Genomic DNA, 117,311 nt, shown 5'->3' with positions numbered 1-117,311 from the left:
ATTCCTGGGCCCAGGAGCAGGGCCAATAGCTTCCTTGCACAGGCTTTGTGACAAGAAAGCCTGAGTAGCCAGGAAGTGGAATGTTTGCAGGGAAAAGAACTCCCGTTCCCCGGGTCAGCTTACCCATCTTGCATAAGTCCAATAATTAAGTCAATAATGTTTCCATAGTTGAGGACTGAGTACGGTTCTTCTGTATTCCCAATAACGGGTTATTTTTAAATATCATATTTCAGTCTTACTATGTAGCCTTGAATAATGATGTATTTATTTAAATGGAAAGATGTTCAAGCTATAAAGTGAAAAATCAGATAACTCATTGTATCACCCAAATTGTTATATGTATTCATATGCCTAAAAAAATTTATGACGTTAACATTTTCGGCCAGGCGCAGTGGCTCACGCCTGTAATCCCAGCACTTTGGGAGGCCGAGGTGGGTGGATCACCTGAGATGGGGAGTTCGGGACCAGCCTGGCCAATACGGTGAAACCCTGTCTCTACTAAAAATAAAACAAATTAGCTGGGTGTTGTGGCGCACACCTGTAATCCCAGTTACTCGGAGGAAGAGGCTGGGGCAAGAGGATTTCTTGAGGCCAGGAGTTTGAGACCAGCCTGGGCAACATAGTGAGACCCAATATTTTGAGTCTTAACAAAAAGTTTTCAAATTAGCCAGGCGTGGTGGCATGCACCTGTAGTCTCAGCTACTTGGGAGGCTGAAGTGGGAAGATCACATAAGCCCAGGTAACAGTGAGCTGTCATTGTTCCACTGCTCCCACTCTGCCTGCCCCACCCCTGAAAAAAAGAAAGAGCTAAATAGCATGCCTGGGTTAGTAGGTTATTCAAAATTCCTAACACAGCTGATAGGTCTAAATTGGTTCCTTTCTTTTCTCACCACATTCCTTTGTTGACTTAGCTATATATATACAAGGTTTCACATGCCTGGTAGGCCTGGGTTATCAATGAAATACTTCTTTTCTCAAGATATGAATTCTTAATTTTATTTTGAACTTAAGTTAACAGATAATGTACGTGTAATACAGAAAGAGAATGCAGGCAAGCAAAAACAAAATGAACATAACCACCTAGATGAAATGTTTTTTGTTTGTTTTTTGAGACGGAGTCTCAGTCTGTAGTGCAGTGGCATGATCTGAGCTCACTGCAACTTCTGCCTCCAGGTTCAAACACTTTAAGCTTGAACCCGGGAGGAGGAGGTTGCAGTGAGCCGAGATCGCGCCACTGCACTCCAGCCTGGGCGACAGAGTGAGACTCCATCTCAAAAAAAATAAATAAATAAAATAAAATTACAAAAATGGTCATTACCTAAGTAACTTAAGATAATGTGATTTCCCTGAACATTCTGAGGCTAAAAATTAAAAAGTGATTTAATCTGTGATGTTATTTAACAAATAATGTTATTATTTTAAAAAAACAACTCAATTTTGGTATTTGGCTGGAGTACAGTGGTGCGATCTCGGCTCACCGCAACCTCCGCCTCCTGGGTTAAAGCAATTCTCCTGCCTCAGCCTTCCTGAGTGGCTGGGATTACAGGCATGAGCCACCACTCTCGGCTACTTTTGTATTTTTATTAGAGACGGGGTTTCTCCATGTTGGTCAGGCTGGTCTCAAACTCCTGACCTCAGATGATCCACCCGCCTCGGCCTCCCAGAGTGCTGGGATTACAGGCATGAGTCACCTCGCCCAGCCATGTTACCTTTTTTTTTGAGACAGGATCTCCCTCTGTTGCCCGGGCTGCAGTACAGTGGCGCAATCTCAGCTAACTGCAACCTCTGCCTCCCAGGCTCAGGTGATCCTCCCACCTCAGCCTCCCAAGGAGCTGGGACTACAGGCGTGAGCCAACACACTTGGATAATTTTTTTTTTTTTTTTTGAGACGGAGTCTCACGCTGTTGCCCAGGCTGGAGTGCAGTGGCGCGATCTCGGCTCACTGCAAGCTCCGCCTCCCAGGTTCCCGCCATTCTCCTGCCTCAGCCTCCTGAGTAGCTGGGACTACAGGCGCCCGCCACCGCGCCCGGCTAATTTTTTTTTTGTATTTTTAGTAGAGACGGGGTTTCACTGTGGTCTCGATCTCCTGACCTTGTGATCCGCCCGCCTCGGCCTCCCAAAGTGCTGGGATTACAGGCTTGAGCCACCGCGCCCGGCCACACTTGGATAATTTTTAAAATTTTTTGTACAGATGGGGTTTCGCTGTGATACCCAGGTTGGTCTTAAACTTTGGACTCAAGCAATCCTCCAGCCTTGGTGCTGAGCCAAAGTGCTGAGATTACAGGCATAAGCCACCACGCCAGACCCTAAGGTCATTTTAAAAGTGGCTGTTTACAGCCTGGCCAACATGGTGAAACTCCATCTCTACTAAAAATACAAAAATTAGCTAAGCGTGGTGGCACACATCTATTATCCCAGCTACTTCTGAGGCTGAGGCAGGAGAATCACTTGAACCCAGGAGGCGGAAGTTGCAGTGAGCCAAGATTGTGGCACTTGAGCATGGAGGACAGAGCAAGACTCCATCTCAAAAAAAAAAAAAAAAAGTGGTTATTCTTTTTTCTTCTTTAAGAATATTTAGTAACACACCCCTTAGCCCCGATAAAGTCCACAGCTATTGTGCCTTTTCTTGTATCATACACCCTGATTTTTTCAGATTCCAGGTTTTCTAAGGTATAGTGTATAATGCACTCACCATATATAACTTCTTTTTCTTTTTTTTTTTTTTTTTGAGACGAAGTCTCCCTCTGTCGCCCAGGTTGGAGTGCAGTGGCTCGACCTCGGCTCACTGCAGCCTCCAACTCCTGAGTTCAAGTGATTCTCCTGCCTCAGCCTCTGGAGTAGCTGGGATTACAGGCATGCACCATAACACCTGGCTACTTTTTCTATTTTTTGTAGAGATGGGGTTTCACCATGCTGGCCAGGTTGGTCTTGAACTCCTGACCTCAGGTGATCTGCCTACCTCAGCTTCCGCCAGGATTACAGGCATAAGCCATGGTGCCCAACCTAAACATTTTTTCTTTTTTTTTTTTTTTTTTTTTTTTTTTTTTTTTTTTTTTGAGACGGAGTCTCACTCTGTCCCCCTTGCTGGAGTGCAGTGGCCGGATCTCAGCTCACTGCAAGCTCCGCCTCCCGGGTTCAGGCCATTCTCCTGCCTCAGCCTCCCGAGTAGCTGGGACTACAGGCGCCCGCCACCTCGCCCGGCTAGTTTTTTTGTATTTTTTAGTAGAGACGGGGTTTCACTGTGTTAGCCAGGATGGTCTCGATCTCCTGACCTCGTGATCCACCCGTCTCGGCCTCCCAAAGTGCTGAGATTACAGGCTTGAGCCACCGCGCCCGGCCAACATTTTTTCTTTAAGCAATGTTGCACTATTCTCTATTTATTAAATGTATTTACATACGTAAATGAGATAGTGTAAGTAAAAACATTTAAACAGTGTTTGACATATAGTGTTATTATCTTTTTTTTTTTTTTTTTTGAGACAGAGTCTTGCTCTATCCCCCAGGCTGGAGTACAGTAGCACGATCTCAGCTCACTGCAACCTCCACCTCCCATGTTCAAGTCATTCTCCTGCCTTAGCCTCCTGAGTAGCTGGGATTACAGGCACCTGTCACCATGCCCAGCTGATTTTTGTATTTTTTGTAAAGACGTGGTTTTGCCATGTTGGCCAGGATAGTCTCCAACTCCTGACCTCAAGTGATCCATCTGCCTTGGTCTCCCAGTGTTCTGGGATTACAGGCGTGAGCCACAGCACCCAGCCTTTAGCTATTAACTTTATTATTTATTTATTTATTTATTTATTTATTTATTTATTTATTTATTGAGACAGAGTCTTGTTGCCCAGGCTGGAGTGCAGTGGTGCCATCTTGGCTCACCACAACCTGTGCCTCCCAGGTTCAAGCGATTCTTCTGCTTCAGCCTCCTGAGTAGCTGGGACTACAGGTGCGTGCTACCATGCCCAGCTAATTTTTTTAGTAGAGACGGGATTTCACTGTGTTGGCAAGGCTGGTCTCTAACTCCTGACCTTGTGATCCATCTGCCTCGGCCTCCCAAAGTGCTGGGATTACAGGTGTCAGCCACCGCACCCAGCCTAGCTATTACCTTTGTATTCTACCAGTATGAACTCAAGAAACTCATTTGATTCTTCTATGTGTAGGTCAGATTCACTATGTGAAACGCTGAAAATATATAGTCTAGAAATTACTAATGATTTCAAATGATTCACACACATTCATACAGTTTTCAAGTTACTAAAAGTTGAAAACAAGACTTTGTGGAATGTTCACTTTTTTCCCATCTCCTGGAAATGGAAGTGAGCAAGGTAGAAATCAGAGGGTAAAAAGCATTCCTAAGAATATACTGGGCTGTGCATGGTGGCTCATGCCCGTAATCCCAGCACTTTGGGAGGCCGAGGTGGGGAGATCGTTTGAGACCAGGAGTTCAAGATGAGCCTGGGCAATGTGGCAAAATCCCTTCTCTACAAAAAATACAAAAATAGCCAGCACTTTGGGAGGCCGAGGAGGGCAGATGATGGGGGTCAGGAGATCGAGACCATCCTGACTAACACAGTGAAACCCCGTCTCTACTAAAAATATAAAAAAATTAGCCGGGCGTGGTGGCGGGCTCCTGTGGTCCCTGCTACTCCGGAGGCTGAGGAAGAAGAATGGCGTGAACCAGAAGGCGGAGCTTGCAGTGAGCCAAGACGGCGCCACTGCACTCCAGCCTAGGCGAAAGAGTGAGACTCCGTCTCAAAAACACAAAAACAAAACAAAAAAAAACAAAAATAAGCTGGGTGTGCTGGTGCATGCCTGTAGTCCCGGCTACTAGGAAGGCTGAGGCAGGAGGATCACCTGAGCTCAGGAGGCCTAGGTTGCAGTGACTATAGTGAGCCGTGTTGGATCCACTGCACTCCAGGCTTAAAAAAATAAATAAATAAATAAATAAATAAATAAATAAATAGAGGCCAGGCGCAGTGGCTCAGGCCTGTAATCCCAGCACTTCGGGAGGCCAAGGCAGGCAGATGACCTGAGGTCAGGAGTTTGAGACTAGCTTGGCCAACATGGTGAAACTCTGTCTCTACTAAAAATACAAAAAATTAGGCCGGGTGCCGTGGCTCACACCCGTAATCCCAGCACTTTGGGAGGCCGAGATGGGTGGACCACAAGGTCAGAAGATGGAGACCATCCTGGCCAACATGGTGAAACCCTGTCTCTACTAAAATACAAAAAATTAGTTGGGCATGGTGGCGTGCGCCTATAGTCCCAGCTTCTTGGGAGGCTGAGACAGAGGAATTGATTGAACTGGGGAGGTGGAGGTTGCAGTAAACTGAGATCACGCTACTGCACTCCAGCCTGGCGACAGAACAAGACTCCGTCTCAAAAAAAAAAAAAATAAAAATAAAAATTAAAAAAATAAAAAAACAAAAATAAATAAAAATTTGCCAGGTGCGGTGGCACACGCCTGTAATCCCAGCTACTTGGGAGGCTGAGGCAAGAGAATCGCTGGAACCTGGGAAGCAGAGGTTTCAGTGAGCCCAGATCGCGCCACTGCACTCAAGCCTGGGTAACAGAGCAAGACTGTCTCAAAAAAACAAAAACAAAAACGATTAAGCTGAACAAAAGGCTGAAACATTTTAAAAGCAAACCTTTGGTTATGCTCACACCTGCACTTAAGCACAGAGCTAAAATGGGAGACAGAAAGCTTTCTTGTATGTTCCCTCAAGTGGATGTAGTGTAGCTGCTGAGATTTAGGAAGGTGAAGCTATATTTGGTAACTCAATTAAAATAACCACATTCTCAAGTTACTTACTGGGAAACCATGGTATTCTTAGTATTTTTAACTTGTTGCAACCTGTGCTAACGCTGGCTTTTTTCCTCCTCTCCTAAGTAACTATAATAATCAGAGAATTAGTATTCAGCAGTAGGTATAATTAGTTTGTTTTTTGTTTTTAGCAGAAAACGATCATAGACTCCAAGGATCTGGCTACTATGGTGAATGTTCTTGAACTAATCAAGGAATTTCAGATTCGCCCCCTGCAGCCCAGGAGTAGTACAATACACCTATAAAAAAACGAGAGATACTGAACAAACTTAAGCCTGTCACACAGAGAAAATCAATGTTTTTTTTCTTTTTTTGAGACAGTCTCACTCTGTTGCCAGGCTGGAGTGCAGTGGCATGATCTCCGCTCACTGCAACTTCTGCCCCCTGGGTTCAAGCGATTCTCCTGCATCAGCCTCCCAAGTAGCTGGGACTACAGGCGCATGCCACCATGCCCAGATAATTTTTGTATTTTTAGTAGAGACAGGGTTTCACCGTGTTGGACAGGATGGTCTTGATCTCTTGGCCTCGTGATTCGCCCGCCTCGGCCTCCCAAAGTGCTGGGATTACAGGCGCGAGAAAATAAATTTTATTACTCCACAGCTACATATTGTGAGATTGTTTGGGTCAACTACAAGCGGTATAGTCCTTTTCCTGAATTTAGGGAAAGGATGGTAAACATTAGTATCTACATTTCCTCCAAAGGGCTGTACTTTTCTTTTTTTTTTTTTTTTTTGAGACGGAGTCTCGCTCTGTAGCCCAGGCTGGAGTGCAGTGGCCGGATCTCAGCTCACTGCAAGCTCCGCCTCCCGGGTTCACGCCATTCTCCAGCCTCAGCCTCCCGAGTAGCTGGGACTACAGGCGCTGCCACCTCGCCCGGCTATTTTTTTTTGTATTTCTTAGTAGAGACGTGGTTTCACCGTGTTAACCAGGATGGTCTCGATCTCCTGACCTCGTGATCCGCCCATCTCGGCCTCCCAAAGTGCTGGGATTACAGGCTTGAGCCACCGCGCCCGGCCTCTTTTTTTTTTTTTTTTTGAGAGAGAGTGTTGCTCTGTCACCCAGGCTGGAGTGCAGTGGTGGGATGCGGCTCACTGCAAGCTCCACCTCCCAGGTTCATGCCATTCTCCTGCCTCAGCCTCCCGAGTAGCTGGGACTACAGGAGCCCGCCACCACGCCCAGCTAATTTTTTGTATTTTTAGCAGAGACCGGGTTTCACCATGTTGGCCAGATGGTCTTGATCTCTTGACCTAGTGATCTGCACACCTCAGCCTCCCAAAGTGCTGGGATTACAGGCGTGAGCCACCGCGCCCGGCCCAAAGGGCTCTATTTGTAAGGGAAATGGAAAGACAAAAGAGGTCCTTTTTCATGAAGTTTTTTTCTTTCACTGGAGTAGCAGGAAGGTACAGGTCATATCTATGTACTAAAAATTACTATTTACTAAAAACATATTCAATAAATATCCGGCGCGGTGGCTTATGCCTGTAATCCCAGCTCTTTGGGAGGCTGAGACAGGCAGATCACCTGAGGCCAAGAGTTCGAAACCAGCCTGGCCAACATGGTGAAACCCCGTCTCTACTAAAAATACAAAAAATTAGCCGGGTGTTGTGGCGCATGACTGTAATCCTAGCTACTCGGGAGGCTGAGGCAGGAGAATCGCTTGAACCCGGGAGATGGAGGTTGTGGTGAACCGAGATCACACTACTGCACTCCAGCAGGGGCAACAAGAGTGAAACTGTCTCAAAAAAGAAAAAAAAGAAAGAAAAATAAACTCTCAAATTGGAAATGAAGGACTTACTCAGAATAATTGACTTGTTGACAAAACTGAGCTTAGAATTCAGGAGAAAATCCCGAACATGGATTGAGTCAGGGGACAGATTTTCAGACCCAAGTGATAACTTTTGTGATAACTTTTGCTCAGAATGGGTATTCATGCCAGGCAGGCAAGGTAGCTCAGGACTGTAAACTACAATTTGGGAGGCCTAGGCAGGAGGATCCCTTGAGTCCAGGAGTTCCAGAACAGCCTGGGCAACATAGGGAGACCCCGACTTAAAAAAAAAAAATTAGGCGGGAAATGGCGGCTCACACCTGTAATCCCAGCACTTTGGGGGAGGCCAAGGCAGGCGACTATTCTTTTTTTTTTTTTTTTAAGATGGAGTTTCAGGCCGGGTGCGGTGGCTCAAGCCTGTAATCCCAGCACTTTGGGAGGCCGAGACGGGCGGATCACAAGGTCAGGAGATCGAGACCATCCTGGCTAACATGGTGAAACCCCGTCTCTACTAAAAATACAAAAAAAAAACTAGCCGGGCGAGGTGGCGGGCGCCTGTAGTCCCAGCTACTCGGGAGGCTGAGGCAGGAGAATGGCGTAAACCCGGGAGGCGGAGCTTGCAGTGAGCTGAGATCCGGCCACTGCACTCCAGCCTGGGCGACAGAGCGAGACTCCGTCTCAAAAAAAAACAAAAACAAACAAAAAAAAAAGATGGAGTTTCACTCTTGTTGCCCAGGCTAGAGCACAATGGCGCAATCTCAGCTCACTGCAACCTCCGCCTCCCTGACCCATGTTGGTCAGGCTGGTCTTAAACTCCCGACCTCAGGTGATCTGCCTGCCTGGGCCTCCCAAAGTGCTAGGATTACAGGCGTAAGCCACTGCGCCTGGCCCGATAATTTCTTAGTCTGTGTATGTGTGTGGGGAAGAATTTAATGTTTATTATGTGAAACATTTACCATAGGGGATAATAATGAGATGTGAAAAAAAAAATTCCCTCTTCTTTCATTTGGGTTTCACCTCTAATAATTATTCCTGGCCAGGCACGGTGGCTCACGCCTGTAATCCCAGCACTTTGGGAGGCCGAGGCGTGCAGATCACCAGGTCAAGAGATCAAGACCATCTGGCTGACATGGTGACACCTCGTCTTTACTAAAAATACAAAAATTAGCTGGGTGTGGTGGCGGGTGCCGGTAGTCCAGGCTACTCTGGAGGCTAAGGCAGGAGAATCACTTGAACCCGGGAGGTGGAGATTGCAGTGAGCCGAGATCACACCACTGTACTCTAGCCTGGCGACAGAGAGAGATTCCATCTCAAAAAAAAAAAAAAAAAAATCATTCTTTTTGGTATTTACATTTTTAAACTACCAACAGGATCATCACCTTCTTAGCAGTGTTTCTTATTCTGGCAAAACAAGTTGCTCCTTGTGATATGACTTTGGGCAATACTGGCTAACCTTGGGACCTCTGCTTTGGTCACAGTAACCAGGTAACATTCCAAATCTGACTAAATCATCTGTGAATGTGCAATTGTATAAGAAGTTGTTAATCAAGTCTCGATGGGCCAAGTCCGATGTCTCTGTTTTAATCATAGTAATTCTATGTTTTATCTTGTAAGGTACCTCAATTTATCATCTCTGGGAAGCCCTCCAATGGGCTATAATATTGCAGAAATAAAACAACAACAACAGTAAGCTACCATTTATTTAGCCAGGCACTACGCTAAAAATTTAACAGCTTAGGAAACTGAGGCTCAGAGAAGTATTTCTAAGATTAACACCATCTCCTATTAAATATCTTCATCAGAATGATCATAACCCTTGAAATAGCAACAGCCAGCTGATGTAGCATTAGGCGCCTGTCACATATCTTACTAGTATCTCCAAGAGTTCGTTTTCTAATTTGAATTTTAAATTTTGTGTTACTCCCCTTTAACTTCTTCGAAGCTACCAAACGGGTTACTGAATCATCTGCGTTTTTTACTTACCTTTTCCCCCCACTTTCGTATGGTTATTAAAAATGTTCCCGTCAGGCCGCCTTTTGGTCATCGCATAGGGGCACTCCCCTCCGTGTCCGGCCAGCCCTCCACACGTACAGCTGTCAGATACTCTGCGGTCCAGCGTTTATACACTGCCCATCCCAGTTAAACACCAGTGAACAAGTACCAGTCGATGCCAGTACTAAACACCGCGTCTCCGCCTCGCCCTGCGGGCCGGTCTCCTCCGAGGAGGATATTCAGGAGAGTAGGAAAACGGCCCGTCCCAAGGTTAAGCGAAGGCGGCAACAGAAAGCGAACTGAACGCACACTTCTTTAGAACACTGACAACGCTGGCCCGGTGTTTTTAATGAACGAACCCGGCCACCTCGAGTGAATCCCGCAGATGCCTAGAGAAGACCCCGGTCCAGTCCCGGCCCCGCGGACCCGGAGCAGGGAGCCGCGCGAAGCCCGCAGCCGCGAAAACAACTTCGCTGAGCCAGGCCTGGCGCGGGGGCCCGGGCGACGACTCCGCCCTCAGCGGGGAGCCGGGAGCTGGGCCCGGCCGGGCCGCGACGTCAGCGTCCCCGCCCCCGCCGCCCCTACTCCCGGCCGGGCCTCGGGGACCCCAGCCCCACAAAGGGGCGCGAACCCCAAGCAAGAGATGAGGAAGGGGAGGTGCCAGCCGCCGCCGCCCTTCGCAACCCGGGCTGGCAGCCCCGCCCCCACCGCCGCAGCGACCCCCGCCCCCGCGCCCGCCGAGACCGAGGCGCTACCGCTCACACTGCCCCTCCCCCTGCGGCCGAGCCGGCGCGGGCCCCCGCACCACCCCCGCTCCCGCGGCCTCGAGTCCAGAAGACCCGCCTCCACACACCGGGCCGCCGCCGCGGAGCCTCATGGGGGTTGGAGTCCCCAAGGCTTCCTTTGTGCGCAGTATTGGCGGGCCGTGGACTACCACTCCCACAAGGCACCACGCCCGCCCCCCGCGCCACGCCCCCTCTCCGCTGGCTTCCAGTCGTCACCCAGACTACATTTCCCGACAGGCCTCACAGCTCTCCCGCCCTCCCTCCCGAGACACGAGCCGAACTGGGCGTCAGGTCGGGGAGCCGGTCGGGTTCCCGCTCGCCGCCGCCGCCCCCCGCAGCCACTCTCCCGCCTCTACCGCCGCGGGAGCTGCATCGTCCACTCCGCTCGGCGGTGGAAGCGCCAGTCCGGGGTCACAGCCTGAGAAGCGACGCGCTGAGCCCCCCATCACCTCCAGCCCGGGCGACCCCTCCCGGGTCCGCCCTCGCCCTGCGCAGCCGCCCGAGCCCCCAGCCCCGGGCGGCCCCGCTCCCGCATCCCAGCTCCTGCACTCTCGCAGCCGCCGCCCCCCGCCCGGAACATGGACTCTGACTCTTGCGCCGCCGCCTTCCACTCGGAGGTGAGTGAAGCTGTGCGCCCAAATCGCCCCCGACCACCCCCTCCGCGATTTTGCTCTCCTCAGGCAGCCGGACCCCCGGTCGCCCGGAGCGCCGCCCTCCCCTTCCCCCGCTTTCCCCTTGTCGGCCCCCCCTGGAGCCCAACCCCCGCCCCCTGCTCGGGCCCGCGCTCGGTTCTCCCCACCGGGCCTCGCCTCCGCGTCCCCTCCGCGGACCTCCGCGTCCTCCCCGCGCCCTTTCCCCAGGGCCGTTGCGCCTATTTCTCTCCCCTTGGACGCCCCTCTCCGGCCTCGCGTCGCCCCGGGACCTGTCGGCGCCCCCAGCCCCTCCCCACCGGCCTGCTTACTCTTTCCCCGCCCCCGGGGACGCGGTCCGAGCCGCCGCCCGCCCGTGGCTCCGGTTGCTCTAGAGGAGTTTTAGGCCCCCCTCGGACGGGGGTCGGCTCCCGCGGCCCCCGGCTGCTCCCCCGATCCCCCGGGCCCGGTGGCCCGCGCCCCGCCCCCTGACTCCGCGCGCGGCCCAATCGGCCCCCGCCCCCTACGGCCCCCGGGGGCCGAGTCCTTCGGGGGCCCCACCCGCTCTGAGGACCCGAGTCCTGCCCCCACCCACCGTCCCCCGGCGCGCTGGCCTCCCCCTTCGGGCCCCCGCCCCCCGCCCGCGGGCTCTGCTGGCTCCGCCCCGACTCACTCCCCCTCCTTCCGGGGATCAGCCCTCGGGGCTCCTGGCCGCCCCCCCGCGCGGTCCCCTCCCCCCAGCCGAGGCGCGTTGGGGTCGCGAGTGCGGGTCCGGCGACCGCGGGCGGGTGGGGGAGGGGAGGCGGCGCAGGAGCCCGCCGGTCTCGCTGCCGCCCCCGGGAGTTCGCAGGGCCTCCCCAGGCCTGGGACCCCCGAATCCTGCCTGGCGCCCCCTCCCACATACCCGCGGGATGGGCCCCGCACCTTCCGGGGCCGAGTGTCGCGGGGGGCGGCTGCCGCGGGAGGGCGGGTGGGGGCCGCTCCGCCATCTGCTTTCGGAGGAGGCGGCCGGGCGGGCGGCGTGGGCCGGGTGGGGGCGGCGTGGAGCCCCCCCATTCCCCGCGCCGGTGCCTCCCGCGCGTCCCCGTCCCGAGGCCGCCGCCGCCCTCCACTTGGCATTCGGGTTCTTGACCCACTTCTGTTGGTTCCCCGCCGAAAGAAAAGTTGTTCGCGGGAGTTGGAGGCCGGGGTGGCGGCCCGCGGTTCCCGGGGCTCGGCAGGCTCGCCAGTGCGGGGAGCGCGGTCACCGCGGGCCTTCTCCTCCGCTCCGTGGACGGCCCTGGGGTCCAAGCGGGTGGGAGAGGAGCAGGTTTGCTTGAACCAGGTTGAGAAAACAATTTTCTAAGGCGACTGACTTTCTGAAAGGAAACCCGCTGGTTGCACGCCTGCTCCTCGCGGCGGTAGGGGCGGCCCGAGACCCCTGCCCCCCATTTCCCCTCTGGCTTTTCCCCAGCAGACCGGCGGCCAGGTAACAGCACCTCGGAAAGAATGGGGGTGGGTCGGACAAGGCACTGAAAGGAACCTCAGGGAACGTGCTGGGCGAATAAACAGCAATACAGCACACTTGTTTTGCTTAGGAGCAAATAAGAGCTCCATCTCTCCGTGCTTCTCTCTCAGGAGAAAATCTCTTCTTGTGATGGGTGTTTCTAGATTGAATAGGGCTGGGACCCGCGAGCAAAAACCTCCACTATTCCATTTAAATGTAGGACTAAGCTTCGCAGTAAGGTTCCTGGTTTATTGTGAGTTGAGACATTTGGGTGCCTGGCATCCCGACTGCTGGGAGAGCGGAGGGGACCCTCTGAGCACGAGAGAGGGGTTCTCAGGTGGTGCTAGCTTGGCAGGGTCAGCCAGGAATCAGCTCCAGGGTCCAGGTCTCCGAGAACTCTGGAGAATGAGTGGTTGATTATTTATTTATTTTTTTGAGGCGGAATCTTGCTCTATCTCCCAGGCTGGAGTGCAGTGGCGTGATCTTGGCTCACCACAACCTCCGCCTCCGGGTTCACGCGATTCTCCTGCCTCAGCCTCCTGAGTAGCTGGGACTACAGGCTCACGCCACCACGCCCAGCTAATTTTTGTATTTTGGGTAGAGACGGGGTTTCACCATGCTGGTTTCGAACTCCTGACCTCGTGATCTGCCCGCCTCGGCCTCCCAAAGTGCTGGGATTACAGACGTGAGCCACTGCAACCGGCGAGTGGTTGATTTTTGAATCGCTTAACATCAGTTACAGCTGCTGCAGCAGTTCATACTCAGAATGTAAAATGTGTAGCAAAAAAGTAGTTATTAGAGCTTCTCCTGTTAGACCTGTGGAGACTAATAGATAACGTCAGAGAATGCCACATGAGCTCTAAGAAATAGTCCTTTGTACACATTTTTATCTCCCAGCTGATTTCCCTGCATTCTTGGCATAAAGTCTTAATACTCCTCTTTCTACTTTCTGAAAATGGTGTTATTTCTTGACCTGAACTTACCTTATCTTGTTTGTGGACCATTTAAATCTAACGGTATTTTTTGAGTGGTTGACTACAAAAGTTCCAGCTTACTTTTGTTTCTGTGATTCTGCCTAGTAGCCTCTCCTTCAAACACATTCCCTCTTCTCTCCCCTTAATAGGAATACTCCCCCAGTTGCAAGAGGCGCAGGACCGTGGAAGACTTCAACAAATTCTGCACCTTTGTCTTGGCCTATGCTGGCTACATCCCTTATCCCAAGGAGGTAATCTTCTGAGTTTCTGAGACCTTTCTGGATGGGTAGTCAAACCCCAGTGCTTCCGCCGCAAGCTTGTGGGCTTCTGACTGGTCAGTGGGTCAGTAGATTTGGAAGGGGCTGCTTGTGGTGGCCTCAGTCACTAGTCTGGCAGAAATCTGTTTCTTGAGAGTTTGAATTAGCTAGGGAAATGGTTCTAAAACTCTGGTAGAAAATGCAGGCTTGTCTAGAAAATGGTTTAGTAAACTTTCTTTTTTTTTTTTTTTTGGAATGGAATCTTGACTCTGTCGCCCAGGCTGGAGTGCAGTGGCATAAACTCCACACTCGGGTTCAAGGGATTCTCCTGCCTCAGCCTTCTCAGTAGCTGGGATGACCGGTGTGCGCCACCACGCTCAGCTAATTCTTTTTTGTATTTTAGTAGAGACAGGGTTTCACCTTGTTGGCCAGACTGGTCTCGAAGTCCTGACCTCAGGTGATCTGCCTGCCTCGGCCTCCCAGAGTGCTGGGATTACAGGTATGAGCTACCACCCAGCCAGTTTAGTAAACTTTGAAAGTTTATTTACAAATAAAGTATGTGATATCTGCTTGCTCTTTTTGTTTGAAATGGAGTCTAGCTCTGCCGCCCAGCCTGGAGTGCCATGGTGCAATTGTGACTCACTGCAACCTCCACCTCCTGGGTTCAAGCGATTCTCCTGTCTCAGCCTCACAAGTAGCTGGGTGCGCCATCACGCCCAGCTAGTTTTTGTATTTGTACTAGAGACGGGGTTTAACTGTGTTGTCCAGGCTGGTCTCGAACTCCTGACCTCATGATGCCCGCCTCGGCCTCCCAAAAGTGCTGGGATTACAAGCGTGAGCCACTGCACCTGGCCGTCTGCTTGCTCTTAATAAGGGTCTGTAGTTATTGACTGTTGACCATGGCTGGACACTATTCTTGGCCTTTGTAATGCTATGAGGTAGGTGCTATTTTTTTTATCTCCAGTTTGTAAGATGAGGAAACTGAGGCATAGAGAGGGAAAACTTTGCCTTAGGTCACCTACTAATTAGTGGTGGAGCTTGGGGTTCAACCAGATGGCTGGACTCGGTGCACGTGCTGTCTCTCAGCTCCCTGTCTGCCCGAAATGCGCATTATTGTGTTCAGGAACTCACGGCTACAACTTGATGTAGATGAAGGAGGTTTTTTTTTTTTTGCTTGCTGAGAAAAGGGCAGGACTGGAGGAGAGCTGCTGTGGTGCTCAAACTTCAGGCCTCTTTCATATTCTGTTAAGCTCAAAATTGAAGAATCCAGCTTTTTTTTTTTTTTTTTTTTTTTGAGACAGGTCTTGCTCTGTTGCCCAGGCTCGAGTGCAGTGGCATGATCTTGGCCCACTGCAACCTCTTTCTGCTGCACTGAAGTGATCCTCCCACCTCAGCCTTCCAAGTAGCTGGGACTACAGGCCTACTACCACGCCCACCTAATTTTTGTATTTTTAGTAGATACAGGGTTTCGCCATGTTGACCAGGTTGGTCTCAAACTCCTGGCCTCAAGTGACCCACCTGCCTTGGCTTCCCAAAGTGCTGTGATTACAGGCGTGAGCCACCGTGTTTGGCCATAATTTTATTTTTTTTGCAGAGACAAGGTCTCACTGTGTTGCCGAGGCTGGACGCGAGGTAGTGATACTCCTGCCTTGGCCTCCCAGAGTGTTGGATTTACAGGCACGAGCCACTGTGCCCAGCTGCATTCAGTACATTTCTAGCAGGCAAACTGCCAACATAGGTGGCTAATGCCTACTTTCTTTTTTTCTTTTTTTCTTTTTTTTTGAGACAGAGTCTTGCTCTGTGGCTCAGGCTGGCGTGCAGTGGTGCGATCTCAGCTCACTGCAACCTCTGCTTCCTGGGTTCAAGCAATTCTCCCTGCCTCAGCCTCCCAAGTAGGTGGGATTATAGGCGTCCGCCATCGTGCCCAGCTAATTTTTTTTGTATTTTTAGTAGAGAGGGGGTTTCACCATGTTGGCCAGGCTGGTCTCGAACTCCTGATCTCAGGTGATCCACCCGCCTCAGCCTCCCAAAGTGCTGGGATTACAGGCGTGGGCCACCACACCCAGCCTAATGCCTGTTTTCTAACAATGAGAACGTTGCCACTGTTTGCAGATGATATACTTGTGATCTGAAGGAACCACAGAGTTTACTTCACTGCTTTGGGGCAGTAATTACCTACTTGGATTTTGCAATATTTTGGAATGTCTAGTTTTTTAAGAGTGTCAGGAAATTCTCAAAACTAATTTAAATTTAGTTAATATATTTCTTAGGAGGGCAAATGGAAGGAGAGGTTTTACAATCAGGGAAAGATGAGCAGATAGGAGTGGGTGTCCACAGCACTCCTTCCCACAGACACCTGTTGCACATTGATTAATTTCCTGTCTCTAAGATGGGGCTGAGGGTTCGGCAGGGAGTTTCTCTCCTTGTGGCATCACATTAAACTCATGGCACTGTGGTTTTTTTTGGGGGGTTTTTTTTTGACACGGAATCTCACTTCATTACCCAGGCTGGAGTGCAGTGGCACAATCTTGGCTCACTGTAGCATTCGCCTCCCGGGTTCAAGTGATTCTCCTGCCTCAGCCTCCCAAGTAGCTGGGACTACAGGTGCCCACCACCACACCCAGCTAATTTTTGTATTTTCAGTAGAGATGGGCTTTCACTATGTTGGCCAGGTTGGTCTTGACTCCTGGTCTCAGGTGATCCACCTGCCTTGGCCTCCCAAAGTGCTGGGATTACAGGTGTGAGCCACCGCGCCCGGCCAGAACTCGTGGTACCGTTGCTTCAAGTGTGATGCTGATGGGTAGAGAAGCGCAAAGTTGTGCGGATGTCTCTGGAGGTCTGACCTGGCTGGGTAGCTGGGGATGCTCTGGTCTGGGCTGGATCTTGTCACCAGTAACTGGAATCCACCACCTTTATCTTTTTAGGAACTCCCTTTAAGGAGCAGCCCCAGCCCTGCCAACAGCACTGCTGGTACCATTGACAGCGACGGCTGGGATGCGGGTTTCTCAGACATCGCGTCCTCAGTGCCCTTGCCAGTCTCTGACCGCTGCTTTAGCCACCTGCAGCCCACTCTCTTGCAGCGAGCCAAGCCCAGTAACTTCCTGCTGGACAGAAAGAAAACGGACAAGCTGAAGAAGAAGAAGAAGAGGAAGCGCAGAGACAGCGATGCGCCCGGGAAGGAGGGGTACAGGGGTGGCTTGCTGAAGCTGGAAGCCACTGACCCCTACGTGGAGACCCCTACGAGTCCCACCTTGCAGGATATCCCCCAGGCTCCCAGCGACCCCTGCTCGGGCTGGGACTCCGATACTCCCTCCAGTGGATCTTGTGCCACTGTGTCACCTGATCAGGTCAAAGAAATAAAAACTGAAGGCAAACGGACTATCGTCCGGCAGGGAAAGCAGGTGGTGTTCCGAGACGAGGACAGCACTGGCAATGATGAGGACATCATGGTGGACTCAGGTGAGGAGTCTCTGAAGGATGATGACTCTTGCTGGCTGGTGGTTAGAGGAGAGGTTATTTTATTAAGTGGTCATCTCTCTGGGGCAGAGGGTCTGGTTCCTTCTGTAGAGTGTGACAGCCCCAGTGTCCAAGGAGGAGAAGAGCTGCAGGAATGTGGATATCGAGATGTTTAGGAAGGGGTTGATTGCCGCTAGAGACAGCTGAGATTCCAAGACCTCAGAACATAAAAAGGATATAGTTCTAAGTAAGCATCCAAATAAGCATCCAGGCTGGGCGCAGTGGCTCCACCAGTAATGCCAGCACTTTGGGAGGCCAAGGCGGGTGGATTGCTTGAGCTCAGGAGTTGGAGACCAGCCTGGGCAGCATGGCAAAGCCCTGTCACTGCAAAAATACAAAAAAAGGCTGGGCGCGGTGGCTCACGCCTGTAATCCCAGCACTTTGGGAGGCCGAGGCGGGCAGATCACGAGGTCAGGGGTGCGAGAGCAGCCTGACCAACATGGTGAAACCCCGACTCTACTAAAAATAAAAAAAAAATAAAAAAAATTAGCCGGCTGTGGTGGTGCGTGCCTGTAATCCCAGCTACTCAGGAGGTTGAGGCAGGACAATCACTTGAACCCGGGAGGTGGAGGTTGCAGTGAGCCAAGATCACGCCATTGCACTCCAGTCTGGGTAACAGCAAAACTCTGTCTCAAGAGAAAAAAGGAAAAACAATAGTTAGCCTAGTGTGGTGGTGTGTGCCTGTAGTCCCAGCTACTAGGGAGGCTGAGGTGGGAGGTTGGCTTGAGTGCAGGAGTTTGAGGCTGCAATGAGGTGTGATTGCACCACTGCACTCCAGCCAGGGTGACAGAGTGAGACCCTGTCTCAGGAAAAAAAATAAAATAAGCATCTCCTGGGTAATACCTGGTTCCCACACATTTTGCAGCCCCTTGTGCCTTTTTTTTTTTTTTTTTTTTGAGACAGAATCTCCCTCTGTTGCCCAGTCTGGAGTGCAGTGGCCGGATCTCAGCTCACTGCAAGCTCCGCCTTCTGGGTTCACACTGTTCTCCTGCCTCAGCCTCCTGAGTAGCTGGGACTACAGGCACCTGCCACCTCGCCCGGCTAGTTTTTTGTATTTTTTAGTAGAGACGGGGTTTCACCGTGTTAGCCAGGATGGTCTCGATCTCCAGACCTCGTGATCTGCCCGTCTCGGCCTCCCAAAGCCTTTTCAGAGAGAAGTGTCAGCTTCGAGTGGGAATTGGAAGTGTTCTCGTCAGTTGAGTAGTGGGTTTCATAGAAACCCAGCTGATGGCGAGGAACGACAGGAATTTGTCTTCCCTCGTTAAGAGTATCTTTCCTTCCAGATGATGATTCCTGGGACCTCGTGACCTGCTTCTGCATGAAGCCATTTGCCGGCCGCCCCATGATCGAGTGTAATGAGTGCCACACCTGGATTCACCTGTCCTGTGCGAAAATCCGGAAATCCAATGTTCCGGAAGTGTTTGTCTGCCAAAAGTGCCGGGACTCCAAGTTTGACATCCGCCGTTCCAACCGCTCGCGGACGGGCTCCCGGAAGCTGTTCCTGGACTGACTGCTGACTGGCGAGGAGGCTGCGAGTGTGGAATCGGAAGCGACGGTGTGCTTTTTTGCCCTTCTCTTAGTTGAGCACAGAACTCTCAGCTCTGGTGCGGGCAGATCCCTGCCATTTAGGTGCCTAAGCAAAAGGACAGGCTGTCCGAGGTAGAAACTGTACATAGCTGGTGACCGAATGCAACCTTTGCCGGCCAGCGATGCTGCCAGAGCTGCGTTTCCTGCAGTGGAGGTGGACTGGACACCCACGTGCAGCGGGTTTGGCTCGTTTGAAAATGAGGGTCCATGGTAGCTGTGCGTTTTGCTATCTTCGCTAAGAGATTCCCGCTGATTGGGCTCAGTGCCAGCTGTTACTCTGCTTCCACTGTGTTGGGGAGAGGTGTTCGGTTTCCCCGGCCTGTTAATGAACAGCCATACGTGTAAGCTTTTTCTTGCGTGTTAAGTCTTTTACCAAAAGTGTCTGTACAGCAACCATCCAAGTTGCCCCTACTTAGTGGCTTGCCCTCTGCCTGCCTCAGCTGCTGCCTGATAGGCTGGGGGAGGCACTGGCGGGAGGCCTCGGGCTCCCCTCAAAGGGCGCTGGGGTGGCGGGTCAGCTCGTGGTTCTTAGGTTTCCTTCTGTTTGTTAAAAGGGACAATGTGGCCACTTCTCTGTGGAAAGGGAGTTGGTTGGGGGGTTGAGGTGGCCCGTGTTCATAACTCAGTTTCCTGTTTTGCACGATGTAAAAACCCTGTCTTTTTGCACGATGCAGCCAAAAGTATTGGCTGATTTCTTGCTGAGTGCCCTCTTAGTTGGTGTGTGAGGTCTTGGTGGGGCCCAGGCCAGCTGTTTGCGAGTGTGGGAACTCGTAGGTTCTGTCTTTCTCTCTTCCTTTCACCTCATTCTGGTAGCAGCATAAAGGTTAGGCAATCACTGGGACCCGCATGGTGTTCCTCTAAATAATAGGGTAAAGGAGAGTTGGGAGGGAGGCCTCTCCGCTGGGTGATTTTTGTGTGCCCTTTAGACAGGCTGGCCTGCCGGTTCCACGGGGCAAGGTTAGGACTTGAGTCCTTTTTTTCTGTTTGGAGTTGGTGAGTGAGTGAGAGGGTAACATGGGCCTTCAGGATGACCCCTTGGAACTGTGCCGAGTTCCTTAGATCTCAGCTGGGATCCTGGACCCGGGAGGCCCCTGTGAGGGCCAGCTCTGGAGAAACCTGGGAGTTGATGCCGGAGGCTGTGAAAGAACTCTGCTCGAGGGCAGGGTGCCCCCGGAACACTGGTGGTTCTGGGGCTAGAAGGGAGAGGGGCTCCGGCTTTCTCTGAAAAGAATACTGCTCTTCAGCAGTTCAAGTACTTGTTCTCAAAACATTTTCTAATTGATTGGTAGGTTTTCATAAGCGTTGTTTCTTTAAGGCATGGAAAGGGAAGAATACTCAAGTGAGTCATGTTTGTTTTCAGCGGGATGGGCCCGCGTTCTCCCTGCTGGGGGCTTCCCCTTCATGTGGCACCTTTGTGCCAGGCCACCAGGCAGACTCTTCCCACCTTCCCCCACTGAAGCACCAAGGGGCTTGAACCGTAATTTGGCTAATCAGAGGCATTTTTTTGTCCTAGTATCTTTCACACTTGTCCAACCGTCTTATTTTTTTAAAGTTCTGTTGCTTGTATTAACATGAAACTAGAGAGAAATAGTTTCTGAAGCCAGTTTATTGTGAAGATCTCCAAGGGGGAGGTTCTATAGAGAAAAATAGTAAGCTGGTTTAGAAACTACCTTCTCTCCAGACACTTGTCTGGTTCTGACCAGGGCAAACAGCCAGGATGCATTGGAGAGGAGTTTGCCAAAGATCTGCCCTGAGATAATGCCTGTCCAGTGTCTTCACCACATGAATAACCAAAGCTCCAAAGTGGTTTTCTTCTTTTTTTAAAAAAAATTCCACAAGCTTTTAAAGGTGCATTTAAGAATCCATGTGACTTTAGAGTGGAACTGCCGGCCCTGGCAACTGTCATGTGTGCTAGAAGGTTCGACGCCTCTGGAATGCATGTGGTACTCATCTCCATTTTGTTTCCTTGATTGCATTTTTGTTCTTTTAGCAGATCTGTCCCTGTGGGTGGTGTCTAAGAAGTCGGACACCTTGGTTTTTGTGTTAGATTGAGCTGGGCAGCTGCAATCAGCTTCTTTATATGCAAATTAGGCATGACCCATCTGGGGCTCCTGGTTGGTGGCTAATGAAGTGAGGGGAGGGAAGGATGTCACCCCAAAAGTAGGCCCTCCCATCAGCTTTGGCCAGGCCAGACACTTCACATCGTTTACATGGTTCTGTGTAATTTTAAAGTTTATGTGTATAAAGCGAAGCTGTTTCTGTGAAACTGTATATTTTGTAAATAAATATATTGCTACTTTGAGGTTCATGATTCAAGGTTCAGGCAATCGTGTTGTGTGCTGAAGGACAGTTGTGTTACTTCTCTACTCACTACCTCCCCAAACCATGATTACATCAAGTCTCTGGGAAGGCAACCTCTCAGTGTGCACTTAGTAGGATGGAAAATGTCCACGGAGTTAATGTACCTTGCTGGTGAATTCCTCAGAAACAAACCACAGGATGAGTAGATGTGAATGGTTTTTGCAGTTTCTTCATCAGATTGTGGATTAGCTCAAGCCCCAGTGAGTGGTTAGCCTACTTTTGATTGATTGATTTATTTTTTTTGAGACAGAGTTTTGCTCTTGTCACCCAGGCTGGGAAGTGCAGTGATGCGATCTTGGCTCATTGCAACTTCCGCCTCCCGGGTTCAAGCGATTCTCCTGCCTCAGCCTTCTGAGTAGCTGGAATTACAGGCATGTGCCACCATGCCCGGCTAATTTTTGTATTTTTAGTAGAGATGGGGTTTCACCATGTCGGCCAGCCTGGCCTTGAACTCCTGATCTCAGGTGATCGCCTGCCTCAGCCTCCCAAAGTGCTGGGATTACAGGCGTGAGTCACTGCGCCTGACCAATTTTTTTCTTTTCTTCTCACAAGATGATGCCTTCCCTATAGCCTGCTTTGAGAAAGCTGCAGCCTCCTCGGAGTTTCTGCAAGGCTGGAGCTGGAATCTCCCTCCCCCTTGGTTGCCCTTTTTGCCTCTTCACGTTTGGGGGTTCCCAGTGACCAAACTTAAGGCAGTGAGCTGTCTGGCCTCTGAACTGACACCACCAGTGGCCAACTAGTACCACCTCCAGTGACGTCAGAGGAGTCCAGACCTATTCACACCTCGAAGCCCTAAAAACACTGAGGGGTTGGCCTTTGGTTTCCAGTTGTCCAAGGCTGTGAGTGGTTAAGAGTCCTGGTTGGGTGCTCAAAGCAAGGTGAAAGGCGACGGGCATTGGCGAATGGGGTAAGACTTGCACAGCCCAAGGCTAGGAGTTGGGGTTTCGGGCCTGAGTTGCGGCCTGGAGCACCCCTTGACGTGGCGCCCCGGGTCCCGTCCGACCCTGGGGAGACGCGGGTGGCTGGGATGGCGGGATGAGCGCGCCCTGGAGCCGTGCCAGGCCGGTCACCACCTCCCGGCGGCCCCGCCCCTCCCCGCAGGTCCCTCCCCTCCCCGCAGGCCCCGCCGCCGCCATCTTTGTTGGGGGCAGCCGGGCCTGGCTCGAGATGCCGAAGTCGTGTGCGGCCCGGCAGTGCTGCAACCGCTACAGCAGCCGCAGGAAGCAGCTCACCTTCCACCGGTAAGAGGCGGGGACCCGGGGTCGCGGGAGGCCCAGACCCGGGGCCCGCGAACCGACTTCGAGGCCTTGGCACGCTGGGTGGGAGCACCCAGGAGGCTCGAGGGCGTGCGGCCCGGGGACAGGCCAAGCTCCTGGGCCCAGAGGGGCTGGCGCCGCCTCGCCCGCCGTGGTGATGCGGCGAGGGGCGGACAGAGGGTCAGCGGCGCACCTGGCGGAGCTGGGGCCGGGACATGCCCGGAGCAAAGCAGGTGTCTGCTGAGCGGACGAGCGGGCCGCGGCCGGGGTTTGCTGTGCCCTGGCCCCTACAGCCCCCGCTGCGCGCCGCCCTGAAGGGAGGCGCGGCACCTGGGCGGTACAGTGGAGGAGTGGACCCCCCAAGGGGCGTCCGGGCAGTGGGAAGGGACTTTGCAGTGTCGCGGGAGGATGCTGGAGGCTTTGGAGTCTGCTGCTGCACTCCCCTGGCCCGGCCCGGGAGCAATCGCCCTTGGTCAAAGTTGCGCTTTCTCCAAGGTCCAGCCACGGCACCATTTCTCTACCCACTTTGGGCACATCTCCGAAGGGCGGCTTGTGCTCATCGCTCGCATTCCCTCTGCTCCCATTGCACTGTTTTGTGATAAATGCTTTGCTTGAAGTATACATAACGTACATGCAGAAAAATGCATGAATCATAAGTACACAGCCCGGCGAGTTTCCCCCGGCTGAATGCCACGTTACCGGCTGAACTGAAACGTTACCGGCTGGGCGCGGTGGCTCAAGCCTGTCATCCTAGCACTTTGGGAGGCCGAGGCGGGAGGATCGCTTGAGCCTGGGAGTTCGAGATCAGCCTGGGCAACAGAATGAGACCCTGTCTCTACAAATAATTTTTACAAATTAGCCAGGCAAGGTGGCGTGCCCCTGTAGTCCCAGCTGCTCGGGAGGGTGAAGTAGGAGGATTGCTTGAACCCAGGTTCGAGGCTGCAGTGAGCTATAATCTTGCCACTGCACTCCAGCCTGGGTGACAGAGCGATACCTCATCTCAAAATAAGAAATAAAACATCACTACCCCCGGGAAGACCCCCCACCTGAACCCCCTCCCAGGCCCCCCGCCTCTCTCCTGCCCAAGGAGAACCCTATCCTGCCCTCTGTCAGAGTGGATTGCACTTCATTTGCTTTCATTGCCACATTGAATGCAAGTACCAGAATTTACCGATTTGTTCTACAATGGAAGGGCATTTGGGTGGCCTCATTTTTTGGATGACAAATACATTGTTCTGGAGGCCGGGCGTGGTGGCTCATGCCTGTAATCCCACCACTTTGGGAGGCCGAGATGGGTGGATCACCTGAGGTCAGGAGTTCGAGACCAGCCTGACCAACATGGTGAAACCCCGTCTCTACTAAAAATACAAAAATTACCCGAGTGTGGTAGTGCGCACCTGAAATCCCAGCTACTCAGGAGGCTGAGGCAGGAGAATCGCTTGACCCTGGGAGGTGTAGGTTGCAGTGAGCCGAGATCGTGCCACTGCGCTCCAGCCTGGGTGACAGAGTGAGACTCTGTCTCAAAAAACAAAACAAAAAATCATTGTTTTGGCCAGTTTTGGTGGGACTTGTTGCGGTGCATCTATCTGTTTTGCCTCTGTCAGGTATGTACCTGGGGATGGAGTTGCCGCACCTTCTCTCTTGAAGCCGTTCCTTCCATTCCCATGAGAGCTCTGTCACGTCACTAGTGAGCCTTGTGATGTTAATTGACTTTGTGGCATTTCACACAACTGACCCCTGAGCCTGAGCCACTTTTCTCGCATGGCGTCTGGTACACTTCTTGGCTGCAGGTATCTCTTCTCAGTCTCCTTTGCTGGATCCTCCTTATTTCCAGCATTCAGTGTTGGAGCCCTGGGGTGTGGGCCATGGCCCAGGGGTGGCTTCTAGCTGTACTTGCTCCCCAGGGGCCCATCTCACCCAGGCTTATTGGTTCCGCAGGGTTGGCCTCCACACTGACGTCTCCAGATGCGTGTGGCTGTCTGTCACCCCAGCACATGGGAAGCCTAAAAAGCACCTCAAATTTAACTCCTACGATACAAAACAAACTTCTTTTTTTGGAGACAGACTCTCAGTTTGTTGCCCAGGTGGAGTGCAGTGGTTCAGTCTCGGCTCACTGCAGCCTCTGCCTCCCTGGTTCAGGTGATTCTTGTGCCTCAGCCTCCCAAGTAGCTGGAATAACAGGAGTGTGCCACCATGCTGGGCTAATTTTTGCATCTTTAATAGAGATGGGGTTTCACCATGTTGGCGAGGCTGGTCTCGAACTCCTGAGTTGAGGCAGTCGGCCTGCCTTGGCCTCCCAAAGTGCTGGGATTACAGGCATGAGCCACCATGCTCATCCACTACAAAACAAACTTCTGATCCCCTTAACCTGCCCTCCTGTAACTTCTTTTATCTCAAACATGAAACTCCTTCCTTCTCAATGTTACCATCTACAGGCAAACCTTACTGCATGACTTTCAAAATACATCCAAATCTGCCCTCTCAGTACCACTTCCTGCCAACACCTGGTCCCACAGCAATCAGGGTGGACTCAGGTTCCATCTCACCTCTGCCTAGAGCCTCCAGGGACTCCCCAACTGCTCAGGGCTCTGCGTCATGCAGTCCCCACTCCCTCTTGCTGTCTCAGCCGGACCTGTGTCAGTGGCCACTCCAGCTGCCCGTTCTGAAGCCCGCATCACTCGCGCTCCCACTTCCTGCGGTCTGTGCTCAAACATCACCCCTTCAGCTACCTTTCCTGACCACCCCAGGGCTTCCCTCTGTTCGTTCTCTGGAGCAACTGTCATCCCTGGAAGACACCGTCCACATGTGTGTGGCTCGTCGGCTGTGCCCCTGCTCCAGAGTATCAGCTCCTTGGGGGCGAGGACTGTCTCATTACCCCCGTTCTCCAGCACGAAGAACAGGGCCTGGCTCATGGCAGGCTCCTGGCAAACGTAGCATTGGAAACAGCTCACTTGGGCTCTCTGGCCATGCTCGTGGTCTCGGGTTTCCTGTTAAGAATGCTTTAACAGCTGTGACAGAAGCTTCCAGAAATTAGACGTGATTTAACAAAGCGAGAGGACTGAACGTCTGCAGCTGTCCAGGGAAATACTCTGTGGTGATGTGAAAATTCTGAATGACTGAGGCGCCGGGTCCAGCTTTGCTGGGCCTCACATCCCCTGTCTCTGCCCTTAGGTTTCCGTTCAGCCGCCCAGAGCTGCTGAAGGAGTGGGTGTTGAACATTGGCCGGGGCAACTTCCAGCCCAAGCAGCACACGGTCATCTGCTCTGAGCACTTCCGGCCCGAGTGCTTCAGCGCCTTTGGAAACCGCAAGAACTTGAAGCACAACGCCGTGCCCACGGTGTTTGCCTTTCAGGACCCCACACAGGTAGGAGGGCTCTGTGCCTTCTGTCTGGTCACATCCAGCCTGCACTGTAGCAGCTGGGGGCAATGGGGGTGGCGACATGTGCGGGAAAAGCCAAGGCCAAGAACTACGGTGACAACAGCACTGTTGCGCCTCCGGGGTCCACAGCCCTGTGGCCCTGCTGGCCATGACCTCGGCTTTAAGGAAAGTCATAAATTAAAGCCACTTTAAAAATGAATCATTCTATGGCTGGATGTGGTGGCTCATGCCTGTAATCCCAGCACTTTGGGAGGCAGAGGTGGGTGGATCACCTGAGGTCAGGAATTCGAGACCAGCCCGGCCAACATGTTGAAATCCTGTTTCTACTAAAAATACAAAAATTAGCTGGGGGTGGTGGCAGGCGCCTGTAATCCCAGTTACTCGGGAGGCTGAGGCAGGAGAATCGCTTAAATCAGGAGGCAGAGGTTGCCTTGGTGGAGGTGGGATGTGTGGGCCTGGCCAAGGAGAGGGCTCACAAAGAGTTGGATGCTGAAGCCTTGAGATTGGATTCTGGGCCACAGGAGCACCCACCTGGAGTGGGCAGGCAGAGCAGTGGCGGGACAGGCCACAGGCCAGCAGCTCCCTGTGCTGGTGGATTTATCGGGAGAGGAAAGGGATCTGTGAATGAAGAGTGGAGCCGATGGGAAGAGCAAGGTGGCCACGTAGCAAACACACCCAGAGCGGCTGCCTGGGAGCCCTGCCCCATCTGTCCTCCCCAGCGCCCTTCCCAGATGGCCTCATGCACTCTGCCTCAACCTCTTCAGGTCGGCCGTCCCTTCCTTCAGGAAGCCCTCCTGGACCCTCAAACCCCAGCTGGCCTCCAACCCCTTCCTGCCCCTCTTCCTGTCCCCTGTGGCCCCTGCTGTCCTTCCTATTTCCCTCATTGGTTTTTGTCTTCTCCCTGGAACAGAATCTCCATGAGGGCAGGGGCTGCTTTCCCTGCTTCAGGCCCCAAACCCAGGACGCTGCCTGGCACAGCACAGGTGCTTGGGGTGTGTGTCCATAGATGAGCATCTAATTACTTTCATGTATTTGTGGTAATGTCTGTCCTGGAAAGATGATACTTGAGCCACTGGAAGTGGGGGACGTTTGTCATTGTAGCCCTCAGTGCTTCCAGTGCCAGGTTGGTGGGGAGAAGCTGGGTACGGCCCCTGCCAGCTCTGCCTTGTGGGCCCTGCACTGGGGCTGGCCTAGGGCCTGCAGGTTCTGCATCAGTGGCGCCTCGAGTGGTGAGCTGGGCTTCTGCCGCATGCTGGCGGTCGTGGGGCCGGGTGCCAGGCCCTGGGGTGACACATAGGAAGTAGGTCTACAGGGACCTATTCAGGGCACTCTGACCATGATTTAGGGACATCTTTGGAGAAAGAGAAGCACACCAAGTGAGCAGTGTGAATTGGGTTGAGCTTCAGGTCAGTTTCATTTAGCCACCGTTCGTTGATTGTGGCACGCGGTGGGCCAAGCAGCAGGGACAACCATGATGCCCGAGGCCTGCCCCGAGCTCTGAGGGTTCTTGGGGTCTGCATCCACTCTGTGTGTCTCTTGCAGCAGGTGAGGGAGAACACAGACCCTGCCAGTGAGAGAGGAAATGCCAGCTCTTCTCAGAAAGAAAAGGTGAGTGCACCGGACCAGGTACTTGAACGTTTAAATTATGCTGTGGGTTGAGACAGGGAGGCGGGATTTTCCCAGCACGGCCGGCCTGCAGGGCTGTCGCCTTTCCTCATATGCCAGTTTGGATTCCATGTTTTTCTGGAGGGAAGGCCCAAGCCTCTCAGCTTCCTTCTTTTCAATATAAAAGAATCTCTGTTGCTAGTAAGGATGGTGCCTGATTCCCTTTTTCTTTTCTTTTTTTTGTGACAGAGTCTCGCTGTGTCACCCAGTCTGGAGTGCAGTGGCGTGATCTCGGCACACTGCAACCTCCCAGGTTCAAGTGATTCTCCTGCCTCAGCCTCCTGAGTAGCTGGGATTACAGATGCCTGCTACCACGCCAAATAAATACAAAAATTTAGCTGGACATGGTGGTGGGCGCCTATAATCTCAGCTACTCTGGAGAAAAATCACTTGAACCCAGGGGGTGGAGGTTGCGGTGAGCTGAGATCGCATCACTTCACTCCAGCCTGGGCAAAAGCGTGGAACTCCATTTCAAGGGAAAAAAAAAAAAAAGTTGGCTGGGTGTGGTAGCATGTGCCTGTAGTCCCAGCTACTCAGGAGGGTGAGGCAGAATTGGTTGAACCCAGGAGGTGGAGGTTGCAGTGAGCCAGGATCATGCCACTGCACTCCAGCCTGAGTGACAGCTAGATTCCGTTTCAAAAAAAAAAAAAATTTAGCCAGTCATGGTAGTGGGTGCCTGTTTAATTCCAGCTACTCAGAAGGCTGAGGCATGAGAATCGCGTGAACCCTGGGGGCAGAGGTTGCAGTGAACTGAGATCGCACCACTGCACTCCAGCCTGGGTCACAGAGCGAGACTGTCTCAAAAAAAAAAAAAAAAAAAGTTCAGTTCCAAGGTGTGTGCTAGGAGGAAGCTGGCAGTTTGTCGAGGGGCACAGACCCTGGAGCTGGTCCCTGGCTGTTGCCACTCCCCCAGATAGTAGCTGCAGGAGGGCCCTGCATCTCTAGGGCTATAGTGCCTGACTCCACGCTGCCGTTCCCAGGTCCTCCCTGAGGGGGGGGCCGGAGAGGACAGCCCTGGGAGAAAGATGGACACTGCGCTTGAAGAGCTTCAGTTGCCCCCAAATGCCGAAGGCCCCGTAAAACAGGTAAGACTGAGTGCAGAGGTGGCCTGTGCTTGGACCCAGGATGACTTGCTGCAAACAAAATGGAAACCAGTGAACACCCGCCATGAGACCCGTGTGGCGGGGCAGGGGGTGCAGCCTGCGTTTCAGAGCTCCCCAAATCCTCCACCATGGTATGGGCACATCTGGATTTTGGGAGACCAGCCAGGAGCGTCCGGCTGCCCGGGGGTTGTGCTGGGTGCGTGTCTGGTGGCCTGCTCACCCTGGCCCACCTTCCTGCTGGTGATGCAGCTCTCAGCTCTCACTCCCCTGTCCTCAGGTCTCGCCATGGAGGCCACGAGCAACAGAGGTTGTTGGCCGGCCGGCCGGCCCTGCGGGCCTGAGAAGGCCTCCGTCCAAGCAGCCATCTGATCACAGCTATGCCCTTTTGGACTTAGATTCCCTGAAGAAAAAACTCTTCCTCACTCTGAAGGAAAATGAAAAGCTCCGGAAGCGCTTGCAGGCCCAGAGGCTGGTGATGCAAAGGATGTCCAGCCGCCTCCGTGCCTGCAAAGGGCACAGGGGACTGCAGGCCAGACTTGGGCCGGAGCAGCAGAGCTGAGCCCCACAGGCTCCAGACGCAGAGGCGGCAGTGGCACCAGGGCCGGCAGGGCTTTGGAGCTCTGGCTGTGGACATCTTTGTCTGCTGTAGACACTGAGAAAGTTGGCCGTGAGGCCTGCCAGGCGGGGGATTGAGACAGTAGCCAAGCTCCCGGGCGAGAGCCCCGACGCCGTCTGGGGGACGTTTAGAGGCATGGCACTAGGAGTGCACGTCTGTGAGCACGATGAGCTTATCCTCCCACGGTTTAACGGAAGTCCAGGCTGAGGCTGATTCTGGACGCTGTCCTTTCAGCACATGCAGAGCGAGGGTTGTTGGAAGCCCCAGTGTGGGAGATGTTCCTCAGGGAGGAAGCCATGTGATGGGCCCGGCTCTGTGGCCGATGTGTGGTCCCCTCCTCCATCAGCCTGGACAGCAGCTCAGGGTTCTAAGGCGTGACTCCTGTCCCGGCCTGGTGTGCGGGCAGTGTAATAAAGTGTCTTTCTATCTGGTGTCACTCCCGTCATTTTCTTTAGTGCCGTGATTCCTTTTGCTAAGAAGACTGACTTCCACGGCTGGGTGCGGTGGCTCACGCCTGTAATCCCAGCACTTTGAGAGGCCGAGGCGGGGAGATCACTTGAGGTCAGGAGTTTGAGACCAGCCTGGCCAACATGGTGAAACCCCATGTCTACTAAAAAGACAAAAATTAGCCGGGCATGGTGGCACACACCTGTAGTCCCAGCTACTTGGGAGGCTGAGGCAGGAAGATCAGTTGAACCTGGGAGGCAGGGTTTGCAGGAAGCTGAGATCGCTCCACTGCACTCCATCCAGTACTGTCACTGGGTGACAGAGCGAGACTCCGTCTGATTTAAAAAAAAAAAAAAAAAAAAAAAAAGACTTGCCTATTTCGTCTAATTTATAGCTTTAGTGAATTAAAGAAAACAAAAGTTCTGGCCTGATTTCCTAACTCGGGGTCTATTTCTCAGGCAATGTTTAATGTGGAAAATGGAACCCCAGCTTCACGTGAAGCCCTGTGGTTGAGTGAGGAGTGAAGGATGGGGAGGAGACCTCTGGGGAAGGGGTTCCGTCCCTCCTGAAAATGAACACGATAAACAGAAGAGCGCCAGCCTCTGCTTTCAGGAAAGGTTTATTGTGGTGAGTGCCTTCTGTACAGTCGACTGCAAATGAAACGCAGAGGAAGGTGCCCAGAAGCGCCTGTGGCAGAGGCGCATGGGAAGCCCGGGGCCCAGGCTCATGCAACACGATGCTCACCGCGGCTCGGGCCGTGGGGCCGTCAGAGAAACCTTTTTAAAAAATGGAGATGAATATTACAGAATTGGACAACCTGAACTGCTTTTCAAAACCAGAAGAAGGAGGTTCTTAGCCGTTACTCAGATACCAGTGCTGGGGAGGGAGGCCTGACTTTAGCAACAGCTGTGGGTGGGCTGGAGGCCGGCGCAGCTTGGGGCCCCCAGCGCCAGCTGTCTCGGCCACTGCCTGGGCAGCGCTTGCTCCAAGGGGTCAGCAAAAGCGACTGATGGCTGCCACTTCCAGGACCCACGAGACAGGCCTCAGGTAACTTTACTGCAGCCAAAGCCCAGGCTGGAAGGGGTTCCGGCTCTGCTGCATTCTGCATCCCAAGTGGGCACGTGGAGGAAGGGTCTGAAGGAAGGCTCCGGAGCACAGGCCCTGGTGTCCCTGCGAGGACGCTGGACCTGCAGGAGCGGGGAGCTGCAGTGCCACCTGCTGGGTGCCACAGGCCAGGCCTGGGGTCCACACCGCCGAGTTGGGTGCGTCTGATGTCTTGCTGAGCGCCTGGTCCGTCCTCTTGAACTGCCCTTGCCCAGCACTGCACTCTGGAGGTGGGTGGTGCAGGCGGTGGAGGGATACAGGCCAGCTCAAGCCCGCTGGTGGCAGGGCGTTTTCCCACAGGGATACGGGAAGCCACCTGTGTCAGGGCCAGGCCCTGGGATCGGGAGTTACACTACCCTGTCCCAAGCCAAGGGGGCTGGTGGAATGATTTGAGCAGCTCTGGGAGTGGGGAAAAAAGACTAATTTCCAAACCTGTTTGTTCTCAGATAAAAAGCAGTTTTATAAACCCGCAATCTGCTCCAGATTCAAGCAGTAATATTTCAGCAGGAGGAGGTGGTCATGGGAAGTCAGCGCAGCAGACGGTCCCTGACCTGGAGGCCTGCCTGCTTTCCACGTTGTTTCCCATGTTCAGGATTTCAGGAGAAGCAGCTCACGCTCCTGTGGTGGAGGGCAGGGTGTTCCACAAACACCTCCAGACCCAACCAAGAACTACGGGGCGGCGCGCTGCGGGCCACACGCATACTCAGGGGACCCGGCAGAGTCAGGGCCAGGGCCCTTCCCTCCAGGAACCGGTCCTTGGTAAAACAGCCACGGGCCACGCTGCAGTCTGGTTCCCAGTGGGGCTGCCTCAGTCCTACCCCCAGCACCCTCAAAAGCTGGGGTGTCTGCATGTCCCTTCACATAATTGATATGGTACCACCTCCTATAATAATAATATAAAATAAAAACATCTGATGTCTGGGTTTTTTCCCTGTTTCCAAATTTGTAGACTCCCAGGAAAATATTTTTTGCAGCCTTTTAAAAATCTGGTTCTTGGCAGTTTATCCATCTGTATCGATCCTGTGGGCTGTAAAGGAAAAGACAGACACAGGTGATCAGAAGGTGGCTGTTCCCATGCTCCTTTCTGCTGATGGGGCCAGCAGTCACCCGGACCAGCAGCTGGCTGGGCCCAGGTGAGGCAGAGCACCCGCTGCCAAAAATCCACTGCTTCTGGAACGTGGAGGTCTGCTTTCATCCCCCTCACTCAAGCCAGTTTCCAACGAGCTCACTAATTCCACCTGTGAAAGGGCCCCAGCCCCCTTTTTAAGGCACAAATCACAGGCGCTGAGTGAATCATGGGTCAAGGGCTAGTTGGCGTCTCTGCTCCCAGGCAGGCAGCTGAGGGAAGGTGGCCAGCAGCCCACACACTGAGCAACCGCTTTGAGGTCCCCGCCTCCATTAGCTGGTGACTGCGAAGGGACGGCTACTCACACTGCTTTGGTATCCGGAGGGCCTCACTGTCCAGCACCATCACCTGATGCAGGACGCCCCGGAACTGATAGAGCACTTTCAGGTTCTTCTCTTCCCCCACACACGGGTCATAAAAGCCAGGCAGCCCAGCCTGTAACAAACAAATTGCTACTCTCAGTACTCCAGAGGGTCTAAGACCAGCACTCCTCCTCACTACCACCGGAGGGGCAGTGTGCACAGGCTCTGACATTCCCTGGGGAGGTGCAAACTTTGGGGCTTGAAGAAAAAGAAACAAGAATTTAAAAAAGTTGCCAAGACTTGCTTCTTAATAAAGGCCCCATCATCACACTAAGACAGGGCCACTAGATGATTTCTAGGGTGCCAGGAGCTCTCTGGCCTGAGCTAACCTGCATTTTCATCCTTCTGGATGGTCCACGCACCAGGCCCCAGAGGTGAGACTCACACATGTTACAAGTGACCTCATGCTCTTTCTGCAATGAGGCAAAAATAAACAGAATCAAATGCCATGAAGGCAGGCACGTGTTCTGTTTGCTGGTGTGGCTGGCCCACAGGCGGGGCTCAGTAAATCCTTATTGAGTGAGTGGTGAAAGAAATGACTGAATGAAGCAAATAGCTCCAAAGTGGGTACTGCTCAGGAGCTGGGCGGCATCCCACGCAGTAGATGCCGATGATGGCAAAGATCCCACTTCAAGGGGCCAGGCTGTCCTTGTCAGACTGAAGCTATTCTTCAAACCACTGTTTGTTTTTTTGAGACAGGGTCTTGCTCTGTCACCCAGGCTGGAGTGCAGTGGCACAATCACAGCTCACTCTAGCCTCAACCTCCTGGGTTCAACCAATCCTCCCGCTTTAGCCTCCCGAACAGCTGGGACAACAGGCACATGTCACCATGCTCAGCTAATTTTTTCTCTTTTTCGTAGAGATAGGGTTTTGCCATGTTGTCTAGGCTGATCTCAAACTCCCGGGCTCAAGCAATCCGCCCACCCTGGCCTCCCAAAGTGCTAGGACTACAGACGTGAGTCACCGCGCCCGGCCCGTTCAGATCTGTGAGCACGTGGCATGTGGTGGCTGGTGCTGCTGTACCTTGGAGGCCTCCGTGAGGATGAGCTTCGAGTCCTTCACCAGGCACTGCAGGGGCACAGTCACGTCAATCACCTTCACCTTCTCACTCTTCCTGCTCTTGTCATTGACAAACTTCCCGTACCAGGCATTGACGATGATGAGGCCTAAGGACAGACTCCGAGTAGAGGAAGGCCTTCTCCAGGCACCTCCCTGTGCCGCTTGGAGACCCCCAGCGCCCACCCTGGCCCAAGAGAGGACACATATTCTCACCCATTCTGGACTCTTCTGCCTCAATTATCCTTCGGACAGATTCCTGCATCAGCCGGACCTGGCAGAGAACAAGGATGACACAGTCAGGGCCCCACCAGGCCTGCTCCACCTCTGGTCAGAGGGCCACAGGCAGGCAGTCTTGTCCATGCCAACATGCCCGCTCAGGGCCTGGAAAGCAAGGGAGTGGGCGCCCTGACAGCTCTGCTACCCAAGTGGCTCTCTCTGAAACTCCTAGACCTAGGGCAGGCAGCTCTGGGTCAGAAGGTGAGAAGCACCAGAAACGGCATGACCCTCCTGTGGCCGCCGGTGGGAGCTCCCTTCCTGGGGATCATAAATGTGTGGGTGGGATTTCTTGACTCAATAAAAAAACATTGCATGCGTTGTCAGCTTTAAAAATAAAAGAGATTTCACAGGAGAAGCTGGAATCCCAGCTCCTCCTGAGAAAGGACCTGTGTCCTCCTGTGGCGCCATTCTACTGGGCATAGCTGTGCTGCCCACTCAGACAGGCATGTGCTCGCCAGGCCACACACACGGCCCACGGCCACCTGGGAGTGTGCTCGCCACTTACCCAGGAAGCCTGCTCCCTCCTGCTCCGTAAAAGGCAGAGCACTCAGAGAGAAGGAAAAGAGGCCAACACTCACCACTTTAAAAAAGCCCTTGTTATGCCTTTGGAGGGTAACTATCTTTAGGGCAGGACCTGCAGAGCCCAGTAGCGCATCCCACAGTAAAGACTACATGGAGAGCCAAGTTGCTGGAGAAGAGAAGTCTGACATCGAAGGCCTGAGACCAACATGTGGGGTGTGGAGTGTGTCCCCTACAGCCCTCGCTTGGGAACGGTGGAGCAGCACTCACAGCGGACTCCGCCTCTTGCTTCTTCTGCAGCACGTCGGTGGCGGCGCTTTCCCTCTGCTTCTCCAATTCCCTTACGCGAGAGGAACACAAGCCCCATGTTAGCGTGGCGCTGCCCAGCTTCCAGCCAACACAGCGCCTCCCGTGCTGGACCTGAGCCCAGCAAACAGTCTGTCATCTTACTGGAGTTCCAGTTCTAGAACTTTAAAAAATATTCCCACGACAGTCTCAGGCAAGTCTGTTGGTCACAGGCTGGCAGCGTTCATTTTACCCTTAGATGGCTCCGCCCCACCTCCTCACCGAGCTGACGGACACCCACTGTCAGTCTCTTTGGAAAGAAGACCCCACCACATGAGAATTTCAGGAGATCCCACCAACCTTGTGGGATTATTATTTTTCTTTCTTTTTTTTGAGACAGAGTCTCGCTCTGTCCCCCGGGCTGGAGTGCAGTGGCCGGATCTCAGCTCACTGCAAGCTCCGTCTCCCGGGTTCACGCCATTCTCCTGCCTCAGCCTCCCGAGCAGCTGGGACTACAGGCGCCCGCCACCTCGCCCGGCTAGTTTTTTGTATTTTTTAGTAGAGACGAGGTTTCACCAGGTTAGCCAGGATGGTCTCAATCTCCTGACCTCGTGATCCACCCGTCTCGGCCTCCCAAAGTGCTGGGATTACAGGCTTGAGCCACCACGCCCGGCCCTTAATTTTAATTTTAAAATAGAGATGGGGGTCTCACTATATTGCCCAGGCTAGTCGCGAACTCCTGGGCTCAAGTGATCCTACTGTCTTGGCCTCCAAAAGTGCTAGGATTACAGGCATGAGTTACTAAATAAGACTTTTGGTAGGAACAACTAATACCACTTTGGACACAGAGATCCGCTTTCCTGTAACAAAGTATGGGCCTTGGGGTCAGTATATGCCTGTCCTCCCAGAAGACTGTTCCAAGCTTCAAGCCTCCTAGCGAACTAGGATTCTGAATCCAAAGGCCAGAGGGGCCCAGAAGAGGAGATTCATTCCTTTATGAGAGATTCTCTAGGTGCAATGCTTTATTTACTAAATGAGATATTACAAAGTAACAAATCTATACCAGCTCTCAGTTTTGTGTAGAGATGCTTGCACTAATAATTTAGGGTTCATGGCATGCCCCAATGGATTATCTAAGAAACTGCAAAATAAATTGCGTTTCCATGACTTTCAAGACTATAGTTAATGCAGGCCCCTTACCTAAGAATCCAGAACGCATTCCTCTTAAACTCAGGGCCGGGAAAGGAAAAATGTTTATTTCTTGAGGCTATGGTTTAGAGACTCAACACTTTTTTTTTTTGAGACGTAGTCTTGCTCTGTCGCCCAGGCTGGAGTGCGATGGGCGCGATCTTGGCTCACTGCAAGTTCCACCTCCCAGGTTCACGCCATTCTCCTGCCTCAGCCTCCTGAGTAGCTGGGACTACAGGCGCCTGCCACCACACCTGGCTAATTTTATTTTTTTGTATTTTTAATAGAGACGGGGTTTCACTGTGTTATCCAGGATGGTCTCGATCTCTTGACCTCGAGATCTGCCCGCCTCGGCCTCCCAAAAGTGCTGGGATTACAGGCGTGAGCCACCGCGCCCGGCCTTTTTTTTTGAGACTGAGTCTTGCTCTGTCGCCCAGGCCGGAGTGCCATGGCACCGTCTCGGCTCACTGCAACCTCTGCCTCCCGGGTTCAAGCAATTCTCCTGTCTCAGCCTCCTGGGTAGCTGGGAGTACAGGCGCATGCATGCCACCTTGCCCAGCTAAGTTTTCTATTTTTTAATAGAGACAGGGTTTCGCCATGTTGGCCAGACTGGTCCTGAATGCCTCACCTCGGGTAATCTACCTGCCTCAGCCTCCCAAAGTGCTCGGATTACAGGCGTGAGCCACCGTGCCCGGCCGAGGCCCAACACTTCTATAAACTCCAGTCCTTTCTAAGAGCAGGAATTACAAATGAAGACATAACAGCAGTCCAACTACTGACAATGATGAGAAATAGTTAACATTTACCAATCATGGCCCAGACATCAGCCTAAGCGCTTTACATGCATTAATTAACTCAGGTTTTCCTCATCACTCGATGCAGTAGGCTCTGTTATCCCCTCCATTTTAAGGGTGAGGAAACTGAGGCACAGGGCTGGCTAGTGACATGCCCATGATGTGTCAACTCACTTCTCTTTCTGAGCCCTGAGGTATGGTTTGATGATCAGACGGTGCATGGCAAAGTAGACCACTAGAGGCCCCACAGTGGCATAGAACACGGCGCTGGGCAGCAGCTGGTCCGTCAAGTGAATAGGGAAGAAGTATGTCTGACTGGCCCTGTTGAGCCTGCGGAAAAATACAAAAAAACAAAACACCCAAGATGAATCAGGTTTTCCAGGGAAGGGCAATGGGGTGTCAGCCACAGGAGAACTTGTGCTGCGTCCAGTTGCGAGTTAAAGGAGGCTGCAGTCTGCTCCTTTCACAGTCCACCGCCTTCTGCTGGCCTCCTGTTCCAAAGTCTGGCTGATGGATCTGACACTGTGACAGAAGAAAGATCCCAGTATCTGCTGACCTCCAGTCAAAGCAACAACAGGAACACTTCACAGGGTCAACGTCCCCTATAGGTGCATTCGGTCATAGGCTGGAGAGGACAGGAATGGGCTCCTCCAGATGGCACTGGAGAGTCACATCTCAGTCCTTAACTGAGGTTTCCAAAGAAGTTGGTGAAGACTTCAAAAGTTAGTCAGTTAAGGAGGTTCTGCTTCTAGTGGTGGCCGAGTAGCTCCTATTGGACCAATGTGTAAACTCTGGACCACATATAAAAAAAATTGGCCAGGCATGGTGACTCACGCCTGTAATCCCAGCACTTTGGGAGGCCGAGTTGGGCGAATCACCTGAGGTCAGGAGTTTTAGACCAGCCTGGCCAACATGGTGAAACTCCATCTCTACCAAAAATACAAACATTAGCTGGGTGTGGCGGTGCCTGTTTGTAGTCCCAGCTACTCGGGAGGCTGAGTGAGGCAGGAGAATCGCTTCAACCCAGGAGGCAGAGGTTGCAGTGAGCTGAGATTGTACCACTGCACTCCAGCCTGGGTGACAGAGCGAGACTCTGTCTCAAAAAAAAAAAAAAAAAAAAAACGAAAGAAAGAAATTATCCAGTACGAAGAACAAAGAGGAAAAGGATTGAGGACGCATGGACACAATGTCAGAAACCTGTGGAAGACTGTTAAGTTTAATACATTGGTAATTAGAGTCCCAGTGATGAAAAGGAAATTTACAGATGCAAGAAGTTTAGGAAACCCCAAGCATGATAAATACAACAAAAGCCATATCTATGTACATCACAAACTGCTGAAAAGCCAAAAAAAGAAAAACTGTTGAGTAGCCACTGACAATACCTGACCATGCCCTTCCAGAATAAAAGCAATTCCAGAATTGATAAAGAACACTCAAAACCTGGCCGGGTGTGGTGGCTCACGCCTCTAATCCTAGCATTTTGGGAGGCCGAGGCAGGCGGATGGCTTGAGGTCAGGAGTTTGAGACCAGCCTGGCCAACATGGTGAAACTCTGTCTCTACTTAAAATACAAAAATTAGTTGGGTGTGGTGTCAGACGCCTGTAATCCCAGCTACTCAGGAGGCTGAGGCAGAAGAATTGCTTGAACCTGGGAGGTGGAGGTTGCAGTGAGCTGAGATTGTGCCACTGCACTCCAGTCTGGGGAACAAGAATGAAACTCTGTCTCAAAAAAAAAAAAAAAAAAAAAAACACACACACACACACATATAAACAGAGCTAGGTTAAATGTGAATGGGCAAAAAAATAAATAGTAAGCATAAGAAGGCTAAAAGAGCTATATAATAACAGATAAAGTAGACCTCAAGACAAAAAGTTTTTTTTTTTTTGAAGTGACGGGGTCTCAGTCTGTCATCTAGGCTGAGAGGCACAGTCAGAGCTCACTACCACCGTGAGCTCCTGGGCTCAAGTGATCCTCCCGTCTTGGCCTCCCAAAGTGTATGAGCCACTGTACTGAGCCTTTGAATATTACTTGAGGAGAGATGGCTGATGCCAACTCTGATCTTGGTAAGTGATTTGGCTTTTGTTTCCAAAACTGAGCTGTGATCCACTTTTATTCACTCGCTGAGTTCCTATCAAGTACTAGGATGGGTTTTAAGCTCTAGAAGTGCAGATGAGAATAAAATGGACCAAGTCCAAGTGCTTATTTCTGATGAGGAGTGGAGGAGATGGCCCTTCAGATGGAGACTGGTTCGCCAGAGACTAAACATGGTGGGGGGATCACCTGGGGCAAGGGAAAGGGCTACGATGTATACAAGGTGAATTAGGGGACATTTGAGCAGAGAGCAGATACCTACAGGGAGTGAAGGAAATGGCCACATATTTATCTGCAGACTGAGAAATAGCAAAGGCCACCTCATAAGCAGGAGGGGGCCTGGTGCGTGCCAGGCTCAGGGGGTCGGGATGGCTGGAGTTGGGGGAGAGAGAAATACTACATCACGGAGGGCGTTGCAGGCTCCAAAGTCTCTGAAGGGCTTTGGCCTCTGCCTGGAATTCAAGGAATCTCTGAGGTTTTAGGCAGAAGACAGACGTGAACTGCCTTCAATTTTAAAAAGGACTCCTACGGAGAGCAGACACACAAGGAGGGAGTGGGGGTCAGTGGGGAGGGTGCTGTGTAATAAGACAAAGAGGCTGGCGGCAGTGAGGTTGAGAAATGGCCAGATTGGGGATACACTTTTGGAGTACATGTTCATGAGATGATTTTGAGATATGTCTGATTTGGAGTGTGTGAGAGAGAGAGATGGAGGCTGACTCCAAGGTTTTTGGACAGAGCAAGTAGAAGGCTGGAGCTCTCATTTACTGATAGGAAAGAAGGCTGGGCGCTGTGGCTCACACCTGTAATCCTAACACTTTGGGAGGCCAAAGCGGGATAACTGCTTGAAGTCAGGAGTTCAAAACCAGCCTGGGCAACCAAGTGAGACTCTGTCTCTATAGAAATAAAATAAAAAAAGAGAGAGGGATGGGAAAGACTTCAGGCGGAGCAGGTTCTGAAGCACCTACGAGTCTGGGGGCACAGGGAGGGACAGAGTTCTGTTTGGATACGTGACATTAGTGATGCTGTTAGGTATCCAAGTAGAGATTAGGAAAAGAAAGCTGGACGCATATATGAGCTGGAGATTAAGGGGGTGGTCCAAGCTGGCGCTTGCAACGTGACAGTCCTCAGGGCATGAAAGAAACGAGGCTGGACATGACTGCTTGGGAGTGAGTCTGGAGAGAGAAGGGCTGTGCCCTGCAGTGGTGCCTCCATTTAGAAGTTTGGGACACAGAGAGCAGCCATCTGGTACGGAAAGCCAGAGCAGGGCGTGGTATCCTGTAACTCAAGGCGGAGAGGCCGTGAGGGCAGGAGGGAATAGCCACCGAGGCAGCAGGTGCAGAGACCAAGTGAGCTGAAGAAGAATCACCCTCTGGTCTGTCACAGGAGGGAGGGTGCGCCACTGATGACCGAGAGGGCTGGTTTTTCTGGAGAGGCCTGACTGGAGCGGGTTTACAAAGAAAGAAGACGGATGCAAGCGAAAACAGACAATTATTTTTTTTGAGACGGAGTTTCACTGTTGCCCAGGCTGGAGTGTGGTGGTGCCATCTCGGCTCACTGCAAGCTCCGCCTCCTGGATTCACTGCCATTCTCCCGCCTCAGCCTCCTGAGTAGCTGGAACTACAGGTGCCTGCCACCACGCCCGGCTAATTTTTTGTATTTTTAATAGAGATGGGGTTTCACCGTGTTAGCCAGGATGGTCTCAATCTCCTGACCTTGTGATCTGCCCGCCTTGGCCTCCCAAAGTGCTGGGATTACATGTGTGAGCCACCACGCCTGGCCAAAAACAGACAACTCTTTTGAGGAACTAAGGAGAAGACAGTGACTAGATTCAGGTGGAGCAAGGGTGTGTGTGCCAATGAAAACCCCTGGTGAGAGGGATGAATCAACACAGCAGCTGCTACTGGAGATGCTGTGCCTGGGTGACAGCTACCAGGCCAGTGACTCCAGGAGGCCTGGGCTGCTAGGCTGCCATCCTGTGACATCAGGCGAGGCTGCTGGGTAGCTGCTGGAGCTCAGACACACACCTCACTCACTCAGAGTTGGAACTATGCACTCGTTGAAATTTGCTTACTCAGCAAAAACAAGCAGCTGTATTTTTTTTTTTTTTTTTTTTTGAGACGGAGTCTCGCTCTGTCGCCCAGGCTGGAGTGCAGTGGCCGGATCTCAGCTCACTGCAAGCTCCGCCTCCTGGGTTTACGCCATTCTCCTGCCTCAGCCTCCCAAGCAGCTGGGACTACAGGTGCCTGCCACCTCGCCCGGCTAGGTTTTTGTATTTTTTAGTAGAGATGGGGTTTCACTGTGCTAGCCAGGATGATCTCCATCTCCTGACCTCGTGATCCGCCCGTCTTGGCCTCCCAAAGTACTGGGATTACAGGCTTGAGCCACCGCGCCCGGCCGTATTTTTTTTTTTTTTTGAGACGGAGTCTCGCTCTCCCACCCAGGCTGGAGTGCAGTGGTGCGATCTCGGCTCACTGCAAGCTTCGCCTCCTGGGTTCACGCCATTCTCCTGCCTCAGCCTCCCGAGTAGCTGGGACTACAGGCGCCCACCACCACGCCCAGCTAATTTTTTGTATTTTTAGTAGAGACGGGGTTTCACCGTGCTAGCCAGGATGGTCTTGATCTCCTGACCTCGTGATCCACCCGCCTTGGCCTCCCAAAGTGCTGGGATTACAGGCATGAGCCACTGCGCCCGGCTTTTTTCTTTTTTCTTTTTTTTGAGACGGAGTCTTGCTGTCCCCCAGGCTGGAGTGCAGTGGTGCGATCTCGATCTCAGCTTACTGCAACCTCCGCCTCCGTGTTCAAGCAATTCTCCTGCCTCAGCCTCCCAAATAGCTGGGATTATAGGCACGTGCCACCACGTCTGGCTAATTTTTGTATTTTTAGTAGAGATGGGGTTTCGCCATGTTGGCCAGGCTGGTCTCGAACTCCTGACCTCAGGCGATCTGCCCGCCTTGGCCTCCTAAAGTGCGGGGATTACAGGCATGAGCCACTGCACCCAGCCAAGCAACGGTGTCCTTAAGAACAAAATTACAATGCAAAGGCTATTTCAGCCTTAACTTGGATAAAGCCTGGTTGAGTGAAGGTGACAGGCATTCCTTGACCAGAAAGGCCTGAGTTCAACTTACTTGACTTTGAGAGAAACGCCCTGTGGAACTCCAATGCTGACAGCTGCACCCAAAACGCTGTGCCTGGAGATCTTCCTCTCGGCTCCGTACTCCACCACCGTCCCAAAGAAGCCTGCTCTGCAGGGAGAGAATGCGGTCTGTGCCTGTGTCCCCCTCATTCATCACTTCAGCAGCAGCTGTCATTTGAGAAGAGGCCAGGTACCTGTCCCTTCCCTCCCTCCAGCCTCCTCGACCCCCAGGGAGCAGATTCATGACAGAAGAAAGTCGGGACACCCATGGTCTAGTTCTTCCACGACACTCGAAGCTCCTCAAGGGCTGGGACTGTAATGGTAAATCCCCCACAGCCTCAAAATAGGAAGCTCTCCAAAAACGTCACACACACGTAGATATTCACATGAGCAGGTATCTTACAGCAACTGGCTCCACGTGAAGACCCGCATGCACAGCCAGCGTGCTTCCACGCCGGCCAGGCCAGGACTTACTTGAGGGATCCTTTCACGCGAGTCTGATCGTCATCTTGGAATTTGTGCTGATAGCTGATCAGTGCAAAGGAGTGAGGGATTCCCAGCTGGGGAGACAGAGGTGCAAGGATGCGTGGCTGGGACGTGCGACTCCGTGGGGAGGTGGGTATCTGCCCTCCCATTAGCTCTGGGCATCTGCTGCACACAGGCCTTTAAGGCAAAGGTCACGGTCTGGCAGCCACACCGAGTACACGATGGTTTATTAGCAGCCAGTAGTTAAAAACTGGAAGACTTCACAGAAAACCCAGTGTTCTAGCTTCTCACAAGAAATAAAAGCTCTGGCGACACTGAGCCTGTGCTCCTAGGTGGCAGCGGCTGGTGAGAGCCAAGGAGCAGTGGCCCATGTGGGGTGGCTTCTCATGCACTAGCCCTGGCCTGGCCACAGGGGTGTCCGAGGGCAAGATTCTGCTGTGGGGCTTCATGTGCCCACCCCCGATTCCACGGGCTGCTCCCACCAGACATTAAGATGTTGCTCTGCTTTAGGATGATCTGACATAGCTGCCCTAGGCGCCCGAAGGCAACTGCATTTCATACTGGAAGGTTCCACTAGGGTCACTGAGAGCCTGCCCCTCAGGGCCCTGCGTGGGCTCAGACTTAGTGGTGATCAGAACGCAGGATTTAAAGGGCACACTGAGTGCTTGGGAGGAGGGGTCCACCCAGAGCTCTGTCTGCAGGAGACGATGGCTGCTTGGCTCACCTGCAGGGCCACAGTGAAGTGGCTGGTTTTAGTGTCCCGGACGATGCTAGTGTTCATGGCTGACTGGATACCCCATCGCCACTGCAGGTAGCCCACGGTGTTCTTGTCTAGGTTCCGAGCTAGGACGGTGGTCAGGCCGGGTCGGATTCCACGGGATGAAAACTGCAGAGCACAGTTTGTTGTCACAAAGCTGGAGAGACACACAGACAGAATAGGTCCTGGATGGCACCTGCTCTCAGCTGTTCTTTGTCACTTCCTCTCTGCCTGGCTAAGACCTTACTGTCACGTCTATGCATCCCTGGGCCAGCTCCCAGTAAAAAAAAAAGCAGAAAGTTAGGCCTCTGTCCACACAGCAGCAGGGAGGGTCCTAGCCAGAATCTTCCCAGTAACGTCTCGACTCCCCTCAGCCGCCCTAACTTTAGCTACAACCAAAGAGGCACCTGACTGTCTGCATTCCTAAGCCAGCGGGTGCAACCCCACTCAAGCTAGAATGGATGGGGGCCGAGGGGTGCGACTCAGAATCACCTACGGAGGGTCTCAAATTACGTAGTCCAAGACAGTGGTGCCCAAACTACTGCACGCTGGAATCACCCGGCTCATCCCCAAATCACGGCTGGCTGGCTTCTCCGCCGGCATGCTGATTTCCTCAGTGCGGGCCTGGAGTGCGAAGTGTCCCAATGATTCCAAAGTGCAGTAGAGTTTGAGAATCACTTACCTAGAGGACACCCTAGCCCTATGGAACCAGAATTTCTGGGTGGAGGCATCAGTATATTTTTAGAGCTGCTGTGATTTTTGATGTACACCGACAGCTGGGTACTAGTGACAAAAACTACAGGCAAAGCGAGCACGGGAAGCCGGTTCCCGAAAAGGGCCTCTGCAGTTTCTTTCCAAGGGAGTCCAGCCCCATCTTCTGGTGGAAAAGGGGTATTTCATTTTACTAACAATGAAATTCACACTTCATTCAAGGTGATGAAGGGTAAACTAACAGCTGGTTTCTTTAATAAAGAGCTCAACATCAATTGCCTAAGTTTCTTTCTCTCCTTTCTAAGCTCTAGAGGTGATGTTTATGGCATTAAAATAACAGCAGGCAGGCTCACTGGCTCACACCTGTCACCTCAGCACTTTGGGAGGCTGAGGAGGCAAATTGCTTCACCCCAGGAGTTCGAGAACAGCCTGGGCAACAAGGCAAAACCCCCATCTCTACAAAAAATACACAAAATTAGCCGGGTTTGATGGCACGTCCTGTAGTCATAGCGACTTGGGAGGCTGAGGAGGAAGGATCACCTGAGCCTGGACAGGTCGATTTTTTTTTTTTTGGATGGCATTTCACTCTTGTTGCCCAGGCTGGAGTGCAGTGGCGTGATCTCAGCTCACTGCAACCTCTGCCTCCTGGGTTCAAGGGATTCTCCTGCCCCAGCTTCCCGAGTAGCTGGGACTACAGGCGTCCGCCACCATGTCTGGTTAATTTTTTGTATTTTTAGTAGAGACGGGGTTTCACCATGTTGGCCAGACTGGTCTGGAATTCCTGCCCTCAGGTGATCCACCCGCCTCGGCCTCCCAGTGTGCTGGGATTACAGGTGTGAGCCACCGTGCCCAGTCAACAGGTCGTTATTTTTGACTTAATGAGTCAAAATATTGGCTTATTGGGCCGTAACTCCATCATAAATCAGGGAACATCTGCAACTTGATCCAAGGATTAGAGAACCCTGGTTAGCCGACATCCATAACTAATCTGGTCACTACATATTAAGAAACTGGACTGGTAGGCCAGGCGCGGTGGCTCACGCCTGTAATCCCAGAACTTTGGGAGGCCAAGGCGGGTGGATCACAAGGTCAAGTGATGGAGACTATCCTGGCCAACATGGTGAAACCCCGTCTCTACTAAAAATACAAAAATTAGCCAGGCGTTGTGGCGTGTGCCTGTAGTTAGTTCCAGCTACTCAGGAGGCTGAGACAGGAGAATCACTTGAACCTGGGAGGTGGAGTTTGCAGTGAGCCGAGACTGCGCCACTGTACTCCAGCTTGGTAACAGAATGAGACTCCCTCTCAAAAAAAAAAAAAAAAAAAAAAAAAAAAAAAGAAACCGGCATCTTTGGTCACACATCATCCCCTTGTTTATAAATCAGTCGTCCTTCCGTCTAAATCTGCTCAAGTCTAATAAGCTCTGGGCAGCAGCACTAAATTCAGTTTCCAAGCCTGTAAGCACTGATGATCAGTCCACCCCAGACTCTTGGTGGCCACTCCATGAACAGACACTGAGGCTTGAGCAGACAAAACGGCCAGAAGATTTTCCTTAATAAAGTGTCTTCCAAGCTTGTGTAACCTTAAGAATCACCTGGGGGACTTGAAACACCTCAATTCCCAGTCCCCTCCCTCATAGGACCCAGGGCAGCTTTTTCTTTTTATTTTTTTTTAAGACAGAGTCTCGCTCTGTCACCCAGGCTGGAGTGCAGTGGCCGGATCTCAGCTCACTGCAAGCTCCGCCTCCCGGGTTCATGCCACTCTCCTGCCTCAGTCTCCCGAGTAGCTGGGATTACAGGCGCCCGCCACTGTGCCCAGCTAATTTTGTTATTTTTAGTAGAGACAGAGTTTCACCATGTTGGCCAGGCTTGTCTTGAACTCCTGACCTCAGGCTACCCGCCTGCCTCGGCCTCCCAAAGTGCTGGGATTACAGGCGTGAGCCACCACGCCCGACCAGCATTTCTTTTTTTTTTTTCTGAGAAAGGGTCTTGCTCTGTTACCCAGGCTGAAGTGCAGTGGTGTCATCATGGCTCACTGCAGCCTCGACCTCTTGACCTCAAGTGATCCTCCCACCTCAGCATCCCACGTAGCTGGGACTACAGGTGTGTGCTACCATGCCTGGTTAATTTTTATATTTTTCATAGAGTCAAGGTTTTGCCATGTTGCCTAGGCTGGTCTCAAACTCCCGAGCTCAAGTGATCATCTCACCTGGCCTCCTAAAGTGCTGGGATTACAGGCATGAGCCACCACACCCAGCCCCCGAGGCAGCTTCTAACCAGCATCTGAGGTGACCAATCTAAGAAGACAGGGTCAGGACACTGATTTGTGTACAGATGCGGTTTCCCTGCTGTTCTCTTCTAAGTTTGAATCCCCGTCCCCTTCTCAGACGCAGTAGGTGAATCCAATGACGTAGAGCAGCACCCACGTGATGCCCCATGGCAGCATGTTCCGCATTCCTTCCACCTTTTTTTAAATTATTTTTTTCGGGGCAGTCTTGCTCTGTCACCTAGGGTGGGGTGCAGTGGTGCAGTCTCAGCTCATTGCAGCCTCAACCTCCCGGGTTCAAGCAATCCTCCCACCTTGGCCTCCCAAAACCCTGGGATTGCAGGTGTGAGTCACACAGGCTCCTTTTCCTCTTTGTGTGTTTGGAAGCACTGCTTTATTTTTATTTTTTATTTTTTTTGAGATGGAGTCTTGCTTTGTCGCCCAGGCTGGAGTGCAGTGGCCGGATCTCAGCTCACTGCAAGCTCCGCCTCCCGGGTTTATGCCATTCTCCTGCCTCAGCCTCCCGAGTAGCTGGGACTACAGGCGCCTACCACACCTGGTTAATTTTTTGTACTTTTAGTAGAGACAGGGTTTCACAGTGTTAGCAAGGATGGTCTCGATCTCCTGACCTCGTGATCCACCCGCCTCACCCTCCCAAAGTGCTGGGATTACAGGCGTGAGCCACCACGCCCGGCCAGGAAGCACTGTTTTGGTGCCTCTGCTTAAGCAGCCTCTGCCTGCCCCACAGGCCACGCCCTCCTGTTTCCCAGGCTCCCTCTCAACACTTTTCCTGCTCTCCCTACAACAGGCTGGCCCGCAAGCCTGCCTATGTTCCCTGCCCCATGCCCCACAGACAAATGACCAGACTAGTGGGCAGGGATTAGGTCAACCCCTGCAGAGCCTGGCAGGCACACAGACACATGTCTCATTGGAAGTGTAATAACTTTCTTTTTTTTTCGAGACAGTCTTGCTCTGCTGCTCAGGCTGGAGTACAATGGTGTGATCCTGGCTCACTGCAACCTCCGCCTCCCGGGTTCAAGCGATCCTCCCACCTCAGCCTCCCAAGTAGCTGGGACTACAGGTAAGCGCCATCACGCCTGGTTAATTTTTATATTTTTATTAGATGGGTTTCGCCATGTTGGCCAAGCTGGTCTCGAACTCCTGACCTCAGGTGATCCTCCCGCCTCAGCCTCCCAAAGTGCTGGGATTTATAGGCATGAGCCACTATGCCCAGCCTAGAGTATATGTTTGATAAGGAAGTTATTCATGCCACTGTGCCTAGGCGCACTTTGGAGGCCAAGGCGGGAGGATCGCCTGAGGTCAGGAGTTAAGAGGCTAGCCTGGCCAACAAGGCGAAACCTTACTCTACAAAACCCAACTCTACAAAAATTAGTCAGGCGTAGTGGTGCCCATCTGTAGTCCCAGCTACTTGGGAGGGTCACCTGTGCCTGGGAGGTTGAGGCTGCAGTGAGCTGAAATTGCACCACTATTCTCCAGCTGGGGTGACAAAGTGAGACCTGTCTCAAAACAAAAAACATGTACTCCAGGCTTGATGAAGTGGCTCATGCTTCTAATCTCAGTGCTTTGGGAGGCCGAGGTGGGAGGACTGCTTGAATCCAAGAGCTTGAGACCAGCCTAGGCAACATAGAGAGACCTTTTCTCTAAAAAAACTAAAAAATGAGCCAGACATGTTGGCACATGCCTGTAATGCTAGTTTTTCAGGAGGCTGAGGGAGGAGGACTGCTTGAGCCCAGGAGTTCAAGGCTGCAGTGAACTATGATTGGGCTATTGCACTCTAACCTGGGCAACAGAACAAAACCTCGTCTCTAAAAAAAAAAAAGTAAAATAAAATAGGCCAGGTGCGGTGGCTCACACCTGTAATCCCAGCACTTTGGGAGGCTGAGGCAGGTGGATCACCTGAGGTCAGGAGTTTGAGATCAGCCTGAGCAACATGGTGAAACCGTCTCTACTAAAAATACAAAAATAACTGGGCATGGTGGCATATGCCTGTAGTCCCATCTACTCGGGAGGCTGAGACAGGAGAATCGCTTGAACCCAGGAGGCAGAGGCTGCAGGGAGCCAAGATCACGCCACAGAACTCCAGCCTGGACAACAGAGCAAGACTCTGTCTCAAAAATAAATAAATCAAAAATAAATAAATAAAAAAAATAAACTCCGTATACTCCATTCTAGGACTCCTTCAGCTCTATCTTCCCCTGGAAGAAAGGTATTATTTACCCTCCACCAGTTCTTTTATCTGAGCTCACAAAGACATCACTGCCCCCACCATATAGGAAACGAAGACACTGCTGTTGTTCTACAAGGCACAGGGATACACAGTTCTAGAAGTGTGACATCATGGCAGCAGCAGAGACGACAGGAAGCAGAGGCTGGCTGGGGGATCCGTCTCTGGCATATGTCAATCAACCTGATGATGAGGCAGTCTGTCATTCTCTGGGACAATGGAATGATCCTTAAGTCTGTAAGTGTTTCGGTCCACTGACCAACTCTCCCTGAAAGCACTTTCTCTGCGGCCTTGTGGCATAGGTGAGGGAGGTGTGAGGCCTGGATGGTGCAGCCTGGCCGGGGCTGGGACAAGGGTCCGCCCCCGCAATCCCACCTCTTCCCACCTGCACACTGCCTGGGCTTCACGCCAGTGCTGCACCTGCCCTTGATGTACGCAGTGACCTTGTAGGACAGACAAGACAGTGCCAACCGCCGTGATAAAAAGAACACAGTTCTAGTCTCCTAAGTCAACAAAGACCACCAAAGAGGAGCTGCTGTCTCTCATATTTACCATCTTGGTGTGAGATTACGGAACAGCTTGAGACCAAATAAAGGTCCCTGCAGGTCTCCGGCTCCAAATTCCAACTGTTTGAAAAGGAAAAAGAGAAGGCGTTAGTGGTGTTTTATCTCATAGCAGCAACCCAGGCTCAGGTATGTACCTCTGGGTATAATTCCTTCATTCAATTCACTGGTCTTGCCAGGGCTCTAAAAGAAGGGGGTAGAAGATTGTTAATGTCTCATCTTAACCTTAGCCAAATGGAAATGTCTGCTGCCACAGATCCAAAGGAGACCCAGGTTTCAATGGCACATGTTTCACTGGTGTCCCTCCAAAGAAAAAAACTGCTCACCTCTGATCCTTGCCTCCCAGGCTGAGGTCAGGAGACCAGCCAGCTCCCCACCGCTCCCAGCGCAGCGCCCCCACCTGCAGAGCGCCTGCTGCGGTCAGGTGTGCGCCCCCCACCCCCCCGCCCCTCCGCATGCACTGCTGACTCCTTTTTATTTTCATCCTGAGCCAAATGTCTCCCAGGTGACTGGGGTGGTCCTCAGGGGTCTGACGTTAAAAGCCCAGCAGCAGTTCCACACTCGCATAGCCTTGGAAGTCACAGCTGAGCCTGGCTGCCGTGTTTACTAGTCTGGGTGACTTTCAAGCAACTCTTCAATGTTAATTTGATGCAGCTCAATTTGCTCGGCAGAACTGGCTGTTAAATGGCCACCAATCAGTGAACCATCGCACTGGAGAGAGCACCTGCCTTCTGAATTGTGCAGGAAAAAGAGCCCACAGGCTTTTTGCTCAAGGGAACACTGAGTTTCAGAGGCTGGATTTCTAGAAGTTGCTGTCTCATAGGAAACCTGAGGAAGACTGACAGGACTTCTCAGATATAAGACCTATTTATCTTTTTTTTTTTGAGATGGAATTTTGCTCTTGTCCCCCAGACTGGAGTGCAATGGTGCGATCTCGACTCACTGCAACCCCCGCCTCCCGGGTTCATGTGATTCTCCTGCCTCAGACTCCCGAACAGCTGGGATTACAGGCAGGCGCCACCACGCCCAGCTAATTTTTGTATTTTTAGTAGAGACGGGGTTTCACCATGTTGGCCAGGCTTATGAAACCTATTTTTCTTTTAGGACCAGTCAACTGATGGAAGTTTGACACTTGGTACCATTTTACAACAACAGGGCCCCCTGGGTGAGTTTGAGGGTGCGCTTTGAGAGTGTAAATGTTCAGAAATAAGACTTTGCATGGACAACACAACTCAGCCAACAGACATTCTCACCTCTCCCCATCCCTTTGCCGAAGTTACTCGTCTGAGCGCAAAGTTAATGGAACCTCCTCCATTTCCATTCTGGGTTGAGAGGCTTCCAGAGAGGATGGCTGTGTCTGTCGCTGTCAAGGGTGCCTAAAAATGATATTTGCTGGTAATGAATGAATCAAAACAACAGGAAGTGCCAGTGGCAGCAGCCTAAAGAACGCACTGTGAGTCCAAGGCCAAAGGTGCAGACGACTCCTCTGTTCAGAAGCACACGTGGATGCAGAACTGCCGCAGCAGCTTGACTTTTCTTTCGCTTTGTTATTTGGTCTGCATGTGACCACAAGGATAATCTGCTTTGCAAAAGCTTTAATGGGCAAATTTCACACCACCAGGGGAAACAGGGGCTGCCTGTCCCAGCGGTATCAGCACAGGGTGCTTCGCTGTGCGCCTTCCCTCACGGTACACCTGGGGCCTCTCCTGTCCTTGCTTGCCATCAGGGTTCTGGGGGGACTGGAGACTTTTCCATGGCTGTATTCTGTATCAGCTGACTCAGGGAGCTCCAAGAGGGGGCAACTTTCCCCAAGTTAGGACTCCATGTTGTTGGCTGATGCAACGGAGAATAAATTAATGAGCTGAGGAGACAAAGATCTACTATAAACACTCAGGAGAATGGCCTGACCTTGCCACATTCAAATAGTGGGCAGAATGGTGACATTTTCGTGTGCCCAGGGCTCAGGATGGGACCTGCTATAGCCTTGCGGCACGTAGCAGAATTTGCCTTAAAACTAAAATCAGTGGTTAGAATGATCCATGGAGGTCTGCTTTCTCTCCCAGAACCCCATGACCTTGGGCCTCTACTTCTCCCAGACCATTAACACCCTCTGCTGGAAAGGCCCAAGACCTTGGCAGCCAAGTGCCCCAGCCCACACTCCTGCTGGCTCACATGCCAGCACGGCGGTCACACACGGCTGGGACTGAAGCGCTTTCTTTTTTAAGTGGCTAATTGCATCCTTTCATAAATAAAGATGAGAAAAACCCTGGACAGACTCTCGTTCCAGCTGCTTGGTGTGCTGTGCCTCATTAACTCGAGCCCTTGCAGTACTCGGAGAGGTGGTTGTGTGCTTTACCTCAATGGACTGGGATATGTGCATTTTATTAATTTCAATCTGCGGAAAGCTACTGCCGGACACATCTTCATACTCCTCATCATAGCGATCAAAAAGGTCAGTGGCATCTACTCCAACGCTGATCGTTCCCTGGGGCAGAAAAACAAGCTGTCAGCAGAAGGGGTGGTATTTGTGGAATGAAAGACAATGCTACACTTCAACAGCCAGCTTGCTTTAATTGAACAGGTCATTCGACTTTAGGGTTCACTGGGTTTAGGTAGGACACGCCACCAGGAAGCCCACAAAGCATGAATGTCGCAGTCCGAACCAAACTGCAGAGCACCACAGATGTCCGGAGCTAGAATACATCATTTGACCAGCAGAGCTGGTCTGCATGTCTGCAGAGCAATGACATGCCAAAGACAAAAGTGTTAGTCAAAGAAGAGCAACGCAGTTTGATTTTCAGAGACCAAACAGGCCCGTGAATGCATAAAGCAACCTAGAAATGAGCTACATGGATCAAACATTTTTTGGTAAACACCGTACACTGCAAAACTACCCTAAAACTCTTTAAATAAAAATACTTTCAAAGATAAAGCAGCACAAATTATGAACAAATGGGAGACTTAAAAATTAATCCTTCTCAAATTAATTTGAGAATTAAGTTTGAGAAACAGAAGTGTATTCACTCAAGGAATTCTAAGCTAAAATTTTGCTGATAAAAATGCTTGTTATGCAGAAAATCAATGTTTGTTATTCTTTTATGGTCACAACTTTAAAAATGGACACATATCTTAATCCAGTATATAAAACCATGGCCACATACACTTTTTAAATTAAACTTTCGCAGCCCATTACAACAATTTTTTTTTTTTGAGATGGAGTCTCGCTCTGTCGCCCAGGCTAGAGTGCAGTGCCGCGATCTCGGCTCACTGCAAGCTCCGCCTCCCGGGTTCATGCCATTCTCCTGCCTCAGCCTCCTGAGTAGCTGGGACTACAGGCGCCCGTCACCACGCCCAGCTAATTTTTTGTATTTTTAGAGATGCGGTTTCACCACGTTAGCCAGGATGGTCTTGATCTCCTGACCTTGTGATCCGCCCACCACGGCCTCACAAGGTGCTGGGATTACAGGCGTGAGCCACCACGCCCGGCCTTGTATTTTTTTTTTTTTTGAGATGGAGTCTCATTCTGTCGCCCGGGCTGGAGTGCAGTGGGCACGATCTTGGCTCACTGCAAGCTCCGCCTCCCGGGTTCACGCCATTCTCCTGCCTCAGCCTCCTGAGTAGCTGGGACTACAGGCGCCCACCACCATGCCCGGCTAATTTTTTGTATTTTTAGTAGAGATGTGGTTTCACCATGTTAGCCAGGATGGTCTCGATCTCTTGCCTTCGTGATCTGCCCGCCTTGGCCTCCCAAGGTGCTGGGATTACAGGCGTGAGCCACCATGCCCAGTCTTGTTTTGTTTTTTTTTTTGATACGGAGTCTCACTCTGTCGCCCAGGCTGGAGGGCAGTGGCATGATCTAGGCTCACTGCAACCTCTGCCTCCCGGGTTCAAGCGATTCTCCTGCCTCAGTCTCCTATGTAGCTGTGATTACAGGCATGCACCACCATGCCCGGCTAATTTTGTATTTTTAGTAGAGATGGGGTTTCACCACATTGGTCAGGTGGTCTCCAACTCTCAACCTCAGGTGATCCGCCCACCTCAGCCTCCCAAAGTGCTGGGATTACAAGCGTGAGGCACAGCGCCCAAGCTAAAACAATTTATTGAGGTTTAATTTCTGTATTACAATATAAACTGCACCCATTTGAAATGCACAATTCAATGAGTCTTTGACATGTATATGCTGGTGAAACTACCTCCAAATCAAGACACAGAACATTTCTATCACCCCATAAGTAGCCTGACAGAGTGGTTTTTGTTTTGTTTTGTTTTCTTGAGACGGAGTCTCACTCTGTTCCCCAGGTTGGAGTGCAAAGGTGCAATCTCGGCTCACTGCAGGCTCCCCCTCCCGGGTTCATGCCATTCTCCTGCCTCAGCCTCCCAACTAGTTGGGACTACAGGTACCCGCCACCACGCCCAGTTAATTTTTTGTATTTTTAGTAGAGACGGGGTTTCACGTGTTAGCCAGGATGGTCTTGATCTCCTGACCTCGTGATCCGCCCACCTTGGCAGCCTCCCAAACTATTGGGATTACAGGCATGAGCCACCGTGCCCGGCCGGCCGAGAGAGTGTTTTAAGTGGTCAAGAAAGGGACCTCTGAGAAGGGGGCGTGGGAACAAAGACACAAATGAGGATGGCCCTCGTGGGCACCCAGTGGAGGGGCAAGGAGGTCTCTAGGGCTGGAACGGAGGGGCAATGGCAGGTGAGTTCAGACAGGGTGGTGTTTGGGTAGTCTATGGAGTGTCACAGGTGGGGTTTAAATCTGTTGTTTCTGTTGGTTTAGCCATTAGCTCAGATTTTTCACTTTTATGTCGGAGTGCGTTTTGCAGATGGACCATCACTTTATTTCTAGCATCTGCCATGGTCTCATCTAATGTGTGAGACGCACAGTGCCTTTAGGAGCTGACCAGTGAGATCCCACCACTCTTTTGCCATTTCTTTGCAGAGGAACTGTAGGAAGCACCTCCCTTTCTAGGCTGGGCATGTGTGCTGCACGCTGACGCAGTGGGGAGGTGCGGCTCACTCCTGGCCTCGGTCGTGGGGAAGTATCAGATGCTGCTGCCCATGTGGCGGAGCCGGTGGCGGCCAGAGCCTTGGCGTGTGGGGCAGCTGAAGTTGTCGAGCCCACTGGTCAGCCACATCCCTAGGAAACTCCAACTATATATGAAAACGTGTGGGGAACACAGGTGGCCTGTGCTGCAGAGCCTGTCAAAGAGCACCCTGAGCACCGCTGCCACGATGTTTCCGTCGCCTGTTGAAGGATACCCGTCAGGCTTTGCACATGTCTTCTGTGAAGAGCCAGAGTGAAGACTTTTGGTGCCGTACGGCCTGTTGTCGGAATTCATCTCTGCTACTCAAATGGGAAAGCGGCCAGATAAACAGTCAATGACTGAGTGTGTCTGTGTTCCAATACAACACTGCTCATGAAGCTGAAATCTGAATTTCACATAACTTTCATATGTCACAACGGCCTCTTCCTTTGGTTTTTCTTGACCATTAAAAAATGCAAAAACCATTCTTAGCTCACAGGCCACAGGAAAACAGGCAGTGGCTTGAATCTGGAAATCCTTGATACAAATCTACAGGTTTTTGTTGCTGTTTGGCGATGCTTTCTTTTTCAATAAACTCTTCAGGCAGGGCTGACACTGAGTATTAAATTTCCATTTTCCCAGAGAGCTGATGAACTTAAAAATCGCATAAACTGTTTTTCCACACTGATCATCCAAAGTGCTAACTCTGAGCACGTGAAAATCAAGTTTCAGATCTGCTGGAGAAGCACCAGCGTCAACGGTCAGTCATTCCTCCAAGAAGACTGTGCCGGAAAGTGGGCTGTAGCAGCAGGTGTATTTACATATAACTGTGAAAATCATTTTTCATTTAGATCAAATGGTAGTTCCTCTACATTAATTTCACTCACATTTCCACTCCAAGGTCTGCAATGCACAAATGAAAGATAAAGCAACAGCTGTTTCTGTGTTGGTTGCCCTATTAGCCCAACTTCCCAACTGTTAATGATGCTAGCTTTTTTTTTTTTTTTTTTTTTGAGATGGAGTCTCGCTGTGTCATCAGGCGACATTAGCCATTAGTCCAGTGCAGTGCAGTGGCACGATCTCGGCTCACTGCAACCTCCGCCTCCCGGGTTCAAGCGATTCTCCTGTCTCAGTCTCCCGAGTAGTTGGGACTACAGGCGTGCGCCACTATGCCCAGCTAATTTTTGTATTTTTAGTAGAGACAGGGTTTCACCATGTTGACCAGGATGATCTTGATCTCTTGACCTCGTGATCCGCCTGCCTCGGCCTCCCAAAGTGCTGAGATTACAGGTGTGAGCCACCGTGCCTGGCCAGTGCTAGCTTTCTATCAGATGCTTCAATCTGAAAATGCATTAACCCTAATAATTACTTGATTTCGGTTGAGGGTGAAACGCCTGACATTATAAATGCTACTACAAACTCAATTTAAAAGTTCCACATTGAAGGTAAATGTGTTTTTTTTTTTTTTGTGGTGATATTCAAATATCAACTTTGAGGCAGTGTAGCGTTATGGCAAAAAATATTTTTATTAAGTCAAGAAACCCATGGACTAGAAACATCCTTAGAATTAGTTGTAGTGATACATAATGTATAATTGTGTCAAAACAAGCTGTGGTACTCTACCCATGGAAAATGAAGTTGTAGTTGTCAAAATTCACAAATTTTTATATTCACAGAGTAACAGCACAAACACATCCCTGTGATGACGATGATTCTGAGTAATAAAAAAAACTGCACGGCAGTATATGAACAATTTGTGGCCAGGTGCGGTGGCTGATACCTGTAATCCCAACGCTTTGGGAGGCTGAGGCAGGTGGATCACCTGAAGTCAGGAGTTCGAGACCAGCCTGGCCAGCATGGTGAAACCCTGTCGCTACTAAACATACAAAAATTAGCTGGGCATGAGTCCCAGCTACTCTGGAGGCTGAGGCAGGAGAACTGCTTGAACTTGAAAGGTGGAGGTTGCCGTGAGCCAAGATCTCGCCACTGCACTCCAGCATGGGTGACAGAACAAGACTGTTTCAAAAACAACAGGCTGGGCGCAGTGGCTCATGCCTGTAATCCCAGCACTTTGGGAAGCCGAGGCAGGCGGCTCACGAGGTCAGGAGTTCAAGACCAGCCTGACCAACATGGTGAAACCCCGTCTCTACTAAAAATACAAAAATTTGCCAGGCGTGGTGGCGTGTATCTGTAATCCCAGCTCCTCAGGAGGCTGAGGCAGGAGAATTGCTTCTACCTGGGAGGCAGAGGTTGCAGTGAACCAAGATCGTGCCACTGCACTCCAGCCTGGGCAACAGAACAAGACTCTGTCTTAAAAAAAAAAAAAAAAAAAAAAAAAACAATCACTGAAAATAAGGCTTGTAATGAAAAATACTCTGAAGCTGATCTTTTTGTTGGGGAAAAAACCATACAAAATAAATAAGAGTTCAAACGGTTTATGAGATATAATTTTGAAATTCCATAATGGCATTTTGGAGTATCTTTATTTTGGGTAGGAATCTTGGTGGAGCTGTCATGTTTAATTGGATAAATTTATATTCTGTTCTAGAATGAAATGGAATTGAAAAGGTCTACAGTTTTGTAGCATCTAAATTTGATAAAACATTCAAAAGATCATAAATAAAGATGATTTAGAAAAATGTGTCAAAGAAAACTGTTGTGAATAAAGTTAAAAAGACGATACCTGTCAAAATACTTGGGCCAAGATATTTTTATGTTCTAATATGAAGAAATTTAGAATGGAGAGAGTATTTTCTAAATTAAAAATATGATACACAGAGAAGAATCAATTAAGTGTGTCAAAAATTTCGGTTGGGTGCTGTGGCTCACTCCTGCAATCCCAGTACTTTGGGAGGCTAAGGTGAAGGGACTGCTTGAGCCCAGGAGTTTGAGACCGGCCTAGGCAACATGTTGAGACTCTGTCTCCACAAAAAAAACTAAAAAAAAAAAAAAAAAAAAAAAAAAAAAAAAAAAGATTAGCTGGCAGTGGTGGTATCCGCCTGTGGTCCCAGTCACCTGGGAGACTGAGGTGGGAGGATTCCTTAAGCCCAGGAGGTCAAGGCTGCAGTGAGCCGTGACTGTATCACTGCACTCTAGCCTGGATGATAGTATGAGACACTGTCTCAAAGTAAAATAAAACTTGCTAAATATAAATGCAACTTTCATAAAGATAGTAGGCAATGGTATTAAAGAAAAAGACACTGGAAATACACTCTTCACAAAACAGCGTGACACACTGTGGAAGTTAGATCAAAGGCCTCCCAAGGAACCATGCCTGCGGGTACTCATGCCCTCATAAAGAGCCCTCTCCTTGATCCTGAACCTCTCGGGTTCATAAAAGCAACTCTCAGACTTGCTTTTGTCCAACAGAATGCACGGATTTGATGGTGCTGACTTCAAGACCAGCTCATGAGAAGCCTTGCAGCTCGGCCCAGGTCTCTAAAATGCACTATCTGGGTGACACTAGCTAATATGTATTAAGTCCAGCTACCCAGAGACTGCTGTTGGCAAGGAAGCCTGAGGGGAGAGGTTGCCTGGAGAGAGAGCGATGCCAGCCAACTCCGCTGAGGTACACGAGACATGAAAGCAGAAGCCACTGCTGACGTGCAGACCAGCAAGCCTGCAGAGGATGAGACCCAGCTACCACCTGACTGCAACCCCTGGGAGCACCACCCCATCACGGTCAAGTCCCAGCCAATCCACAGAACTGTGAGACAGTATGGAATTGTTGTTGGAAGCCACCAAGTTTGGAAATGGTTATACAGCAGCACATAATCAGAACACTGATATTGGAGACAGACAAGGTTGATGAACAGACTAAAAGTCTGTGGATACATGCCCCAAATAATAACTCCTACTCTTTTTTTTTTTTTTGAGATGGAGTCTTGCTCTGTCACCTGGGCTGGAGTGCAGTGGCGTCATCTCGGTTCACTGCAAGCTCCGCCTCCTGGGTTCACGCCATTCTCCTGCTTCAGCCTCCTGAGTAACTATGACTACAGGTGCCTGCCACCATGAGTGGCTAATTTTTTTTGTATTTTTAGTAGAGATAGGGTTCCACCGTGTTTGTTAGCCAGGATGGTCTCGATCTCCTGACCTTGTGATCCGCCCGCCTCGGCCTCCCAAAGTGCTGGGATTACAGGCGTGAGCCAATGCACCCGGCCGCCATGTTTTCTTAAGAACATTTTATTTTATTTTAAGAGACAGAATCTTCCCCAAGCTGTAGTGCAGTGGCACAAACAGCTCAATGCAGCCTCAAACTCCTGGGCTCAAGTGATTCTCCTCCCTCAGCCTCCCAAGTAGTTGGGACCATAGGCACATGCCACCACACCTGGCTAATTTTTGTATTTTTTGTAGAGACAGAGTCTCGCTATATTGCCCAGGCTGATCGCCAACTCTTGGGATCAAGCAATCCTCCTGCCTTAGCCTCCCAAAATGCTGGGATCACAGGTGTGAGTCATCGTGCCTGTCCCAATATTTTATTTTTCAACTACCTTTGAATAAATTATTTATAGTTTCTCTGATATAATAAAACCAATATTCATTAAAACATATTTCAACAAATGACATAATCTGAATATTTTATTTTATTTTTTTAGAGACAGGGTCTTACTTTGCTGCCCAGGCTAGAGTGTGGTGGCTTGATCACAGCTCACTGTTGCCCTGAACTCTCGGACTCAAGGGACATCCCTTCCTCGGCCTCCTAAACAGCTGGAATTACAGGCGCGTGCCACTGTGCCTGGTTAATTATTTAAAAAGTTCTTTTTTGGCCGGGCGCGGTGGCTCAAGCCTGTAATCCCAGCACTTTGGGAGGCCGAGGCGGGTGGATCACGAGGTCAGGAGATCGAGACCATCCTGGCTAACATGGTGAAACCCTGTCTCTACTAAAAATACAAAAAACTAGCCAGGCGCGGAGGCGGGCGCCTGTAGTCCCAGCTACTCGGAGGCTGAGGCGGGAGAATGGCGTGAACCCGGGAGGCGGAGCTTGCAGTGAGCCGAGATCGCGCCACTGCACTCCAGCCTGGGTGACAGAGTGAGACTCCGTCTCAAAAAAATAAATAAATAAATAAATAATAAAAAGTTCTTTTTTTTTTTTTTTTTTTTTGAGATGGAGTTGCACTCTTGTCGCTCAGGCTGGAGTGCAATGGCACAATCTCAACTCACTGCAACCTCAGCCTCCTGGGTTCAAGTGATTCTCCTGCCCCAGCTTCCTGAGCAGCTGGGATTACAGGTGTGTGCCATTGCACCCAGCTAATTTTTGTATTATTGGTAGATATGAGGTTTCACCATGTTGGCCAGGCTGGTCTCGAACTCCTGACCTCAGGTGTTCCGCCTGCCTCGGCCTCCCCAAGTGCTGGGATTACAGGCGTGAGCCACCATGCCCAGTCCTAATATATAATTTATATATTGCATTTATTGCAGATTCTGTGTCCCTCAACTAGATCATTAAGCTTCATGGCAGGATTAGGTTGTCTGTTTTATTCTCTGCTGAATGTTCACATTCCTAAAGTGTCTGGCACGTTACAGGCACCTAAATTAAATTACTTTGTGAATAAATCAACCATTTTCACCCATCTCCAACCCACAAAATTGCTAATATTAAACCAAGTCAACGAAAGATGACCATTTGCCCCATTTCCCCCCTTTCGTAGCTAGCACATTTCTCCCTGTTAAATCTTTCTTTTTTCTTTTTTTTTTTTTTTGAGACGGAGTCTCACTCTGTTGCTGAGGATGGACTGCAGTGGCATGATCTGGGCTCACTGCAAGCTCCACCTCCCGGTTCACACCATTCTCCTGCTTCAGCCTCCCGAGTAGCTGGGACTACAGGCGCCCACCACCTCGCCCAGCTAGTTTTTTGTATTTTTAGTAGAGACAGGGTTTCACTGTGTTAGCCAGGATGGTCTCGATCTCCTGACCTCATGATCCGCCTGCCTCGGCCTCCCAAAATGCTGGGATTACAGGCCTGAGCCTCCGTGCCCAGCCGTTAAATCTTATTTTGTAGTTTAATCCCTTCATTCTTATTAACTGGGCTCTTTGAGAACCTTCCGCCTTGGGTTAACTGTGAATGTGATAAACACGTCTTCACTGACATCACTCAGAAACTCTGAGCATGAGTTAGAGCCTTTCTCCCACAATGAGAAACTTCTTGCCAGGGAGGAGATGATGCATTTGTACTCGTTGAGTAGAATCAGTTGTTTATTCAGCCAGGAATGTACCATTCTAAATTCTTTATTTTTTGGTTTCAAACCTTCTTTAAAAAATTTAAAACATTTAACTGACAAATAGAGATCGCACACGTTCCAGGTGTACAGTGTGCTGATTTGATACATGCAGACACTGTGTAGTAATGATCACAATCATGTTAACACATTCAACACCAACCAGGCGGAATTATTTTCATGTTTATATTTATCTGGCCATGAGGGCAACATAAGAAATTTCTGTCAATTGCAATCTCAAAAGGAACTCTTTACTAACCGAAAATTCCACCAAAAGAGGTGATACAAGGCAACGTGAAATTCACCTGTCTATAACTGATGCACCCACCAGCATGGCACTCATGACGGTTCCCACAGAATCACTTCATCTCAAATGGAAGTCAGAGCCTGTCCTCCCCGGATAAACAGTAGTCTCTAATTCTGAAACCTTGTTTGTAAGTGATTATGCTGACACGAAGGGGTGAAACAGCCCTCTGACGGATACTCACTTCAAGACAAACAGCTGTTTTACCTTTGAAGCCCTCTGTGCCTTCTATCCCGATTGCCAAGACCACTCTTCTCCAGGGTTTCAGTTTCACTGTCACAGCACTTTCCCAGACCTCATTCACCAGGCTTTGGTCCCTCTGCTCCTTACCAGACAACTTCCCACAATCTCCAATTGCAACAGCAGCCCATTTTCTGCAGCCCATTGCCTTTTCCTGTCACTACGCACAACAAACATATGGGTCAAACAATCCTTCTTTTGCTCTATCATGCTCTCAGCCAAGTCCGGGCAGTTTTATGACATCAGAACCACTTCCACAGAACAGACTGAAGTCATAAGCCCGGGCAACTCTGCTGGCTACAGTCATTGCCAGGGCAACCCCAGAATCCTTGAAAAATAACCAAGTGATGCACTCTTACAGCTTTATGAAAACATTTTGGCATTTAAGAATATTTTTATGGTTATATGCCTTCCTTGATATATTATTCATTTATTTTTTGAGATGGGGTCTCTGTCACCCAGGCTGGAGTGCATCTTGGAGGCTGGAGCCAGGCTGGCACGATCCTGGCTTACTGCATCCTCCACCTCCAGGGCTCAAGCGTTCCTCCTGCCTTAGCCTCCTGAGTAGCTGGGACTACAGGAGCACACCACCATGCCCAGTTAATTATTATTATTTTTTGTAGAGATGTGATTTTGCCATGTTGCCTGGGCTGTTGATACATTATTATTATTTTTTTTTTTTTTGAGACGGAGTCTCGCTCTGTCACCCAGGCTGGAGTGCAGTGGCCGGATCTCAGCTCACTGCAAGCTCCGCCTCCCGGGTTCACGCCATTCTCCTGCCTCAGCCTCCCGAGTAGCTGGGACTACAGGCGCCCGCCACCTCGCCCGGCTAGTTTTTTGTATTTTTTAGTAGAGACGGGGTTTCACCGTGTTAACCAGGATGGTCTCGATCTCCCGACCTCGTGATCCGCCCGTCTCGGCCTCCCAAAGTGCTGGGATTACAGGCTTGAGCCACCGCGCCCGGCCGATACATTATTTTTATATATTTATTTAGAGATGGCGTCTCGAGCTTGTCACTCAGGCTGGACTGCAGGGGTGCGATCTCGGCTCACTGAAACCCCCGCCTCCCAGGTTCAAGCAATTCTCCTGCTTCAGCCTCCCAAGTAGTTGGGATTACAGGGACCTGCCAGCACACCCGGCTAATTTTTGTATTTTTAGTAGAGATGGGGTTTTACCGTGTTGGTCAGGCTGGTCTGGAACTCCTGACCTCAGATGATGCACCCACCTCAGCCTCCCAAAACGTTGGTGAGAGATGAAGCCAGACGGACTTCCTGGGTCGGGTGAGGACTTGGAGAACTTTTCTGTCTTACAAGAGGATTGTAAATGTACCAATCACCACTCTGTAAAAACGCACCAATCAGCACTCTGTGGCTAGCTAGAAGATTGCAAATGTACCAATCAGCACTCTGTAAAAATGCACCAATCAATGCTCTATGGCTAGCTGGAGGATTGTAAATGCACCAATCAGCACTCTGTAAAAACGCACCAATCAGCGCTCTGTGGATTGTAAGTGCACTAATCAGCACTATGTAAAATGGACCAACTGGCACTCTGTAAAAAAGACCAATCAGCAGGACATGGGCGGGGAGAAATAAAGAAATAAAAGATGGCCACCCCAGCCAACAGCAGCAACCCGCTTGGGTCCCCTTCCACACTGTGGAAGCTTTGTTCTTTTTGCTCTCCACAATAAGTCTTGCTGCTGCTTACTCTTTAGGTCTGCACCACCTTTAAGTGCTGTAACACTCACCGTGAAGGTCCGCAGCTTCATTCTTGAAGTCAGCGAGACCACAAACTCACTGGAAGGAACGAACTCTGGACACACTCGGATTACAGGCGTGAGCCACCACGCTTGGCCGATACATCATTTACATTTTTTTCTAATAAAGCTGAATTGTGTTTTTCAGCTATTACACAAACCACGCTGATGATGGGGTTTTCTAGATAAGAGAGGTCTTGCCAAGGAGTGTATATCAATCTCTGTAATAGCAAAAATGGCCCAGAAATAACGTAAATCTCCATGAAACTATTTTGTTGTAGGGTCAAAAAACTAAAGCAATATGTGCCCACAGAGAGTCAAGCTCCTTTGCCCCTGTACCCCCAAACAAACCTAACTTAATCATCTGCTCCACATGGGATGTAAACAAGTTCATGAAGGAGGCAGCAATGAAGTCGGACAAGCTGCCTGGGATCAAATTGCCTTCTAAATATGCTCAAAGTGGCTGCCGTCCACAGAGAGAGAAGATTTATGGGTATTAAGGAAAAAAGGAATGAAAATAATCAATACGAAGTGAATACAGCACAGAACGACACTGTTACATGATCTTAAGTCCTTAAAATGCAAGAAATGTGGATGGATTATGCAAATAAGACAGAAATCTGACGATGGCAGGAGGATGCCCAGGGTGGTCCAGTCGGGCTCCAGTTTCACATACTGTTCTCAGGGATGAACCCCACGTCCTCCCCAGCCACCAATTCTCTCCCTGATGCCAGTTCAATGTGGAGGGCCCTAAAGACACTGGGACCACAGCAACCGGAGGGTGGTGTTTTCCAGCAGGACATACAGACAGGAATTTACTCCCACAGGGTAAAGCAAAGGCGGAAAACAGGTAATTAGAGCTAAGGACTGTGGGGTCCAAAGACTTAACCCAGAAAGTGGGCCTCCCATTACATGGAGGCAGAAACTGGACTAAGAATGCAGAAGGGACTTGATCAAGGGCACAGACAGGAAGGTGGAATCTGAGTCTGGATGTAGGACGCCGGACTGTAAGTCCAAGGTTCTCCCATGCTGCCTCCCACACACGGATGTGCCTGTGTGTGTGTGCGCATGCGTTCCATCAGCTGGAGCCAGTGGGCAAAGTGGACACACCCCGGGGCTGGGGATTCTACTTGTTCCCTCCTGGGCACCATGGTGCCTGGCAAGGCACATTCCACACAAGTCCGTATCACAGCCAGCCATACTGCAAACAGCACCGGACCCGGCCCCAGGCAACGGCTGCGGGAATTGTTCGAGGGCCATTTTCTTTTATTTTTTTTTGAGACTGAGTCTCTCTCTGTCACCCGGGCTAGAGTGCAGTGGCATGATCTCGGCTCACTTCAAGCTCTGCTTCCCGGGTTTAGGCCATTCTCTTGCCTCAGCCTCCTGAGTAGCTAGGACTACAGGCGCCTGCCACCACGCCCAGCTAACTTTGTATTTTTAGTAGAGATGGGGTTTCACTGCATTAGCCAGGACAGTCTTATCTCCTGACCTCGTGATCCGCCCACCTCAGCCTACAGGCATGAGCCACTGCGCCCAGCCTCGACGGCCATTTTCAAATCCCAACTCACAGGTCCCACCCATTCCTGACCAAGCTAAGAATTTCCTCCTCAGTGTTGAATGAACCACCACCACCACATTTCGTTCTGAATGTCAGTTTGCATTTATATAGCAAGATTATCTTTCCCTAATAAATTAACATCTATTTCATGTTTTTTCAATCTTTCCACAACTTGGCATGGTAGTCAGGACAGATGTCCTCATTTTACAAAAGAGAAAACGGAGCACTGTCCAACGCCTCACTCTGTGTCCTGCCTCCTGCTGGCAGTTGTACCTTCTAACCTGGGCTTTTCCTCACTAGGCTTTTTTGCTTGGTAGATACATCAACCTACTGGAAATCCCTACCTCATCTGCTCTTATTGGTGAAAACAGAGAGAAATATGCACCCGCGTTTTGGGCGGCAATAATATCACGCATGGGATACAGCCTGCAAACCCCTCTGAGCTGAGGTCCTCTGTGAGGGTCCAGCTGACAGGCTGATCCCCCTAAGTCATCAAAAGTGTCCTTCTGTTTTTGTTTAAGACAGGACCTTGCTCTGTTGCCCAGGCTGGAGTGCAGTGGTGCAATCACGGCTCACTGCAACCTTGAACTCCCGGGCTAGGGCAATCCTCCTTCGTCTGCCTCCCAAGTAACCTGGACTACAGGTATGTGCCACTGTGTCCAGCTAATTTGTAAATATTTTGTAGAGATGGGAGTCTTGTTATGTTGCCCAGGCTGACCTCAAACTCCTGAACTCAAGCAATCCTCCTGCCTTGGCCTCCCAAAGTGCCAGGATTACAGGAATAAGCCGCCATGCCTGGCTTCCCCATGGTCTTTTTGTTTGTTTGTTTGAGACTCTGCTGCCCAGGCTGCAGTGCAGGGGTGCAATCTTGGCTCACTGCAGCCTGGACCTCCCAGGCTCAAGGGATCCTCCCACCTCAGCCTCCCAGGTAGCTGGATCTACAGGTGCATGTTACCATGCCTGGCTAATTTTAGTATTTTATTTGTAGACACGGAGTCTCACTATGTTGCCCAGGCTGGTCTCGAACTCCTGAACTCAAGTGATCCGCCCACCTTGGCCTCCCAAAGTGCTGGGATTACAGGCGTGCACCACCACACCTGGCCTCTATGGTCTCCTTAAAGCGGAGATCACCCCTTTCTTTTCAGGACAAGGATGTTTGCTCATCTTGAAAAGCAAAAAAACCTGTCAGAAATGGAATGAAAGATCTACCTCAAATCCTCTCCTTAAAATGCTGGACAGCCAACATCTGGTTATCGCTCAAGATTTCTGATTAGAAAATGTTTGATTTATTTGGAAGCAGTTTTATGGAAGTAGCAAAGTATAGGACATTTTAAAAATCACTTGCATGTCTGTGTGAGATGGTCACAGCTGCGCTCCCTCTTTCCACAGAAACATGGCCTGCAGACACATTTGCAGAGTCCTAATAAGCAACTGTCACACACCCCCAGATGGCTGATTTGATCATAGGACACGGATGCAGGATGATAGTGAGGTTCTCTTTCCCTTTCACTGCTCCTAACACAGCAAACCTCCAGCCAGAACAGCAAAAACGCCAAAGGAACAGCCTGCTCCTGCCAGGCACCCTGACCCCACCTCCACCTGCCAACACAGACCTTCCAAACTGGACCTCCCGCGGGCACCTGGCTGGGAGATCCAAGCAGGAATCATTAGCACAGCTCAGGGCACCTCAGAGATTTTCAACTCTCCCAATTATCCCAAACTCCCCAACTCGGTTCACTCAGGGTTTTGATTCTCTGCCTCTATCTGACCAAAAGGTAACCCTGCACTTCTGAGGACCTCACCTGTTGAGGGGAGAGTGAGTAGATGGGAGTGGAGGTGTTACCATTTTCAAATATACATTTTTTTCCAAGAGAATTAAAACATTTATTGATTATACATGATAATGGATGATACAAAAGCTTCATTCCCATCCATAGTTTTATCTGGTCAAATATACTTTGAAATGTGGGATTCAAACAGATGGACATGTTCTGGATATATGGTCCTTTAAATGCTGTATAGGTCTTAAAAAAACTGCTTTCTAGAATGTATTTCATCAGAGGTTTATCTTACTATGCATCCCAGTTTAAGCCAGCATTTGTTCTTTTCCTTTCTTTTCTTTTTTATTTTTTTGAGACAGAGTCTCACTCTGTTGTCCAGGCTGGAGTGCAGTGGCATGATCTTGGCTCACTACAACCTCTGCCTCCCTGGTTCAAGCGATTCTCCTGCCTCAGCCTCCCAAGTAGCTGAAATTACTCGGGAGGCTGGTGGTCACGTACCACCAGGCCCGGCTAATTTTTATTGTATTTTTAGTAGAGATGGGGTTTTACCATATTGCCCAGGCTGGTCTCAAACTCCCGACCTCAGGTGATCTGCCCGCCTCTGCCTCCCAAAGTGCTGGGATTATAGGAGTGAGCCCCCGCACCCGGCCTGTTCTTTTCCTTTACAAGGTTTAAAGAAAATAATAATGCTTCTTATAACTTTGTATGGCTTCCGCTCTCCTTCCAACAACACTGATTTGACACAGATCATGGGAGAAGAGGCTGATGGAAGACGGGGGGGGTCCCAGCTCCTTATCATGACAGATACAGGCTCTCTGCCAGGCCATCCTGGCCACAATGATAGGGTCTGGCCACTGAGCCCTCTTTTTAAACACAGCTGAATAGTACACCAGGCCATGTTTCATTAGCCATTCAGTATAACTGGAATCTCAAAGTGACCAAGCTATCCTATTTGCCACAGAGCTGGGCAAAACAATCTCCCCAGCAAGTTGAAAGGAAAAAGAGAGCATACTTAGCATTGAAAAGTAACTCAGACTAAGTAGTGTCACTGGGTTAAAAGACTTAAACTCCATCGGTGATCTGGGACACTGATGCTGCTCAAACAACCCACTGACCGGTGGTCATGGCACCAATGCCCTGGGGTGATGTGACCAGGGCCCTCTGCTCAAGGCAACACAGACATGCCCTGAGCCCTCTGCATTTTTTGGCTCTCCATATCCTAATGGGTAAGCAAGGACTTCTGCTGCCTCAACGCTTAGGTGATTAGGTGGCTGTCCTCTGCCCTGTCACTGTCCTCTGATTTCCAGCGTCAAGGACTTGGGCAGCACAGTCGGAGGAAATGGCTTTCAATGACTGGCCTGTGTATCTGCTTGGCAAAACTCCCTGACTTCTGGAAAAAACGGGGGACTGGTTTTGTCTTCCCTCCACATGGTATAAAACATTCACCTCCTGGAGATGAGCAGCAGCGTGGCTGATGGCTGCTAGGGAGGTGTTTCCAGAAAGATATGACTTTGACATAATATAAGCCAAATTTTGTCCCACCAGCTTGTATGTCTTTCCTTTAACAATCCACCAGCACCTCATTATTTCAGATCTGGCTTCTAGGTATGAGGCCTTTTCATGAGGTGTCCTCATGAAACCTGGCCCCTGGCTTACCTTGGGATTGGTTCGCTGCTGCAGTCTCCTCTCTTCCCTCTCTCTCTGCAGCCGCTCAAACTCCTCTCGAATTTCAGCTGGGGTTCTCCTCCTTTCCACAACCTACGTGCAGAATCAAGATGGGAAGACAGCTGAGGACCCAGGAGGTAAGGGAAACGTACACAAAGAACTGCAGTCATTGATTTTGGTGTGTGCGTACTGCCTGGGGTCCAGCCACGGCCTTTCCCCAGGAAGTGCCCCAAACCGTGACTTCTGCCATCCGATGGCTCAGGCCTGGGTGAGGCAGAGCTCACTGCCCTCCTGGCCCTTCCCAAGGTTGAAATGAACTTTCACTCAGCTCTCCAGAGTGACTTAAACATTCTTTATTTTAGCAACTTATCTCTAAGTCTGCTGAAATCTTACAAGGAAAATGTCACCTTAAATTTCATAGTGTAAATTTCCTAATGAATCTCAGATAACAAATGTTAAATATTAGGACGAAGGCAAGCTGGCTCTCCCTAGTGGTCTGGGACAATCGCTAAAGACTCCTTTTGAGCTTCTTGGACCAAGGATCTCGAGCTGTCGGGTCTGGGTGTTTTTATTCTGTTGCTGTAGAGACGGGGTCTTGCTACGTTGCCCAGGTTGGCCTCAAACTCTTGGCCTCAAAGGATCCTCCCACATCAGCCTCCCAAAGTGCTGGGATTGCAGGCATGAGCCACCATGTCTGGCGGCTCTGAGTGTTTTCAGAATCATGGAACTCTTCTTCTTACAATAGTATATGAACCTTAGAATCTGGGCTGTCAGTTATAGGCTGGTGTAACAATACTCAGGTACCACGCAGCAGACCTCGTTAAACTCAGGGATGCACAGTGATGTCGAATCTGAGAAAATAAGGTATTCCGGCCTGGCGCGGTGGCTCACACCTGTAATCCCAGCACTTTGGGAGGCCGAGGTGAGCGGATCACCTCAGTTCAGGAGTTACAGACCAACCTGGCCAACATAGCGAAACCCCATCTCTACTAAAAATACAAAAATTAGCCAGGTATGGTGGCAGGTGCCTGTAATCCCAGCTACCTGGGAGGCTGAGGCAGGAAAATTGCTTGAACCCAGGAGGTGGATGCTGCAGTGAACTGAGATCATGCCACTGCACTCCAGCCTGGGCAACAGAGCAAGACTCTGTCTCAAAAAAAAAAAAAAAGGAAAAAAAAAAGAAAAGGTATTCCAGGTCTGGTGTGGAATACCTTTGGGAGGCCGAGGTGGGTGGATCACCTGAGGTCAGGAGTTTGAGACCAGCCTGGCCAACGTGGTGAAACCGTCTCTACTAAAACTACAAAACATTAGCCAGGCGTGGTGGTGGGTGCCTGTAATCCCAGCTACTCGGAAGGCTTAGGCAGGAGAATCACTTGAACCCGGGAGTCGGAGGTTGCAGTGAGCCAAGATCACGCCATTGCACTCCAGCCCGGGCAACAAGAGCAAGAAACTCCGTCTTGAAAAAAAAGAAAAAAAAAAATACAGCATTCCAATTCCAGTTCAGCCTTTCTTAGCTTGTCATGAAAGGAAGACCACCCAGTCGAGATTTCAAAGAAGTAGAAAGGGCAGTCTTTCATCTGTGAAAGAGGCAACTGCACTGCACGATTTCTGTTTTTTTTTTTTTTTTTTGAGACGGAGTCTCGCTTTGTTGCCCAGGCTGGAGTGCAGTGGTACAATCTCGGCTCACTGCAAGCTCCGCCTCCTGGGATCACGCCATTCTCCTGCCTCAGCCTCCCGAGTAGCTGGAATTACAGGCACCCGCCACCACACCCGGCTAATTTTTTGTATTTTTAGTAGAGACGGGATTTCATCATGCTAGCCAGGATGGTCTCAATCTCTTGACCTTGTGATCCACCCACTTCGGCCTCCGAAAGTGCTGGGATTACAGGCATGAGCCACCGTGCCCGGCCTGCACTGCACGATTTCTAAGGGTACCGTTTATGGTGTGAAATTGTGTGCACTGGTGAGAAACACACAGTGTGGGAACAGGACAGAAAAAGTGGTTACTCTTTTTCTATCACTACCAAAGTTATCAGATGGCTGGGGGAGGGGCAGGGGTGTATGAGAAAGCAGATTCTTTTTCTATCACTACCAAAGTTATCAGATGGCTGGGGGAGGGGCAGGGGTGTATGATCAGATGGCTGGGGGAGGGGCAGGGGTGTATGAGAAGGGGAGGGGCAGGGGTGTATGAGAAGGGGAGGGGCAGGGGTGTATGAGAAGGGGAGGGGCAGGGGTGTATGAGAAGGGGAGGGGCAGGGGTGTATGAGAAGGGGAGGGGCAGGGGTGTATGAGAAGGGGAGGGGCAGGGGTGTATGAGAAGGGGAGGGGCAGGGGTGTATGAGAAGGGGAGGGGCAGGGGTGTATGAGAAGGGGAGGGGCAGGGGTGTATGAGAAGGGGAGGGGCAGGGGTGTATGAGAAGGGGAGGGGCAGGGGTGTATGAGAAGGGGAGGGGCAGGGGTGTATGAGAAGGGGAGGGGCAGGGGTGTATGAGAAGGGCAGGGGCAGGGGTGTATGAGAAGGGCAGGGGCAGGGGTGTATGAGAAGGGGAGGGGCAGGGGTGTATGAGAAGGGGAGGGGCAGGGGTGTATGAGAAGGGGAGGGGCAGGGGTGTATGAGAAGGGGAGGGGCAGGGGTGTATGAGAAGGGGAGGGGCAGGGGTGTATGAGAAGGGGAGGGGCAGGGGTGTATGAGAAGGGGAGGGGCAGGGGTGTATGAGAAAGCAGATTCGCTCATCAGTGGGAGAGACACAGGGCAGTCTTGAGATGCTGCTCACAGACTATCTAAAAAGATGTGATGTGAGAAAATGTTTCCTTGGAAATTTCAAGTTTCAAAAAATTATTTTTAAAAATACAAGCTTATAGCAAAAAATCAATAGAACAGAAGGATAGGAAATAAAAAGTACGTGATTCCCCTTACCCATATTCCCTCTTCTCACAGGCTCACACTCAATTTTTTTTATATCACTTCCTAAAAATTCTCTATGCATGTGTATGTACCTACGTATGTGCGCGTGTGCACACACACATTCGATATAAATAAGATATTACAGGCTTTGTGAAACTTGATTTTATTTTTCAACAAATAATAATAAAAAAAACCCACAAAAACTCATCTAGAAAAATCCTAGGAACTTGTCCACTACTTTAAACATTAAAAATAGTGAAAACATTTTCTTCTCTAATAACTCAATATAAATAAAAAATTACTAAAAAGGGGGGAAGTGGTTCTTTTTAAGGAAGCTTTAAAATAAAAAGATTGTTAAAATCATCCAAGAACAAACTAAAGGTCCTAAGTGGCACGACAGTGATTGCTCTGTGACCTTACAAGGACATTCTGGGTTCTATTTGGTGAACAAGGTGCATTCCCGCTGCCCAGGCTTAGAATCACTGAGGGCGCGTCCCCTATCTGTAGCAGTCTCACTTTCCAATGCCACCCGTCCTGACACAGACAAAAGCAAGGTGTAGTTTTTCAAAGTTTCCAGTATCTTCTCAATCTCATGTCAGTCCCTCCCTGAAGCAAAAGAAAATAAAAATAAAAGAGCTTCAGGGAAATGTAGGTAATCAACCATTCCATGTAAGTTTGAAGATCCAGAAAAAAATGTTTCAAAATACTTTAAAAATTATTCATGACTTTACAGCCCAATTCAGTGGACCTGATGGTGCAGCCAGTTTCTCTGGACCCAGCAGATGGTGACTTAAGTGATCCATCACCAAGGACAAGGAGGCCTAAGTGTGAGGCTGTCTGAATGGAGACAGTTCCTCTACATAGCCCAGAGGATGCAGGATGTTCCAATATGGATAAAGAGATTTTATTTTATTTATTTCTTTGAGACGGAGTCTCGCTCTATTTATTTATTTATTTATTTATTTAAGACAGAGTCTCGATCTGTCACCCAGACTGGAGTGTAGTGGTGCGATCTCGGCTCACTGCGCCTCCCGGGTGCCTGACATTCTCCTGCCTCAGCCTCCCAAGTAGCTGGGACTACAGGCGCCCACCACCACGCCTGGCTAATTTTTTGTATTTTTTTTTTAAGTAGAGACGGGGTTTCACTGTATTAGCCAGGATGGCCTCGATCTCCTGACCTCATGATCCACCCACCTTGGCCTCCCAAAGTGCTAGAATTACAGGTGTGAACCACCGTGCCTGGCCTTTTTTTTTTTTTTTTTTTTTTTTTGAGACGGAGTCTCGCTCTGTCACCCAGGCTGGTGCGCAGTGGCGCAACCTCGGCTCATTGCAAGCTCCGACTCCCGGGTTCACGCCATTCTCCTGCCTCAGCCTCCTGAGTAGCTAGGACTACAGGCGTCCGCCAAAACACCCGGCTAATTTTTTTGTATTTTTAGTAGAGCCGGGGTTTCACGGTATAAGCCAGGATGGTTTCCTGACTTCGTGGTCTGCCTGTCTCGGTCTCCCAAAGTGCTGGGATTACAGGCATGAGCCACCGTGCCTGGCAAGATTTTATTTTATTTTAATATTTTATTTTTTTGAGACAGTCTTGCTTTGTCACCCAGGCTGGAGTGCAGTGGTGCGATCTCAGCTTACTGCAATTTCCGCTTCCTGGGTTCAAGCAATTCTCCTGCCTCAGCCTCCTGAGTAGCTGGGACAACAGGCTTGTGCCACCATACCCAGCTAATTTTTTCATCTTTAGTAGAGATGACGTTTCACCATGCTGGCCAGGCTGGTCTTGAACTCCTGACCTCAAGTGATCCACTCGCCTCGACTTCCCAAAGTGCTGGGATTACAGGCATGAGCCACCGCGCCCGGCCTGAATAGAAATTTTATAATTGAGTGTTCTATTCAACAGGATATTAGTTTTTAAAAATGCAAATTTAGCGAAAGTTTGATTCGCCATAACTTTAATCAGTGACATAAGCAGACCCATGAATATGCCCATATACTACTATTTTTTTCGGAAACGGATTTGTAAGCTGCTGATAATTAAAATCCTGGACTCAAACCCTGTAGGAAAAAAAAAACCTGGAAAGTGTGAGGCCTCACAGAGGCTGCAGCAGGAAAAGACTCATTTTCAGGAATTTTAGCTGTTTAATCTTTGAAGACTGAACAGCTGAAAATTACTTTCTCTCTGTTACATTCTGTGAGGAATTACAAAGGCAAATAATCCAAAGGGGGTAGATCATTCCATTTTGAGTCATATTTTACACAAGTTTTGCAAATAGTTGGTGCATAATCTGAGCTAACAGCAAAGTCAAAATGGCCAGCCTTCCTGGAGCGGTGAGGACACTTAGCAGGGCAGGGCACTTCATTCTCAGCTCCCACAGGCCTCTGCCAGCCTTGACTATTTATACCTTCCTTTAACCAGAATACATGATGCCGGAAAGGGGAACAGGACTAAGCCAGCTGTGAGCTGCTCTCCTCATCAGCAACCCTTACAGACAGAGGCATCTGGGAACACAGCATCTGAAGCTGCATGACGGTTGATAAATACCAGACATTTTCAGTGTTTCTCATGGACAGAGTGTATCACATGCAGCTTGTGAATCCATACAACTGCTGTTCACCGAACCATTCACCTACTAGGTCTATCCCTATGCTAGTCAGAAAACTGAGTGGCCAGGTGCAGTGGCTCACCTGAGGTCACGTGTTTGAGACCAGCCTGGCCAACATGGCAAAATCCTGTCTCCACGAAAAATGCAAAATTTAGCCGGGCATGGTGGCAGGTGCCTATAGTCCCAGCTACTTGGGAGGCTGAGGCAGGAGAATCGCTTGAACCCAGGAGGCGGAGGTTGCAGTGAACGGAGATTGCACCACTTCACTCCAGCCTGGGCAAAAGAGCGAAACTCCATCTCAAAAAAAAAAAAAAGAAAAGAAAACCGACTGAGCCCAGGAATTCTAGACCAACCTGGACAACATAGTGAGACCCCATCTCTACAACAAAAAAACAACCACCTTTATTGATGAAACGAATGAGGAGATCTCCAAAAGCTGGGTGGCATCATGGAAGGAGGACAGACAGGACCTTAAACCTCCTGGGAAACCTCAGGCAAGTCCTTCTCTAAGCTTCAGTTTCCCTGCTATAAAGTGAGGAGGGTTAAGCGACATCATTTGAAAAGTGTCATCTGGTTCTATCTAGTAAACTTTTTATTCTGGGATATTTTTAGAAAATTATTTAGAAACACTATAACAACAGTACAGAAAGTTCTAGTATAGCCTGCACCCAGGTTCCCCCAATGTTAGCACCTTATATAACCACGGAAGATCTGTCAAATCTCAAAAACCAACATTAGTACATTTCTACTAATTAAACCTAGGGTTCAGATTTCACTAGATTTTCTACGAACATCCTTTTTCTGTTCCAGGATCCAATCCAAGATTCCACGTTGCATTTAGACATGAGGTGGATGTCCTTAGTCGTCTTCTGCTCTGTGACAGTTCTAAACCTTTGCTAGTTTTTCAAGATCTTGACCATATTATTGCTTTTAATACAGGCTGCCTTTCTCATATACTATAAAACCGATGTCAGAGACAGGGAAGTAAAATATAAATAATGTAAAGAACTGCGGACAAAAACCAAACTGCAGATGATCAGGGCCAAAGGATGCAACTCGGATGTAATACAACATCTGAAAATGACATCTGCAGGAGATGAGTTACGTGGTTTCCATGGCAGTTGCCAGCCATTACCAGAATCAACACTGTCAAAGCATTCACAGTTCAAGGTTAGATTTTTGCCATTCTGAAAACATGGCTAATTTTGTTTTCAATGTGGGTATCTGCACAAACATCACTAACCAATCTCGGTAAGTAAATAGTATGGCTGGTTTTTTAAGCTGGGAATGGTTACATCTCATTCCTTGGGAATCCTCCCAAAGAGTAACAGTCTCTAGAAGCCTTAAAAAAAAAAAAAAAAAAAAAAAAAAGGGGGGGGGTACTGGGCACGGTGGCTCACATTTGTAATCCCAGCACTTTGGAAGGCCAAGGCAGGAGGACCACCTGAAGTCAGGAGTTTGAGACCAGTCTGGCCAACATGGTGAAACCCCATCTCTACCAAAAATACAAAAATTAGGCTGGGCGCGGTGGCTCACGCCTGTAATCCTAGCACTTTGAGAGGCCAAGGCGGGTGGATCACGAGGTCAGGAGATCGAAACCATCCTGGCTAACATGGTGAAACCACGTCCCTACTAAAATTACAAAAAATTAGCCGGGTGTGGTGGCGGGCGCCTGTAGTCCCAGCTGCTTGGGAGGCTGACGCAGGAGAACGGCGTGAACCAGGGAGGCGGAGGTTGCAGTAAGCTGAGATCGCGCCACTGCACTCCAGCCTGGTCGACAGAGCAAGACTCCATCTCAGAAAAAACCAAACCAAAAAAAACAAAAACAAAAACAAAAACAAAAAATTAGCTGGGCATAGTGGTGCGCACCTGTAATTCCAGCTACTCGGGAGGCTGAGGCAGGAGAGGCACTTGAACCCTGGAGGCAGAGGTTGCAGTGAGCCAAGATCATGCCACTACACTCAGCCTGGGCAACACAGTGAGACTCCGTCTCAAAAAATAATAATAATAAAAAAAAGTAGCAGGGCGTGGTGATGCATGCCTGTAGTCTCAGCTACCTGGGAGACTGAGGTGGGAGGATGGCCTGAGCTGGGAGGTCGACACTGCAGTAAGCCACGCTCACGCCACTACACTCTAGCCTGGGTGACAGAGTGAGACTCTGTCTCAAAAAAAAAAAAAAGACTGAAAATTTACCTAATGACTAACAACTGGGCTAGTATTCTGCACATTCTAAAGAAGCTCCAATGGGCTGGGGAGTGATTTCTAGTTGGTGGAGTGCTTTGAGATCTTTGGATTAAAGGCGTCTCAGACACTCACGATACCAACAATCAATGCCCTTCACTGTTCACTGACTACCCATATGGTAGCCTAATAAATATGTGGTAAATGGATACCCTTCAGCAACTGAAGAGTTTAATAGTCTAAAAATATCAGCAACAGCATGAAGGGAATACAGCTTCCTCCCTGGAGTGAAAGCTATTACTGCAGTGAGAGAATCGTCATATGGAACAATCCATCCAGCTGTAGGAATTCCTTGAAGGAATGTTGATGCCAGCTTCATAAAATTTGCTTGAGTTCAATGAGACTTTCTGTGTAATATGAATAATGGGTCCAATTTTCCTATTGTATGTTAAACACTAATACATCTCTGAGTAAATATCTGGGGAGGTATCTTCATTTAGTTTTCTTTGAAGGCATTTTTATCTTGCAGCAAAAGCTTAGTATCAATATGAAAAAAAAGCCAATTCTGATCCATGAGAACCTGACTTGCTTAGTTTACTAAAAAAATGCGAAAATAATGTTTAACCACTTGCCACCCACAACTGTGCACATATTTTTTTTTTATTTCATTTTTTATTTTTTGAGACACAGTCTCACTGCCACTCAGGCTGGAGTGCAGTGGTGTGATCATGGCTCACTGCAACCCCGACCTCCTTAGGCTCAAGTGATCCTCCCACCTCAGCCTCCCAAGAAGCAGGATTACAGGCACACGCCACCATGCCTGGTAAATTTTTTTATTTTTTATTGCTTGTAGAGATGCGATCTCACTGTGTTACTCCAGCTGGTCTCGAACTCCTGAGCTCAAGTGATCCTCCTGTGTCAGTCTTTGAAAGTGCTGGAATTACAGGTGTGAGCCACTGCACCCAGCCCTACATATTTGTATAACACCATTTGTGTGTGGATTTGCTTTGTTTCTAATGGGAAGATAATCTGGTTTGATAAGAGGAAACCACACAATATTTTACCAGCAGACTCCACGGCTCCACTGATTGGGATAATGCTGCTGGGGACTAAAAACCTAGTCTTTGAAGAGGGAATATGTAATGGAGTCCTACAGCTTTTCAGTGACTCCAACTGCTGACTTGAAAAACTATAGGCCGGGAGTGGTGGCTCACGTTTGTAATCCCAGCACTTTGGGAGGCCGAGGTGGGCAGATCATGAGGTCAGGAGTTCGAGACCAGCCTGGCCAACACAGTGAAACCCTGACTCTACTAAAAAAAATACAAAAATTAGCTGGGTGTGGTGGTGGGCACCTGTAATCCCAGCTACTCAGGAGGCTGAGGCAGGAGAATCACTTGAACCCAGGAGGCCGAGGTTGCAGTGAGCCGAGGTTGTGCCACTGCACTCCAGCCTGGGCAACAGCACTAGACTCCGTCTCAAAAAAAGAAAAAAAGAAAAAAAAGAAAAATTGTAGCCAACCCCACATCTTAAAAATACAAAGAAGCTTTAAGGAGTGTATAAAGAGTGAGGGGGAAATTGAATAAATACAACAGAAATCTATTTTCCTTTTTGGATGAGAAAATGCTAAGTTGTTTGGCTTAATACCTAGCTGCAATGAACCAAGGCGACAGGAAGCACTGCTATTCCCTTCAAGCCAGAGGCCAAGTACCAACCGCCCACTGGAGCCAGGAGGACATGCAGATGAGAAGAGCCAGACGTAACACAAGGGGGAGTGGTGGGGACTGGCACAAATTGGACAGTCCAGTCCCATCTGAAGGGCAAGGGCTCCTCAGATTCAGTGTTACCAGATGTTTCAAGAAAAGACAGAAGACTGAATTATGATGCAGAACCTCCCAGGGTTGAAATGTTAGCAACCAGAATTCACTGTGTGAGGCAATCAAAAAATGGCAACAGGCTGGGCATGGTGGCTCACACCTGTAATCCCAGCGCTTTGGGAGGCTGAGGTGGGAGGGTAGCTTGAGGGTAGGAATTTGAGACCAGCCTGGGCAACATAGCAAGACCCCATCTCTACAAAAAATAAAAAAATTAGCTAGGCATGGTGGTGTGTGCCTGTAGTTGCAGCTACTTGGAAGGCTGAGGTGGGAGACTCACTTGAGCCCAGGAGGTCAAGGCTGCAGTGAGCCGTGATGGCACCAATGCACTGCAGCCTGGGCAACACAGCACACGCGCACTGTCTCTCGTGTGCACGCTCTCTCTCTCTCTCTCTTGCGCTCTCTCTCTCTCTCACCCCCCATCCCCCCCACCAAAAAAGGCTATTAGTGGAATATGGCCCACAAGCCACCAATATGAAGCATTAGTGGAAAGGTGGGAAAGGAAATGGGATCCTCTTTTGCTTCTCTTCTACTCCTCATCTGAAGGCCTTTATAAGGCCTTTATAAGGCTTTGATGCTAGAACTGGAAGAGACAGGCACACATGCTTGAGATTAAACATCGAATGAACTTTGGCCGGGCATGGTGGCTCACGCCTGTAATCCCAGCACTTTGAGAGGCCGAGGCGGGCGGGTCATCTGAGGTCAGGAGTTTGAGACCAGCCTGACCAACATGGAGAAACCCTGTCTCTACTAAAAATACAAAATTAGCCAGGCGTGGTGGCGCATGCCTGTAATCCCAGCTACTCAGGAAGGCTGAGGCAGGAGAATTGCTTGAACCTAGGAGGCGGAGGTAGTGGTAAGCCGGGATCGTGCCACTGCACTCCAGTCTGGGCAACAAGAGCAAAACTCGGTCTCAAAAACAAACAAACAAACAAAACAAAACCAAACAAAACATCGAAGGAACTTCAAGGGAAATCTTACATGATGGTGAAAATATAACTCAATGCAGGTCAACTCCATGTTATTAACAGACTAGCAAATTTCTTGGGCATCAGAACCAAGTTTCTTTTTTTCCTTTTTTGAGACAAGGTCTCGCTCTGTTGCCCATGTTGGAGTGCAGTGGCGTGATCATAGCTCACTGCAGCCTCAACCTCCTGTGCTCAAGTGATCCTCCCATCTCAGCCTCCTGAGTAGCTGCGAATACAGGTGTGCACCACCAAGCCCGCTTAATTTAAAAAAAAATGTTTTGTAGAGACAAGGTCTTGCTATGTTTTTTCTCAGGCTGGTCTCAAACTCTTGGCCTCATGTGATCCTCCCAGCCTGGCTCCCCAAAGTGTTAGGATTACAGGTGTGAGCCACTTTGCCTGGGTCAGAACCAAGTTTCTTTAATGATACCTATATATTCCTGCAGCAACTTAAGAGTTTCACAACGAATCTTCATATTCATTTTTCAGATAGTAACATGTTAGCACTAGCAACCCAATTACTTGCCCAAGGCTCTACTGCTAGTCAGTGGCAGTGTGAAAGTAAACAAATTATCTGAATTTTAGTGACTGTTCTCCCACAGCATGGCTGCCCAGGGCGACACATTTGCTATATATTTTGTTTCACTCATCACATTTGACAAAGCTTGAATATTATAATACATGAGAATTGAAAGGGTCATTACAGGCAATGCAACCCCAGCAGCTCTGCCTCCATTTTGCTCACATGCATAACATACTCCCATCTGAAATATTTCCTCACCGCAGTTACTCAGAACTGAGGTGGAGAGAGAGGCACAGAACTGTGCAGGGTTGAAGGGAGTGTATGTGGAGTCAGAGCTGCACCCTTGAAGAAATCGTCTCCCATCAACCGCCAGCTCCACTTGCTCCCGCCCCACACCTGGGTTAAAAATTACTGGTCCAGTCCATCCCTCTTCCGTTTTACTTGACAGGTTAGGAAACGAAGGACAAGTCAGATGAGTGGCTGGCCCAAGGTCAGAGTTACAAAGTGGCAAAGCCAAGTCCAGAACTCAACCTCTAAAACTAAAATACAGGGCAAGGAAGGGGGCTCTGATGTCTTCAAATATTCCCAAAGGCATTATTACGGATTGCAGGGTTTTGGGGAGATGTTTTGTAGCTGTTTAATGACTTTTCTGGGACACCAGACGCAGTTTCTCTTACCTCCCATCCTTCCATTTCCAGTCCTCTCTTCCCATATATATCATAGATGGCCCTGGTTTGGGGGTCACTAAGCACTGCAAATTAAAAATTAAACATGTTTATAAAATATAAAATTCACCTTCAGTCCTTTCTGAGAACACTGATGTCATTAGGTAAGCCCATCTCCTGTTCTCCCTGTCTGATCACAATCTTCCTAGAGACCCCTTTCATTTTCTACGCATCTTTCCTCCTAACTGCTTTTTTGATTCAACCTAGGATTTGTTTATTGACTTACTGACTGACACGGTCCTTCTCTGTTGTCCTGGCTGAAGTGCAGTGGTAAGATCATAGCTCACTGAAGCCTTGAATTCCTGGGCTTAACTAATCCTCCTGCTCCAGCTTCCCAAGCAGCTGGGATTACAGGTGTGTGCACACATGCCCAGTTAATTTATTTTTTGTAGAGATGGGGTCTCACTATGTTGCCTAGGCTGATCTTGAATTCCTGGCCTCAAATGATTCTCTTGCCTTGGCCTTGCATAGTGTTGGGATTACAGGGGTGAGCCACTGCACCCGGCTAATGTAGGATATGTTTAAAGGTGGCTACAAATGAGAAAAGTCAGATTTTCCCAGTGTCCAAGTTACTCTTGATTGGAAGGTACAGGTACAAGGTGTACAAGGTGTACCATGCAAGAAGTGACACCAGCTCCTGCATTGCGAAAGGACCTGAAAGTTGTTTTAAAAATAATTTGGTGGCTGGGTGCGGTGGCTCAAGCCTGTAATCCCAGCACTTTGGGAGGCCGAGACGGGCGGATCATGAGGTCAGGAGATCGAGGCCATCCTGGCTAACACGGTGAAACCCCGTCTCTACTAAAATATACAAAAAACTAGCCGGGCGAGGTGGCGGGCGCCTGTAGTCCCAGCTACTCGGGAGGCTGAGGCAGGAGAATGGCGTAAACCCGGGAGGCGGAGCTTGCGGTGAGCTGAGATCCGGCCACTGTACTCCAGCCTGGGCGACAGAGCGAGACTCCGTCTCAAAAAAAAAAAAATAATAATAATAATAATAATTTGGTAAATTTCTGCCATGGTGTATAAAAGTACACTGACTTGAAAGAGTGGGTTTCCAGTTTCTAAAGAAGCTTGCTATAAAAGTAGAAACAGGTTTGGATACTAGAAAAAGCTGATTTGTTACTTACTCTATAGAGTTCTATTAACTCCAAAGACAGGCTACATTTCTTTTGTGCACCTCTCCTCTTTATTTGTAAATAATTTTAAAAGACAAAAACACCTCTTACCATTTTGTTGGCCACATCACCCAAAGTACATCAGAAAAGAATTTCTCGGTTAAGGGTGAGAGCTGTTCAAATGATATTCCAGCTGAACTCGAATGTCAGCAGGGCCAGTGGTCATTCTCTTCCCCCTCTACTTCACCAATTTCCGCCAAGACCTTTGGGTCTCTTCTCCCTTGAGAGTTCCCACATATTTGTAGGCCTGATTTAAAAACTATAGAAATGATCCTATGCATAATCAAATCTAATGGGAAAGGAAGAAATGCTGGCCCCTGGAAAACACGGGAGCCAAACTTGTGTTCCTCTCCAGCATGTAATAAGGAATTATTCATTCACGATTTCACCTGAGTCTCCCTTTAGGCTAAACAGGAGGCCAGGTCTGCTGCTGTGGCATTTTCACTAGCACTGGTAGGGTCTTTCTGTTAACTCTTCCCCAGGTCTCCAACACAATACAAGCAAACTATGTGGCTCATTTAGACAACAGTAAAATTAATGCACCCATTTAGATAACAGAATACAATAAAAAGAACAGGCTACTCGTCACAATTGCCATGCAAGTGATTTGAATAGAGTTAAATTTGGTAATGACACCACACTGATTACACATTTATCACACACTGCAGCCTGATTTTCACTGGCCATTAAAATCTAACTTTTTGGAAAAACTCTAACGTGAAATACACTACAAGCTTAACATTATGTATACAGTGAGATGACTTTATGATTTTATAAAGAAACACAGTATCTAATTTCTGGTCTAAGGAGCCAATCACCAAATGGTTCTGGAACAAATAACTTACTGTACTTGATGCATATAACAGTGATTTAACATTTTTTTAAATTTAAATTTTAAAAATGGTGGTAAAATATACATATAAAATTTACTGCTTTAACCATTTTAAAGTATACAATCAATAGCATTAAGTACATTTACAATGTTGTATAACCATCATCACTCTCTTATTTCCAGAACTTTTTGCCATCCCAAACAGAAGTTCTGTATCCAGTAGTGACTTTAATATTTTATAAACGAATATATCACAGAATCTTCTTTCTGACATACGTAAGACGTAAGTATAAAAATGTGAATCGCTTGATTCTATTTCCTATAACATCGTTTTCGTTCCTTTATTAGAACTGATAACTGAATGCTTCAGAACCAATAAAATCACTTTTGGATGAAAAAATGTCCTTGTATCTTCTAACAAAAAAGAGAACAAAGAAATCTTCCCTGTGACGATCAGCCTTTACCTATAAGAGTTCCCTTTAGAAGAAACCTGGTAAACGATTTAAAACTTGAGTATTCCCTTGCAATCGAGACTGTCTATTACTGCACCCGGCCTCTCATTTTCTACTTACTGGACACGTATTGATCTCCAAAGCAAAATACTACTCTTTCAAAGGACCCTGTCAGTAAAAAGTAGCAAACTAACCACCTCTTCTATTTACCTCTAAGGACTCTCTTTTTCTATCCTCTATAAATCACATCTCCTAAAAATCGAATAACCGCTACCAGGATGTTTCTACAAAGTCCAGCCCTCCACTGACCTTCATAAGCCTGGTGAACAAGGTTAAACAGTCGCTCCGCCTGTGACTTGAGCTCTGGGTCTCTGTGCTTGTCTGGATGGTAGAGCATACACAGCCTCCGGTAGGCAGCTTTCAGCTCTTCAGAAGAGGCCTAAAGAAAGAAAAATTCAATTAGAGAACAATCAATGCTACTTAAACATTATCATTATCAGAATCAGCCTTGAAATGGGAACCCATCAGCCACGTCCCAATGTGTTTGCTCTCGACATGCAGGATGTAATGAAGTTAGGTTTATTACCTCAACAAAGCTTCTTTTTGTCAGTTAATAAAGCGATCAATTACATACATCAATAGTGACTGGGTTTTGCTGGGAAGTGCTGCTATCTGATGAATGAACATTTGTGTCTCTGGAATGGCTCATTGTGCTCTGAGCTGAAACCAAAATGTCAGAGACCTGCTAACTTTTTAACTTATTTGAAGTAAATCATGCCAAGGCACTCTCAACAGAACAGGTTCAGGCAAAGAAAAGCTATATACCATTAGACAGAAATGACATCAATTTAATGACATAACGAACATGAATCCTTGAAATTCAAAGACAAACTTGTAGGGCCCACATGCACTCGAATGCAACCTCTAATTCCAGAAGGCAGCACATTCAGAGGCAGAAATGCTTCCCTAACCTGTAGTAACCAACCCTCCCCAAAACCGCCAGACCTCCCTAAAAACCAAAAGGCATCAACTCTCCAATCCTCCTACGCAGCACGGACATCTGAAGGGGCGGCACAAGGCAGACGGGCTCTGGTGTGCTTTAACCACAGTGGGGGGCGGGTGCCAACAGGCAAACCTGCATTCACTGTGGCCGGCCTCACAGCCACCAAGAGGGTCTCTAGATGGGACCCCTCCGAGGCCCTGGGACACTGAGCGGGCTGTGTGGCTGGCCCCTCAGGTCTGCTTTTGGGAAGTGTTATGTTTGATTCTAGAGGCTATTTTGGCCTGTGAGGGGTGGTACTGGATGGGCAGCTCTACCCTTTGGTATATCAGTTAAAGAACACTTGATGTGGGGACATATCCCCACCATTTTGACAACTGAAGCACATTTCTGGGTCACTGACAATATGCTAGAGAGGCTCCCAAAATCTGCCAACTGAACAGAAGAACAGGTCCAGGTCCCAGGAGGGGATGTGAGGACTGACAGTGCTCCGGGATGAGGGCCTGGAACACAAATCCTCAAAGAAAGAGGTCACAGAGACATAGTCCTGGGACCATAATTACCAAAAAAAAAAAAAAAAAAAAAAAGATGACTCTGTATTCTGTTACTTCCACAATTTTTCAGTATCTTTCAGTCCCAGGACTAATGAACTTCTTCACCAGAAAAAAAAAGTGCAATTTTACTGTATTTTAGTATTAATTTTTGGCCCGGAATCGAAATATTTTCTACAGGATTAAGTTATTCAGATGCTAGAAAGCCAGGGCATTTGTGCGAGTTTACCAGGGGTTCTAAACAAGGAATTCTGAAGGACTCCAAGAGAAAGACAGTAAATGTGATTGGAAAGACATGTGGAGGACATCGGCCCATCCCATGTGCCTGAGGGGGCAGCAGTGCTGGGGCCCGGGTTCTGCTCCTCAGCCCTAGACCAGGCTCAGGCCGGCTTTGTCTGAGGAGTAGGTGATGGCGTGGGTGACCTCCAGGAACCTTCTGGCTCTGACTTTACTGGATTCTGCTATCCAGAAAAAAAAACAAGGCCAGACGCAGTGGTTCACACGTGTAGACCTAGCACTTCGGGAGGCGAAGGTGGGCAGATTGCTTGAGCCCACAAGTTCAAGACTAGACTGGGCAACATGGCGAAACCCCACATCTACCAAAAATACAAACATTAGCTGGGCATGGAGGTGCTTGCCTGTGGTCCTACCTGGAAGGCTGAGGTAGGAGGATCACCTGAGCCTGTGGAGGCTGAGGTTGCAGTGAGCTATGATTGCATCGCTGCACTCCAGCCTGGGTGACAGAGGGGGGAAAAAACTAGCTAGACCCGAGCCATTCAGCTTGCCCTTTACAGCAGGCCACAGAGAGCGTCCCGCTGGTTTGGAGAGAGGCAACTCTGCCGCGTGCCATTTTAAATCGGGAGCTCCTTGAGGGTTCCGTGAAGTGCTCTGTCAGAATAGGGTCAAGGATCTTGCTGAATGAGCAGCTCCTGGCCTCTGAGAATTGGTGAGACCCCACCCCACGGCAAATCTCTTTCTCCCATCTTCCCTTTGGTGCACTACCAAACAGGGGCTGCCTGTCTTCCAGCCACGCCCGTGTGGTTCGCTCTAGGGCAACACAACCTTCCATTCTGCTGGCTGAGAATGCAGGTGTGGCAGTCAAACGGCCCATGTCTGGATGCAGGATCTGTCACTTCCAAGCTTTGTGACCATGACAAGTGAGATTTCTGGCCTTTAGTCTTCTCCTCCATAAAAGATGACAACCCTTGCAGGGACGGTGTGAGAATGAAACCAGACAGTGACTATGAAGTTCTTCACACAGTGCCCAACACACAGCAAAAACTGAGGAATTTTAGCTCCTTTAAGCTCCTGTCCGTTTCCGCATCTGCAGACTGTGGACAATAGCGCCTCTTTCTGAGGCTTTGTGAGGCATAACTGAGACAATACAAGCACGAGTGCCTAACAATGTCCAGCTCATACTAGGACCATAACCACTTTTATTATTACCATCATCACAATTCAGCTGTGGTATCTTTTTGGCAACAGGAGAACTGAAACTGGAACAATTCGGAGGGCACCGCCCTGGTGCATGGATAACGGAAACAGTCATTCAGGAAGGAGTCCTGCTTGTGAAAATTCATTGTGCCGTATACTCAGGAGATGACCACTTTTCTGTACGTATATTCTATTTCTATAAAAATACAAGGCCCTCTAGAAGAGGTGGGCCTCCGTATTTCCATCTCTGCATTTTCTCCTTCTTCTTCTTCTTGCTCTAGTGTTTTGTTTTCCTCCCGACTTTAAATGCATTTCTTGCTACACTTATCAATACACCACCTGCACCAACCCTGGTGTTTCAAACATAAATCATGGGAAAATAATCTTTTCCAGGTAGGTTTACTTATGTGATGATGTAAAAGGGGCTTGTTTTTTTTTCCCACACGGCCATTACAAATTATTTTCTTTTTTTTTTTTTTTGAGATGGAGTTTCACTCTGCCACCCAGGCTAGAGTGCCATGGTGTGATCTCGGCTCACTGCAGTCTCCGCCTCCTGGCTTCAAGTAATTCTCCTGCCTCAGCCTCCCAAGTAGCTGGAACTACAGGCGCCCATCACCATGCCCAGTTAATTGTTTGTATTTTTAATAGAGACGGGATTTCATTGTGTTGGCCAGGCTGGTGTTGAACTCCTGACCTCAGGTGATCCGCCCACCTCGGCCTCCCAAAGTGCTGGGATTACAGGCGTGAGTCACTGCGCCCAGTCACAAATTTTTTTCTTTCTGCAAATTTTAATTGTCCTTTCCTGTATCTCATAAAAGTTACAAGTACTGTATTAGACAGATTTGACTGACTCCCAGTTAGACTGCTATTTCCTGGTTATTAAAATTAAACTAGATGACAAGAGAGCAGAATATCTACTCTGCAGGACATTCTTTAATCTTATTAATAAATGGCTTAATATGCTATTGATTAAGTAATGGAAATAAGATGCTTCATTTTTAATAAATATCACACTCAATAAAAGGTTAGATTGGTCCTTTCATCATAACTGAATAGCTAAGGTCACTGGTTCGATATTTCATAAATGAGAACCTCTTTCACTACCACAGAAATACTGTTATCATTTCAAAACGCAATGAGATATCATTAAGAATGATACCTAAAGATACATTCTTATCCTAAAATTCTCTAATAAAATTAAGAAATGTATCATACTTTAAGTCTATAAACTTTCGTCATCCCAATCACCTGGTTATATTTTCTGGATAGACTATATGTTAGGCCCCAAATTAAGTCTCAATAGACTTTAAAGACTGACACCATACAAAATATCTTCTCCTACCACAAGAAGATGAAGTCAGAAATCAGTAACGGGGCTGGGTGCAATGGCTCACACCAGTACAGTAATCCCAGCACTTTGGTATGCCAAGGTGGGAGGATCACTTGAGGCCAGGAGTTCAAGACCAGCTTGGGCAACATAGCAAGATCCTGTCTCCACAAAAAAAATTTAAAAAATTATCCAGGTGTGGCCCAGGTGTGGTGGCTCACACCTGTAATCCCAGCATTTTGGGAGGCCGAGGCGAGTGGATCACAAGGTCAGGAGATCAAAGCCAGCCTGACCAACACGGTAAAACCCCGTCTCTACTAAAAATACCAAAATTCACTGGGTGTGGTGGTGAGTGCCTGTAATCCCAGCTACTTGGGAGGCTGAGGCCAGAGAATCGCTTGAACCTGGGAGGCAGAGGTTGCAGTGAGCCAAGATTGCGCCACTGCACTCTAGCCTGGGCGACAGAGCGAGACTCCATCTAAAAAAAAAAAAATTTATCCAGGTGTACTTCCAGCTCCTCAGGAGGCTAAGGCAAAATAAGCTAAAACATGTCTGGATAGTATGTCTGTACCACGACTGCATTTGGTTAGGATAGGCTAGATCAGTGGTTCTCAAAAAGTGTGGTCTGGGGCACCCCAGGAATCTCTGAGACCCTGCAGGGATCCACAAAGTCAAAACTATTTTTCTAATAACACAAAGCTGTTATTTGCCTTTTTCACTCTCATCCTTTCTTGAGTGTACAGTGGAATCCTGAGGTTACAGGACGTGTGATGATATTGGGAACAAACGTGAGCCTAAAAGAGGCAGTCCTTCAAGATGGATCCTGAGATATCTAAATTTAAAATAGAGTCAGGTGGCCTTTTGCTGACTATGGGTCGCACAGAGTTTTCCAAAATCCACATCTTTTTATCTTTGGAGCTCACCCACCTCAATCAATCAGAGCTCATCCGCCCAGCCAATCAGGGCTCACCTGTATCAATCGTTCAGCACTAAGCAAGTTTCAATCCTTCATTTACATAAATGGACCTGATTGGGAACCCAGGCAGGAACTTTGGCTATAAAACCTGAGTTTTCCTTTCGTTCTCTGGAACACACCTTTGTTTTATACTGGAGGCTGGGTTTCCCTGGTTTGCAAAGTATTCACTGGAGTAAAATCTCTTTTTTCCAAATTCCCTTTCAGAGAACTTTTAGTTATAACATCATTGTTCTGACGTTTAATGGAAAGTGTGTACATGTCTTATGTTTTCTAGAAATTTCTAAGGTTTGTATAAATACAAAAGTTTAATTAAATACACGGTATAAATACAAGAGTTTTTGAGATTAACTCAATTAGTTCTCAGTTCCTTGACTGTGCCCACTATCGTTGGTTGTACCTGCTGTGATGTCTGTGTATCTGTAACCTCATTATTGTCCAATATGGTCATTTCAAATCCTTAAAACGCTTTCCTTGTGCTTCTATTGAAATACATTTGTATTTGTGTCTTGTTTTACAACAATATTTTAGCAATTACTCAGTTTTAATTTCTAACTAAGTATCAATAGCTATAATTCACATAAACAAAAGCTCTTTGGGATCCTCAATAATTTAAGAATGTAAAGGAATCCTAACACCAAAAAGCTTGGCAACTGCTGGGCTAGATGATACTGCAGTAACAAACAATCCAAAAATTTCAATGGTTTATTTCTCTTTCACTTTACATGTCCATCTGAGGTCAGCTAGTACGGTTTGGCAATGTCTTCAGGTCCCAGGTTGACAGGTCCCAGGACGACACAGCAGTCATCTGTGCCAATCACCAAGGCAGAGGGGAGAGCAGGCTCCCTGGCTCACACTGGCATTTAAATGCTTGGGTCTAGAAGTGACACACCTCACTTCCACTGACATCACTGCCTAGAACTAGTCCCACGGTCTTGCTCAACCACAAGGACAGTAGCAAGTGCAGTCCTCCCATGTGCTGGGCAAGCAAAACCACGTTGGGTGAACCGTACTTATACCTACCATGATGATGATATTGAATTGGATATTGGATACTTCGAAGACTGAAGAGAGCATGCAAATAACTCAGTAATACCTCATATTTATACTCACTTTGGGAATACTAAAGCCACCAGGTTTTTTGTTGCTTTAGCCTGTATTTTCAAACTCAAACTTCCAGGCGATGTATCTGTATTACTAAATTTCACCAACCAAGGCTCCATAAACTATATTCTACTGGATTTTGGGAAGTTTGCCTGATTACCACTATTGAAGATTCATTATTGTCCATATGTTCCACAATAATCTGATGGAAAGAAACTGCATCAGCTCATAAAAACCTGCAGTTTTTCTTTGTGTGTGTTTTTTTTTAATGATAGTTGGTGCTTATACACTTTAAAAGAAAAAGCAGATTTCAGAGCTAATTAACACCAAGACAACATGGGTGCTTTGTGCTGAGTAAGATCTGTTCTATGGAGAGAAAGGGTGTCACATATTATTTGGTATCATTTAGTAGATACTGATTATACTAAGAAACCAAGCCACTTACTTATCAGGCATTAAAAAGCAACCACGTAACTGGACTTGATAAAAAAAAAATTCCCTATTTCATTTTGTAAAGGTTCCAACCATATAGCCTGAAGCTTTACACAATACAGTCCCTCTCATTCCCAGCTCCACCATATTCTGATGGTATTTTTCTGGCTCAACCCCACCTCCTTTCATTTTCATTTACATGTAGAATATCAGTGGAAAGTCTGGAAATATGGGATTCATCCTCAAACAGAAATAAACCCCAAGGATGTATTTGGAATTATCCTACAACATCGAGCACTGTGTGGACTGGAGTAACTCATTCTGTCTGACTGATCTCCACAGGAACGCTGCAAGTAGAAAAGATTTAACGCGAGACTAACCTGTATCTACTGTAAAAATGCAGCTCCATTTAATTGACAAAAAAAAAACAACCAAAAAAACAACCACCACCAAACCCCATACAAAAATATGTCTGATCCATCTGAAACATTTTCTTTTACAAATGTCATTAGTGGTGGTAGTGCAAAAGACGATCAAGTAACCTTTTCCCACCGCAATAAGAAACATAAGAGGAAGATAATCAGTATCTGCCAGATGAATGAAGGACAAGCCCAGCAAGGGAAAAGCCGTCGTTTCAGCTTCTGGCATGCTATTCACTGCTGGACTGAGTCTCCATAGGCCTTGACTTACTCTGGAGCCTGAGCGTAAAGGCATATGTTTGAATTTGCTCTCTTCCTCTTGTGCCTGCGGTAGATTTACCAAATTAACAACAAATAAATTCCTTCCAATAATAAGTTCCTCTAGAATAATTTGATGGCGAAAATTGCAATATGTTCCTCAAGAATACTGGTAGACAAGCTGAGTATGTCGTTAACAAATACTTATCACTTCCATGAGTAAGTTTACTGAATGTCAACTGGCTTCAGAAACCACTGGGGCACAAAAGAAATACAATAAAGTCCGTAGCTCAAAGAAATTACACATAGATTCCTGTCTATTTCCTATTCCCCACCCCCCAAAAAACTCCATGTAAACATGGATTTACCTAAACAATATAAAACAGGAATGCTAACATTAATGATGCAGACGTAAGGTCACAGGAGTCAGAATGCAAAGAAAACTTCACGGAGGTGGTGAGAACCCCAGTGAGAACACAAAGGTGGACTCTGATTTGCTTTGGGTATCCAAGATGAGCTGCGGCATCTCAGGGGACAATAACACCTGAGGAAACAGGCCGGTGTTGGGTACTGAAACACAGAACACTGACCAAACCGGCAGAGGCATAAAGGGGCATAAGAAGGCAGGAAGTAGGTAAGAAACTAATTTGGACACCCATCTGTCTGCTCAATTTATTCAGCAAACATTTGCTAACTAGCATTATGTGCCTGGCACTGTGCAGGGGATATAATGGTGACTCAGGCAGCCACGGCCGCTGACCACACGGTGCTTCCTCTGTGGTGGAAGAGGGCAGAACATCACCACAAAGTAGCCAGAAAATACACAAAACATCTAATTTATACAGGGCTTTAAAAATGGAGCCAAGGAGTTTGACCCTGACCCAAGAAATAAGAGGAAGTCATACAAGGTTTCTGGGTAGAGAAATAATGTGACCAGTATTATTTGTTAAGATTAATTTGGTACAGCTTGACTGAAACAAACAAACAAAAAACAAATCCAGAGAGATCTAAAGGAAATAGCAGCAGAAGTTCAAGGCTGAGGTTCTGTGACCAGCAGCCTGGAAGCTGAAACAGAAACGACAGATCAGAGTCTGCTGAAGTTCTAGAGGATTCATGGATCTAAGGGACAGTTATTGAATGTGAAATGGAGAAGAATCAACGAGCATTCCAGGGTTTTGGCTCGAACATGGATTAGGGAGAAATCGGGAGGTAGTCAGGCTTGGGGCAGAGGTGAATTTGAACACCTAGGTGGCGTGATGTCCAGAAGGCAGATAGAGAGGCAGGGTTGAAGCAAGAGACTTAAAGAGCTGGCTGGGGGCGGGGGCTCCGTCTGTAATCCCAGCATTTTGGGAGGCTGAGGCGAGCGGATCACCTGAGGTTGGGAGTTCCAGACCAGCCTGACCAACATGGAGAAACCCTGTCTCTGGTAAAAATATGAAAAAAACAGCCAGGCATGGTGGCGCATGCTACTCAGGAGGCTGAGGCAGGAGAATCGCTTGAACCCAGGAGGCGGAGGCTGCGGTGAGCCAAGATTGCACCACTGCACTCCAGCCTGGGCAACAAGAGCGAAACTCAATCTCAAAAAAAAAAAAAAAAAAAAATCCAAGGAGGTGAGGACTGAACCTGGACAAAGAGCTATGTAAGGACAGGGAACGTGCAACTGGCAAGGTGAAAAAGGACCGAAAAGCATCACAGAGCTTTAAAGACTTGTCAATAGTGTCACAAATGCATTTATACAGATTTACAGCTAACAAAAAAATTCCACTATTTCCTCACTTAATACTTTTTTTTTTTAGACGGAGTCTCACTCTGTTGCCCAGGCTGGGGTGCAGTGGCACAATCCCGGCTCACCGCAAGCTCCGCCTCCCGGGTTCACGTCATTCTCCTGACTCAGCCTCCCACGTAGCTGGGACTACAGGCGCCCAGTACCAAGCCCGGATAATTTTTTTGTATTTTTAGTAGAGACAGGGTTTCACCGTGTTAGCCAGGATGGTCTCAATCTCCTGACCTCGTGATCTGCCCACCTCGGCCTCCCAAAGTGCTGGGATTACAGGCGTGAGCCACCACGCCTGGCCAATACTTTAATACTCAAAATGCCTTGAAGTTGGTATCAGATTCCCATTTTACAGATAAAAATCCCAAGGACTGAAAAGATCAAGTGACTTGTTGAAGATGGAGGAGGAGTTTATGTGGTTATGGACCTCTAACCTGAAAGATGGTTAGAAGTTAATAATGTGTAGCCTAACTCAAACCAAACTTCAGTTCATGAAAGTGAAAGGCAACATAGAGAGAGGGAAGAGGCATTTACAATATATACATACCAGATCAAGGATCAACCAAATTATATACTAACTAGTAAGAGCCTTCCTTATTAATGGCTATGCTCATGACACTAAGAGAAATACACGGCATTCATGTTACAGGCATATGTCCACTGCTATGTCAAGCATTTCCATGCACTCCCACTTCATTCCCACAAAAGCTCGACGACAATAAAACTGTCTGGATTTTATGCATGAACGGGCTCAGACAGGTTAGGTAATTTGCCCCTACAAAACCTGCTAAAAACTCAAACTTGGATTGACTCCTGCGGCTGTGCTATCTTCACAATGACCCCTTTTGAAGCTCCACCACTGTCCCTGGACATTCAGATCACCACCAATGAATGCTCCTTGATGTTTAAACATGCAAGGGGTGGGCTAGGTGATTTCAGCTGTCCTTCACTTAAAACCGCTGAATTGCCCGGGCATGGCGGCTCATGCCTGTAATCCCAGCACTTTGGGAGGCCGAGGCGGTCGGATCACGAGGCCAGGAGATCGAGACCATCCTAGCTAACACGGTGAAACCCCCGTCTCTACTAAAAATACAAAAAATTAGTCGGGCGTGGTGGCGGGCGCCTGTAGTCCCAGCTACTCAGGAGGCTGAGGCGGGAGAATGGTGGGAACCTGGGAGGTGGAGCTTGCTGTGAGCTGAGATCGTGCCGCTGCACTCCAGCCTGGGTGACAGAGCGAGACTCCAACTCAAAAAAAAAAAAAACCAAAAAAAACCCCTGAATTCTATCACATCTTTGCTGAGGACAGAGGTCAGCTTGACCTACACTGATTTTGGAAGTTTGGCTCCTACAGCCATTTTAAGTTTCACTTTGGAAAGAGCTTAGCAGATAAATAATCAAATCACAAATGAGTCAGAAAAGCTGAACAGAGAGACTGATAAAATAATTCTAAAAAGTTTCTACAAATAGGAGTAATTTTTGAAACTTAAGTGAGTTCTACTTAACCCAGAGTTAAGGAAAAAATTTACAAAACTCACAGAACACAATACTTACAAGATGGCAATATAAATTTGAAAAAAACGATTAACACAATTAGTAACAACAGAATTCCAAATACAAACAAAAAACAAAAAAACAAACAAACAAAAAAAAACAAAGGCAGGAAGCACATCACCTGCTGCAAGGTGTATGGGCAGAGGAGGAATCAAGTCCCGCAGCACACACCTCGGCTACAATCACAGAATTCAAGAACACATGGGCCAAAGGAGCAAAACATCCTGACTCCCCATCAGAGGTCATTCCAAGGGCTTAGGAAATCTTTTGCTACCATGGTACAACTGCGTTTTCATTACTCTTCCTGATCATGTTCATATATTTATTTGTTGCCCTTGAGACGAATAGAAAATAAAAAGGCCCCAGTCTCTAGAAACAAGCTCCAGAATTGGACCAAAATTGATGGCTCAGATCCTATCTTAACAGTAAGAAATTGGCTTATTTCTCCCTAAAAGCCTGACCTTATACCTTCTCTCGTCCGTGTTCATCTGTTATACCCTGCCTACTCATGCAGACTTCTTGTGGTTGATTTCTATTGGCTTGGCATTTTACTGAAGAATTTTCTGGCTCCTGTCAACTAGGAGGGTACGCTGTACACTCAAAACATGCAGAAGTGGTTCCAACAGTCCATGAGCCAAACCGGAATCCAGCTGTCAGATTTTCATCTCAAAGGAGGTTCCACTCCAAGCTGCAAGCTCCTTCCACCGAGTGCAACCTGTACCAGGCGTGTGCCATTAACAGTGGTAATAAAGCAGCAATGTTCTCAGTTGTCTTCTTTTTAAGAAATGTGTGTCTCCTTTAAAAAATATATGCTATTTTATTTATTTATCTGTTGTCTTACATCCTTTCTTAAACAAGGTAAGGTGTAAATAAGTAAAATTAAAATGAAAGGTTAATAAAAAGCAGACCCAAAGTCTACAGCCAAGTAAAGCATGTTGCTCTCGTGTCCCCTGTTTTCCATTATTTTATTACTAAATTCACAGCGAATACAAAAGTTTTCCATTGAATTCTCTTTAAGAAAGAAAATAAAAGAGGTGTTTTGGTAGATAATGCAAAATTAGAGCATTAACATTTCAAGAAGCAATTGTTTGAAATGCCCAAAGCAGAAAATAAGTGGCTTATAGGCCATTAAGGAAACACACTGTAAAATGTAACCTCATGTTTGCCAATCACATTATGAGATGACATTGGAAGTGGTGGGGCGTCCTCAACAGCTCCCTCCCTGCGCACAGGCAGCTTCTCTAAACTCCACGTCCCCAGCACCCTCTTGAGCCCACTCCTGCTCCCAGCTCTGCCTCCTCTCTGCTTGGCTCAGGAAAGCTCCCTATCCCCATGTCAACTTTCCAGGAAGCACAAGTTCAGAGAGATCACTGTCTTTTAAAGAGAACAAACTCAGTGTTTTGAAAATAAAGTAAAAAAAGCTTCAGGAATTTCTTTTCTTTTCTTTTTTTTGAGACACGGTTTTGCTCTTGTTGCCCAAGATGGAGTGCAGTGGCACAACTTCGGCTCACCACAGCCTCTGCCTCCGGGTTCAAGTGAATCTCCTGCCTCAGCCTCCTGAGTAGCTGAGATTACAGGCGTTTGCCACCACACCTGGCTAATTTTTGTATTTTTAGTAGAGATGGGGTTTCTCCATGTTGGATAGGCTGGTCTCAAACTCCTGACCTCAGGTGATCTGCCCGCCTCAGCCTCCCAAAGTGCTGGGATTACAGGTGTGAGCCACTGCGCCCAGTCTCTCTTTTTTTTTTTGATAGTCTTGCTCTGTCGCCCAGGCTGGAGTACAGTGGCACAATCTTGGCTCACTGCAACCTCCGCTTCCTGGGTTCGATCAATTCTCCTGTCTCAGCCTCCCGAGTAACTGGGATTACAGGTGAGCACCACCACGCCCAGCTAATTTTTTTTTTTTTTTGTATTTTTAGTGGAGAGGGGGTTTCGCCATGTTGACCAGGCTAGTCTCAAACTCCTGACCTCAGGTGATCCGCCCGCCTCCGCCTCCCAAAGTGCTGGGATTACAGGCATGAGTCACCATGGTCAGCCTCAGAAATTTCATAAACTAATGCTTAGCATACATTCTAGCACTATAATTTTTAGTAATATTACAAGTGGACAGCAAAGTTCATCCTTAGCTAGGATGAAGCATACCAAGGCTTTTTACGAACATGTATGTCTTTTACATTTTAAAATGTTATTTATTTATTATTATTATTATTATTTTTTACATGGATTCTCACTCTGTCACCCAGGCTGGAGTGCAGTGGTGTGATCTTGGTTTACTGCCAACTCCGTCTCCCAGGTTCAAGCAATTCTCCTGCTTCAGCCTCCCGAGTAGCTAGGATTACAGGTGCCCGTCACCACACCTGGCTAATTTTTGTATTTTTAGTAGAGATGGGGTTTCACCACGTTGCCCAGGCTGGTCTCGAACTCCTGACCTTGTGATCAGCCCACCTCGGCCTCCCAAAGTGCTGGGATTACAGGCATGAGCCACCATGCTTGGCCTTTTATTTATTATTTTTATAGACAGAGTCTTGCTTTTTATAGACAGTTTTGCTCTCTTGCCCAGCCTACAGTGTGGTGGTGTGACTGTAGCTCACTGCAGCCCCAGACTTCTGGGTTCAAGCAATCCTCCTGTAACCAAGTACTCCCATTATTCTTTTTTTTGAGACGGAGTCTCATTCTGTTGCTCAGGCTGGAACACAGTGGCGTGATCTCTGCTCACTGCAACCTCCACCTCCCAGCAGAGATTCTCCTGCCTCAGCCTCCTGAGTAACTGGGATTACAGGCGCCTGCCATCAAGTCCGGCTAAGTTTTGCATTTTTAGTAGAGATGGGGTTTCACCATGCTGGCCAGGCGGGTCTTGAACTCCTGACCTCAAGTGCTCTGCCGGCCTCGGTCTCCCAAAGTGCTGGGATTACAGGTGTGAGCCACCATGCCCGGCCCCATGTTTCTAAGAGATAGTTTAATTATTTTCTCCTCTCCCCCTTTCCCCTGTACCCTGTTTCCTACTTAGCCCTTTAGAAATGCAAATATAGGCCCAGCGCGGTGGCTCATGCCTGTAATCCCAGCACTTTGGGAGGCCGAGGCGGGTGGATCACAAGGTCAGGAGATCGAGACCACGGTGAAACCCCGTCTCTACTAAAAATACAAAAAATTAGCCAGGCGCGGTTGCGGGCGCCTGTAGGTCCAGCTACTGGGGAGGCTGAGGCAGGAGAATGGCGGGAACCCGGGAGGCGGAGCTTGCAGTGAGCCGAGATCGCGCCACTGCCCTCCAGCCAGGGGGACAGAGCAAGACTCCGTCTCAAAAAAAAAAAAAAAAAGAAAGAAATGCAAATATAACCTTTCCCCTCCCCCTCACCAGACATCCTCTATGGGGCAAGTTCATCTATGTGCTCCAAGACAGATCTCTTGACGGTGGATCTGCAGACCAAATCATGTCCCCAATGGCCACTGTTACTTATTTCTGCCCAGGAAGGTGCCAACTCAACTGCCAGGTAGATAAAGTACCCAGACAGCAGGAGGACCCCGCCCTTGCTCATTTTCTCCTATACCTTATAAAAGTGCCCGCTTTCTGCTCCACAAGTGAAGTGGTACAGCAGGACATTGTGCCCCTTGCCCAAGCTGGCTTCGGAGTAAATTCACTGGCTTTGTATGCGGTCTCAATCTTGTTAACTGGACTCTGCATGCAGTGAACAACTGATCCGCTTTTCGGTTGCACTCCCACCTTAGGCTAGACTACAGGTTACAGTGCACGCCACCATGCCTGGCTAGTTAAAAAAATTTTTTTTTGGCTGGGCATGGTGGCTCATGCCTGTAATCCCAGCACTCTGGGAGGCCGAGGTGGGCAGATCACAAGGTCAGGAGATCGAGACCATGCTGGCTAACACGGTGAAACCCCGTCTCTACTAAAAATACAAAATAAAAAATTCGCCAGGTATGGTAGTGGGCGCCTATAGTCCCAGCTACTCGGGAGGCTGAGGCAGGAGAATGGCATGAACCCAGGCGGCAGAGCTTGCAATGAGCCAAGACTGCGCCACTGTGCTCCAGCCTGGGCAACACAGCAAGACTCCGTCTCGAAAAAATATTTTTTAAATTAACGATGGGGTCTCGCTATGTTATGTCACCCAGGCTGATCTCAAACTCCTGGCCTCAAGCTATCCTCCTGCCTTAGCCTACTAAGGTGCTGGAATTACAGGTGTGAGCCACCCCCCAATCCTTATGTCTTTTTTAAAAATAAGTAAAACTTCAAACTTATCAAAATTCAAGAAATAACAACAATAAGTATTAACTAAACACCTACTTATGCCAGGCACTTTATAGACATCCTCAGCACCTAGCAATACACATACCACACAGGTCATCCTGGCCTACAGTAAGTGCATAAGACATTATTACCTGTTACCTACATTTCAACATTAAAGAAACTGATGGCCAGGCACGGTGGCTCACGCCTGTAATCGCAGCACTTTGGGAGGCTGAGGCGTGTGGATCATGTGGTCAGGAGTTTGAGACCAGTCTGGCCAACATAGTGAAACCCTACCTCTACTAAAAAAACAAAAAATTAGCTGGGTGTGGTGATGTGTGCCTGTAATCCCAGCTACTCGGGAGGCTGAGGCAAGAGAACTGTGTGAATCCAGGAGGTAGAGGTTGCAGTGAGCCGAGATCGCGCCATTGCACTCCAGCTTGGGTGGCAGTGTGAGACTCCATCTCAAAAAGACAGAAATTGAGAAGCAGAAAGGTTAAATTACTAGCCTTGAAGCACAAAACTTCCAGAGGAGTAAAATGGGATTTGAATACTGGACTCCGGCTGCAAAGCCCTACCTGGTGGCCTCCCTCTATCCCATTGTTAACTAAGAAGTACTGGTGCCTCCATTCTGCAGGCAAGTAGAGGCTGAGGTTAAATGACTTGTTGAAAGTCACACAAGAGGCAGGCAGCATGGGCTGAAATTTTTGCTCCTCAGCCTCTTGGCTTACAGAACATGCTACGGAATGCGGACATCTGGATAAGTTGTTTTTGGACAACTGAGGCTTAACTCTATGTGCCCAAGGCAAACATTTAACTGGAGTCATTATAAATATCAAACTTTAACGTAATGTAGTAGATGGAAAATGAAGGAATTGACCTTTTCAGAGCCATCTTTATTTCTCTTATTGAGACAAAATTAACTGCCCATCATGAGGTTTGATAAGAAAGCAATGAATGCGTAAACACATACCAGCCTCACCGCTTTAGGGATTTGAGTGGCTCAAACTGGCACAGCTGAGCCTTTTACACGTCAATTTCTGCAGATGGCTGAGTCAGCGGTCCTGATAGGAGGGTCTACTGCCTCCTTCTTTGTGGGTGACTTTGACCCTAGGACAATCTTGAGAGTGACCAGGGGACCTTCCTCTACTTTTCTAGCCCTTTCTCTCAGTCTGCAGTTCAAACTCAACAGGTGGGCCTTACTCTGTGGCTGTAACTTGCAGCCAAAGAAACCCAGACAACCCAAAATTGTGAAAATAATGATCTACCCTGTACCAGAGAAGGAAAGAAAATGCAGGGGCTTGGGGTAAACTTTTTACTGGCAGGTGATACTTTTGTACTTCTAGTTTCATGGCTGTTCTGGAAGGATGAAGATGCCAGAATACTGACCTCCATAATGGACTGCAAGAAAAACCTTTTTTATTTATTAACAACTTCAGTTTTTACTTAACTGTGTTTTTCCAAAAGTGTTTAAAACTTGAAAAGAAGGGTGGCTCCTTAAGGTTAAAACAAATTGGGACCAGAGATCTTCAAACAGGTTATAAACACTGCAAAAATGAAATTCTTTCAAAGACACTGACAAAGAACTGTAGCCATTTGTCTTGGGAATAAATTAGGTTTGAAATGTGTCAACTAAGTTCCTAATTAAAGGATCAGGTAAATTTAACTCTGATTTATAGTTAAAGAATCCTTTCTCCAAATACATTTTGCAAAAATCATCCTGGAAATCTCAGAGAAGTTAGATTTTAGGCACCAGATGATGCATCTAACACTAAACCAGAAAACCAGTCTGGTTTTGATGCGCCCAGGTAATGATAAATTACTCGCTCCTCTCAATGTGAGGCAGGCAGGACAGATGATGGTCCTGCTCTGTAAACAGGAAATCTAGAAGGAGAATCATTAAAGATCATCGGGTCTTGTAATAGGAGTATGGGGGGTCCTGTCCAGCTGCCTGCTTCACTCTCTCCAACAGCAGCAACAGTGGGGTCTCCAACCTTTAATACCAGGTACTGACAGATAATTTTTCCACAGACTAGTGGGAGTGGAATGAAACTGTTCCACCTGGGATCATCAGGCATTACATTCTTCTACGGAGCACTTAACCTAGATCCCTTGCATGTGCAGTTCCCAATAGGGTTTGTGCTCCTATGAGAACCTAATGCCACCACCAATCTGACAGGCAGAGCTCAGGCGGTAACGCTTGCCCGCCGGATGCTAACCGCTTGCTTGCCCACCACTCACCTCCTGCTGTACGGCCCAGTTCCTAACAAGTCACAGACCAGTACTGGTCCATGGCCAGGGGGTTGAGGATCCCTGCTCTAGAATATAAATTTAAAGGGATATTTTAAAGTTTAAAAACCTGGAGAGGGAGATTCTTCAGCTGATTTTTGACATTTCTATATTAATCCAATTATATACCTCTATTATGCTTATAATTTTAAAGTAGGATTCCCTGGTTTTGTCTGGAGTTGTTTCCATTTGAGATTTCTAAAGAAAAGTCTCTGAACTCTACTGAACATTAAGAGTTTTGAAGACACTCTTTTGAAGGTACTCTGAAGTGGGAAGAGGGCCTTGCCTCTCACAGCTATACTTAAATGGCAACTACTCTAGAACTGACAGCAAACAGACAAACAGGTATTAAGATATTCTTCCAACCACACATGTAAGAATTAAGATTCCCCTAACTTTTTTCCAGCTAAATCACGTTATTTCAACTTCACATTTGATTTCACACAATAAATTCCAGTAAATATCAAGTCCAGACATTACATTCAGAGCTTCTAGTGGAATCCCAGGACAGAAAACCAGCACATCACACCTGAGTATGACATTTAACACCAAGTTTGCTGACAAAGACAACAGAAAGTGTCTTCTGCAAAGGGGCATGTTTCATATGGATGTAACCTATAGTCATATAGCCATAAATATGGAAAGTGCCTTCACTCACTGGGAGAAGTAAAACAAAATTTTTTAAAGAGATATTTCTTGGCTGGGTGCAGTGGCTCATGCCTGTAATCCCAGCACTTTGGGCGGCTGAGATGGGCGGACTGCTTGAGCTCAGGAGTTTGAGACCACCAGCGGCAACACAGTGAGACCCTGTCTCTACAAAAATTACAAAAATCAGCCGGGTGTGATGGTGTGTGCCTGTAATACCAACCACTCTGGTGACTGAGGTAGGAGGATCACCTGAGCTGGGGAACATGGAGGCTGCTGTGAACCATGACTATGCCACTGCACTCCAGCCTGGGTAAAGTCTAAATATATATATATAATATATACATATATTTTATATAAATATATATATTTACTTATATAAAAATATATACACACATATATACGTGTATATATACACACACACATATATATGTATATATACTTCATCCTTAAGTCTAATAACAGCGACAGGCCTAGCCAGGCATGGTGGTTCATGCCTGTAATTCCAGCACATTGGGAGGCAGAGATGGGAGGATGGCTTGAGCTCAGGAGACCAACCTGGGCAACAAAGAGAGACCGTGTCTCTACAAAAGACACAAAAATTAGCTGGGCATAGTGGCATGTGCCTGTGGTCCTAGCTACTAGCAAGGCTGAGGTGGGAGCACCTGAGCCCGGGGAAGTCAAGGTTGCAGTGCACCATGATCCACCTCTGCACTTCAGCCTGGGCAACAGAGCGAGACCCTGTCTCTAAACAAACAAATAAACAAAAAACCAAACAAATAAAATTTCTTTGGCTCCCATCCGTAAGTCCAAAAACAATGACAGGCCCTACAATTTCAGCAGTTTCAAGGTACACCTTTGACAAAATGTTTACCTAGGACTCCGGCTAAAACTATTATTCTAGACCTGCTTGATCATCTGCAGCTACCTAAGGTTCAGTACGCCTGATAAATGGCTGCTCAATTACTGACAACCCAGACTAAGTATGCATGATTTCAGAAAGGCTGGCTTCATTTATTGCTTGACTTCTAAAAACTGGAAAAAAAGAATAACTAGCCAGACATCTTCATTTAAAGGGAAAGAAACTGAAGGCTAAAGAAGTGATTAGCCCATTAAAACCTAGATGACAGGTTGATGGGTGCAGCAAACCATCATGGCACATGTGTACCTATGTAACAAACCTGCACGTTCTGCATATGTATCCCAGAACTTAAAGTATAATTAAAAAAAAAAAAAAACAGAAAGAAAAGAAAAAAAAGAAGTGATTAGCCCAAAGTGTTGATTAATGAGAACAAGAACCCCCAGGTGCCCTATGGCAGCCTAACAAAATCTGCAATTTCCAAAGATATTTCACTGGACATTCTCATAGTATAGTGGCCCATACATTTGAGGGATTCTTACACGTGGTGCTCAGTGTCAAGCCTCTGAGTCCAAGCTAAGCCATCATATACCCTATGACCTGCAGGTATATATCCAGATGGCCTGAAGCAACTGAAGAGCCACAAAAGAAGTGAAAACAGCCAGGTCCAGCCTTAACTGAAGACATTCCACCATGGTGATTTGTTCCTGCCCCACCCTAACTGATCAATTGGCCTTACGACAATACACGCTCCCCGCCCTTTTGATAATGTACTTTGTGATATTCCCCCGCCCTCAAGAGAGTACTCTAATATTCTCCTCACCCTTGAGAATGTGCTTTGTAAGATCCACCCCCTGTCCACAAAAAACTGCTCCTAACTCCACTGCCTATCCTAAACCTATAAGAACTAATGATAATCCCACCACACTTTGCTGACTCTCTTTTTGGACTCAGCCCACCTGCACCCAGTTGATTAAAAAGCTTTATTGCTCACACAAAGCCTGTTTGGTGGTCTCCTCACACGGATGCACGTGACACTCAAGGATACAGTACTAGAACTAGCAGCTTTGTAATCCAAGGACTGGTAAGGTAAAGTGACAGAATAGCAGGGAGCTCACAAGCTGGGCTCCAGAGTCAGACTGCCTGGTTGAGTTCAGGCTCTTGCATTTTCTAGTAGTGTGACTTTAGACACACTACTTAATCTCTCTATGCCTTGGTTTCCTCAGGTGTAAATCAAGGGCTATCATAATACCTACCTTAAGGACTATCCTCAGAATTAAATGAGATAACAGTACAAAATTCATTCAGCATAGCGGTCCCACACAAGGTAAGTTAGTATTATTTTATTTTTTTTGACACGGAGTCTCGCTGTGTCTCCCAGACTGGAGTGCAGTGGCGAGATCTCGGCTCACTGCAAGCTCCACCTCCCGGGTTCACGCCATTCCCCTGCCTCAGCCTCCCGCGTAGCTGGGACTACAGGCGCCCGCCACCACGCCCGGCTAATTTTTTGTATTTTTAGTAGAGACAGGGTTTCACCGTGTTACCAGGATGGTCTCGATCTCTTGACCTCGTGATCCACCCGCCTCGGCCTCCCAAAGTGCTGGGATTACAGGCGTGAGCCACCACTCCCGGCCAAGTTAGTATTATTAATATCACATAGACCAATATTTACTGACGACACACACTGAACCCGCTTTGATTAGCATAGCCGAACTTGGCTAGCTTTCATTACCACTGGAAAACCTGAGAGATGGAATTAGGAATTCTCTGGCAGGGCTGAAAAATCCGGACCTACCGGCTTAGAGAAACCGATTTACCTTATGACCTGACCCCCGAAGCCTTCTCGCCCTTCAAACCTATCTCACCTCCAGACTAGTCATGAAGAAAGGAGGTGTAGTGGGGCCCTACTACTGCCAGACTATGTGAGACTCTCTTGTGTTCTCTTTTATTCGTTGAGAAGACTGGGTACAAGTGCTTGGTGTGAATGTTAAAAGTGTTGTTAGGGCACCACTTCTTTTCTGGCCTAGAGCTTCTTCCTAATCTGCAGCCTCCCAGCCGAGGGTCTGTATCCCGGAGGCTCTGCCTTCAATTTCAGGAAAGCGGGTCCAGGGGAATGAAAGAGGGCACGAGACGCGTGCCTCTGAGGCTGGACCCACTTCAGAGGCAGGGAGTTCCCACGAAAGACTCGGGGAACGGATAAAGCCGTAAGGACGTTTCCCTAGTGGCCTTGACCTTGGTGGGTGAGACTCAGTTTGCCATCCTGCTGGCGGCGGGCGATGACACAGCCCCTCAGCCAGGACGGGTATGTGGGCTGAGCGCGGGACGAGATCTCAGAGGACTGCGAACCCCACCCCGGTACCCTCCTCGGGGACCCTGTTTCCTCTTGTGGGTTCGGAGACCTCTGGCCCTGCCCGGACACAGTGCACGCGACGCACTGGCCTCCAAGAGCTGGGGGGGAAGGCCGGACCCGGCACACCCGGTGGGAGAGTCTGGGCAGTGGGGACGGCTCCGTCGGCCGGCTGGCGCGCACGTCGCCGGGGTCACGCGGCCTCCCCGCCGGACCCGAGCCTCCCGTGGCGGGGGTGGGCGGCCGCCGCCAGCCTGGCCCTCCCGAACGACCGGGCTCGGCCTCAGCCCCCAGAGCGTCCAGCCGCTGGCCTCACCTCCCTGCGCACGTTCAGCAACGAGTAATAGTCTTCATTGTCCAGCTCCTCCTCGCTCAAGGCCGTCGCCATCTTCGCAACCTTTCACCCCGCCAAACCGGCAAGGCCGTCCTCAAGAGGGGCCAGTGATCCGCGGCAGGGACAGCGCGGGCCAGCCCGGCTGCGCCACAGCGGCCCCTGGCGGCCCGGAGCCGTCCGCCCCCGGCAGGAGTGCGCCTGCGCTTTGCGCCCCCGCGCGGCATAGGGCGGGACGCGGCGCCGAGGCAGCCTTGGCTGGGTGACCACGCGGATCTCTTCTCGTGCTCCCAATGGACGCGTGGCACGCGGCGTGGCTGGGTCCTCGGGGGCCTGAGATCCAGCCACCAGGACTCCCTAGACTAGAAAGACAAACTTTGCTTTTTGTTTGTTTGTTTTTTGAGACGGAGTCTCACTGTTTCGCCCAGGCTGGAGTGCAGTAGCGCGATCTCGGCTCACTGAAACCTCCACCTCCCGGGTTCAAGCGATTCTCCTGCCTCAGCCTCCCGAGTAGCTGCGACTGCAGGCGCCCACCACCGCGCCCGCTTAATTTTTTTTGTATTTTTGGTAGAGACAGGGTTTCACCATGTTGGCCAGGCTGGTCTTGGACTCCTGACCTCAGGTGATCCTCCCAAAGTGCTGGAATTACAGGAATGAGCCACCGCGTCCTGCCTAGAAAGGGAAACTTTGAAGTCAGCTCTAGGAGGTTGTCATCCTCTGGGAGACAAACCCCGGTGACACCACCTGTTACCCCATTGCCCCCAAACTCCTGGAAGAAGCGCAAGGTGCCCCCAGTGCAGGGCGCATCCGGATCCCAAATATCCCCAAAATGAGATTTGTTCCTACCTCCATTGTCTTTTCTCTTGGGCATCCAGCAGCCTTCCTGCCCAGAACAGGCCTCCTCGTTTTAGTTATTTGTTATTGCTCTAATTTAGGAGCACCTGGCCATCTTTTCTGCTGCTTAAATGACGAGGCAATACCCATTTGGTTCCTGATATAATTGTCTCTGGCAGGCATGTGTACCTGCAGTCCCTACCCCGGAGCCATTCTCCTGTAAATTTCTCCCTCATAATTTATCGGTGGAGTCTAATTGATTTCAACCTGGTGCCTGCTGTTTGGTGCATTATTAAAGATGTCTTGGTTACAATAATCTAAATAATTTAAACGTCTTCGAAATTATGCCATTGTCAAGGAAAGGTGGACAGCAGCCCACTCTTGCCACCTGTTTGGTTCCCGCTGACCTGCGCCAAGTCTCAGAAACCTTTGTTGTTCCTTTACTAACCACCAGTCCAGAGCCATCCCCATTGCCCTTCATAAGCAGGTCTCCTGGGAAGCCCCGAACACCTGTCTGTGGATTTGAGAGGCTGATTTCTTTCTCTTTCTAATTTTTGGCCAGATGTGCACCATCTGGGCCTGTGTCTCATCCCTTCCAAGTTGCCCAGCCCTCTTAGGATCTTTTGGCATGAGACACTTAGGTGTGCTGAGACAGATTGTTCGGGTGGGTTGAGTCAGCCTGAAACAAACTGTCAGCCCAGGTTGTAAATTAAGGGCTATTTCTTTAGTTGTGTGAAGCTTCCCCACAGCAGCTTCCATGGTCCATCAGCTCTTTCACCAATGTTTGGGCTTTTCCTTTTTCTCCTTTGCAGAGAAAAGAGCTGTAGTTAGGGCCAAACTGCATGCTGACATTTGACAGTCTTTAAGAATTTCTTTGGTTTTTTTGAGACGGAGTCTCCCTCTGTCACCCAGGCTGGAGTGCAATAGCGCGATCTCGGCTCACTGAAACCTCCACCTTCCGGGTTCAAGTGATTCTCCTGCCTCAGCCTCCCAAGCAGCTGGGACTACAGGCATGCGCCATCACACCAAGCTAATTTTTGTATTTTTAGTAGAGACGGGGTTTCACCATATTGGCCAGGCTGGTCTTGAACTCCTGACCTCGTGATCCACCTGCCCCGGCCTCCCAAAGTGCTGGGATTACAGGCGTGAGCCACTGCGCCTGGCCAAGAATTTCATACAGAGAGACTGGGGGGAAAAACGACAATGTTGAGACATTCCTTTTTTCCTTAGGTTTGTAGACATTAATTGGGCCATAATGCTCACTTGGGTAGAGAAGTTCTTTGCCATCCCTCCTCTGCTTTGGAAAACACAGCCTCTAGGAATTATATAAATGGAACATAACATATGTTTCACTACGCCCAGGTCTGTGTTTCTATGATTGAGAATGACCTGGTTTTTATCACCACTCAGACAAGATAAATAGTGACTCAGGAATGCTCTGTGGCTGTCCTCTCTTGGGCCCACGAGATTTTGTGTTATGGTTACTTGGAAAGTGGTGGTGATAAATAGAAAGCTAACTTAGATGCACCACAGGCTTGAGGAATGTTTCTATTTCTGAGGCTGGCTCTCTCGTTTCTCTCCTCCAAAACCCTAATCTTCAACGGGCAAAATAATGGAAACCAGGGGCAGTACAAATTTATAAGTTAAAGATGCACATCCAACAAACTACTCACGCCAGAGCAACTGACAAAACCCAGCCGCTTTAACTCATGCCTTGTGCTTTGTTTTCTTTTTCTTTTCTCTTTCTTTCTTTTCTTTTTCTTTTTTTTTTTCTTTTTTGAGACGGGGTCTCACTCTGTCACCCAGGCTGCAGTGCAGTGGCACAATCGTGGCTCACTGCAGCCTCCACCTCTCCAAGGTTAGGTGATTCTCCCACCTCAGCCTCCAGAGTAGTTAGGACTATAGGTGCCCACCACCATACCTGGTTAAGCTTTGTATTTTTTGTAGACACGGGGTCTTGTTGTGTAGCCCAGGCTGGTCTGGAACTCTTGTGTCAAGTGATCCACCCGCCTCAGCCTCTCGAAGTGCTGAGATGACAGGTGTGAACCACCGTTCCTGGCCTTTTGTTTTCTTTTTGTTGGGTGAAACCACAGAACAATCTGTAACATAGCCGTAAAGCAAAACTTAATAGGTAACATTTAAATATAAACTTATATATTTATGTAACTACATATACATGGGCATATGTATTTTATATTTATGCAAATATTATATGTAATATACACATTTATGCAACTGCTAACAAATTCTCTCATCTTTATTTTATTTATTCTTTTGAGACAGAGTCTCACTCTGTTGCCCAGGCTGGATTGCAGTGGCATGATCTCGGCTCACGGCAACCCCCGCCTCCTAGGTGCAAGTGATTCTCATACCTCAACCTTCTTACTAGCTGGGATTACAGGCATGTGCCACCAAGCCCAGCTAATTTTTGTATTTTTAGTAAAATACAAAATTTTTTTGTATTTTTTTTGCCATGTTGGACAGGCTTGTCTTGAACTCCTGACCTCAAGTGATCTGATCACCTTGGCCACCCAAAGTGCTGGGATTACAGGCGTGAGCCACTGCGCCTGGCCATTTTTTTTTTTTTTTTTTAAGATGGAGTCTCACTCTGTCTCACAAGCTGGAGTGCAGTAGCACAGTCTTTGCTCACTGCAACCTCAGCTTCCTGGGTTCAAGCGATTCTCCTGCCTCTGCCTCCCAAGTAGCTGGGATTACAGGTGCCTGCCACCATGCCCAGCTAATTTTTGTATTTTTAGTAGAGATGGGGGTTTCGCCATGTTAGCCAGGCTGGTCTCGAACTCCTGACCTCAGGTGATCTTCCTGCCTCGGCCTCCCAAAGTGCTGGGATTACAGGCGTGAGCTACCTTACCTGGCCCCATCTTTAAATAATAAACATAAGAATATTTAAATAGTGAACATAAGAATGTCATAATAAACATATCTTAATAAACATAAGAATATGTAAATAGTAAACAGAAGAATATTTACCTCCACCATGATTCATATTCAGAATGACCCCAAAACATTTTGACTTCCAGTACAGCTACTCTGTGTAACCACTCAGGAAGGTTTCTCTGTTAATAACTCAATCCAGTGCTGTGGCCCCCCCTCTAGTACTGGAGGTAGAGTTGCCAGATTAAATACACTATGCTCAGTTACATTCGAATTTTAGATAAACAATGAAGAATTGTTTAGTGTAAGGACTGGGTGCAGTGGCTCATGCCTGTAATTGCGTCACTTTGGGAGGTCAAGGTGGGCAGATCTCTTGAGCCCGGGAGTTCAAGACAAGCCTGGGCAACATGGTGAAACCCCCAACTCTACATGAAATGCAAAAATTAGCCAGGCATGGTGGCACATGCTTGTGGTCCCAGCCACTCAGGAGGCTGAGATGGGAGGATCACCAGAGCCTGGGGAGGTCGAGGCTGCAGTGAGCTGTGATAGTGCCACTGCACTCCAGCCTGGGCGATAGATTGAGACCCTGTCTCAAAAAACAAACAAACAAATGAAAAAATATATATACACACACACACGAATGTATATATATACACATGAATAGACATATATACACGAATATATATATACACGAATGTATATATATACACGAATATTGCATGGGGACATATACATATACTAAATAACCACTTTTCTGGGAATCCTGCTTTTTCTTTTGAGATGGAGTCTCGCTCTGTTGCCCAGTCTGGAGTGCAATGGTATGATCTTGGCTCACTGCAACCTCCGCCTCCTAGGTTTAAGCGATTCTCGTGATCCGCCTGCCTTGGCCTCCCAAAGTGCCGGGATTGCAGGCGTGAGCCATCGCACTGGCCAGAATCCTGTAGGATTTGTAACCCCAACTGGAGGCCTTGCAGGCTTTCCCCGTTTTCTTGAGTAACGCTCCTGAGAGCAGAGGTGGGCCGCCTGCCCCACCCCTTCTACAGCCAGGCTGAATCCACACCCTCTGTATAATTCAGGAGGAAAAATTACCTATAATCTTTTTATTACTCCTTTGTCACTGAGTCCAGACTGGGATTTAGTACATGCTTGCCATTCATAGCCTGCCCTTCCTCTCCCTCATGAGCTCTGACAACCCTGTTAAAGAAGATAGGGGGAAGAAAGGTCCTTTGCTTAAGGAAAGAAGGGGAAATTTGCCAGCATTCAATAGTTAAATTTTTTTGATGTTATCTTCTTCCTGAGTATTCAATGACTAGTCTTTAGCCAAGATGATCTTTACAGAAGGGTCGGGGCCGGGCGCGGTGGCTCAAGCCTGTAATCCCAGCACTTTGGGAGGCCGAGACGGGCGGATCACGAGGTCAGGAGATCGAGACCATCCTGGCTAACACGGTGAAACCCCTTCTCTACTAAAAAAATACAAAAAAAACTAGCCGGGCGAGGTGGCGGGCGCCTGTAGTCCCAGCTACTCGGGAGGCTGAGGCAGGAGAATGGCGTAAACCCGGGAGGCGGAGCTTGCAGTGAGCTGAGATCCGGCCACTGCACTCCAGCCTGGGCGACAGAGTGAGACTCCGTCTCAAAAAAAAAAAAAAAAGAAAAAAGAAAAAAAAAGAAGGGTCGGGATACCGCGGGGGAAGAGCCACACCTGCCTCTACGGAGATAGCCGCCCAGAGGGGCTGAGAGTCTAACGCCATTCAGCATTTTACCTGCAATGTCATTCTTCCGTGGCGCCTGTGGGACTGGTTTTCATTGCTTGGGACTTTAGGTCCTCGGTCTCTGTGTATTGATCTATCCCAATCCATCAGGTCCCTTAGGGGTACCTCATTCCAGTCTGCTTTCTTGGCCGTTTCAGTGATACAGTCCTTTGTCCTTGGACTCTGCCCAAAATTTGTGTTGTCTCTGTTATCAGCCTTTCTACTCCCTCCCAGGCTGTCAAGGGTAGGTGGAGAAAGTCTTGGAAAATACAGAGTTTGTGCTATCTAACTTCAACTGGACTGCAGTGTTACCTGGCAATCTTTTCATTTTCATCTCATATTAATAACCTATACGTTCCCCCCACCCTAGTGTCTATTCCTCTTATCCTTAAGTTTGAAGACAGAGTCCTGAAATGGGCACTGGAGTTTCAGCAATTCACAAGAGAGAAATGGGTTCTGTGCTAGTGAAATTAACACTCAATGTTGCACGGGGGAGGTGCAGGCAAGAAACAAATTAGTGAATACACAAGATAATTTCAGATGATCAGTGCTGTAAGTAAAATACAACATAGTGATGTGGTGGTGGAGGAAAGGTACTCAACATTGGTTGGTCTGGGAAGATCTATCCCAGGAGGTGATTTTGAACTGAATGATGGGAAGGACCCAGCTTTGCAAGACCTGGGGGAAGAATCTTCCAGGGCAAAGCCTTTGAGACAGGAACAAGTTTAGTGTGTGGGACCAGGGAGAGAGCAGGTGAGCACAGAGCTGACAAAGGTGGGAGAGCGATAGGAAAGGAGGTTAGAGAAGCCACACCAGGGCGGGATCACCAGGGGCCTTAAACATGGTGCTCAGAAATTGAAATTTCATTCTGGCCACAATGGGGAACCACTGAGGATTTTTAAGCAGGGAAGTGACATGGTCTGATTTTTGTCCCTCCTGAATGATCTCTCCAGGGAGACTGGATTCAAAAGAGCAAGAATGGAAGCATCCCCTCACCCCTGCCCCATCAGAGGCTATTGCAGTGTTCCAAGGAAGAGATGATGGTGGCCTTGGACTTGGACTCAGCCAGGAGCAATGGGAATGGTCACGCATGGACCACACATTGGACTGGAGGCAACAGGAATTACTGATTGATTGGGCTCGGGGAATAAAGAAAAGAGGAGAATTGGTAGCTACTTCTGTATTTTGGCTTGAGTTACAGGTAGTAAGGCTGTTTGTGGAGCTGAGGAAGACTGGGGAAGAGGCAGACTTGGGAGGGGAGTGACCAAGGGTCCTATTTTGGAGAAGTAGAGTTTGGTCTTTGTTAGAATTCTAAGTGGAAGCACCTACTGCTTCTGCTTCCTTTACCACTCACTCTTGGTGGTTTTTTTTTTTTTGTTTTTTTTTGATTTTTGAGACAGAGTCTTGCTCTATTACCCAGGCTGGAGTGCAGTGGTGCAGTCTCGGCTCACTGTAACCTCCGACTCCCGGTTTCAAGTGATTCTCCTGCCTCAGCCTCCCACCATAACTAGCTAATTTTTGTATTTTTAGTAGAGATGGGGTTTCACCATGTTGGCCAGGCTAGTCTCAAACTCCTGACCTCAGGTGATCCCCCCGCCTCAGCCTCCCAAAGTGCTGGGATTACAGATGTGAGTGACCATGCCTGGCCACCACTCACTCTTGAATTCTCTGCTCATCCCATCATTTCATGAATATCACCTTCTCAAAGTTTCCTATGACTTCTTGAACCCAGTGGCCTTGTTTTCTTGCCATCTGCCTGGACTAGGCATTATATAACAGTATCACCCGACTTCTCTTCATTGTAACCTTTCTGTCCTTGGCCGTTCAGCTTTTTCTCTCTCTTAACTTTTTTTTTCTTTTTTTTTTTTTTTAGGAGATGAGGTCTCACTCTGTCACCCAGGTTGGAGTGCAGTGGCATCATCATACCTCACTGTAGCCTTGAACTCCTGGGTTGACGTGATCTTCCCACCTCAGCCTCTCCAGTTGCTGGGATTACAAGCATAAATCACCATGCCTGGATTCTCTTAACTTGAATATTTCTCCAGATATGCTCCTCTTTCTTCTTCCTCCTGCCTGGCATTTAGGACCCTTGGTGATCTGAGTTCACATATTTTCAGCCTTATACCCTCTGGCTTTCCTTTATAGATCTTTGGTTCTAGTCAGAAAACAATGTATTGCTTATTCTCTGAATACTCCTTGAACGTCTTAGTTCTTCATTCTTTGCTGCATCTCTGAGCTTCCATGTGGAGGTCATCGATCTTCAGCCCAAAAAACTCTCTACGGAATTTCTTTCAGTTGCGGGGGCCTGCTCTGGGAGAACTCTCTCAGCTTTTGCTAATCTGAAAATGTCGTTCTCTTATTTTCATTAATAAAGGATGTTCTCTCTGGGTAGAAAATTTGTCTTAGCAGTTATTTTGTCTTCCAGCACTTTGGTGGCATCATTTCACTTCCTTTAGGTTCTGTTAGAGCTATTGGAAAGGGATTCTTTCTTCTCATTTTGGGACTCAAAAAAAACCACGTTAGACCTTTCGAGCATATCATACCTGCTTTTTATTATCTCTTCTGTATCTTGCTTCTTTTTATTTCTATGGCTTCTTTGTGGATAGTTACCTCTGACCAATCTTCCACTTCACCAATTCTCTTGTTTTCTTATTTTATTTTTTTTTTTTACTGCTTTATTGGTAGAAAAGGTGTCAACCGCCGGGTATAGTGGCTCATACCTGTAATCCCAGCACTTTGGGAGGCCGGGGCGAGTGGATCACTTGAGGTCAGGAGTTTGAGACCAGCCTGGCCAACATGACGAAACCCCATCTCTACTAAAAATACAAAAATTAGCTGGGCATGGTGGCAGGTGCTTGTAATCCCAGCTACTCGGGAGGCTGAGGCATGAGAATCACTTGAACCCAGGAGGCAGAGGTTGCAGTGAGCTGAGATCATGCCACTGCACTCTAGCCTTGGTGACGGAGCGAAACTCTGTCTCAAAAAAAGAAAAAGGAAAAGAAAAGTGTCAACCTAAATAACAAAGAGAGAGAAGTTCTCCAAAAGAAAAAGGTATTATTTGGGAATAGAGCATTGCAGTGGAAATATGCATGCCGTGGTAAACTGTGTGCATATTCAGACAGGAAGACACATTGTTTACAGGAAACAATGAGGAAGAGATGGGGTGCAGTGGCTCATGCCTGTAATCCCAGCACTTTGGGAGGCTGAGGTGGGTGGATCACCCGAGGTCAAGAATTTGAGACCAGCCTAGCTAACATGGTGAAACCTTGTCACTACTAAAAATTAAAAAAAAATTAGCTGGGTGTGGTGGGACGCACCTGTAGTCCCTGCTACTCGAGTAGGCTGAGGCAGAAGAATCACTTGAACCCAGGAGGTGGAGGTTGCAGGGAGCCAAGATCGCGCCACTGCACTCCAAACTGGGCGACAGAAGGAGACTCCATCTCAAAAAAAAGAAAAAGAAAAAAAAAAAGACAAATATTACATAATTGTCTTGACGTAATTATCCTTGCTACAAAGATCAATAACAAGGGTGGCACGAGTCTGAGGTTGGACAGGCAATTGCTGAGCAGATGTCCTTGCAGAAGTATTTTTTGTGTAAGGTTGGGATGGCCATTGTGCTAGGTTGTGTTTTTTTGTAGCATTTGTGACAGTGTTTGATGAGGCATACGAGCATGAGAACCCTCTCTTCAGGACCTTCCCTGAGTCTATGTATTAGGGTTGGCCTTTTATTGTTGTTTTTTTATTTTTTATTGATTGATTCTGACAACTTGATTCTGATTTAAGGTGCAATAAAATGCATATATTTAAAGTGAACAATTTTATGAGTTTTGACGCATGTACACCCATGAATCCATTAATATAATTAAAATAATGAGCATTTCCAGCACACTCAAAAGTTTCCTCAATCTCTCTTATAATCTATTCCTCTCTTCACCCCTATGTCCAGGCAACCACTGGTCCACTATCTATTATAGATTAGTTGCATTTTCTAGAATTTTATATATGGAATCATATGGCCTGCTCCAATCCTGTATCTTCTCTCTACCATCACTGTAGGACAGCCCTTTTTCTCTCTCCAGTATTGGCATCCCTGTTTCCTGAATGCCTTGTTCCCTGTTCTTTTGTCTGTTTTATTCCACTGTTTTGATGGACCAAATCTTCTCACAGTTTTTTGAGAACTTGGATATTTTTATTCTACCTGTATATTTGATAGTTTGATAGGTAGATTGTTTGGCTGGGTATAAAAGTCTAGATTGCAAAAATTTTTCCACAGACTTTTGAAGACGTTATTATACCATCTTCAGTTTCCCAGTATTGTTGGCACTAAGACTGATTCTGTCCTAGGCTTTGTAACTGTATTTTTCTTTCTCTCTTTGGAAGCATTGCATTTATTCTTGGTGTTCTGAAATTCCATGTGATATACCTTGTATGGGTGTTTTTGTTGTTGTTGTTGTTGTTGTTGTTGTTTTTTAGGCAGAGTCTCGCTCTGTCACCCAGGCTGGAGTGCAGTGGTGCGATCTCAGCTCACTGTAACCTCTGCCTCTGGGTTAAAGTGATTCTCCTGCCTCAGCCTCCCGAGTAACTGGGATTACAGGCGTCTGCCATCAAGTCCAGCTAAGTTTTGTAGCTTTAGTAGAAACGGGGTTTCACCATATTGATAAGGCTGATCTTTAACTCCTGACCTCTGGTGATCCACCTGCCTTGGCATCCCAAAGTGCTGGGATTACAGGTGTGAGCCCCTGCGCCCAGCCATGTTTTGGTCTTTTTTTTTTTTTTTTTTTTTGTGGGTGGACTTCCCTCAAAGCTCTAATAGTCTTTGGCTGTCTATTCATGGGAGCCACGGGAGCTCCATGTGCATGTTCGAAGCTATTCTTCTGGTGAGCGTCATGGAAAGTCATTAGGTCAGGTCCTCAGATGTTAGATCTGTCGATTTTTTTTCCACCTTGAGTGGATCGGTTTTCCCAGAGAGTTTTCCTTCTTTCTCCTGCCTGGGGAAGGTAAAAGCCCTGCAGGGGAAGGATCTGGGAATAGCATCTCAGTACCCAAATGTTCACAAAATTCCCATTTTTGGAATAATATCTGGTGTCTAGCTACGTTCTGATATTGAGATTCTAAAGTCTTCCTTTGGAGTTAATAAACTTCGTGTAGGGTGGGCTGGGAAAGGAAATCTAGGGTTCTTGCCTATTCTTTTTAAAGACTATCATCAATACTGCTGCTCAGCCTCCGATCCGTGACCACTCCTGGGTCCTGCAGCACAAACCAGCTCACTTGCCAGGTGGCACGGGCCCCTCCATTTTACATCTTCCACAATTTCATTGATGTCTTTTGTCTGATATCATCTTTTCTTCCATTCCTTTTGTCCATAAGCATTTATAATTTTTTTTTTTTAATTTTATTGAGATTTCTGGAGGGAACCAATGTAAGCTCCGGCATGTGTTTTCATCAGGAATAATGAAAGTCCCTTTGTAAAACATAATATTATGCCATTTGTCCATTTGTACAACTTATATTTCATTTCCAAATTTCCATCATTTAGAAATTTATTTCTGGGCCAGGCGTGGTGGCTCACACCTGTAATCCCAGCACTTTGGGAGGCCAAGGTGGGTGGATCACCTGAGGTCAGGAGTTTGTGACCAGCCTGGCCAACATGGCGGAACCCCATCTCTACTAAAAATACAAAAATTATTCAGGCGTGTTGGCGGGTGCCTGTAGTCCCAGCTACTTGAGAGGCTGAGGCAGGAGAATTGCTTGAACCTGGGAGGCAGAGGCTGCAGTGAGCCGAGATTGCGCCACTGCACTCCAGCCAGAGACAAAGTGAGAACTTGTCTCAAAAAAACAAAAACAAAAACAAACAAAAAACTAAATTTATTTTCTTATTAGACTGTAAACACCTTGAGAAAAGTGGTTGAAATATTTCTATTTCCAGCAGTTCCAGCAGCATTGTGAGCCTAGCATACAATCAGTTCTTTGGGCATGTTCCTGAAGGAATGTATTTAATGTACATAGATACCCCTCATCCACCGTTTCACCCTCTGAGGTTTCAGTTATCCGTGATCAACTGCAGTTTGAAAACATTAAATGGGCCGAGCATGGTGGCTCATGCCTGTAATTCCAGCACTTTGGAAAGTTGAAGTAAATGGATCCCTTGAGTCCAAGAGTTCAAGACTGGCCTAGGTAACATGGCAAAACCTTGTCTCTGCAAAAAATACAAAAATTAGCCAGGTGTGGTGGCATGCACTCGTAGTCTCAGCTGCTTGGGAGGCTTAGGTGGGAGGATGGCTTATGCCCAGGAGGTGGAGGCTGCAGTGATCTCTGATGGTACCACTGCATTCCAGCCTGGGTAATGGAGTGAGACCTTGTCTTAAAAAACATCAAAGAAAAGAAATATATATTAAATGGGAAATTCTAGAAATAATCCATGAGTTTTAAGCTGTGTACCATTCTGGGCAGCGTGATGAGATCTCTTGCTGTAAGCTTGATCCTGTCTGCAACGTGAATCCTCCTTTTGTCCAGCGCATCCAGGCTCTTCCTGCTGGCTAGTCACTTAGCCATCTTGGTTGTCAGAGCTACTGTCGTGGTATCACCGTGCTTGTGTTCAAGAAACCCTTATAGTACTTAACATTGGCCCCAACTTGCAAGGGTAGTGATGCTGGCACATTGTTATAATTGTCCTATTCATTATTACTTATTGTTAATTTCTTACTGTGCCTAATATATAAATTAAACTTTATCATAGGCATGTAGTCTGTAGGAAAAAACAATATACATAGGGATGGGTACTATCTGAGGTTTCCGGCATCCTCTGGGGATCTTGGAACATATCCCCGTGGATAAGAGGGGACTACTTTATGCTAAAACTGGGAGGAGAGAAAGAGCTGGAAACAAAAAAAAATGATGGAACTGGAGAAGCCAGGAGATGTTTTCATTCACTGATAGGCAGAGGAACAGAGTTCAGATCTGAGTACCAAGGACCCCCCAGGAGCAGAACATTGCCAAGGAAAGCCCTAAGTCCCTCTTCCTGAACTGGGGTAGATCAGCCTTCTCCTCAGCATCGCTGATCTCGGGAGGCACATGGCTCTGCCATTTGGTAAGCTTCCTGTCTTAGTCCATTTGGGCTACCACAACCAAAGACTATAGATTGGGTGCCTTCAACAACAAACATTTACTTCTCACAGTTCTGGAGGCTGGACAACTCCGAGACCGTGGCGCTGGCAGATGTGGTGTCTGGTGAGGGCTGGCTGCTTGGTTTACGCCTATCTTTTCCCTGTTTCCTCATATGGCAGAAGGGCTGAGGGGCCTCTTCAGGGCCCCTTTTATTTATTTATTTTTTAATTTGTATTTTTAGTGACTGGGTCTTGCTCTGTCACACAGGCTGGAGTGCGGTGGCATGATCATAGCTAACTGCAGCCTCCAAATCCTGGGCTCAAGCAATCCCCCCACCTCAGCCTCCCAAGTAGCTCGGACTACAGGCATGCACTACCGTGCCCAGATAATTTTTAAAAATATTTTGTGGCTGGGCATGGTGGCTCATGCCCGTAATCTCAGCACTTTTGGAGGCCAAGGTGGGCGGAATACCCGAGGTTAGGAGTTCGAGACCAGCCTGGCCAACATAGTGAAACCTCGCCTCTACTGAAAATATAAAAATTAGCTGGGCATGGTAGTGTGCACCTGTAATCTCAGCTACTCGGGACGTTTGAGCCCAGGAGTTTGAGACCAGCCTGAGTAACATAGTGAAACCCCATCTCTACAAAAAATGTTTTAAAATTAGCCGGGTGTGGTGGCATGTGCCTATAGTCCCAGCTACTTGGGATGCTGAGATGAGAGGATCGCTTGAGTCCAGGCGGATGAGGCTACAGTGGGCTATGATGGCACCATTGCACTCCAGCCTAGGTGACGAAGCAAGACTCTGTCTCAAAAAAACCCAAAAACAAAAAAACTTCTGGGTTTTTGTTGGTCGGTTTGTGTTTTGTTTTGTTTCAATTTGTTTTTCTGTGAGTATTTTATTTTATGAAAATATGAAGAGTCCCTGGGGGTGGAAAATGGAGGTGTTTTTGTCTAGTGGGTATAGGGTTTCAGTTTTGCAAGATGAGAGTTCTGGATATTGATTTCACAACAATGTGAATGTACTTAGTGTTACTGAACTGTACATTTAAGAATGGTCAAGATGGTAAGTTTTATGTGAATTTTATTATGACTTTAAAAAATGTATATATATGGAGTCTTGACCCCTTGACTTTGGGTGGCTTTTGAATCCAGAGACTTTGCTTCTATTTTTATTGTCATTTGGAAAGCCAAGCTGTAAGCGGAAATGCTACTGGCTAGCAAGAGATAGAAAGTTCTGGAACTCAGCAGTCACCATTGCTCAGTGCCATACCTGTTCACAGTGCTCATAGCTGGCATTACTAAATGAGTTTTCATCTTTAGAGAAGCACAGCTTTGATTGTATACAGTGGCCGGCCAAAGACTCAGGTCTTCAATGTTAAAGCTGAAGACGCTTCTTGTGAGGCCGGAGAGGGTTCCCAATCTCAGGACTATTGACATTTTGGGCTGGATAAGTCCTTGTTGTAGGAACCGATCTATGCATTGAAGGATATTTAGCAGCATGCCTGGCTTCTACTCATTAGATTCTAGTAGCACCAGTACCCGGTTATGGCAGCCAAAAAATGTCTCCAGACATTGCCAAAACCCCCTAGGCACACAAAATTGCCCCTAGTTGAGGACCATTGGTGACGAAGCTGTCGGTCTCAATACACACTTCTCTTCTCCAACACTGGCTTTTCCTACTGCGCCACTCTGAGCAAAGATTTCCAGCTTCCAGAATAAAATGAATTGAAAAAGAAAAATATTTAAGCTAATATTTAAAGCAAGCTTGTCCAACCCGTGGCCCATGGGCTGCATGCAGCCCAGGACGGCTTTGAATGTGGTCCAACACACATT

General features: G+C 48.5%; 3 protein-coding genes across 8 annotated transcripts; 2 read left to right on the top strand and 1 right to left on the bottom strand.

Annotated features, from left to right (window-relative positions):
* Positions 1–10,613: 10,613 nt before the first annotated feature.
* PHF13 (PHD finger protein 13) lies at positions 10,614–21,120 on the top strand. Its single transcript, XM_045381465.2, has 4 exons — positions 10,614–10,977; positions 13,599–13,700; positions 16,631–17,165; positions 18,506–21,120. The coding sequence occupies exons 1-4, from the start codon at positions 10,939–10,941 to the stop codon at positions 18,730–18,732; spliced, it is 903 nt and encodes a 300-aa protein (XP_045237400.1). The 5' UTR covers positions 10,614–10,938; the 3' UTR covers positions 18,733–21,120.
* Positions 21,121–22,310: 1,190 nt separating this feature from the next.
* Positions 22,311–33,881, top strand: THAP3 (THAP domain containing 3). 6 transcript variants are annotated; one of them, XM_005544903.4, is made up of 5 exons: positions 22,311–22,411; positions 25,598–25,790; positions 27,351–27,413; positions 28,451–28,555; positions 28,851–29,625. In XM_005544903.4, the coding sequence occupies exons 1-5, from the start codon at positions 22,338–22,340 to the stop codon at positions 29,130–29,132; spliced, it is 717 nt and encodes a 238-aa protein (XP_005544960.1). In that variant the 5' UTR covers positions 22,311–22,337; the 3' UTR covers positions 29,133–29,625. The 6 variants fall into 6 exon arrangements, with proteins under 6 accessions (XP_005544960.1, XP_005544959.1, XP_073878036.1 ...); XM_005544902.4 differs by having other exon boundaries at positions 27,348–27,413; XM_074021935.1 differs by lacking the exons at positions 28,451–28,555; positions 28,851–29,625 and adding an exon at positions 33,089–33,881.
* On the bottom strand, positions 30,240–102,979 carry DNAJC11 (DnaJ heat shock protein family (Hsp40) member C11). The gene is made up of 16 exons (XM_005544905.4): positions 102,886–102,979; positions 81,679–81,808; positions 78,866–78,939; positions 67,135–67,236; positions 50,954–51,082; positions 49,851–49,973; positions 48,587–48,660; positions 42,784–42,973; positions 42,048–42,133; positions 41,566–41,682; positions 36,524–36,679; positions 34,353–34,422; positions 33,501–33,558; positions 33,252–33,394; positions 32,172–32,301; positions 30,240–31,767 (listed from the first exon to the last, which is right to left on the bottom strand). The coding sequence occupies exons 1-16, from the start codon at positions 102,955–102,957 to the stop codon at positions 31,742–31,744; spliced, it is 1,680 nt and encodes a 559-aa protein (XP_005544962.1). The 5' UTR covers positions 102,958–102,979; the 3' UTR covers positions 30,240–31,741.
* Between the last annotated feature and the right edge of the window lie 14,332 nt (positions 102,980–117,311).

This window comes from Macaca fascicularis, chromosome 1 (genome assembly GCF_037993035.2).
Source record: "Macaca fascicularis isolate 582-1 chromosome 1, T2T-MFA8v1.1".
NCBI lineage: Eukaryota > Metazoa > Chordata > Mammalia > Primates > Cercopithecidae > Macaca > Macaca fascicularis.
This window is presented reverse-complemented; position numbering and strand designations above follow the sequence as displayed.

Bases quoted from the DNA above. Each gene is read 5' to 3' on its own strand.
- PHF13 (XM_045381465.2), top strand. From the start codon at position 10,939: ATGGACTCTGACTCTTGCGCCGCCGCCTTCCACTCGGAG. The intron at 13,701-16,630 runs GTAATCTTCTGA...TTATCTTTTTAG, and splicing joins ACATCCCTTATCCCAAGGAG to GAACTCCCTTTAAGGAGCAG. The intron at 17,166-18,505 runs GTGAGGAGTCTC...CTTTCCTTCCAG, and splicing joins GGACATCATGGTGGACTCAG to ATGATGATTCCTGGGACCTC.
- THAP3 (XM_005544902.4), top strand. From the start codon at position 22,338: ATGCCGAAGTCGTGTGCGGCCCGGCAGTGCTGCAACCGCTACAGCAGC. The intron at 25,791-27,347 runs GTAGGAGGGCTC...TGTCTCTTGCAG, and splicing joins CCTTTCAGGACCCCACACAG to CAGGTGAGGGAGAACACAGA. The intron at 28,556-28,850 runs GTAAGACTGAGT...CCCTGTCCTCAG, and splicing joins CCGAAGGCCCCGTAAAACAG to GTCTCGCCATGGAGGCCACG.
- DNAJC11 (XM_005544905.4), bottom strand. From the start codon at position 102,957: ATGGCGACGGCCTTGAGCGAGGAGGAGCTGGACAATGAAGACTATTAC. The intron at 81,809-102,885 runs GTGAGGCCAGCG...TTCTTTCTTTAG, and splicing joins TGCTGAACGTGCGCAGGGAG to GCCTCTTCTGAAGAGCTGAA. The intron at 42,974-48,586 runs GTAAATATGAGA...GTGTCTCTCCAG, and splicing joins CGTAATCTCACACCAAGATG to CTTTGTGACAACAAACTGTG.